The sequence below is a fragment of the Marmota monax genome, unplaced genomic scaffold (genome assembly GCF_021218885.2).
Source record: "Marmota monax isolate L192 unplaced genomic scaffold, Marmota_monax_Labrador192_F-V1.1 WCK01_AAM20220418_F8-fsc00064, whole genome shotgun sequence".
NCBI classification, from domain to species: Eukaryota; Metazoa; Chordata; class Mammalia; order Rodentia; family Sciuridae; genus Marmota; species Marmota monax.
Genome location: NW_026694542.1, coordinates 7,666,193 through 7,810,371, shown reverse-complemented (window position 1 = coordinate 7,810,371; position 144,179 = coordinate 7,666,193). Strand labels below are relative to the sequence as shown.

The 144,179-nt window shown below is 42.0% G+C and overlaps 2 protein-coding genes and 1 pseudogene across 4 annotated transcripts; 2 read left to right on the top strand and 1 right to left on the bottom strand.

Annotated features, from left to right (window-relative positions):
- The first annotated feature begins 19,792 nt into the window (after positions 1 to 19,792).
- Positions 19,793 to 23,954, top strand: Nxph3 (neurexophilin 3). Of its 2 annotated transcripts, XM_046420460.2 has the most exons (3): positions 20,197 to 20,333; positions 20,817 to 20,907; positions 22,396 to 23,954. In XM_046420460.2, exons 2-3 carry the CDS (start codon positions 20,902 to 20,904, stop codon positions 23,098 to 23,100), a joined length of 711 nt encoding a protein of 236 aa, XP_046276416.1. In that variant the 5' UTR covers positions 20,197 to 20,333; positions 20,817 to 20,901; the 3' UTR covers positions 23,101 to 23,954. The 2 variants fall into 2 exon arrangements, with proteins under 2 accessions (XP_046276415.1, XP_046276416.1); XM_046420459.2 differs by lacking the exons at positions 20,197 to 20,333; positions 20,817 to 20,907 and adding an exon at positions 19,793 to 19,998.
- A 16,731-nt stretch (positions 23,955 to 40,685) lies between these two features.
- Positions 40,686 to 129,580, bottom strand: Spop (speckle type BTB/POZ protein). Of its 2 annotated transcripts, XM_058571530.1 has the most exons (11): positions 129,365 to 129,580; positions 88,642 to 88,687; positions 61,192 to 61,335; positions 60,433 to 60,554; positions 58,112 to 58,263; positions 57,888 to 58,015; positions 51,278 to 51,455; positions 47,660 to 47,715; positions 47,076 to 47,198; positions 43,431 to 43,573; positions 40,686 to 41,964 (listed from the first exon to the last, which is right to left on the bottom strand). In XM_058571530.1, the coding sequence occupies exons 3-11, from the start codon at positions 61,267 to 61,269 to the stop codon at positions 41,820 to 41,822; spliced, it is 1,125 nt and encodes a 374-aa protein (XP_058427513.1). In that variant the 5' UTR covers positions 61,270 to 61,335; positions 88,642 to 88,687; positions 129,365 to 129,580; the 3' UTR covers positions 40,686 to 41,819. The 2 variants fall into 2 exon arrangements, with proteins under 2 accessions (XP_058427513.1, XP_046276414.1); XM_046420458.2 differs by lacking the exon at positions 88,642 to 88,687.
- On the top strand, positions 109,548 to 110,051 carry LOC124076503 (U2 small nuclear ribonucleoprotein B''-like; annotated as a pseudogene).
- Positions 129,581 to 144,179: the final 14,599 nt, after the last annotated feature.

Here is a 144,179-nt window from a genome sequence, read left to right as displayed (position 1 = left end):
CCCAGGCCCTCTCACCACAGGGAAGGTTATTTCTTTCCACCTAGTAGGTAACTCTGACCTCAGGGAGGGCCTCAGTCCTTCTTTTAAGAACTTTCACTCGATGAAGTCAGGCCCACCCAGAGCACCCTCCCTCTGACAACCCAAAGGCAGCTGGTTTGGGGCCTTCGTTGCACATTTGACTTATTCTGCTGACTGGAAGCTAGTCACATGTCCTGCCTCCACTGGAGGGGAGAGAATTATAGAAAGGAGTCACCTCACATGCCTCTGCCATACCATCCACTAAGAGGCTTTGTCACCTTACTACACCTCCTTCTATAGACTCCTGCCGTCATCAGTCACAGAGACCTGCCAACAGGCCAGGGCAGGGGCTGGGTGTGGACCCTTTCTTCACCTTTGACCCAACAAAGGGCTACTGAGCGTCCCCCAGGCACGCTGAGGGTATGGCAGGTTGACAAGGCTCTGGGACCCCCATCTGCAAGGGGAAGGGCCACTCCAAATGAAGAAGTCACCTTAGATCCTTCGGGGACTCTGGGAAAGCGTCTAAGAGTTGTGGTACTCTGAGCTCCGCCTGGTGGGATTTTGAAGGCAACCGTGGTGGGGGTGGGGAGGGGAAAGGACAGTTCCAGCAAAGCTAATCTGGTGAACAATGTCGCTGTTGATTGCAGGGCCTTAGATGGAGAGATCCGACCACGGCAAGCGAGTGGCTGGGGGCATGGGCAGCTGTGAGCATTTGTGGGGTGGGGAGGACATGACGATGTCTTGTCGTGGACACCTCCGAAAGTCCTGTTTCCTTCTCTGTGCTTGGCACTGGGAGTGCTTTACTGAATCAGCAGAGAGGGGACCTCAGGGATCTTAGTGGGGACAGAGCTACTAACCAGACCATCGATGACATATGGAATATAAGCTGGAAGGAAAGAATGGGGGCTTGTGAGATCAAAGCACCGGCTACCTGACCTAGTGTGGCGAGTCCTCGGTGGGCGGTGCGGGGTGGTGTCAGGACGCAGCCTGGCCCAGGTGGTGCCTCTGGACCACACCCCAGGAGAGAAGTGGTAAGAGGGGCACAGCGCTTCTCCAGCTGGCCACGACGCGCTCAGTCTGAAGGCGGCCTCCTTGTCTCCGATTCTCCCTCTCTCCCCAACAAGGCCACCAGCACAGACTCCTGGCTGCCTGCTTTGAGAATCCTCCCTCCAAGCTGCACCCTATGAAGGGAAGCACCCAGCCTGTGGCCAACCTGCAGGGCACAGAGACTCGCAGCCAGACAGACACCCAGGGTTCCTGGCCGCGGAAGTCCCCTGGGGTGGTTTGCCCTGCTGTGCGGATCTCAGCAGGCCCCAGGGTCCACGGCCCCACGCCCCACGACTTCCCTGTTCTGCTCACCCAGCCCCAGATGTTCTCACACCCCATTGCGCCAGACGCAGCCCCAGACAGCCCCACAGCTGGCCGGCTAGCCTGTGGGACCGCAGGCCTGCCAATAACCCGGGCAGGAGGACAAAGAGGGGACGTCTCAAACAGGTTCCACTCCCTGAGCCAAAGCACCCGTGGTCAGAGGCCTGAGCAAGCTGCCGGGAGGGGTGCTTAGCCCCTCCTCTCCCAGCATGTCCCCTCCCCACTCTGTCCCTATGAATTCATCACTGCCATCCCACTGCCCCAGCCCTCAACCACCTCTGCAGCCTCCTCTGTCTAGACAGAGTCCTCCCTTGCTTCTGGTTCACATATTCATTTGGTTTACAAAAACAAGATACAGGTTTTGCCCTCAAAGGTGCCAGGATCTGGAAGTTCTTTATATTGTCTGACCTTGCTCCTATCTATTCTGACTCTGGCACTGTAGTCCATCTCTATGGCAGATACTGACTGCCCCCCTCTGGCCAGTGGTCCTCACCTCAGATCTCCAATTGCCCTCAGCCTCCCAGCAGAGAAACAGGAAGTGGGTCCAGGAGGAGTAGGAGCAGGAGAAATGGCCTGGCAGGGCCTGGAGGCAGCAGGGTGCAGTGGCGAAGCCTGGGCTCCCAGCATAGCTCCCCGCCCACAAGTCACAGGAGTCACAGGAATCACATGAGTCACACGAGTCACAGACCCCTGGACGGGTAACTGAGTGACTGCCTCCTGTTTGAAAGGTGACAGTAGGCGCAGACGCTACAGCATGTGATACCGGGAGGGTGGAGGAAGGGAAGACCTGCTCTACCAGGGCTGCTGGTGCCATCATGCTCTGGGTAGTGACGTCAGAGCCATGGTGAACTCACGCTGCAGTTGGTGAGGCAGGAGTTAGACACACAAGCACATCAGCAGACAAAACCATCCTTGATGTGACAAGTGACAGAGGAAGTCAAGAGGAGGTGGGGGAGGAGGCAGCCCTGGTGGCTCCAGTGTCCAGAGAGCAGCCATTTACTGAGCTCTGCGCCTGAGTCCTGGGGCACGTTGGGAGGCAGACTTAAAGGTGAATGGACAGACACCAAGAGAGGCGAAGAAGCCAAAGCCACAGGAGCACAGCAGGAGTCCTGCAGCCCCCAGTGGGTGACGGAGAGGAGGGACAGGGCTGTTGAGAGAAGGTTCCAGGGTGGCTCTGTGCGGCCGGGTGAGAAAGGCCCAAGAATGCCAGGCGAGGGGCAGTGGGGAGCCATGGGAGGCTTGGGGCCACGCGAGGGGGCAGTTCCCATGTGGGTTGGGGAGCTTGGCTTTGGCTTCTGTAAGAAGGGAATGGAATGGCTGGGTCTCCAGGGGCAGGGAGCCCAGGGAAGGTCAAGTCCATGTTTAGGAGGAAAATCAGTAGCTCCTGGGGCCTGATGGGACCTGCAGTGGGGAAAAACACTGGCTTCTCCCTGGCAGCTGGCCTGTGGCTCCCTGTCCATTCAACACATTTCCGTGCCCAGCCAGCCCAGGCCAGGCCTTGTGCTGGGTTCAGACAGCGGGGACCAGAGGAGCGGTCTTGCAGAGATCCCAGCCGGCCGGGACAGGCAGACATTAAACTCATGGCAATGGGAGGGCTATGAATTATTAAAGGAGAGGGGGCCAGGGGCTGCCTGCTTTCAACCTGGAGCCCCGAGGGCACGGGCCCTGCCTCCTCCTTCGCATTGGGCTGCCTGAGGTCAGAGCACCAGGCTCTCCCAGGACAGAGGGCTCCCCAGAGAAGTCTGTTTCCTGCCAGTGCGGGGACTGTGGTCTGGCTGCCAGACTCTGCCCATTCCCCAACCTCCTGAGGGGCCAGGACCAAAGGGAGTGGGTCATGTCATCCTGAAACACTCACCAGACGCCCTCCATTTCCTGAACGGAGCTCACTGCTCTGGGGCAGCAGGGTCGCCACTTTATCCTGGAAGCATCTCTCGGGGGTGTGAGCAGGCCAGGTGGGAGGTCCAGAGGGTCCCCACCAGGGCTCAGCCCTCGCCCCACGGCCCTCCCCAGCCCCAGCTGTGGCTGCCTGTGGGGTACACAGTCCCAGCCCTAAGCTCACCCCGCTGCCAATGCCAGGGAGACTGCTGAGGGGCTCAAGAGGCACTGGACAGAGGCCTGAAGTTCACTCTCACCTTTAGGAGGGGTCCTGGGGGGGAGACTGGGGGGTGCTGCAGAACATGCCCAGGAACAAGCAAGGGCTGGGGGGCCTCTGCCCTCGATTCCTGTGGGCTTTTTCTGTCCATTCTGCTGGCTTGAATTTACCCATGAGGTGATGACCCTGGAATGGTCATGGAGACCTCTCCCGGCCCTCACATTGTTCGACAGGGACAATACACTTTGGATAAACTAAGGGTCGGGAGTTACCCCAGGTGAGAGTCTCATGAAACCACAGAGAAGAAATGCCACAACACAGGAGATTTAAGGATGACACTCAGAAGGACTTCCTGGGAGAAAGGGGTATGAACCCGAGTACAGGCCCTGTGTTGGGGAATTCCAGGGCTCATCTGGCTGGACATCAGGAAGGACTGTGGCCATGGCAGTAGAGCAGAGTTTTATCCTGGGCAGGCTGGCCCTCCAGAGATTCAGATGGGGTTTCCCTTCCTGGTCCTCATGAGGTTTGACCCGTGACCTTCGATTAAGCATGAAGCAAGGCCGTTTATCTGTCCTTTCACCCCAGATCATTGGCACTGTGCAGATCCCAGCCTTGATGGGGCCTCGGCAGACACACCTCCTGCAGGAGAGCCGGAGAGTGGGGACAGTTACCACCCTCGAGGAGCTCTTAGCTGGAGGGGTACACAGTTCCTGCCTTCAGGGCTCTTAGCTGAAGGGAGGAGTCACAGCCTCTGCCTCAGGGAAAGTGGATCAGGAGCTGTGGGGAGCAGATACGGCTCAAGCATAGTGTATTGGGGGAGCCCACGGAGGCGGGGAAGCCATGCACCCCTGGCCAGCCTGTGGGGAGACATGTGCCTGGGAGTAAAGGAAGAAAGGCCCCCTGAGGCCTGAGCTCCTGTGGAGGGAGGTGTTCCAGGAGCTGCGCTGGGCGCTCCAGGGTCGGGTCCTGGGTGCTGGTGCTCTGTGCGCAGGGCCTGCGGGGTGTGAGGCACAGGCGTGGTGTGCACTGCGCATGCGGCACATGTGCAGGAGGCACCCTGCCTGGCAGAGGGACAAGCCTGGAGTAGGGAGCCTAGGCACAGTCCTGGCCCTGTGACTCCACACTGGGCCATCTAGAGTCCCCTGCAGGCAGGGAGGAGGTCAAGGGCTACCAGCTTCTCCGCTTCTGTGACTTGGGCGCCAGTGAAACCCAGGAGGCCCTGCATGCCCATCCCCAGGCCTTCCGTCTGCCCTTGATCCCTCCTCACCCTGGCGCCCCAGCAACTGGGCTTGACTGGTGAATGAAGGCCAGGCCAGCTGTCACTGTGACATCCATTCTCCGTGGTGGGGTCTGGGAGCTCCCACCCAGCTCCTGCCCCTCCTCCTCCACCCCTACCACAGCTGGGAACTAGGTTCAGTTTCAGACTTTCATGGGAGCTGAAAGTCTCCCATGGGGCTCATGGTAGCCGTGGGGTCTTGTGAGGTTTTGAGCCTTAATCCACAAGCTGGAAGGAACCAAGGTGACAGGGAGCTCCAGTACCCACTTTCCACTCCCCCTTCCCCCAGGGCTCCAGGAGGATTCCTGGGCCCCAGCACAGGCCAGGAAAGAGAAATCTGCTCATTTGCATATTGCTTTTATCTGATTTGCATATGCTTCCCGGTTGGCCATTTCTAAGCAACCACGGAATTCCAGTTTCACAGGGTGCCCAAGCTTTTCTGACACCTTTTTCTGGGAGCTTGCTTCTCTCCATAGCCCCTTGACCAAGATGCCTAGTAAGAATCAGTACCCCCACCCTCCTTCTCTCTCTCTCTCTCTCTCTCTCTCTCTCTCTCTCACACACACACACACACACACACACACACACACATGCTTACAGTCCTGTTCCTACATAAACCTATATTCACTGAGTTCATGCACAAGAGTATACACAGCTCTGTGCATATGCAAAAAGGAACCCCAGACCCCGTGGTGACAGACACTGATGCACATATGTATACACATATATGTGGCTGCACAGATGCCCATAGTTATGTATTTTCACACACATGCTCAAAATTCACACTCCTTTGTCCACACTCCTATCCACACACTCCCAGAGCCTCTAGTGCATTTTACACGATGCACAAGCACCTACAACTCAGCCTCACACAGAGCCTTGGGTCTGTACGTGGCCCATGTGCTCGGCCTGCCTGCCAGTGAGGTGCTCCAAGTGGCAGATCCCTCCCAGACCCCAACCTGGGCAGGTCCAGCAGCAGCTGTCCTGTGTGAGTGTCTGATCAAGTAGCTACTTCAGAGATTTTACCACCAGTGGGTCCCTGGAATTCCAGTCAGAGTGGCAGTTCTCTGGTCAGAGCTTTGTCTCTAGCCTGCTGTTCCCGTCTCATCTCCACTGTTATTCCTCTTCCTCTAGTTTCCTTCTCTCACTCCCTAAATGCAGCTTCCTTGGGTGATATATGAGCTTTTTATTTTTTTTCCTTCCCCAGTACCGGGGATCCAACCAAAGGGTTCTCTACCACTAAGCTACACCCCCAGCCATTTTATTTTTTTATTTTGAGATAGGGCCTTGCTAAGTTGTTCAGATTGGTCTCAAACTTGCTGTCCTCCTGCCTCAGCCTCCCAAGTTGCTGGGATTACAGGTGTGTGCCATTGAGCCCGCTATTAGTTGTATTTTGTTGCTATAGCATAATGCCTGAGACAACCTAAATCAAAAAGAAAAGAGGTTTATTTGACTTAGTTTTGTAGGTTCAAGGGTATGACACACGCCTCAGCTCACTTCTGGTGAGGACCCTCTCAGCTATTACATCAAGTGGGGAAAGCAATGCTAGGAAGGTTTAGGGTCTTTCTTGCCAAGGGCTAGAGTAAGCAAGTATTAGAATCCAGATTTGAACCTGGCAAGATCTTAACCACTTTGCCCACCTGTCAGCCAAACATGGGGACAGCTCTGGGCATGGGCAAATGTCCAGTCAAATGTTTCTGATATGGCCTCTCTGTACATATCCACGCTATTCACTGTGTCTCTGTAGCAGAGAGGCCTGTGCTCTACCTGGATTCAGCAACTGATGGGATTGAGGGACATCCTGAGAAGCAGCTTCCATAGGCCCAGTTCCCATGACCAATAGAGGTTCACGGTATCCCCTGAGAACAGGACTGCACAAGGGGAGGGCCAGCCGGGACAAGGTCCTGGGGGGTGTGGAACCCTTGTCCACACTGGTCCAGGGGTGCTGGTCGCTCAGCCCCCTCCAGCACATCCATTCAGCATCTCAGTCCAGAGGGCCCTGCTATAGATACTTTCCACTCCACAAGCCACACTGAGTGCCAGGCATCCCTCCCAGGAGGCTGGCCTGGAGTGTACTTCTCAGCAGCCCAGTGGCCCAAGTTCACTACCACCACCTGCCACTCTGCTTTAGGCCAAAAACCTAATGTGGCCCCTCCATCCTACTGAGGAGAGCCATGGGGGAAGTGAGGGTCCAGAGCCCTTACTCCAATGACACGTGGATTTCCCCTTAGAATCTGGACAATGAAGCCAGTGTGTGGCTCCTCCAACTCACAGTCTGGGCCATGTCAGAGGGAGTTTCCTTTCCCTGACCCTCCAGAGGGCTTGGCCATCAGGTGGCTAGGGTCCCAGAATGTTCTATGAGGACCTGGTCCCATGCTGTGTGCCCAGTCCACTCCAAGGAGGGTAGCCCAGATGACCAGAATTCCAGGAGGGACAAACTGGGTGACTAAGAGGCTGTGGAGCTTCCTCTGTTCTTTGGACATCCCAGAGCCTGCCAGGCCTGGGATGGCAGAGTCAGCGAAGCATGAGACGGGGAAGGAGGAAGCAAGATACAAGACTGAGAGGCCTGCAAGTTGGAGCTGATCCTGCCCCAGGATGTCCCCACTGGGGCCCAGCCAGCCCTGGCCATGGAAGGAGTTGGAGTGGGTGACTTGGGACAGGGAGACTTGGGAAAGCCTTGCTGGGGGATGCTGTTGCACAAGGAAGGCTGTCCAGGGCTGGTCTAGCCTTGGGCAGAGGAGGTAAGTCCTGAGCATGCACTAGGAAGCTGGCCACCCTCTTAGGCTTAGGCAGGGGAAGCCTCGAGGATGCTGAGGATAGAGGCTGACTGCACCCCCACCCCCCCAACACACACCCCTCTGGGGACTTCAACATCAACTTCCCTATCTCTGAAAACAGCCCTTGAGGTTTTCAGCTGTCATGAGACAGAGTCGGGGCATCAGAAGTGCAGACATGCCATGTGAGAAAAGCAGCCCCACACTCGTCCGCAGCAGGGACTTCCCTGAGAAACCTCCTGGAGGCAGGGGCATGGAAGGAATGACTTCTGGCTCCCGATCCAGCCTTATGTCTTCGACCCAGGCTTGGAGAACCCGACACCCGAGTCCTGTGGACACTCGAGCGACCAGGGCGGTACCAAGAGGGAACCCATGAACCGGGAGGCAGTGGAAACTTGGGGCGCAGTTCGTGCTTTAGCAGCCTCAAACAACCAGCCTGAACCGCGCTGACCTCCCGGCGGCGGCGCCACAGCGCCCTCTGTTGGTCAGAGGCGGAAGCCTCCTGTTCAGGGCTTCTATAAGGGGCTGCGGGAAACCTGGCTTCTGCAGGATCCTGGCGTTCCCAGGGACCCCAGGAGCCAGCTTCCACTGAAGTGGATATCAGAGCTGGAGAATATTGGGGACTCCTGTGTTAACCCCTAAATTATTATGGGGAAAACTGATGCTAAGACGGGAAATGCTGGGGCCAGGGACTAGACTGGGCTGTCCAAATTTCAGCGAGGGTCAGCAGATCTTAGCCACCCCTACCAGCCATGCTCCCCACCACCACCCCAGAAAAAAACCACATGGAGCCGGCTGCACAAATACAGCTTCTAGGTCCCCCAGTCCCCACCTGTGCCTCCCGCCCTGCTGCTTCTACTACAGTCTCTTAACTATTCTGGGACCTTAGGTCTCCCCACTGATCCCTTCTCTCCACCATCTCTTCTCCACCTCCAATCCCCAGCCTCAGGAGACCACCTACCTCCCTGGCACACCAACCAAATTCTCTCTTGAAGTCTTCTGCGTCCTTCTTATTCTGTCCTGGGGAAATGAAAACTTTAATTTCTTTCTTTCTTTTTTTTTATTAACTTTATTGGATTTTCTTTTTAATTATAAACCGTAGTACTACATGTTCTTTGTAACCCATTAAACAAACCAGAGGTATCTAAAGACAAAATTGATAATCTCCTCTCTCCCTTTCCAGCCCCCTCCCCCTATCCCCCGGGGCCAGGAGCACTGAGAAGCACTTTTCTGCCTCTTTTTCCCTGGGCCACTGCTCAACAGCAAACAAGTCAACAGCAAGATGGCCACCGCCCTGCCCTCATGGGCTTAGAATCTGGGGCGGGGCGGGGGTACATTAAACAGAGATGAATTCTCTGGGGGAAACCGTGGGCTGATGGGTGGCAGTGATGTGGCCTGGGGGAGGGACCAGGCTGCTTCAGGTAAGGTTACCAGGGGAGGGCTCTCCGCACAGCGACACTGAGTGGAGCCTCGATAGAGGGCGCTGAGAGCCATCATAAGAATTCTCAAGGTTAGTCTAAGGGCACAGGAAAGCCACCCTTGGCAAGGAGGGGATATCTATGCATGTGTTGCCCAAGGACATTCAGGTGTCCACTGGGTAGAGAACGGATAGAGAATGGAGCAGTAGCAGCTGCCAGGAGACCAATTAGATAGTTGGGTGGATAGATAAATAGGTAGATTCCTTCTTTTTAAATAAAAATGGGCTTAGACAGCACAAATTGCTCTGCTTTTGTTCTTTGTTCTTCCAGAACTTTCAGGTCAGAACATGCAGTTCCAACCCCAAAGTGGCAGCTGTTTACCCTCTGGGCTGCAGCCCTGCTTTGGAATAGATCTTTTCCTTTTTCCAATTTGAAGGGTAAAAAACACCTCATAACGAGGTAAACACCAAAAATGAAGTAACTTTGGGTTATAGAACCCAAAGTGGAATATAAATATCCATGAGTTCATGCTGATATGCCTATATTATTGAATAAATTAATAGGTGAGGGAGAAGAGACGAATCTGTGCAGAATTCCAAATACATAGATACTTTACTGTAAAGAAGGGGAACATAACTCCTCACTCCTTAACTGTGGGCTGCTCAATAATGACTTCCTTCTAGAGAGTATCCTGTGGAAGAGGAGGGTACTGTGCTAAAGCAGAGGAATCTGACAAAGTACTTCAGCCAGGTGTTCAAGGTCAACATCAAGAATCATAAGTCACTCTAACAGCATGGACCCTTGATATAATGGATGACAGTGGCACTCTAACCTATCCCCAAAATCCATAGCCCCAGCCTATGAGAAAAATATCACACAAATTTCAATAGAGCAGCATCCTACAATACACTTGACCAATACTCTTCCAATTGTCAAGGTCATCAAAAACAACGAAGTCGGAGAAAGGGTCACACACAAGGGGGATACTCAGGAGGAATGATGACTATATGTCATGGGATATCCTGTAATGGATCTTAGAATGGAAAAGGACACTAGGTAAAAATTAAGAAAATTTGAATAAACTATGAACTTTAATTAATCATAATATATCAATATTGACTCGTTAATTGTGGCAAATGTTCCACACTGATATATGTTGTTAATAATAGGGGAAGCTGGGGGTGGGTGGTAGATGGGAACTCTCTGTACTATCTACTCAGATTTTTTTTCTGTAATTGTAGAACTGCTCTCGAAAATAACGTCCATTAATTTTTAAAAATACACAACTCATTGTTGTTTTAAATTGCATTTCCCTGACTCCCAGTGAGGCAGAATCTCTTTTCACATATATCTTCTGTAACCGAATGTTTATGCCACAACCTATTTGTTATTTTTTGTCTTATTGGTTCATAGTTTATTTTTTATAGAAGGGATAGTAATTCTTTGTTACATATTGCAAATATTTTTTCAGTCTATTGTTTATTTTTTATTTTATTTATGGAACCTGTTGTCACACAAATAATTTTTCATAACCAAATCCATCTCTCTTTTATGACTTCTCAGTTCCTTGTCTTAAGAAAAGTTTCCTCATCCCCATGTTAAAGAGTTAGTCTTCTAAATTATCTTCTAATATTTTTAGTTTTTGTTAATATAATTAAGTTTTTTTTAATCCATCTGGGATCTATTTTGTAGGTGGTGTCAGAAGCGAGGGGAGGATTTACCTTTATTTTCTTCCAGATGGATCACTGACAAAACAGCATCATTTACTGAGTAAATTGACACTTCCCCTTGGACAGATGATTCCCTCAAAGATCTCTGACTGTTTCCAGGTGACCATCATCCCTAGTTCTCTATGCTACCTCAACATCCAGTTCAAAAACCCACATCCACCTTCTCAAAAGCTGTAGCCATCTGTCTCCTGTCCACCCATCTGGAACCAACCTTTCCCTCACCTGGCTTCTCATTGAACTTATTAATTGCACATGTAAATATTGAGCCCCTTCTGGGTGTCAGGTGCTGAACCAAAGCAGACAATCCCGGGCTTCCCAGAGTTTACAGTCTGGGTGAACTCCTAGAAGTGGTGAGGGGAGAGAGGAGAACAAAGTATGATATAGTTTAGGGAGCCAGGTGGTGGTGCACACCTGTGATCCCAACAACTTGGGAGGCCAAGTTCAAGGCCAGCCTGATCAACTTAGCAAGACCTATCTCAAATAAATAAATAAATAAATAAATAAATAAATAAATAAAATTACAAGGGCTGGGAGTGTAGCTCAGTGGTAGAGCACCCTAGATTCAATCACTAGTACCCTCCTCCCAAAAAATTGTGTGTGTATGTGTGTGTGTATAAGCTTAAGGGCAGGTGACTCGAGGTACCATGGTGGGAGGGTTTTCCATTCCATTTTAGAAAAACCTCGGGAGGAAGTGATGCCTGAGCTGGGTTGAGCCTCCAATGGTGAGAAAACCAAGCAGCAGGAAGAGGAGGTCCGGCTGAGGAAACAGCATGTCCAAAGGCACAGAAGGCCGGAGGGGGTTGCAAATGACTCAGAGGCCAAATGGGGGGTGAGGAAAGAAAATGAGAGGGCCTTAGGGTGAGCAGGGCCAGAGTACCTATAAATGTGCTAGAGTTTAGTGTCTCGTGAGAAGCAGCACACTGCCATCAACAGGCTACCACCCTGTTCTCACATGCACACCCCACCGTGCCATCAGGTACTTAGTACTTTTCTTTCAATTACTATTGCCCCCAAATAAATTTACTTTAAAGGGACACTTTGTATCATAAATGGAAAATCAGCATCCCTTGCCATAAATAAAATAGAAGAAAAGTCTTAAAAAGAAACATGCTTCTATTAAAATTTAAAATTTCCATCTGTATTATTTAAAAAGGACTCTTCTAGCTAAGTCACACATACCTCACTTCAGGAAACACAGGCTTGGCAGAACCAGGGCTCTGGGGACCCAGCTGCCTGGGTTCCAGTCCCAGCTCTGGGGAGTTCTAGCTGTGAGTCCTTGGGAATGTTTCTCATCTTTCTAAGCCTCAGTTCTCTTCTGTAAAATGTGGCAATAATAGAACCAGCCTCCTTGGGCTGTGCAGTTAAATGACAGAATTTGAGCACTGTTTAGTGAATCTGCTCTGGCAACCTTGGGGCTACAGAAAGACTTAAAAGCAACTGAACCAGGGGAGAGATACCATCTCTCCTGCTGGCTCTCAGGGTGGATCTTAAAGGGCCGGGAGAGACTAGTCCAAATGCTGCTGTGGTCCTCATAAGCAATGACGGAGTCCTGCAGCCTGCCCTGGGGAGGAGAGGGTGCAGTTGATACGGGGGAGGAGGTGGGGTGAGAACAGAGACAAAGCTAGAAAGGAGATTCTCATGAGGGGCAGGTGGCGCCCTCCCTGCGGTGGAACACAGGGGTCTACAGATTGTAAGAATGAATATGACAAGTATAACTTGGCTTATCTTGAGTTAGGACTGAGTCTGGAGGCTGCTGACTTCAGACCTGGCTTTCAGGAATGAAAAGTTTGTACCCTGGCTGAAGTCAGGCCTCCCATGAGCCGGTAAGTCCCTGAAGCAGGCAAGGCTGAGTTTGCATGAGTAGGTGTGGGCAGCCACACTCCCACAGTGGCCCAGGGTGAGCCAGAGGCAGAAAAGCATTATCCAAGTGGCATCCTTCCTGCTGCCTCTCGCTCTTCTAGGCTCTTTGTGGCAGCTGACCGCACCAAGGAGCAGCCCAGGCTAGGGCTGATTTCAGGCTGCGGCCACACCCAGAATCCTTCCCCTCCCCGCCATTTAAGAACTCTGGGGATTGGGGCACCAAAAGGAATCAATCAGGACCTCAAATAATTCAGAGGGAGAAAACAGGAGAGCCTTTCCTCTAACCTCCCTGTTGTTCTTAACTATCACCGCCGCCCTGTCTCTTCCTCAAAGCTCTTAGATTCTATCCCGTCTCTGATGGCATTTTAAGTTTCTAGATTCCATTTCCCCACTAGAAGCCCAGGTCAGTGCTGCTATGGGGAGTCCTTCTACGCCCACCTTGCTTGATGGGGTTCCTGGTAAGCAGGAAGCCTGTGGAGCGCAGGTCGCTGTTCTCCTGTGAGCCGCCAGGCGTCACTACTAGCCTGGAAATAGGAAGCGCCGCTAGGCTCGTCCGGACGCCCCGGGGACAGTCTGCCCTGCGAGCAGCTGGAGAGCCTGGGTAGGTCTACTAGGTGGCCCCAGACGCCCTGGAGACAGCTGCCAGTTGGCGTTATGGGCTCAATGTCTATCGGGAAAAGAAGGACAAGTGCGACCTGAATTCGGGCTGGTGTGGCTGCCCCTCTTGAGGTAAAGCCGGTGGCCACCGGTCAGGAGAGCGTGCGAACACCAGGGGCGCCTTTCCTCTCCGCCCACCTTGCGCCCCCTTTGGGTGTCCTCAGTGCACCGGAAGCGGGAACTTCTGGCTGAAGATGGTTGTAGTGACCTTTTTCACAAATGAACAACCCGAGGCTCAGGGAGCCAAGTTGCATGAACCCCTGTCCCCCTCCGGCCAAACCTGTTTCCACTGACAGCTGCCTCCCCAGGTGCACCAGGGCAGGAAGGCGACACTAGGAAATCTGAATTAGTACATGAATGTGAGTATAACAATAGCCAACGCAGCGGTTACTATTATTACCAACATGGGGGCACACAGAAGTTAAGTGATTTTGCCTACGACACCCTGGCAAATCTACGACGGGGAGGAGGTAATCTGGCTCCAGAGATCAAGTGCACAACAAGGCCTCCAAGTCTCTGAGTAGGACGCTTTTTTTTTTTTTTTTTTTTTTTTAATTTTGAGATCGGGTCTTGCTAAGTTGTTTTGGGCCTCCCCAATTTGCTGAGACTGGCCTCGAACTTGTGATCCCCTTGCTTCAGCCCCCGGAGTCGCTGGGCTTACAGACGTGCGCCACCTCCTCCAGATACACCCTTCACTCTTGAAGAATACTTGTGAAGCCACACTGTGTGCCCGGCAAGGGCAAGCAGGAAGGGCTTGAGCCCCACGCTCCTACGCCGGATAAAGGAGCGCGCAGCGCCTTCTCTCTCAAGTGCCCGGCAGGTGGCGCACTGACCCCATTTCCCTCCGCCCACCACACCCGCACCGTCTCTCCGTCGCCCCCTGCACAGCTGCTGTTGACCGCAGCGACTTGGATCCAGCTGACAGGTGGCCAAGGGAGCAGCCACTGACCTGGTGCCAGGTGTTGGCTCCCTGCCAGGTGCCCTGTTGTCTAGCGACCTCGCTCAGGCCCTGTTTCCTCCCTCGTGTGCTTCTCATCTCCCAAGATGCTGAAATGTAACAGAAAAGAACGGGCATGACTCCTTTTGTTCCGTGCCTTGCTGTTTACAAATCGCTTTCCACCAGTTACATCCAGACAAAAGGCCAGGGAGTGGGATGTGCCCAGGAGAGTGCTGACTCTCTTACCTTTCCCACATCCTCACCCCATGAAATGAGCAGGATGATCCCCCTTTGCAGATGGAGAAGCTGAGGCCCAAGAAGAGGAGAGACTGTTCCAAATCACTGAAGTGGATCTCAGAGCCAGACGCCTAATGCAGGGCTGCAGGACTCCACTTCTCCTAGGAGAAGGTCCCCCCTGGCTGGTGAGATCCTATGCAGACAGGAGGATAGAAAAATGACCTCTCAGGACTGAGGTGTGCACAATTTGGGACGTTAACAGCTTCCCTTGGGGCCAGGAATTCCCTGCTGCCCCTCTGGTTCCCTTGTCCCCCACTGGGGTGTCTCCCCTCCCCTTCCCTCTGGTGGCTCTGGTGGCCTACTGCACACTCCCTGCTGGGCTGGCTTTTGCTTGCTCTTCCCACCTCACCCTGCATGGACTCTCCAGGCTTCCACACTGGCCAGTCTTGTCCCTCCAGGCTGAACTCCACTCTGCACCTGCTATTCACTGCACCTGAGCACCCTGAGCACCTTACAGGCCATCTATTCAGGATGGGGCTACACATTCTCCCCCACACCTGTGTTCCCTGGGCCAGAGAGCTGGGGGCCAGCTTTGACCCTTCAACTCTCATGTCCTGTGTTTCCACCCGGTAGACATCTTTCAGGGCCATCCTTTCCTGTCTCCTCTGCTTCCTGACACCCCTGCTGTCTCTGTCCTAATTCAGACTGCCATCACCTCCCAGCCTCCAGCTTCACCTCTCAGCTTCACCCTTTGCACTGTTACAGGAACCATCTTCCTGGTGATCCCTCTAAAGGAAACATCTGACCCTGTTTGCAACTCACAATCACAACCAAAACAGATGCCTTCAATCACAGAATGAAACCGCAAACCCATACCCCAACCCGTAAAGCCCTGGGCTCTCAAGCCCCTGCCCCCCCCCCCCGCCTCTGGTGGCCTTGTGTCCTCTCTCTGTCTTCACCATGCTCACCTTCTTTCAGCTCCTCCAAAGTACTAAGCACTCCCTGGGCTCAGGGTCTCCACCCGTGTTGTTCCCTCTGCTGGAAGGCGCCACTCTGCTCTCTGGCTGACTCAGGCTTCCTCATCCTTTAGGCCTGAGTCAGTGAGGACCCCTCTTCCTATCTCTCCTGGAACTTGCCTTTCTTCTTCCTTTGTACCACTTGCCCATCTCAGGGCTCATGTTTTCATGTGCTTTGCTATTTCATCTCTGTCTCCTTCACAGCCCAAAGTCTCCATGCAAATAAGGACTGCAGAACAGTAGAGACCTTTGGCAGCTGCACCCCACACCCAGCCCAGGACCGGACATAAAAGTAGACACTTGATAACTATTTGTGGAACAAATGAGTCTTTCATCCCATCCACCTCAGAGCCCCACTCCCAGGCTTGCTTTTATCTCTGGCCTTTGCATGAGCTGCTTCCTCTGCCTGGAAGGTTCTTTCCTTCCCCTCCCACCTGAGCTGATCCACACATCATTTCAGACTAATCTCTCTGGGATCCGAGCTTGGCCTTTCATTTGAATTAGGGTTTCCCTCTAGGCCTCCCTAATACCTATACACAGCGCTCTATCTTAACACTTTAAAATTGCAAATTGCCAGCTAAACATGAGAGATTATCAACAATAATGATCTCCTTTCACCCGCCCTCCCAGACCTCTCCTCTCCGGCTGGCTCAATGGCATCTACTCTCTGCCTTTCAAACCATTGGGAACCCCATTTCCCATTCATTGGCTAAGCACTGAACAGGTGCCCACTGTGTTGTGTTCATTCCAGGAGCACTGGGGAGGCGGGGAGGAGGGAAGCCATATAGGCAGGATACTTCCAGCCATGAGAGAAGCAGGGGAAGGCATCAGAGATGCTAAGCAAATGCTCCAGCCAACCCTAGTGGATACAGGGTGAGACTAGTGCATTCATACCTTCCTCTTTAGATGAGCTCCTACTGTGTGAACTGCATGGTGGGGGAGAGGCTTGAGGGACAGAGGATCCTGAGCCTGAAAGGCAGGCAGAGCTGTGTGATTCTGCTTGGTACACAGCGCACTATGCCTACAGTCTTTCTTCCTGCCCTGGGAGCAGCTGGAGGGACCAAGGTTGGGTGAAGTGGCTGAAGAATCTCAACTACACTGGGTGGGTGGTCACTTTTCTGTCTCTCCCTTGCTGGGTCTCTCTGCTCCTTTGTGTTGTGGCTGACACTCCCTACACTGGGGTTTTACCACAATGAGGTAGGGTCCAGGGGCCACTTCCATCCATATCCCACATCCCCTGGGTGGGGTAGGGGCTATAAAAACACAAAGTCCTAGGTCCCCACCTCCATGGAGGTGGCACCTTAGATTTTGCATGGCATTCACCCTGCACTGTGCCTGCTCTGGTGGGCACACTCATGCCAAGCATGAGACCCTCTGGAGTTCCTGGATCGGCCCCACCTGCCTTCCTCGCCCCTGGACACCCACTCCTCCTGGGATCCTTTGGTGGTTCTCTTCCTCTGCCCATCTCTTAAATGCCAGCACACCCAGGGCACCTCCATCCAGGCCTGCTGCTCCTCTAGCATCTTCCACACTCTAGGCTCAGCTTTCTCCTGCTCTTGAATGGCCCAAAGCTCCCAGAATTGGCATGATCAAAGCTGACTCCTTCACCCGCCTCCCCAGGTCCCACCCTCCTCCCTCGCCTGTGGTGCCCCCTCACTGATCATCCAGCTTGTCACCCAAGCCACAGAAGTGGGCAGCAGGCTTCACTCCCTCTCTCCCCTCCCCCACCTCAGCATCAACCCAGTCTGATCCCTTTGCCTCCAAAAGATGTCTTCCACCTCCCCACCTGCCCCAGACCAGTGCATGCATCTCCTGATTGAGTCTCTCCCCTTCTCTCTCCCTCTAGCCTCTCCTCTTTCTAATGAATTCTCAAAAAAAAAAAAAAACTTTCTAAAATGCGAATCTGGTATCATCACCAGCCTACTTAAACATTTTCAAAGGTGCCCCATGGACAAGGGTCCCAACCCCGTTAACTGACACGTAAGCTCCTCATCATCTGACCTGCCTCCCCTCCTCCCTCGGGGCTGTAGGAACAGCAAGCAGGCTGCTTCCAGGTCTAGCCTCCAGACCTGTGATCACTCAATGCCCCTTGCCAGGAATAGCCCTTGTCTGGCCAAGACACCTCCCCACAATCTCATGACACCTTCTCCAGAAAGTTGCCCCTGACCTTCCTGCCCCATCCCTCCCTTCCTTAGTGATCCGTATAATGCCCTGTGCGAGGATCTGGTATTCTATTCACCACAGTGGGTTATACCTATTAATTTTCATGTCTCTATTCCACACTAGTCAATGAGATCCTTGAGGGCAGGGATGATGTCCCATTCATCTCTGATTCCCAGCCCCTGGCCTGGTGCCTGGCACTGAGGACAGGCTGAGCCGGTGGTTGATGGATGAATGCAGAGCAGAAACTTGAAGGAAGTGAGAGCCAGAAATGACCAAGAGGGGAGCGAGGGCAAGCCTAGCAGGAGAAGCAGCCCAAGCACATGTGTGGGAAGTAGAAAAGCGAGAACTTCCATTTATTGCACTCCTACGACTACCCGCCAGCCAACGCGCCTGCACTTTGTTTGCACATTTCATCTCATTTTGTTCTTGCAACAACAGATCAGGAAACTGGCATCAGAGAACCAAAGTAACCTACCCAAGGTCACACAGCAGGTCCAGGTCTGGAGTGGAATTTAGAACTGTCTGGCCTGAAAATGGAGCTTTCTGCTCAGCCACACTGCTCTCCTGGGGGGACAGGACCTTCTGAACTGGACAAGGAGTGGGCTCAGCTATGCCTCTGCCTAGCTGAGCACCGGAACTAGCTGCCCACGCTCAGGCTGACAGCTTCTTCCTTTCAGCCAGACTAGAGGCTGAGAGGCCAGACATGGATTTACCTGTTCCCTCCTCCCCTGGCTTTGGGGGTCTTTGACTAGATGTAGACAGGCCCCCACCACCGCCAGGAAGAGCTGCTGCCTAGGAACCTAGGGTGCCTGGAAACACAGGGGGCTCTGTGATGCTGTCTTGGTTCTGCAGAGTCTGTCTCCCTCTTCAAACTTGGCCCAGGCTGGTATTAAGATTCATCTGCATTCCCCGTGCACCTGCCTGGCAGATGGTGGGGGAGGAGGCTGGGTGTGTGCTGGGGGCTGCAGCCAGGGACCAAGCTGGACCTCAGAGGGCCATAGGGAAGAGTGCATGCCCCCCAAACCCAGCCCAGGCTGGAACCACTCCAAATGCTGGGTACCTCCTCACCCTCACAGCCTCCAAGAGGTACCAGGGCTTGACCTTTTATTTTGCTAAAGACTAAAAAACCCCTAAATGTCAGGCAGTGGGGATGATGGAGGATAGGCCCCTGCCTTTGGGAATCTAATATGAGGGTCTTAGTTCTTCCTTCTTGTCCTTCTGCAAACCTTTGCAGAGACCAAAGATCCAACTAGAGCCTCGGGAATCCCTCTCAACTTGGTGACCCCTCTGTGTCACAGAGAGGGTAAGTAGTGAACAACAGAGGGACAGCCTCCCGGGAGGCCTTGCCCACCTCATTCCCCTACTTCTCAGGAGGTTTAGCCTTGCCCCCTGTCCCAGAATCCAGCCTAGTGCCTAGTGATTAGGACCCCAGACAAACGCTCCTCAGTTATTACTAAGGTCTAGTGATACTCCCAGGTCCTCTAAGAAGAAACGGAATGCACCGTGATAACAAAAGGAGTGAAGGCTAGACACTTAGAAGACTACAATAGGAAGATGTCCTCTTAGAATGGGTTTGGAAAAAATTATCTTTCCAAATTCCAGGACTCAGGGTTGGGGGTAGGGCAGCAGATTTCTGATGCCTGCTTTGGGAAAACAGGTTCCTGACAGAGGGGTTGAAAAGGTATAGCCCTTACGCCTTGCTATCACCCTCTCTGTTCCTTTCCCAATTACTCCGCCCCACATCCTGCCCCCTTCGCTGGAGAGCCAGCGTCCTCGGTCCCCGAGCTGTGGGCCGGCAGGGGAGGAGTTAACTCCGGAGGTACCGACTGGGCTCACCGTACCTGCCGCCGCCGCCGCCGCCAGTGGGAGGGACGAGGAAGCCGGAGCCGCCTGGGCGCCAGGAGCGCTCCAGTCCGGCGGGGCGCAGCGCGGGGAGCGGGCGGCAGAGGCTCAGCGCAGCCCGGGGCGTCCGCCAGGGGGCGCGCTGCGACGGGGCGGGAGGGGCCGTCTGGTCTGGGGAATTAGCACCGGGGACGGGCGCGCGCGCTGTGGTCCCCAGCACATCTGGGCGAGAGACGAGCTGCTGGAACCCAGAGGGGCGCGGAGCGCATATTTAGAGCCGCGGAGCCGCTGGAGCCCTTCGAGGCGCTCGGGGCACACATCTGGGACCTCGAGCGGGGAGGCGCCGGGCACAGCTGGACTCGGTGTGGGGGGCGGCGGCTGTACAGCTGGACCGAAGGGGGCGGGGTCGGTCCTGAGAGACTGGCTGAGGGGAGGGCCGCGAGCCGCCAAGGACTGGAGCATGGGACGGCGCGCCTAAAGGAGCAGGAAGGGGAGAAAGGGGCCTGGGACCCCGAAAGGAAAAAGAGAGGAAGGCGGACAAGAGCAGAAGAGGACGATGCAACTGACTCGCTGCTGCTTCGTGTTCCTAGTGCAGGGCAGCCTCTATCTGGTGAGTGGTCCGCGGGGAGCTCCGCGGAGGGGCGGGGGCCGGAGGATCGGGGGAGAGCGCGGGAAGCTTCTGAGCCCTGAGAAAGTTTCTCCCTTCCCCCGGTATCCCAGGGATGGAGGGGAAGACTGGAGGCTGGGGGAGAGGGCGGGTCCGAGGCCGGAGACTGGACAGATAGGGTTAATAGGGGCGGGGAGAGGGTGCTTGACTGGCCCACCCACTCCGCGGCTGGTGGCCGGAGGTGCGACTAGCACTAGGGAAAAGGCCTGGAGCCGGGTCGCCAAGGGTTATCCGACCCCTTCCCGGCACCCTGAGACGCGCGGAACGAGGATGGAGGGGTAGGTGTGGAGCCCGTGACCTGCCAGGTCAGGGGACACGGGTTTCTCCCCTGACCTCTAGGACCCAGAGAGCCCTGGGTTCTGGGTGCTCCAGCGCGCGGAGACGGTCCAGGCAGGGGGCGGCCCCTGCGTCCCTCCCTGCCGCCTTCCCTCCCGCTCCCTCCCTCCTCGCCTGTTGTTTTCCTCTCCTCTCCTGGCTGCGCGCAGCCGGAGCCCCACAGGACCTGGGCAGGCGGCTCCCGCCCCGGGCGCTCGCGGTAGATGAGTGGAGCGCCCTGAACCCGCTCCCCGGGCGCTGTCTCGCGGCTTCCCGGCGGCCCAGGACGCAGAGAACCCCACCCCCGACCCCAACCCAGGCTTAACTCCCCTGCTACTCTTAGCCCGACGCCCCCCGCCCCACCCCGCCCCAAATCCATCCTGGAGAAGCCTCAGCTGCACATCTGGATCTGCCTCTTCTCTCAAAATAATAATCCCCTCTGCCAGCACCCTCGTTCCACTGTTGGAAGAGCCCTTCCCTGCTTAGTCCTTACCTGCGGCCCTTTCAGCTGTGACCCCCAGGGTCGAGTACATGCAGGTGAGCAGCCCTGAACCGAGCCCCTGGAGTCTCCCTTCCCGGATGTTCCTGAACCCCACCAGGGACCCTGCCAGGCAGGCCAGCCTTGGCCTTGGGGCAGAGATGGGCTTGGCCACAGCACAGTGGCAGGCCCTTCCAAGGCCATAACAAGGGGTAGGAAACCCCCAAACTGCTTTGGATATCCACATCCAGCAGCCCCATCCCATTATCACCATCAGACCCACACATTGCCGGCTGAATTTGTGTCCCTGGGGCTGGTGGCAGGCAAATGGGTGAGAACTCTCAAAAACTAAACAAATACACAAGCAGGCCACTGCCCTCAGGAAATCTTCTAACCTCCCTGAGTGAGGCCCTGCAGAGCTGCCAAGGACCTGGGTCAGGCCCGCTCTGCTGGCTCTCATCACTCCTCCAGGAAGCCTCCCTGGGTGCTGCCTGTCACCTAACTGAGCCCGCAGAGGCAGGTCCAGGCCTGGCAGAGTTTTACAGGACATTTGGACTGGGAATGGGGCTTGGATAAAATTCTTTTTTAAAAGACATCTGGTCTGTGAGGCTGGGAATACATGGCGTAATAGGAAGGCTGACCCTATGTGACCTTAGCCTTGTTTGCTCTGATGTAACCTCTGAGCCCTGATGTCCTCTGTGAAATGGGAATAATCAGAACTCCTACTCATAATGCAAGTAACATCTTGGCATGTCATCATCAATGTTCCCCAGAGAAGTGTTTGGCTTTCCATACCCTAGGCCATCCTGGGTGTGGCACTCCCTTCCCGTCTCCCCCTAGTCCTCCTGCCAAAACCTACGCTGCATTTATTTGTACTTGACAGAGAATTTCACTGGATTCTGTGTTCTTATTTCACTGACTGTTGGCTCTTTTTGCATTGAAGAGTAGTAGTTATCCTAGGTTAGGGACGGTGTTTTACCCAACAGGCTAGGAAAGTCCCCAAAGGCAGGAACTGTTCCCCTGTCTACTAGAAGACCCTAGGTTAGTAAGGGGCTCCCCTAGCTGACTCGGGGCTCTTTGAGGGCAGAGAATGTGCCTCTAGGACCAGCCTGGGTGTTTCACAGAGGCAGGCAGGCATTGTACCTCTTCCATCAGACTAGGGGATTTTGCCATCAGATGGGACTTTTCCAAGATCAGCAGCTGAGTCTACCCCATCAAAGTGGGACTGCCTAGGGCAGGGCCTTGGGTCTCTGGTGCCATAGTCCACTAGAAAGAATTTCTGACAATCCTTCCAGATTTGAAGGCAGGACAGTAGGGAGAGGTTGTGGGAATGACTTAAGTGTCCAAGCAAGAGATGGGACCATCATTCAAGCCACAGTCATGCTGACCCCAGCATAAATGGGCACCTTGCAGGAGCCCCTCAGCCTGAGTCAGAGTCGAAGGAAAAGACAGGGACAGAGATAACACTGTGGTAGGGAGTGGCAGACCAGAACTCCTGGGTTCTTTGGGTACAGAGCTCTCACTGTCTTTCCAACTCCCTTCCATAGGTCATCTGTGGCCAGGATGATGGTCCCCCTGGCTCAGAGGACTCTGAGCATGATGACCATGAGGGCCAGCCCCGGCCCCGGGTGCCTCGGAAGCGGGGCCACATCTCACCTAAGTCCCGCCCCATGGCCAACTCCACTCTCCTAGGGTTGCTGGTTCCACCTGGGGAGGCTTGGGGGGTCCTTGGGCAGCACCCCAACCGCCCAAACCACACCCCACCACCCTCGGCCAAGGTGAAGAAAATATTTGGCTGGGGTGACTTCTATTCCAACATCAAGACAGTGGCCCTGAACCTGCTCGTCACGGGGAAGATAGTGGACCACGGCAACGGGACCTTCAGCGTCCACTTCCGCCACAATGCCACGGGTCAGGGCAACATCTCCATCAGCCTTGTGCCCCCCAGCAAAGCTGTGGAGTTCCACCAGGAACAGCAAATCTTCATTGAAGCCAAGGCATCCAAAATCTTCAACTGCCGGATGGAGTGGGAGAAGGTAGAGCGGGGCCGCCGGACCTCCCTCTGCACCCACGACCCAGCCAAAACCTGTTCCCGAGACCATGCGCAGAGTTCAGCCACCTGGAGCTGCTCCCAGCCATTCAAAGTCGTCTGCGTCTACATTGCCTTCTACAGCACAGACTACCGACTGGTCCAGAAGGTGTGCCCTGATTACAACTACCACAGCGACACCCCCTACTACCCCTCTGGGTGACCCTGGGCAGGCCACAGAGGCCAGGCCAGGGCTGGAAGGACAGGCCTGCCGGTGCAGGAGGCCATCTGTCTGGATGCTGGGCAGGGAAAGGGATGGGCCTCAAGGCAGGGAGGGGGGTGGAGAGAAGGAGATGCCAGGTGGGGCCAGGACCAAGTCTCTAGTGGAGGGGAAGGGTCCCCAGTGCTGGCCCCAACCCGAGGTTGTGGAGCTACTGGAACCCAGGAGCACTGGAGGAGGAGTGGGCTCTGGGCACCCTACAGGGCTTCCCATTGAGCCGAGGCAGAGGCCAGCCCTGAGCAGGCAGATCAGGATGGTCCCAGATCAAGTCATGGAGAAGTCCCTGGCTCCCTCCTGGCCATCCTGAGAGAAGATAGCATCAGGCGGTGTGGGGGGGGGGGTCATCAGTGGATGCACCAAGTAATAGCTCGGGATGGCTGGCTGAGGCAAGGCTTCCTTGGAGCCCATGGAAGGCAGCTCTAGCCCCTTTCCTGCACAGAGAACAGCAGGAGACTCAAGTGGTCACCAGGAGGGCTTTGAGGTTTGGACAAATAGACCATCGGCCTGCAGCCAGCCACCCCTTTCCACAGTGCCCTCTCCTGCCAGCACTCTGCTCTCTCACCCACCCTCTTGCTGATAGCACACCATTCTCAAACTGAGGACGGTGGTGGTCCTCCTAGCACTAAGGCCATGGGTGGAAGACCACCTGTGTGCTGTGTCCCTCCTGCACTGCACCCCCTTCTGAGAGTGGTCCCTCAATAGTCAGCCCCACCTGTCAGACTGCACCTCTCCTGATAGGGACGAGCCTGGGGTAGGACGGAGGGCATGCTGGGTCTGTTCCCTAGTGTCTGTCTGTGGGCGGGGGGGAGGGGCGGGAAGTCTCGTGAAATCACCTGATTGTCAACTTCCTTGTGCAGAGTCTTGTTCTTGGAACAGGGAATAAAGCTTTCCCCCAGGACACTGCATTCTGAGTTGTCCAGGGAGGGGTCCCCAAGAGTCCCTGGTCTGGTCAGCATTTCTCAGGGGCAGCAGAGCCTCGAGGCTCCATCAGCTGCTGGAGCTGGTGTTCGCTGAGGCTCCAGGGCTGCCCTCTCCAGGCCCCTTTCCAGGCCATCAGATCCAGCACCGGAACCAGAGTGACTACCCCATGCTTGGTGCTCATGGGGCTGGGGGTGGCCTCTGCAAGAGCAGCTCAAGGAGGAAGAGCTGGCGGGTGGGATGGGCCAAATCAGGAACACCGTGTCCTCCCTGAATTGCCACCCAGGCCAGCCCTAGTGTCAGAGGACCAGTAGGTCCTAGCCCTGCCATTAGTTTTCTGTGTGGCCTTGTTCATTGTCTTCTCTGGTCTCTTTCAGTTTTAACAGGAGAGGTCTGCCCAGACCAGGGGTTCTTAAATGTGAGTGGGCATCCGAATTACCTAGAAGGTCGTGACCACACAGATTCCTCGGTCCTAAGGATGGGGTGGAGTGAAGGACAAAGGGGACTGAAGGCAGCCATTCCCTTCTCCCAGCCGGCAAGCCTCAGAATGGATGGTTGCCCATGACTCCCTACCAGGAAACAGGTTGGCCCTTTAGGGGATCAGTGAGGGGAAGGCTAGAGCCTCACCCCACTCCACCCTGTCCCCTGTCCCTCTGGAGGTCATTCTGGGTCTGCTGTCTTGGGAGGTCAGTGCTCAGGTTCCCTGGATCCCTTTCGGCAGTGTCACCACAGTGGGGAAAGACCTGTACAAGGACGCATGGACCCACCACCCCTGGCCTTTGCTCCTGCCCAGCAGCACGGAGCTGCCGCACACTGCAGCACAGAGCCATGGGGGCTTAAGAGCCACCTTGGTGCAAACCCACCTTGTGTGAAGTGACCCAGAAAGAAGTGGCTTGAGCTCATGTTCCCATTCTAGCATTCCCTTACCCCCTGCTTCCTGGGGCCGCCTCTCCTGAGCCAACTTGAGACACACAAGCCTCTCCAAGCCTCTTTCTCCCTCTCTACCCTGTGGCCAGGTGCTGAGAGTTCAGAGAGGCTCAGGGACAGGAGGCTTGGCACTGCTGGAATCTGGAGGTACTTCCACCTACAGATGCCCTCCAGACACCAAGGAGGACCTCGCATCATGCTGTGGGGTCTGGAGGAAGACAGGAAGGAGCCGTGGGGCTGTCCCCAGCTCCCAGTCCTGTGTGGCGGCTGAACTCTCAGCAGGACCTGGGGGCGCTCTGACCCACCCCCTCCTGCTCCTCTGCTCCTGCAGAGAGCCAGATGCTGCCGACAGCTGGAGGGCTCGGCCTTCCTGGCACACAGTTCTGCCTGCACAGGGGGTGGGTTCATTTTAATAACTTCATTTCACCCTCATGCACACTGCTGCCTCGTTCCTCCTTTCCTGCCTTCCCGGGCAACCACGCTGTTCTTCTAGCTTGAATTTTGCTAACAGACTTCATTCCCAATCTTAGTTCTTTGGAACAGGCCTCTGGTCACTACTATTCTTGCCAGATATATCCTGAATCCTCATATATTCACAAGAGTAACAGGTCCACTCAACTTACCAGGTCTAAGAAGGCAGCTACCTCTGTCCTTGAGGGCAAAGTCTATGACTTCCCCCACCGAGATGGACCCCAGCTGGAGTTCAGAAAGGCTCAGGGATGTTCACCAGGCCATAGGAGGGGCCCTCCAAGTGGTGTGACCTCCCACCCCAGCCATTCCCACACTTATGGGAATGTTGGTTCCTCTTGAAGGAGCTCATCTTCTCCGCATTGAGAGAGTCCAGGGCCCACCTTCACCCCAACCCTGTGGCTTCTCCATACCCCCCACCCCACCTGAAGCCCTTCAGGGCCATCTGAACTCTCCTTGGACTCTTCCATTCTGCTGGTCCTGTCTTGCTCCCACATCCATTCAGTCTCCCCCATCAGAATGGAGCCCCTGAAGCAAGCCTACCAGACGAGGGGCTCTTTGAAGACATGACTGCATCCCCCACTCTATCAAATTGGGGAGCACCTGGAGTCAGGGGCTGGGCTGCCTTCATTAGATTAGGAAATTCCTGAGGCCAGCATCTGTGCCTCCCTCGTCAGACTGAGTGCTCCCTGAGGGCAGGGACCCTTCCTACTGAGGGTCCCCGGGTGGAGGCCAAGCCTCCCTCATCAGGCTGGAGTCCCCCCTTCGATGCCCAGAACCTCACTATGGAGGAAGGGAGAACGGCTCGCTCTTTTCTAAGCAACAGGACACATGGAGGCTGCCTCTGCCCTTCAGCTCTGCACAGAGGCACTGCCTGGGCCTCGCTGTTCCCATCTCCAGGGTGCACCTTCTCAGCTGTCTGCAGAGCCAGCAAGAGGGAACGAACACGTGTCAGGTCAACTGGCAGTGATGCTGAGTCCTCCTCTTGACGGAGCTTAAGGCAAAAGTGAATGGGTGTCTGGTCCCTCCATTCTCTTCCCTGAGATGAGCAAGCAGGAACTGAGTCACCCCCTCCCCATCCTTGGCAGGAAAGCTGATGACCTTGCATGTGGCAGACTCCTGCAGAGAGGCCCATTGCTCAGAGGCACAGAGGTGGGTGGGTGGTTGGGGAAGCTGGGGAAGGGACTATGGGGGTGGAGTTAACTGAAGGTCATAGGATGACCAAGGATGGGATCACCCAGTGTAGGGGGATGAGGGAGACACAATGAACCAGTCGCTCTGCTCTGTGGGAAGTGATCCAATGTCATGGTTGGGAGTGGGAGAGAGAAATGTTACTTCCAAAGACTCTGAGTCCTGCGGTGCTGCCAGGAGAATCGGAGGCTGGGGTGACAGGCGACAAGAGGCACCATCAGCCCCACCAGGCAGAGGCAAGATGGGGTGGGGGTGGTACCTGCTGATTATGCCAAAGTCCTGGAGTGGCAACTGACACCATCCCCAAGGCACAAATACCAGAGGAGACCTGGGGGCTGGTCCTTGTTCCACAGGGGATCTTGTTTCCTGTTGGCCTGCTGAGCCCAAAGGTTGGTCCAATAATAAGTCCCACCAAGGATGCCTAGTTTAAGGGCTCTTCCTGCATCATTGCAGGGACACCTGGCTAGGTGGTTCCAAGGGACAAGACAGCGCCTCCTGAATCAATGAAAAAGTAACATGGGTGTACAAGGAGGTCCAGGAAGGTCCTTGTCCTGGGCCTGTAATTTATTAGCTGGGCAGTCTTGGACAAAAGACACAATCTCCTGCAGCCCCCTTTCTATGAAAACTAAGGTTCTACTCCTTGGAGACCTGTTGGGAAAATAAAATAAAGTGCTCCTTGAATGCTATTTCCTCTTTTTGCTGTTGGAGATAAAGTTGTGTTGATTTCAGTTCTTGGAAAAATAGGTGAAAGGAGCCAGGTGCAGTGGCGTATGCCTGTAATCCCAGTGGCTCAGGAGGCTAAGGCGAGGGTCGCCAGTCCAAAGCCAGCCTCAGCAAAAGTGAGGCGCTAAGCAACTCAGTGAGACCCTATCTCTAAATAAAATACAAAATAGGGCTGGGGATGTGGCTCAGTGCCCCTCAACCTCTCCCCAATAAAAATAGGTGAAAGGGCCCCAGACTGGAGGTAGGAGACCCGGGTTCCTGTCCTGGTGCTGCCCTGTGATATACATAGCAGAGAGAGCCCATAGTCCCCCAGTATCTATTTCTCCTTTCTCCATAGTAATGAGATCCTCAGTTGTTAGCTGGACACCGTGACTGAAATACCTCCCTATACCTAGCTGTGGTCATGTGACTAAGATGTGGCTAATGACATTTAGGCCAAGTGGTTATATGTCAAGTTCCAGAAATCTTAAGGCAGTCGGTGTATACTCTTGGCTCCTTCTTTATTCCATCTTCCACCCTGTTGCCTGGAATTCTGTGACTGCTAATTCTAGCTGCCATGTTAGACTATGGGGACACAAGCTGCACCTTAGACATGGCACAGTGGTGAGCTGGGAGAAGTCTTGGTCCCCGAAAATTTGTTTAATAGAAATGCCAAAGCAGCCCCACATGGCCTACCTTCAGCCTTTGGGGTAAGAGAAAAATCAAAGTTCTTCTTTATTTGGCAGAACTGAAGATCAAACCCAGTGGTTCTTTATCAGTAAGCTACATCCTCAACCCTTTTATTTCTTGAGGCAGGGTCTTACTAAGTTGTCCAGACTGATCTCAAACTTGAGGTCCTCTTCCTCAGCTCCCTGAATAGCTGGGATTACCAGCCACCATGTCTAACTGAGAAAAATCAAAACTTCTACATTATTTAAGCCACTGTGTTTTGGGTCTCTACCTCCACGTGATTCACTGGTGTTAGTGCACCTGTTCCTATGGACCTCAGTTTCATCCTCTGTAGAACTGAGATGATGCCCACATCTTACGACACGCCAGACAGGTCTATAGACTCACAGGCAAACATGAACTTGGGAGACTTCTGGTCCTCCTTGGCCCCTGTGCCAGCTAGGGCACATGGCCTCCATTTCTGGAGGTAGAATAAGCTGCTGCAGTGCTGGGAGCCTGGGAGGGGCTCAGAGGATCCTCTACCCCTGTCTGAAGGGCCTCTAGTCCCCCAATTCAGCCCCCACATGTCTAAGTCCCCATCCACATTCTGATGTTGGTGACACACAATCCTCGTTAAGGGCCTGACGGATCCCAGCCAGATGGGATCCTAATTTAATTAAAACCCTTTAATTACCTGCAACAACACAGCTCTGGAAGTCCAAGGCAGGAGGGGGCCTGTGATAGAAGGGGAACTGTCGAAGGGGCAGAGTGGCAGTTGCCCTTTCAGCACTCAGGGATCCCAAGCTTGCGAGGAGTTTCTCCCACCCTGGTGGCCTCAAACCATATGGAGCAGCCAGTGTGTCCAGCCTACAGGGTACAGCTAAGCACTGGGAGGAGTAAACCAGGCCCCTGGGAACAGAGCACCAGGCTGTTGGATCTAAAGCTGTCAGTCTTGGTTTTGAGCTGGGGCGAGACCAACCAGCCTGTTTAAGGTCAGGTCTGAGGGCTCCTGAGACCCTGGCACTCCCTGAGCAGGGCACTCTGGCTAAGAGCAGCTGTGACTCTGATTTCTCTTCAGTGACCTGGCTCAAGGAACAGGGGCACCTCTGTACCCACTAAAGAAAAGCCATGCCTCTTTCCTCAAGGGGTCAGGATTCTAGGGAGAGAGGGGAAGGGGATGACAGATGGGTCATGTGGGTTTGGGGGGACTAGTAAGGCCCCCTATGGTGCAGGGTCTCAACTACCTCCTCCCTGTGCAGGCAGAAGGAGCCCCGCCTGGCCAGAGCCTGCCAAGCCCTGGCAAGGACAGACTCAGAAATCCAGACTCGTGAGCTGGGCTATTTTTAGGCCTTGTGGACATCATCCGTTAATACCCCTTCTGTTCTCCCTTAGTACTTATTCACTCAACAAATATTGTTTAATGAAACCTCTGAAAGTTCCAGCTGGTCTCCACTGGGCTGGTAGTCCAGGGAGAAAGGTATTGGTTCACACCAGAGCCGTCCGTCACCTTACAGAGAATGTACTACTGGGGGGTCCATGTGACGTCATGGGCTGGAACTGAAGCAAGAGACCCAAGAGAAGGGAGAAGTTTGAGGCGGGTAGGAACCACTAGGCCCAGCCCTTCACCACCTCCAGTTTCCCTTCACAAGCTACTGCTCCGGAGCTTCTGAATGTTATGGAATGAGCCCTCCGTAACATAGGCCTTTGTGTACCTGCCTTCCTGCCCCTTCCTCTCTGCTGTCACCCTCATCGTCCCCAGCCTCTAAAGAGCTGCTCCTACTCCAGAATCTGGTTGCATCTACAGTGCTGTGCACCAGCCCCCTGAGGGACTCTCAGAGCAGGAAATGGGGTTGTCCCCTCTAAACTAACCAGAGACTGGAACAGGAGCTGTCCTCCCCATCAGCCTGGAGGCTCCTGACGGGAGCCGTGTGGCCTGTCTGGTGGGGCTAGATGGCACTTCCTCTGGGGTGTAGTCAACAAGCTCCCTGAAAGCAGGTGCCCTGGCACATCCAAGTCTGCACAGGAGGCCTCCCCTGCTGTGCCTCATTGGATGTCACTCTGCCACATGATCACTGCCTTCACGCCACCAGTGGGAGAGGAAGTGGCAACAGGAAGATGAGCTGCCGCACCCTTAACACTCCCGCATTCCCAGGCCCTCCAGGAAGGGTGCAGGCAGAAGAGGAGGGGCAGCATGTCAGTGCTGGCACACGCTCCTCCGCCAGTGGATGTCGTCTTCTCTGGAAAGATCTTCAGAGACCTTGGTGAGCTCCTGGGGCACAGTGCAGGGCAAGGTCTAGCCCAGGACCACTGAGTGGAAGAAAAACCCACAGCCTCTTGGCCCCTAATCTAGTAACTTCTCTTCTCATTAAGCCAGGAATCTTTACCCCAGATCCCTTTATGGTTTGGGGAAGAATGACCTATGGAGCCTGGACTCCCCTCACAAAAGGGCCAGAACAAGGCCAGGATGTTTGAAGAGATCTGGATTTGAATCTTCCTTACTTAATTCAGTCCTCTTGCCTCTCTGGACCCTGGGTGACAATTCTTGCCCCACCTGCCCACATGGTTCCTGAGAGAGACAGACTGGTGCTGTCCATGGTATCATGTCAGTGCCGGGTTATTGCCACCTGGCTCCCCCAGCTCCTGGGATCCTATTGGCAGGCCAGGGAGGGTCAGACAGTGCTGGTTTCTCTTTCCTCTTAGAGCAGCAATTGAGAGAATGGAGGCCTCAATTCAAATCCTTGCCAGGCCACTTCCTAATCATAGACCTTGGGCAAGTGACCAAACAACTTTGTGCCCCAACTTTTTCATCTGTAAAATGGAAATGCTCTCTACCTCTCAGAGGCTTGCCATGAGTTGGTATAAGTAAGGCAGCTGGCACTGTGTTGGGCATAAAGGAAGTGCTCCAAGACCAGCTGCTTGGATCACAGCCCCATACCACACCCCCGACCCTGGCCACACCTGCAAGGGAGGGAGGGAGACCAGTGGCCGTGTGCTCCATCATTCTTTGCTACAGGGAGAATGTGTGAGGGGTGGGAAGGGGGAACCTAGGGAAGGCCAGAAGTCTGTCATGTTTACAAAATATGACAAATAAAAAGGAATCTATGCTAGGCACAGTGGTGCACACCTGTAATCCCAACGGCTCGGGAGGCTGAGGCAGGAGGATCGCAAGTTCAAAGCCAGCCTCAGCAACGGCAAGGTACTAAGCAGCTCAGTGAGACCCTGTCTCTAAATGCAAAATAGAGCTGGGGGTGTGGCTCAATGGTCAAGTTCAATCTCCAGTAAAAAGGGGGAAAAAAGGGACTCTACTGTGGCCTTTCTCATTCTGGATAAGGAATCAGGCACCTGTTAAATTCCTAATGCTCTTGGGCCCAGAATCCCCTTCTGTAGGCCTTCCAGAAGCCCTCCAGTGCACCCAGAGGTTTCCTCTGTCTACTGCCCACGGACCTTTATCCATAAACACACACGAGCTTCAGAAGCACTGAGCTCAACCCCCATAGAGTAGTCAGCCAAGCCAGTGTCCAGGCCTGGGGCATCCTCCTGCCCCAGCAGCCATCCTCCATTCACATCCAGCTCCGTCCTTTCCTCGCCCATCATCACCACCTCCATCCACCCACTGATGAGTTTCTCATCGGCCTGGATGGCTCCAGAGCCCCTTGCTGGTCTCCCTGTGAGTGGGTGTGTGAAATGTGCCCCTGTCTTGGGCTGCACCCTTGATGGTGAGGGTCATGTCCATTTGCCACTCAGTGAGTTCCCTGAGGACAGGCTTTGTGTGCCGTGTTTCTTGCATACCCTGAGAAGGGCTGTGTGCATGAGGGACATACTCAGGGGCCTGTCAGTGAGCCTTGACCCAGAAGCTCAGTCGCTATGCACAGGAGAGACAGGGAGACCCAGCTCTGGAGGCAGCCACATTCCCACGCTGCTTCTGCAGTACCCGAAAGCGATTTGGCTTGGGGGATCCCCAGGTCGGGGGTAGGAGGGGGTCCACAAGTGTGGAAAGGCATGTCACTGTCCCATTCACCAGTCCTGGCAGCTCCCTGGCTGGGATGGGGGCTGCTGCCGCTCAGCCAGGCTCTGCCATCTGCCACATCTCCGCGGAGATGAGAACGGGAGGGCTTTTTTTTTTTTTTAATGCGGCAGGATCAGGCTCAAGATGTCACTCTAGTGAGTGAGACTGGAGATGGAGAGAGAAATATCTAGGAAAACAGGGAAGAAATAAATGAAAGCTTCTATGCTCCAGAGGAGGGGGGAACAGCTGGCAGAAAAGAAAGGAGAAAAGAAGAAAGCCCTGTGGGGGAGAAAGGCTTGATCCAGCAGACGGTCCCCCCTTCCCCAGCCGAGCACCACAGCCCAAGAACCAGGCTCCGCGCCATCGCGTCCTCTCCCAACCTATTCTACACCTAGAAGGTAAAGCGCTTCTGGCCTGCCTCCTCTCAACCTCTGGAGAGGATCACAGTGTTGACAGTGAGGATCAAAAATGAAGAATGGAAGAGGGACTTCCAGATGCCTGAAAGACTGGGCGTGGGCTTTTTCTAGGACCTCAGTGGGCCCAGCCTCCTCCATGCAGTGGGAGCAGGAGCCTGGCAGGACATCAGACCAGCCGGTCTCCTCAGGATGCTTTTCCTGAGCACATTCTGCTGCAGAAGATCCCCATGGGCCCCCTGGTGCCCATTTCAGTGCCTCATCAAAGACTTACCTTTCAATCCAAGAAATCCCAAAAGGAAATGGACTCCAAATGCCATGTAAGGCTTAGGTTAGAAACAGAAATAATGACATAGCAATTCTAGTTTTCCTTTATGGAGCCTACATCCAGTGACCACATTAAGGACATGGCATATACTTTCTCATTAACTCCCCACAAGGACCCCTGTGCAATATGCCCATTTTACAGATAAGAAAGCAAAGGCTCACTCAGGCCAGTACTAGCCAGGGTTGTAAGTGGCCACAGGAGGTGAGAGCCAAGTTACCAGACTCCAGATGCTGTACATCCTGAACACTAACTGGCTGGCCTCTCAGCACCGTCTCCCCGGCAGCAAGTTTGCTGCAGACCCTACCCTTTCCCAGAGTCCTCTCCATTGACCTCATTTTTACTCAACACTGAGAAACATCCAAGCCACCAGGTGCAAACTCACTCACCTTCCCATTGTGAGACAAGCCTGCTTGTTTCTGCAGGACTCTCCTCTTGCAGAGAGAAGTTGGGCTGCCTCCTTGCCTGAGTCTCTCCCCCTTCTCCCAGCAGTACTGGGAGAAGGGGGAGAGGCTCACAGGACTGACTGTCCTCTCTACTGGACCTTGGGGCTTCAACCGCTTCCTCTCTGTTGGGCACTTCCCATCAGCTTTAAACATGCTCACGCCTCTTTTATCCTGTAGACAAACAACACCATCCCCCTTGATTCATTTGCCTCCTCCAGTGGCTGTCCTTTGTCCTTCCCTGAACAGCCAGACTTGGAAGACTTGCCTCTACTATCTCCGGTTCCTCACCTTCTACCCACTCCTCACCTCATCCCAATTGGGGCCCTGTTATGGTTTGGATCTGAAATGTCCCTCAAAGTCTCATGTGCTGACATTTTATTTTTCCCCCTTTGGTTCTCTTGACTTTATTTTTTAAAATATTTTTTTAGTTGTAGATGGACACACAATATCTTTATTTATTTTTTATGTGGTGCTGAGGCTTGAACCCAGTGCCTCACACCTGCAAGCACTCTACCACCAAGCCACATCCCAGCCCTCTCTTGACTTTATATTTCCTTCCCATAGCTTTCTGGCCACCACTTCTTTACTAACCAGTGTGTGTGTGTGTGTGTGTGTGTGTGTGTGTGTGTGTGTTGCTGGGAATCAAACTCAAAGCCTTTATATGTTAAGCACATAAAGCTACATCCCAGCTCCTAGGAGCCTTATAAGAATTCCTTAAGTTTTAGTCCTGGGCCGCCTTCTCTCCTCACTCTCCTCCTTGGTTATCTAACACACCCCAGGGCTTTGATGGCACCTGTTAGCCAGCATTGTTCAGATCATCTCTCCAGTCCCAACCTCTCCTCTGAGCTCTAGTCTCATAAATTCAACAATCCATGGTGGTACCTCCATTTGTTCTCAAGGAATCTCATAATCAAGTAAAATAAAATTAATGATCTGACTTCCCTCAAGCCTGTCTTCCTTCCCATTGCTCTCTCTTCTGGTGACTCCATCTAATCACACATGCCAGACCTTTTTGTTCTTACTCTATCCAAACCATCAAGTTGTGCTGAATTTGCCCCTAAACATTCTTAATTCCATCTACTCTTCTCCAGCTCTGCCACCTCCCTTTCTTTCAGTTCCAGTATCTCCTGTCTTGTCTTCTTCCTCCCCAAGTCCAACATTAGCTTTCCTTAGACACCAGCCAGAAAACTTATTAAAATGCCAATCTTGTCATCCCCTCCTACCTAAAACTCCTCAGTGGGTTTCCCACTGCTCTTACTTAGTACCAGAATCCTAAACGTGACCTAGGAAGGACCTGTACACCTTGCTTCTAACTTGCTCTCCATACTCCAGCCTCCCAGCCTCCTCTTGTCTCCTAGAACACAGATTTTGTGTGTGCAATTTCCTCTGTGTGGAATCGGCCTCCCCCAGCTTTACCAAGCTGGCAGCTTCTCATCTGTCAGCACCTGATTCCAAAGCTGTTTTCCTAGGAAAACCTTTCCGGATGCCCCAGACCCAGGCTCACAGGGCCCCCTCTTGTTTCCTTCAGGGAACTTGCCACCGTTTTACAGCATGTATCTGTGGGATTATCAAGGACCCCCTCCTTTGGATTGTAACCTCCCATGAGGGCCGGGACAGTCACTGTTTCTAACTGCATTTACCTAGAATCCAGCACAGTTTTTGGCACACTGTGTACTAAATGTTTAAATTAAAAATTAGTGAAGAAAACATAAATGCTGTAAAAATTCCTTCTCAAGGGGCTGACTCAAGGCAGAATTCTTCACCTTTGGTGGAGTAGAGCAGACTGGGGATGATTACCCATTGGCATGCTGGCCACACCCAATGTCCCTTTCTTTCTTTTCTAAAAATCTTGCTTAGAGACAATGGGGCTATGAAGGATGCACTAGAGACCACAGCCCTGGACTCATATTATGTTGGCTAACTTGTCAGTGGTGAGGCCTGTTTTTCATTAGTGGTCCAATAAAACACACACACTATTCAAGAGGGAGAAATAAAAATGTGTTAATTTACAGAGATTAAAATGTGTAATATGACAATTGGTTCATGTGTTAATGTAAATGCAGATGAATACAAAGGCAGTATTTCATTTTGCCATTATAACTACATAACTGCATTTTAAAGTGTTGTGGGGGGCTGTGGCTGTGGCTGTGGCTCAGCGGTAGAGTGCTTGCCTAGCATGAACGAGAGGCTGGGTTCGATCCTCAGCACCACATAAAAAAAATAAATTAAATAAAGGTATTGTGTCCAACCAACTACAACTAAAAATAGATATATATTTTAAAAAGTGTTGTGGGATAATAGGAAATAAGGAGGCACAGAAACATCAGAGGACAATTTGAAACCATGGCTGTGGTGTGTTGGAGCTGGTTCACTGATTCTCTACAGCCAACTACTAAATTTTCAGGAATTCTGTGAGCTGCTTGTAAAGCAGCCATTATTAAGAATTAAGTTATAAGGGCTGAGGCTGTAGCTCAGTGGTGAAGTGCTTGCCTCGTATGTGTGAGCCACTGGGTTCAATCCTCAGCACCACATAAAAATAAAGATACTCTGTGTTCACCTATAACTAAATAAACATTTAAAAATTATATTATCATGTGACTAATAAAGGTAATAGATATTCAAAATTAATCTCTTCCTAATTTTACATTTTACTATTATCTCTGCTCATGAGGTCATTTGCATCCACTGCATCTGTATGCTTGATATACTAGATAATGGCGCACTGTGCAGATCTCCCAATGTCTGTTTGATAAGGTCACCTTGATGATTTGAAATCATCCATAATGGGAGTATTTACACCACGGGAACTAGCAAAGCTACCAATCAGGGATTCCATGTTGGGGAACCAAATGGTACACTTCCAGTAGCATATCACTGAACCAGACCCCTGGTCCATGAAAACATCTTAGTGTGAAGTAAACTTTTACAAGATGGATAGATTAGGCCAGGTGCAGTGGCACACGCCTGTAATCCCAGCAGTTTGGGAGGCAGAGGCAGGAGGATAGAGTTTTCAAAGCCAGCCTCAGCAACCGCGAGTTGCTAAGCAACTCAACGAGACCCTGTCTCTAAATAAAATACAAAATAGGGCTGGGGATGTAGCTCAGTGGTTGAGTGTCCCAGAGTTCAACCCCCGTTACCCACCCACTCCAAAAAAACAAAAAGTAGATAGGTTAAAGAAGGACAGAAATGTGTCTTTACAAAAACCATTCTCAAAATAGTAGTGTAAGGGCTGTGGGGCTGGGGTGGGGCTGGGATGGTGGCTTAGTGGTAGAGTGCTTGCCTAGAATGTTTGAGGCACTGGGTTCGATTCTCAGCACCGCACATAAATAAAAATCCATTGACAACTACAAGAAAAACATTAAAAAATAGTGTAAGGGTTGAAGTTATTTTTTCTTAATATTTATTTTTTTAGTTATAGGTGGACACAATATATTTTATTTTCATGTGGTGCTGAGGATTGAACCCAATGCCTCACACATGCTAGGTGAGCACTTTACCTCTGAGCCACAATCCCAGCCCCTGATTGTTTTCTTTCTCATGATTATAGTCATGCTTATGTAATTATTCCATAAACTGAGTTTGTAGTCTCACTACAAGTATCAGTTATTAAAAGTGTCCATAATTTATGGAACAATCTGTACACCATTATTGCTAGACAATAACAAATGTATTGACTGACTAGATATATAAATCCTTAAAAGTTGGAGAGGTTCCCTTCCTCTCTCCCCGCCAAATTTCTAAGCTTTTACTCAATTTGTTTGCTTTCCTCCACATTCTTGTATTCTCCCCCTATCATTTGATCAATACTACTCTAAAGTAACCAATGACTGAGTACTGCTAAGTTCAACAGCTTCTTCCCAGCTGTCAATTCTGTGGCTTTTCTGGTTTATTTCTGCCATCTCCATTAGTTAGTTGAACAGAAATCCTATCCTCTGTCCTAGGCTCAATCTTGGACAATGTCTGGGGTCTTCTAAGTGCTCCGCAATTGCTCAATCAGTGGCCTGAGTTTTAATCTGTGACCTTGAGTATGTCACCCCAGTTCCCTGTATGTCTGTTTACATGAACAGGAAGTGAACAAGATGAGGCTCCTCCTTCTCCTTGTTTGTGAAGAGCTCACCTTTAAAGGTTTTGAGAGGTTAAAACTCTCCCCATTTCAACTGAGCATTACTAGTGGACCAGTCCAGGTCAATGCCAGGAAAGCTCTTGGATTTTCACCTTCTTTTTGCTCCCTGGGCCTACAATTCCTTTGCCTTCTGTTATTTCTTGGCTCTGAGCCAGGCTGAGTGACCTTGAGGAATTCACAGTACCACCTCCCCAAGCCACACAAATGGAATGAAGGGGAGCTGTATGAGACAAGCCCTCAAGTGTTCAGAATGCCTGTGACATCTGTCAACTGCAGGTACTGGTGCTACATCCCATACTGAAGTCACATGAAGATACTTTATCTTCATACTATTTTCCCCCTAGAGTTGATCCACTTCAACTCCTTAATCATTTCTCTTGCTTGTATTGAATTCCCTCAAGTCTAAATTTTTTTATTTTTTTTCTCAGAGCTGCAGAAATCAGCACCAAACAGCATTCCAGATGTCACTTTCTACTCTAGCATTACGGGATTTACAGAGGGGGCGCGATCATCTTGCTAATGGCTTGGTGGCGTAGAGATCCCATCAGTCAATAACATTCAAGTTTCTGTTCTCGTTTGGAGGTCAGAGCTTCTGGTTCTCCCAGCTCATTATCCCAGAGACTGATCATCCTACATCTGCTTTCTTGCTTACTGTCTCCACAAGGTGTCCACCTATTGGGTCAAAGGATCTACAGCGGCACAGTCACCTCCGAAATTAAAAGGGAAAAGCACATCTACCTTGCATGCACACATACATAAAGAGCAGCCCAATGCTACTCACCTGAATGTTAGATTAGTCAGCAAGTCATGAGAAATGAATCCAAATGATGGAGGGCAGAGTTCAGCGAAAAGTCATGAGACAAAGGAAACACACAGGGTCCAGGCTGATTAAAAAGATAATTAGTTGTGGAAAATAAGGTTGGGCTCTAGCCAAGAATTTGTCTTTGACAAAGATAAACCAAAGGATCCAATGCAGCCATGTTGGGGGAATTCAGTTGTTCCTTTTATAGGAGTTGAAGGGCCAGAACAAAGCAACAGTCAGTTTCAAAGTGCAGTTCCACTCCCCCTCTATTTGTTGTTCTGCTCATAAACATACAAGCTGTTTCCTTTCGTTTGCACAGACTCATACAATATGGAGATCTCACAACAGGTTTAAGCTATATTTTAAAGTGAAAGCACAGAGTGGACAAGCCAGAGATCTAGTCTAAGAAGAGCTTCATGTCCTTGGCTGGAATTAAAAAAAACAAAATGCAGCAGCAACAGCAGTTCTTTAAAAGCTAAAAGACCAGCAGCCTTACAGTGAAAAGGAAAAGGGGGGCATCTCTTACCCAAACTGTCAAAACCTATACAGGCATCTGAGCCGCCTAATCACAACACAGAAAGGTTTAATATCTACACAAGGAATGGGAAAAGTTTTGCCATGGATGGCCACATATATAGGGGGACTGATAATAGGGGAGGAGGGGAGACGGCGATGATGCCAGATACTCTATTTGGACCCAAAAATGCAACTCCAAAGGTTCTGTGAAACTACTTGCCTGAAATACTGTTTTGATAAATAAGCCATATCCTTGTGGAATTGAAATCTCCAACTGTTCCACTGGCACGGACATCTCTGCAGTGACAGCACATGCCCCAGATTGTGGAGTTAACTTGAATTAAATTTCAGATGTGGGGGAGCTAAGGGAAGGGGTGGTGGCAGTGGGAGGTTTATGAACAGTATGCTGGGACTCTGATGTTGTCATAACCAGATGGCTTCAACTGTATCATTTAAAACAAAAACAAACATGTCCAGAAATAATATCACGGGAGAAGCACTACACAGTTTCACCTGGCCTGAAATACTCATAGCTTTACACTCATAGTAGAGTCCACATTGGAAATTCCATAAATATTCAAGATCCCAGAAGAGAATTTCATCCTACCAGAAACTAGGTGCTAGGACTGTTACCCCCCGGAGGATACCTTCCCAAACCCACCAGTCCCCCACCAAGAGCTTTCTGTGAATGAAGAGAAAGAAATCTGATTTGACCTCCTGGAACCTCTGAAGAACAGGCCAGTAGAGGCACCTTTCCAAAGCTTTGTTCTTGCTATTCCCAGAGGAAGCAAGCCTTACTTCCAATTTTGTACCTAACATTCCAGAAATGGAACTTCCTGCAGTTCATTACGTAATCTTCAGGATGTGACATTAGAAGATCTGGCACTCAATAGTTGCGTGACCTTAGGCATGTTCCTTCCCTGGGTTTCACCTTCTTCCAGCTATAGAATGGAAGAGGCGATCTATCACCTGCCCAACCAAACTCATCAAGTGGTTGGGAAGTTCAAATGAGATACTGTAGATAAAGGTTTACTGAGAACTGAGAAATGCAGAGAGCAAGTGCAGTTATCTGAGACAACATAGGTAGAGGAGACTGCAACTGCCCTGATCTCAGGGTCTGAGTGCTGATCTGGAAAGCAGGGCTGAGCCGGCACAGGACAACAGTTAGCACACAGAGAACTTGGCATTTCCTTACACAGGCTGTTACCTAGGGAGGAACCTGGGAAGTGCAATGCATGTTTTGTCTTTTTAATAGTTTTTTTTTAGTTGTAGATGGACACAATACCTTTATTGTATTTATTTATTTTTCATGTGGTGCTGAGGATCGAACCTGTGCCAGGCAAGAACTCTACCATTGAGCCATAACCCTAAGTAGAAAATTAAATTTGTAAAGGCTAAAGTTCACCAAAAGGAAATGTTAAATTAAATAGGTTGAAGCTCCATTGAAACTAAAAAAAAAAATAAAAAACCTTGGCAGAATAGCCAATTCATTTTCCCGTGTATCCTGCTTGTCCTAACAGTGCTATGAAGCAGGCTAACAGGGAACCCTAGAATATTCTTGTGAGCTCACTGGAGTTAAGGCAATTTTTCTGGAAACACATCAAGTCAATGACAGGACCAGTAAGAGACAATAATTTCCCTTTATTTGATCTCCACATTTGTGTCCCCTGGATCTTTTAATATTTAGTTAGGAGAAAAGAGATTGGGGATTAAGTCTTAAAACATACAGGATGCAGAAAAGCCCAGTACAATCACTTGCCTTGGCAGAGGTAGGGGCCTGGTCCTTCATTAGGATATGGACTCTCAATACTCAAGAACAAAAGATTGGCAAATGCTGATAGCTCACAATGGAAACCTGAGATTATGAAAAATAAATAAATCCCTTCTGCTTATTAGACATTTCAAACATAATCCCTGCAAGATGAACGATCAAACTAGGCCTTCAAAATCCCTTAAGCAAGGAACTCAGACTCAAGAGACAAGCCAGGTGAGTGAAAACAAAAGACCAGAGATACCACACAGTACAAAATAGTAATTATTTATATTTTCAAAAAGAAAAAATTAACATTTGGAAGTTCTCCCCTGTAGGAAGAGGGCTAAGAAGGAGGAACAGGACTGGCTCCTATGCAGGTGGCAAGTCAGGTACAAACAGCTGAGCAATCTGTGCTGGGACTTTTTTCACACAGCATTAATAATAAAATTTCCTTTTTTCTTCTCTTCTTTTTGTTGTTTTTGTTTTGTGTGTTTTCAGATTTCTTGTGTTTTTTTTTTTGTTTTTGTTTTTTAGAAAAAAGGGAAGGGGGAGGGAAGAGAAATAAAATCAGAGAAAAATGCCAAAAAACATTTTCCACAATATCTAAAAACAGAGAACCATAGTTCTTGTCAAGACAGCATGAATTCTGGATGAATTTTTTTTTCCAGTTTTCAACACCAATAAAGATTTTTGCAAAAGCCACTATCATCAGAACACTTATCTTCCAGATCAAATAACCTCTTCCCCTTTTGCCTTTGCTTGTCACTTTCATAAGAGGATAAAAGGATGTATTCTGTTCTTGCAAAAAATAAGTGCTAACGAGAGAGCTCTTCTGATACTTGTGTGGTGGTGAGGAGTTTTCACAAACATCCAAGCTTCAGCACAGTTGGAAGGACTAAAATTTGCTTCTCTCAACATAAATACTATTAGAATTCACAAACTGATTTTGAAAAATTCTGCAAAAACTCTTCTTTCCTTTTCCCTTCTCTTAAAACTAAATGTCCTTTTTTTTTTTCCTTTCTTCTTTTTCCTTTTTGCTCCAGGCACCTGACAATTTGTTCTGCTCAGTCAGATGCAGGCAGGTTTCTCCGAAGTACCATGACTGGGATGTTCTCAGGGCCAGCACCTAAACTGAATCCCAGAGTCAGACTTGGTCAAGCCAAAGGGAACATGGTGACGCAGCAACAGGGTTTTCATTAGGTTGAGTAGCCCCGAGTCCTGGGCCTTTCCCTCCCCCCGGCTTCCCCAAGTTATTTAGTGCTGTTTCAAAAGTCTGGGGCCACGATGCAGTCTCTTCCCCACAACAGAGTAAAACTCCAGATTGCGCTGTCTACCTGGTGGTCAGTGGCAGCAACAGGGGCTGCTGCTTCTGGAAAATCTGGAGTCTTGCAAAAGGCAGGATCTTAGGATTGCTTCAGACGTTTGCGGGGAGGTCCCAGGAAAGGGCACTGTGCTGAAGCCAGAGAGCGATATGCTTCAGCCACCAAGTGGGGATGTGACACTACCATTGACTTCCATCCAGAGGTCTCCAAGACATCTGAAGCATGACTAAGAGAAATGCAGAGAGAGAGGGATTATCAAAGGAAGTGAGCACAAGACAGATGAACAGCCACCTAAACAGCCTAATTTTCCAAGGTTTGGTATAAAGGGTATTAATGAAAGACTTTGCTTGGTAGACAGTGGCAGACTGGTGACCAGACTGTGGCTATTGTGATTCTGAATACCAAGACTTTGAGCCACTATACTATCAAAAAAAAAAAAAAAAAAAAAAAAAGTGGAATTTAGCTCTTCTTAACTTTGTCAATGTTCTTTACATTCACTAATGACGTTAATAAGGAGAGAAGCAAGGGTTGCCTCAGACAGACAGCTCTGAGCGTCCACCTGGCTGGTCTGTAACCTCAGGGCAGATCATAGTTTGGAGCCTACCTATTTGTCAAAAAAGAGAGAATAATAAACCACTTTTCATTCAATGGTTGAATTAATTTATAAAAAAACACCTAGTACATAGTGAATCTAGTACATAGTGAACACTCAATAGTACTAACATTTATTGGTTTCCTCCCTCCCACTTAGAAATAATCTTATGCTGGGTATGGTGGCACATGCCTGTAATTCCAGCAGCTTGAGAGGCTGAGGCAGGAGGATCACGAGTTTAAAACTAGCCTCAGCCACTGTGAAACCCTAAGCAACTCAGTAAGACTCTGTCTTTAAATAAAATACAAAAAAGGGCTGGGGATGTGGTTCAGTGGTTAAGTGCTCCTGGGTTGAATCCCCAGCACACACACAAAAACTACACCTAGAGGACCTTACTTCCTTTATTTGGGCATTTTTTAATTTTAAATATTGTTTGTTCATCTACCTGGAATGTCTCTGACCTGTCCCACCCCAGAGCTACTGTTACGAGGGCCTCCCCACCCTAACTTTGCTTCCCATCAGGCAAGGGAATAGAATTTTCCCCTCTGAGAAGACGGGCTGCAGTCACTACTTCTTGTGGCCCCTTTGAAGTTTTTCAAAAGCACTATGGCCAGGTCACCTGTCACTTAGAATAAAAAAAAAACACATCTAGTTGAATGTTTCTCCAAACAGAATATTTACGTCTCAGCTACCGATCATCCCTTCTCTTTTTCCCATTCCACAATAGATACATTTTACTAATTCATTAAAAAATATGCTTCTATTCTCCCAGAAATCTATGTCTTTTATTAAGTCAGTGAAGGTGAAGTAAAGATGCTATCATCTGTGGGCACACAGCTTTTCAGGAAGCAAATGATCATTTTCATCAATTCCATTCAGTATTTGGAAGTAAAACACTTAACTTACCAATAGGATTCAATCCATGAAAGCAAACTATTTTTCCACATTATAAAGCTGAAGGAAAAGATGAGAACTCTATACTTACTACCAAAAAGGTTAACGAAGCTACTTGCCTGTTTTACTCACTAATTCAAAGTCTTTCTCATTTCTTTAGCTATCCCAATTATTCTGAAAGAGGAACTTTGAAGATGCCAACTCACTAGTTGATGAAATCCACTGCCTGAGATTTCAACTGATCTGCGCTGTGGAGGTCAGCCAGGATGAGAATTTCTGCGGCATTTTCCACTGAGAGGTTACTGCAGAGGGCATCCTCACACATGACCTTCAAACGCTCCAGGGCATACTGTAAAACACAAGCACTACTGTCGTCAGAGCAATAATAGCTCTGGGCTGACTGCTACTGAAGTTGTTTTCTTTAGCAGTACTGCTGTATAACCAGAGACCTGAACAGAATTACACAGAGCATGAAAAGCTACAATAGCAATTATAAAACATAACCATACTCTAAAGGTTAGTTGTTTAAACTTGAAATGAAGACAGCTAAAGTAACTTGAGCAGCTGCCATTCAAATTCTAAAGTCTACCTGTTAGGAAAAAATAGGCAATGACAGAATCCTAAAGTTATACTGTATCTGCTGACTATGTTTAAAGTCTTTCTTCAACCATTGCCACCTAGCTTACAAAGGGCATTAATGCTGCAAGCCAACAGGAACATTAAGCTTCCTGCAATCCTTTTGTTTAGAGCTGACTAGGGTGAAGCACAGTCCCTTCTACTTAAGCATTGTCACTACCTCGCTCGGCAGGATCTCCCAACTGGCCCATCAGGCAGTGAAAAGGAGCCCCATGGTGACTTTCACCAGCATCTCAGCCACTAGTTGATCTTGAATGAGGGTCATCCAAGGGCCTCCTTCTTTTCAATAGGAAAGGATGAATGAAGTCCCATTTTATTGGGGTTGAGGTTAAGATTCTCGGGGTAAAAGAACAAAGCAGCAGAGACCCTGGATCCACTTTCAGTTCAAAAACTTCTATCTTCTAAGCAAAGGACATAAATGTTCTGGAAATGGAAGGTCTACGTTAATGCTGGGGCACATTTGATCTAGCTGATTGGGTTTGATGGAACTCTACTACTTACTCTCTAATATGAGATTATGAACTTACTAAGGAACTTCAGGGAAATGAAAGAGGAAAGAAATAAAAGGCGTCACAAAATAAAATGTCATTAATCGGTTCACAGGAGAATGGTTTTGCTTTGAGGCTATCCAGTCTCCTTACAGGTCCCATCTTGAGGGCCTTAGAACTCAATGACATGATGCCCCTCCAGGCTGAATCCTGGCAATCAAATCAGGACAATTTTTATTGTTATGAATTCTGGGTGAGGAGGCATATCTGCTGGCATTCTGATCTCCTGCAGCAAGAAGAGTTTTATTGGTTTTGGTGCAACTTTAATTTTTTACATTTGAGTAACTGAAAAACAGTTTCCATGGAAAATGGGAATGATAGTAGACAAGCAAGAAATGAGGCTGCTGTTTTTGTTTTAAAAGGCTGGAAAAGGTTGAGTAAACATTCAGTCTTTATACAGTGCTGCAGGGACTACTCCTCTTATCCTTTCTAATACATTCTTTTAACAGGACTTTCACTGTGAATAGCTCTGATCCCTACTGCATAATTAGACAAAAGTAGCCATTCTTGTCCCTTGGGGGACAAAGTTTTTTTCTTAATTATGCTTCTGAAAAACCTGCCTAATGGTAGTACTTACCCGGGAGATTGAAATTGTGTCTCCCAGGCCTGGCCAACGTGTTTTGTTTTGTTTTTGGTCTAATTACACATGTCCCCAGGAGACTGAAAAAGCTCAGAAGAAGCTGTTTCAGCCTCTTGGGTAAATTCTAGATGTTTAGATCCTTCCATGAAAGATTTCTTACCTCTGCTTTCCTAAAACTCATAGGGATGTGTAAAGGTAAAAATACTTTCAAGTAGGATCAGAGTGAAGGCCATCTTAATGGGAAATTCTGAATGGAATTTAAAAATACACCCTTCAGTTATTTCTCATTCACACATTTGTGATTCAACTGCTTTTTCTTTTAAAAATATGTTTTCTTGGAAATATCATCCTTTGCTGGGAAGTTCAGACTGATCTCCCTGCTCTGGGTGTTTAGAGTAAGCGGACAGTAGGGCTTATGGCTGAGGAGTAAGAACCAAAACTTGAGGGACACAGAAGTTTAACCTTGGCTCTAAAGGATGTACAACTGTGAGCCTCTGTATTTCTGTCTAAAAAGTGGGGCCTTGTGGGCTAGGGTTGTGGCTCAGCGGTAGAGTGCTTGCCTCGCATGCATGAGGCACTGGGCTTGATCCCCAGTACATGAAAAAAAAAAAAAAAAAACAAAACCTAAAAAGCGGGCCTTGCAATACTACTCATCCTTAACAGGATATTGAAGATGAGGTGAAAAAATACTTGATGTATATAAGCACAAGTGACTACTTTACTGAAAACCACAGAACAGCTAAGGTAGATCCATACAAACTTTATGAAAAGCAGATATTGGGCTGTGTCTTCTACTTTTCCAGAACTGGCAATGAATATAATTTTGCTGTCTCCATTGAAAGCAAGTTTTCCCTGGTCAGAACTGAGGTATACTTGAAGAGTTTGTAATTTTTACATTGCTAATTGTACTAATAAAATCTTCAGAGGTGATAAGAAGGATACAGTTATTATTCCAATCTCTTATCAGGAGCATTGACTGGATCCACATGCCTCACCCTCTATAAACATTTCAAAAAAGCTGATCAATAAAGAGAAAACCTCCACTGAAAACCCAGGCACCTTCCTTTGTCCTCAGGTGTAAAGGAACATTATCTCCCTGAATGAATCTTGGGAAAGCTCTTGGACCCTTCAGCTGAAGCCCACTTCCCCCTCAGACGGGTGTTCTAGACTCACAGCAGGAAGAGGGGCAATTCAGACAGAACACCCTCTTTCTCTGTTGGGGTCAGAAGCCCTTTTAGCTCAGTCACATCAACCACTTCTACCCTCTACACAAGAGAAGCTTCCACAGGGCAAATATTGATCCTTCTGCTTTGCCCTATAGGTGGCATTTCCACAGTATCCAGGGCCTGGGTGGGCCGGCCAGCCACTGAGCTTCATCTGATGTACACACCCAGTGAAAATCAGCTTCTCGGTATGTTTTAGGGACCACTAATCCTCGGAGGTGACCCTTGAGACAGGGCTAACTAAACTGGAGAAATGCTGTCTATCATACTCTTTTTCAGAAAATTTGTAGTATACACTAACACGTCACAGGTTCTGAGAAATCCTACAGCAAAATGGAAACTATCTGATTTAGATAAGTTCAGTATCTCTTTTGTCCCCAAAAGCTATTAACTGTCTTATAATTTTGAAGGTATACTTCAATATACCTTCAATTTAATACCTACTTAACTAAGCTGAAAATGCTCAACAGTGAAAGACTATTTTCTCATTGACAAAGTTTAAATAACAATGAATTGTAAAACATCTTGTAAATTATAAAGCACAGTTCAAATGTTAGTATGAAACATAACTCTCAATGCGGTTGAAATTTGAGGTAGGGAAAAGAAGAGAGGTAAATCTTGAACTTATCCTTCTTTTCTGTAGGCTGAGGTGACCCTACAGTTCACCATTCAAGGCAGTATGCTTTTGAGAACAAAAAGGATACTATTAATTGCCTTGAAGAAACATATATAAACCAGATTGTCCTGGCCAAGCTAGGATAGATGTCTATTTTACCCACAGTGCAACACAGAAGCCTATTTACAGAACTCAACAGGTCACAATAATTCCTAAGTCCTATAGTCATTTTTCTATTCTTATCTCACCTTGTCAGCAGCTGCCAGAAGATCATCAGCCATTTTGTCGAGATTTGGAGCCTTCCCCGTGTAAATGAAGCACATCATCTCCTTAAAAACTTCAGGCTCCACGTCATTGATTTCAACCCGATTCTATGTCAGAAAAATAGAAAATGAGAAACACTCCAACAGAAAAAATTTCCTAGACTATTTTCATGATTTTAAACTTTACTGAAGAGAGACTCTTGTATCATTTTAAACCTAGCATGAACAGAAAATGTCTCCCTGTCCTACAACTGTAATAGTTTTTCTCCCATCCTGTGTACCACCTTTGTTTTCTCAAATACAGTAGTAAAACAACTGTATCTTTGACTTTCCACCTTGATTTTCCTGAGTACTATGAGTAGAAACACACCTCACCCAAAACTGTTTACATGATCTGCCTGGGGATTAAATGAGTCCACTTTACCTGGAATACTAACAGACCACCTCACTCTGCTCTCAGAAGGTGTCTGTTCAGGGAGTTGTGTTCCATTTTAATAAAATAGCAAGAAAAAATGTATATAGGAAAATAAATCACCTGGATAACATACTTTTCCGTCCTGTTAACATACCTTTTTGCTCTCCTCCATTTCATGTTCAAACATGGCACTAAAAACTGGAGAACGTGCTACAAAGTGAAAGGGGAACAAATATAAGTTATCCCATGAAAATTTCTTGGTTCTCTCCAGTTATGACAAGAGATCATTTTCCTTCTGGTTCCATTACTATAGAAAAGGGACTCAGCCTCAAATTATACCAGAATTATAAAATACCTTTCTTCATAATTATAAACTTTCTTTCTTAATATTCCAAACATCCATATTTTAAGGAAATTATTCCACAGTTACTTTTGTTGGATGACAATGCTATGTCCTTTGTACAGATCTGGAGGGTACAAATGGAAGGTCCCTCATGGTCCAACAGGCAGTCCCACACCTAGGTTTTGGACTAAAACAATGACTCTGTACTTTTCTCTACTTCTAGGGACCACACAGCAAGAAAGTCAAGAGCTGGGCTCAGTAGCATGCACCAACCAGATGAAGTACATGTTCATTTATGTCTTCTTCCAAGCTATGCATTCTTAACAGAGATATCCCCCATTCAAAAGAAGTTAAAAAAAAAAAGCTTCATATAGCACAGTGGTTCATGGCCCTTCAAAAGCATACTCTACCTGATAAAATGACCTTTTTTTTCATATTTAATTTCTCTCATTAGGGAGAATTTAAATTTAGTTTTTCTCCTTAGGAGTAGGGTTAATGAAAGAGGTTGAAAAACAATTCTCTACCCCATGCACATTCTAGTTTAATGAACAGCATGAAAAATAAATTTAATTTCAATGATAAAATGGCTAAGAACCCAAAATTTTCATGTTTCCAAATCAACTGGGGGTATGGGTCAAAGTTGAGACTACCAATCACTACTTAAGAGTGAAAGAACAGATGGCTCATGTAGGAGGCCTTTGAGCTAGCAGGGAACGGGAACTTTTGGTCTATAGTTTTTGTCAGGAAGAACTAATTTTAGCTTTCACCATTTTCTTTCTTTCTTTTTTTTACTTTTGGCTTCAAAACATTTCTGATCATTTTTTTATTTATTTATTTTTGTATTACAATTCTTAATACATCATTAGACCATAATTTATCATATCTCTGATTATATGTAAGGTATATTGACACCAAATTCACATCTTCATACATGTATCTTGTATAATGATGAAGGTCTCCTTTCACCATCCATGCTATTCCCCTTCTCCCTTCCTTTCCCTCCCACCTCTATTCCCTATCTAGAGGTAATCTTCCTCCTTGCTCTCCCTCCCAACCCCATTTTGAGTCACCCCCCTTATATCAGAGAAGACATTCGGCATTTGATTTTGGGATTGGCTAACTTCACTTAGCATAATCTTCTCTAATGCCATCCATTTCCCTGCAAATGCCATAATCTTATTCTTTTTTATTGCTAAGTAATATTCCATTGTGTATAAATGCCACATTTTTTAATCCATTCATCCACTGAAGGACATCTAGGTTGGTCCCACAGTTTAGCTATTGTGAATCGTGCTGCTATAAACATTGATGTGGCTGTGTACCTGTAATACGCTATTTTTAGGTCCTTTGGGTATAGTCCAAGAAGAAGAATAGCTGGGTCAAATGGTGGTTCCATTCCCAGTTTTCCAAGGAATCTCCATACTGCTTTCCAAATTGGCTGTACCAATTTGCAGTCCTATCAGCAGTGTACTCGCCAGCACTTGTTGTTGTTGTTTGTCTTCATAATGGCTGCCACTCTTACTGGAGTGAGATGATATCTTGGAGTAGTTTTAATTTGCATTTCTCTGATTGCTAGAGATGATGAGGATTTTTTCGTATATTTGTTGATTGACTGTATATCCTCTTCTGAGAAGTGTCTGTTCAGATCTTTGGCCCATTTATTGATTGGATTATCATTTTTGGGGGGATGCTTATCTTGTTGAGCTCTTTATATACCTTAGAGATTAGAGCTCTATCTGATGTGTGAGGGGTAAAAATTTGTTCCCAGGATGTATAGCCTTCACCATTTTCTAGGGAAATCACTTAACGCTCTGAACCTCAATATTTTAATCTATACCAAAAACACAGCAATTCTCACTGTTCTTATCAGAAGACTTATAGACTACAGGTACTAATAAACATTACAGTTGAAGATTAAAGAACTAATGATTTTAAAAAACAGAGAGGGGTCCATAGCAGTAGCTATGTCTTAGCGTAGGCAGACAGCAGCTCAAGCGATGGGAATACATAAAATCATCCAAGGAGAGTCAAGTAAAAACTAACTGAAGCACACCTTTAAACCTCACCAATATTTGATGGAATGGTTGAAAAAGAGGGAGGTCACACATTAGAAGCAGCTAGAAAACCAGAAGAAGAAAACCAAAGAAAGGAATCATGTAATATATGAACTGAAGAGTCTCTCAAATTTAGGAACAAGCAGGTCATACATATAACTTTGGAAAACTGCTTTCATAGCCTGGAGGTGAACTGAGGATAAGCGGGAAGAATGAAGTAGAGAATGGATGTGCTAACTCAAGAAATTCAGCTTTGGGGTGGGGGGAGAGAATGAGAATATATATATATGCATAACTGCTAGAGTAAGGTTTCTGGGAAGGCAAAATAGGATCTGAACAGAGAAGAAGTAGAAAGAAACAGTCTGCTCTCCACCTGAAGCGGAACTCCTCTGCCCCTGAGAATGTAGGCGAGAGGCAAGAGTCAAGGGTGTTCCTGTAAAAGGGTTTCAATATTCTCTTGGAAGAAGTAGGCAAGGACATCTTACAGGAGCTGGAGGCTAAAGGAGAGTGGCTAAAATATCTATTGTTGAAAGAAATAAAGGGAACAAATTCTGCATCTATAGAAAGACATTTTGGCAGTGTTGAGGGCCTTGCTAGGCATGCAGATATGTTACTAACCTAAGAGTTAACAACATTTTTTAATGTTAGTAGATGTCGAGTAGAAACAGGGAATGGGAAGATGTTAGACTAGGTAGATTATGCTTTGCCAGGTTTGTACTTTAGAACGAGGAAGCTGAGTATCCTAAGAAGCATTTTGCCTTAAAATTCATGTTATCTCCTCACAGATCTTATGATCTGAAGAGAAATGTGTGTGGCTGTCTGCTACTCTTTCTTGTGTGGTGAAATCAGTCCTCTCTGGTCAGTTCCTCTTTTGGGTCAGTGTTTCTTGTCTTACAGGCAAAAGACCTATTAGATGGAGACTTGACCCTCCGTGTCAGGGACAATCACGTCACTCTCATATGTTTATATCAAAGTGAGGGCTAGGCCCTCTAGGATTGGGACTCAGCCAGATGGTATTTATCCTGAGTACAAAATCCTCTCTTTTATATCTGAACCCTATCTAGGAGCTGATACCAGCTCCTAACAAGTATCCTGACACTACTCTTGGTGCGAATGCATTCAAAACCTTTGCACATCATTTTTTACTCCTTGAAAATGGTGGCCTAAGTCCACTACAGAGAGGAAAAACAGAAATGCCATTTTTTTATGGATATCAGTCTTTTGGTTATGAGAGCTAATGTCATAATATAAAAGTGTATTTATCTGCAGGTCTTTTTGTAGCTCAGTTTAAAAAGTTGAAGTTGTTCAAAAGGAGATTACGCAGTCACTGTTTATTTCACCAAAACTATAAAACAACCCATAAATAAATACCTACCTGCTAAGATAGCTTTGTGAGCCTGGAACTCTTGGCCAGCAACACACAGGCAGCAGTCTGTGAACCGGGAATTCTCCCACAGCCCTCCTAACTCATCTGCCAACCGGCATTCAGGAACCTTCACCATATTCATGGTATTCTGGCCAGAAATGTTTATGGAATCTTGTACCACACTCACCTGTGAAATACAAGAAAACACAATCCAAGGTTTTTGTTACCAGGTATTTTCTTTCCAGCAGTAGAGACAGGTTTTGACCTCATTGCCATAGAACATTCAGTCATAGTCTCTTGAAACCACCTGCACAAAGCAAGGCTTTATCCTCTGATCAAGTAATTTTCTATTTATCACAATCATACTTATTTTAAACCATCTCAGGGCAATGGCAAGAGAGCCCCACAAATCTCCTTCTCCAATTTCTAATATGCTCCACCTCCCCTGCACTCAAACCTGGGCAAAGCTTCCAGGGGGAAAAACTGACAGAAATAAATGTTAAACTTCAAGTATTTATTTAATCCTGTCATAGACAAAACATTAAATACAAGGAATTCATATAGAAACTAACACTTAAAACACTATAGAGAAAAAAACCTAGTAACTTTTTAAAAAAAATATTTTTTTAGTTGTTGATGGACCTTTATTTTATTTATTTATAAATCAAACCCAGTGCCTCACACATGCTAGGCAAGAGCTCAATCACTAAGCTACAACCCCAGCCCAAGAATCTAGTAACTTAAATCTAAAGGTACTTCATTTTTTTTAGTTAAGTCTGGAACATGAAAATAAAGTGCAGCTTCTTTTCTGGGGCTGTTGGGAATTGAACCCAGGGGTGCTTTTACCGTTGAGCTACAATCCCAGTCCTTTTTATTGTTTTATTTTGTTTTATTTTATTTTATTGAGACAAGGTCTAAGTTATTGAGGGTCTTGCTAAGTGCTGGCCTTGAACTTGTGATCCTCCTACCTCAGCCTCCTTAGTTTCTGGAATTATAGGCATGTACCATTACACCCAGCTGAAGTGCAGTTTCTAAGGGGCCTAGTGATTAACTGGTACTTCCTCAAAAATGATAGTTTAATCAACATTGCTGACCCACTACCACTAAGGACAGGTCTTAGAAGATCTTTCTGGTAGGAATAAATGGGTGCATATCCCACATTTTAACATCTCTATATTCAGTCATTTGAGACAATGACATACACGATGGCTGGCCATAGCTATACATGCACTTATAGCTTTGGAATAGAATGACAACTCAACTCCACTTTCACAGAGGGATCCAACTTCCCACCATGACTTCAGTGGTAGCAGTTTTATCCAGCTGAATTAACTGTTCAGGCCTAGGTAGAAACCAAGCCAACTTCTAGTTCAATCAGTGAAATTCAGAAAAATCTGTGGGGGTACCAAGTTAAGGAGTTAATAAATCACATAACATTATAAAATAAATGTCAGTTACCAAAGAAAAGAAAAGATGCTGCACAGCAGTCATCCACCTAACAATGATTGTCATGCTCTGTCTCCTACATCACATTAGGGTTAAAAAGTTAAATCTAAACAGAACTTGCAAACCTTGAGAATTAGCTCCCAACTACTGCTATTTCTAATGGTCAGATGAGAAAGACAGCTGAGGAACATCCTTAATGACCCAGATTTTTTTTAACCTTCAAGATGCAAGTCATCCCTTAGTCACAGTCATAAACCTGGAGGCAAAGTTAATGCCCCATCCAAATGACCTTAGTCCCTTCTATATCAAGTGAGATATTAAAGTGCATTGATGATATACTGATGAGCACAGATGCCTTCCCAGAGTGAGATATTTACTATCAAGTCGAGAAAGTTATTATTCATTTGTTTAAAACTAGATGTTATGGTCTTGAGCAATGAAATGGTCAAATTAATCAGTTATGAATGTGTTTAGCATTAGTATCACATTTATCAGAGGTAGATTATAACATTATTTTAACAGTCTGGGATCCAGCACAAATCACCCCACAGAGATTCTCTCTTGTCCTATGTAAGATTTCTTAGTTCAGCTATTTTCTCATATTATTAACACCAAAAGTAGAAGTTGCCTATTCCCAGTCATGGATCTAAAATACTGATTTATAACAAAACAAAACCAAAAAAAAAAAAGGAAAAGGAAAAGGAAAGACAAATTAAATACAACTTCCTCAGAGGGAAAGGCAGGAATCTCTGGGGATGGCCAATGAAGGGAATGGAGAATGCTTTTGGCACTGTGTTCCTAGCTTGAATTAAACCAGGCTGACAGGAGCCCAAAGTCATTAACACTTGATGGCAATTTAGTAGACTGGGTAAAATGAATTGGCAAAAGCTAAGCTGAATTTCTCATCAACTATGGTTGGATGTTCTTGGTTAGATATATGTTTGGTAATGAGTGGGGCCCAAAGACTGTGACACCTCTCACTGGAACAATTCCTTTCTCTGGACACAGAAAGAAAAAAAAACAAAACAGCAGGAAGGAGAATGTACCTGTACTGTCTGGGCTAGGCTTGTTCTGTAGATATATAGATGCTTGGAGTCTCCAGAGCTCTGAATGTCTGGCACCTCTTACCGACATTAAATACGCTTAATTAAAAATAAATTTTAAATGGCACTCACAAATGAGTCGTCAGAGCCCAAACTTTTAACTTAGAAAGGAATTGTTTTTCTCTGCAAACATGATGATGCTAAAATGAGACCATTTTGAGAAAAACTAAAGATTTTTTTTAATGCCTATAAAGTTGACTATAGAGACTCATTCAGAATTGCAGCTGTGAAGATGACGTGACTGTGACATTTATGTCATCTTATAAATGAATGCATGAAAATGTCTCAGGAAGACTGTATGATCCCCTAAATTTCAAGTTGTAAAAGGGTCTCACTTTTAAAGTCAGTTCCTTTTCTTAAAAAAGAAAATTTCATAAAAGACTAAAGATGTGCCAATTCTTATACACTTCATCTATACATAAAGTCAAAGTAAAACCCATGGAAATAGGTTTTTTAAATTCTATACAATTAAAAGAATTGGAAAAATAAACAGATACTGCATACAAAATGTTTATATAGTAGCAATATTTCTCACAGCAAAAGACTAGCAACAACATAAATGCGATCAATAAGAGGATGAATAAATATAGTATGACATCATTTTTATAAAGATCAAAAATAAGCCAAACCTAAACAATATATTATTCATGAATACAAATAATAAACAAGGGAATGATTATCATAAAATTCAAAATAGCTGTTTCTCATTCTGAGTAGGGAGATCAATCTCAGGGAGAGGTTGGGTGGTAGGGTTTACTACATCATCATGTATTATAAATTATAATGATTTTACATATTAAATCAACATTTCTGTAGGTCAAGAACAATCATGGAATGGATGGGATTTTTAAAAATTAAGAAAAAATATATTGTGATAGGCTTTTGCTATGTTGCCCAATCTGGCTTAGAATTTGAGATCCTCCTGCCTCAGACTGGAGTAGCTGGGATTGTAGGTGTGTGCCACCAAGCTCAGCTGCTATATGGGATGTTTTGAAAGAGTTAACCAGTATCTGGATACTTGGTACTTCATATTTCAAATGGTGTTTCCTTTTCATTTTTAATTGCAACATCACAAAGAGGCACTAGAATCTTCTGTTTGTCAAAGGCATGTACAATTAAGGGGGAATATGTTGCATCTTTATTGCAAACAGCCATTTGTTTTCAACATAAATAGCTAGACAGAGAACTGAAAAATTTCATGAAGATTTTCTGTGGTCCAAATTATTAAAGAGAAAATTAAAAGTGTAATTTAAGCATGCTTTCATGTCTTTCTTTCATTACCAAAAGTAAATACTCTCTGTCAAGAAAACTTGGGACCGCCCATGCTTCCAGAGGTAAATGAAGTTCAGCTCCACTTAGCGTAGTGCAGCCGACTAGAGATGGGAACTGCAGAGCTGACATGGCCCTGACATTAATTTGTTGCACAATGTTAGGAAAAATTACCTGACCTCTTGAGACACTGCTTCTCCCCCTATAAATGAAATGAAGAAAACAGAATTTGACTCAGCTCAAAGGACTGCAATAAGGGGACAATTCAAATAATGCTTTTAAATAAGTTAATTAAGAAAAATCAACTTGGAAGAATTGCCACATTTCCTAATAGACAAAGCATCACTGAAAACTGGAAGTGAACCTAATGTGGCACATTACAAACAAGACCACTCATTTGGCATTTTCTAATTATAATCTAATTTAATTTAAACATTCAGTAACAATAAATACTAAAATAATGGCCAAGTACACAAAAGTGTGATCCTCAGTCTTTCACCTTAGGATTCCTTCTTTGGGCCTTTGGGAGCAGCAAAAAGTCCTTGAAACAACTGCACTTCCTTCATCAGGACAGCACAGGAGGGCCAGGGGCCAAGGGAGGAATGGCTCATAGTGGGCACTTATAATCTAAATTTCCATGCAGCTATCACCTTCATAAAGGTCTCTAGATAGTAAGAAAATACTAATTAGGCCTAAAGTAAATGACAGGTCAAAGGGATAAAACTTGCACCAAAAATGATTGAGCTATGAAAAATGCTAAGAACTTAGATGAGTTGCAGACATTTTTAAAACCCACACATCCAATATACACGCCTACTCAACCGTCTTGCAATGCTGAATGCTACTAAGTCCACAGAGAGCCTTGGAACAGAAACGAGTCTCACTAGGCACAAGCCCAAGTATGAGAAGCAACACTCAGCACCTGTGGCCAACAGAGAAGTGTGAGAGGAACAGATGGCACACCTGGTTCGATGGTAAGAAACCGATGGCATCAGCAGAACCCAGCAGACGCTTCCCTGTTCAACATCTCCTCGTTTCCAAAGTGTCATCTCACTTCCCTTCTAAGTCAGTAAGGCAAATCTAAACTTAACCACAGGATTTCTCCTAAGAGAATTTCATATGGAGATGTGAAGAGAGTGAGTGCTGGAACACAGCCTCAGACTTAACCATAGGATGAGAGATTGCCAAGTGAGGGCAGGCCAACGGGTTTTCAAATCAAGAATGTCAATACAGGGGTTGGAGCAGCTGGAATGGACTGGGGAAAGCGGAGGAAGCAATGTGAGAAAAGGCTGGATCTGGATGCACTGTGGACTTGGAAATGCTGCAATAAAGGTGATGGCTCTGCCTTAAATGACAGATGCAATATGTAGAGATTTTCTTCAGAGAATGGTTTGAAGATTGGCTTTTGGTTCCAACAAAATTAGACTTCTTCACTATTTTAAAGTTTTCTTGAAATACAAGACTCTAAGATAGGTAAAGATTAAAACTGATGCTCTGTATATATAACATCTAACCTCACACCTAATTGTTCTCATTTCTTCACTCAGACAACTGAGTAGGATCTGTGACCAATAGGACCTTATATGGAATTCAAATTTCAAGTTCAGTCATAAAACAACTGCCACATTTTACATATTTATATAGATGCTATCACTCTAATATTTCTTTTACTTAGCAATTAAAATGGAGACGAAGCAGCTATTATACAAACTCTATTTTACGTATTCAGTGTAGTATTTTAATAAACCATGCCTGCAAAGTTTTTTAATCATTAGCAACCATTCTGTTGAAATACAGAAGCCTGCTATTGCTGGCCAGGCTTCTCTGGCAAAAGGGCAAGATTCCTAAGGGATAACTTTTCCTGACACATGGTGGTGATATGCCTTTGGAACTGTCATTAACCCACGGTATGAGCCCCTTATTTGACAGATGGATTTGGCAGTTGGGAGTTTGCCTGCACCCTCCCCCATGAAGATACAGTGGTTGTTCTTATCAAGTGGTGCTGCTCAGGAAGTGGTTCCCAGACCATATGATACACAGGAATGTTAATGTCCTAGTTGAACTGGAGTTCAATATGAGTTTGTGAGCATTTCTGAATATATGGAAAACAACTTGAAATGACTAATTAGAATAAACAATACTCATTAAAGAAACCAGCTTCTCTTGGTTTGGGAATTTTACTTCACAGGTTCCTCTATAAATCTGAAAAGGTTCTTCGGTTCTTGGTGAGAAAAAGTTACCTGACTACAGGTAGCTCTCTCTGAGTAAGCAAGCTTTACCCTGGGAAAAGTGGCTTCCACTATTCTATTTCACAGTGACTCCAGCAAGACAAACCATAGGCATACAACCCAATGGGAGTCACCTAATTCAAACAGCAGAAAGGGAAAGTAATGCACTGTCAAATATACAGGGACTTCTCACTCAGGGAGGAGCCAGGAAGTTAAAGGAACAGACACATACTTTTATTGCTGGTCACCCCCCTCAGCTTGAAATGATAGCCCTTCCAAATGCTATCTTAAAAATCCACAGTGAAAAAGCCAGAATCTTCACCCAAGCAACTTAATGTTGATGTATACTAAGACAGCACACCATGTTTGTTCTTATGAACAGTAACAAGGGTAAAGCTGAGATGCCAACAGCCTTGAAATCATGAGGCAGTTCAGTCCAGTCACATAAATAACATTTGTACAGTACTACTCCACTTGGGAATTTTTCTCATTCCACATTCTTGATACAATTCAAGTCACAAATGCCCAAGAAGTCTGGGAACGGACAGTCTCAAGCAGGGTAAAAGGACTCACCTCACAAAAGAGGGTAAGCTTGTCATCAGGGAGAAGCCCGTTAGCCTCATCCAAAAGAAAATCTCTACGGATGAATTTTTTGAATCCCCAGTCCTTGCCTTGCACAAACCTATAAGCTCGTTGACTCTCTAGGATGGGAAAAAAAAAGTCATATTTAGGGTTATCAAAAACCAGTCAGTGTATGAATATACTGGATGTGAGAATTGAACAAAAAGAACATTTACCCATAGCTTTGGTTTCTTCTCCCTTAGCATTCAGGATGGAGAATTTGAATTTTGCCCGAACTTCACTCTTTGGACAGCTGACCAGTAACAGGTAAAGTGACAGGTAATCTTTGCTTTCTTCGTCTAGCCCTTTTGGGTTTACTCGCAAACACCTTGCCAAAACAGGAAAAGAAAAAAAAAAAGGTGTCAAAAGTATCCTTAAATGCTTGTGAAGTAACAGAATAGAACATCAGAATCAAGAGGGAGATATTTAAAGAAAAGTCTAGGCCTCATATCAGATTATGATTCAGTAGAATTACTACTTGGGAACCACCTTTCTAGAGCAATTTGGGTCACCTTTTAAAAGTAAACAATAAAAATAAAGGGGCTTTCTTGAACCCCTTTCTTGAAGGGGGGTGAACCTGTTTAAAAGTAAACAACAAAAATAAAGGGGCTTTCATCTTTTTCACCCTAAAACATTTTAAAATTCAGCCTAGTCTTGTTATTTTCCAATCCTCAATCTCAGGAACAGCAGCCCTTAATTTTGTTAAGACAACAGAGAAACAAAAAACAAAACAAAACCCAATGAACCCTTTAATATCACTGTGGAAGAGAAAAAGTATTCTAGAGAATATGCAAATGGTACCTAATCTTTTACAGATTATTTTATCAATCTGGCAATAATATTCTGAAAATAAAGAAGGAAGTATGGAAGAAGCACAGACAAAAGTAAATCCCCATTATACACGGTAGGGTTGCAAACTAGGCTTCTAAATAGTTAGAGACACCAATCTGTTATGGATGGATCAAAATAAAATTTAAGCAGAACTGAATAGGTTCAAGTGAGTTAAGTTGTAAATGTCATTAGCTGAACTGCATGTGGTTCAGACACTGCTTCTATCACATAGAATACATAGGCCATATGTATCCTTAGGCCTTGCCAGTATTATGACACCTCTCTTAAACAGGTGGCCCAATCCAGTGCTTCTCTAGGGAGTAGAGATGCCACATATATCACTATATAATATGCTACAGATATGAATTTAAATATAATGCCTAAGAATAAACAGCTCTCTCAATACCTAGTGGCCCACTGCTTAATGTACACAGCTAAATAAATGAATAAACAACTCTTCAGTTGGTTGTCAAAGAGTTCCAAACTGGTTCAGAGATATATTTGGTCTTTGTAATGGGCATATGGGTATATCCTTAAGTGCCTGCTCCTCTTTAAGATGACACATGATTTTGATTTTTGAAATGCTATTTGAAAAATCCATAGTGAAAAAGCCAGAATTTTGACCCAAGCAATGTTGATGTATACTAAGACAGCACACCATCTTTGTTCTTATGAACAGTAACAAGGGTAAAGCTGAGATGCCAACAACCTTGAAAAATCAGTTCAGTCCAGTTACATAAATAACATTGTACAGTTGATGATGACTGATCCCCACTCCCAGATCACGTTGCCCTTGCCATAGGGATTAGTTTAGAGAACTCAGACCTCATCCATTCAATGCTACTGTGACATATTCTTGGCATATAGTGGGTTATGTCCATTGCTACTACTAGTCAGCCTTTAAGCACAAGGAAAGCTAGCATGGAGAGCAGGCTGAGAAGAGAGAGATGGGTCCTTACTCTAACCACTAGCCTGCTGGCTAAATTCCATCCTACAACCTGGTCAGTCCAGTCCACAGGCAAATAACCTCCCCCCTTTACTGCTTAAAAATAAGCAATTAAAAAGTCAAAATTTTTTGTTTAAGCTAGATTTCTAGCTTTTCTTAGAAAACCAGAAAATCTGGTGATAGTCAGCCCTTATTCAGATAGCTATGGTTGGCTGAGTTGAGTAGCCTCTGCTCCTTTTATAAGGATACCTACTTGATTGCCAAGTAGTTACTACTCATACCATGTATGGATATCATTTTTAACATTGGTCCTCTTTATTCATTTGTATTACCCTACAGCTTGAGTTTACTGATCTCTGATAAATTCAATGAATTAATCAAATTTTTGTGATCACCTATTGTTTGCTAGGCACTGTTCTAAGCACTGGGGACATAGTAAAAACAAAACAAAGTCCCTGCTTTCAAGAACTTAACATTCTAGGGCTGGGATTGTAAAAGCTCAGCGAAAGAGCACTCACCTAGCATGTGTGAGGCCCTGTGTTTGAGCCTCAGAACCACATAAAAATGAATAAGTAAACTAAAGATATTGTGTCCAACTACAACTAACAAATATTAAAAAAAAAAAAAAAAGAACTTACATTCTAATCAGTGTCCCATAAAACCAAGCAAAATAGGCAACTTAGGGGAAAAAATTTTACAGGTAGAGGTATTCTTCCTCACCATTTCAGTTTATCATTGGCTCCTGATGAAAAGGTTGAACTTTTAATGACTTCACCCATTTCTTCCCGGCAAAAGCTAAAGTTATTAATGGTCCACATGTAGGAGAATTTCACTACCTTGATCTGTTGATAGAAAATCAGGAAAGCAATTAAATAGGAAGTGGAAAAAAAAAAAAGGCTGAAGATCAGATAAACATTTTCCCTCCTCCCTCTCTCTACGTGATGCCCGCCCGCTAGCATGGCTGAGCTAGCATGGAGGTTCAGCGTTTTCTTGCTTCAGTTCCCTCATTTTTAAAAAATCTCACACTGACCAATTGCTTTTCATAACTTTTTGAGTTTCTGAGAAACACTGTATGGAAAGTGAAAAAACATGGAGCAGAGGGACCAGTATCAAACCAGGGCTGGGAAAGCAGATGATAATACCAGACCTAAAATGAGTCTCCAATTGAGATGTTGAGAACACTACCTGGGGTTGCAAATCTCAGACATGGATCCTCCAGCAGGGGAGCCTTAGTGCATATTTCCATCAAGGGGATATAAACAAATCTAGTTTCTAAGATTCCCACTTTCAACCACCATCGAAAAACACTAGTCTTGGAGATTCAGATTCCATGTGAAAAACCAAGAAAAGAATGCAAGGTTGACAAGCACTTTAAATGTTCCAGAGAAAGCAGGAAACACAACATAGAAAAGCAAAAAGAATATTTGTTCATCAAATCCTCCCAAGATGCAAGATTTACAGGGTGAATCAAGAAATTACCTGAGTGTAGCACCAGCTCTCAGCTACAGGGCCACTCGACATTTCTGCCGGAGGTGGAGGACTTGGAACCCTTGACATCGCCAGTTTGAAGGTTAAACAAGGTTTCCAAAGTCAGGGGACAAAGATTTCTGTTCTTTCTTCACTCTGGTTGAATCCAACAAACAATATTTATTAGATTGGTTTACTATTCTTTGTTTGATCTTCTAGAGACTGGAAATTTTGTGGTTTGTCTGGAAAGCTTTATCCTGACCATTCACATGGTTCCTTACCACTTAGGTCTCAAATTTAATATTTACTTCAGAGAAGACCACCTAAAGTAGTCTCCTACTCAGTTATAGCAGCCTATCTTAACCCTTGCACAGTGCTCAATATTATCTTACCAAATGATCTTATTCAAAGCGTAGATAAAGAACATCTATGAAAAGGCTGCCTGCAAAGGAGCCAGCAAGATTACCAGATGCAACTTCATACTTCCCAACTTGCCACTGGCTCCTTCCCTAAGGGCACAAATGTTCCTCTCCTAACACAAAATGACCTTGTTACCCCTCTACCCCACCCCACAAGGCCTAGTACATGCCAGGCAAGCACTTTACCAACTAAGCTACATCCCCAGCAATATTGCTCTAACTTTGCGTCATCTCTTATACTTGCTGCTAAAGTAGTAGAAATCTTTTACTCCTCAAAGCTTTGCTAGCTGCATTCTTTTTATTTTATTTTTAGTTGTAGTTGGACACAATACCTTTTATTTTATTTTATTTTATGTATTTTTATGTGGTGCTGAGGATTAAACTCAGGGCCTCTTGCATGCTAGGGGAGTGCTCTGCCACTGAGCCACAATCCCAGCCTGCTAGCTGCATTCTTAAAGGCAACATTTTTACACCTTTCTTAAATGTGCTCCTTTCTCTAAGGGGCATTAGAGAATATCTCCTCACAATTTGTTACCATCTGATTTTCTAGATCCTTCTGTTGTTGATCATTCCTCAAATCTCTTGGATTCTCTTCCTGTATTGTTGCTTCCCCTTTAATCCTTGACCATTTTCTCAATCTACATTGTCTTTATGGCAATTTTATCCATCTTAACAGTGTCAATTTATTGGCCTTACACAAATGTTTCCCAAATCTCTCTAAGTCTTACCTCTCTCATAAATCCCAGTCTATTTTTTTTTTAAGTTGTAGATGGACACAATACCTCCATTGTATTTATTTACTTTTATGTGGTGCTGAGGATCCAATGCAGTCCCTTACACATGCTAGCAAGCACTCTGCCACTGAGCCCCAGCCCCAGCCCCAGCCTATTTTCAAATAACTGCTATATGTCTCAGTGGGATAGTATTCCAGCAGCAAAGCAAATCCAACTTAAACTTCTCTATAAGGCCTTTCTAAATACAAAGGACATTAAAAAAAATTGGTGAATTTTGGGCAGGAGGGAATAAGGAAATATAGGTCAAAGGGTACAAAGTTGCACATAGGTAGGCTGAGTAAGTCTAAAGATCTAACAACATAAAGACTACAGTTAATTGTAATATATTCTGTATTGTATTCTATACTGGAAATTTGCTAAGAGGGTAGACTTCGTGTGCTTTTTTCACATGTACACATGTGGGCAATAAGTTAATTGGCTTGACTGAAGTAATCATTTCACTATGCATATACATATCAAAATACTAGGTTGCATACCTTAAATACATATGATTTTAAAACTGGTGAATTTTTGGGGGAGGCGTACCAGGGACTGAACTCAGGAGGCACTTGACTACTGAGCCACATCCCCAGCCCTATTTTGTATTTTATTTAGAGACAGGGTCTCACTGAATTGCTTAGCACCTTGCTTTTGCTGAGGCTGGCTTTGAACTCATGATCCTCCTGCTTCATCCTCTCGAGCTGCTGGGATTACATGCGTGTACCACTGTGCCCAGCTTGGCAACAATTTTTAAGTAACATAAACAAAGTCAAAACAGAAGGAAAGGAAAAAAATCTTGTAATGCATATATTAATAATTTTATTAATATATAAAAATTAATTATAAATTGTTCATACAAAAGTCAATAAGAAAAAGGGCAACTATCCTGTACAAGTTATCACTAACAATAAAAGAAAGAAAAAAGAAAATATCTCTTAAACATTTTATATCTCCTAGACCAGTAAGAAAAAAATATTTAACCATAGTATGAATGAGAAAATAGGAACTTTCATAAACTATTGGTAAGGCTGCAAAGCAGTAACTATACTACATATGGGAATCTGGCCATATCCAGCAAAATTTAAAGAATATGTACCCTAAGCCTTAGTAATCTCATTCTTAGCTGTGTATGCATTAGAGCACTAGTTCTCAAATTTGGAGCTCTTCAGAATCACCTCTGAAACAGATTGCTGGCCCCATCCCCAAAGTTTCTGATTCAGAGGTTTGGGCTGGACACAAGATCCCAGGTGATCCTGATGTGCTTCTTCTGGAGCCACATTTGAGAACCACTGCCCTAGAAAACTCTATGCTTAGGCACAAGAAAACATAGACAGGAGTGTTCAAAATGACACTCTAATAGTGAAAAACTAGACAAACTAAAAATCCATTAGTAGGGAAATAGATAATTAAATTAGATTACTTCCACATAATGGGAAACTATTATTTCGTGATTTGTAATTAATAAACTAGATCTATAGCACCATGGATATCACAGAACTAATGAAAAAAGAAAGTTCTGGAATGACATGTGCCGTGCAGTATACTATTTATGCAAATTTAAGATTTAAGTACTATTACAGATATATGCATGAAGTAGAAGAAAAAAAAGAAAGAAAGAAAAAACAACACTGACAAGTTATAAGTTTTATGATCACAGGAGAGAAAGAATAAGATTGGGAAGAGAATATAAGATACTTCAACTGTGTTATGTTTGTTTTAAAATAAGGATGACATGAGGCAAATATGAGAATACAAATATTTGTTAGGGATGACAGGTACTTGGGTATTGTACAACAGTTTAAGGATATTGTCTGATTTATAATAACCAAGGGATAATTTTCTTTCCTGAACACCTGGTTAGTTTTCAACTATGGACAAACAACTTAAATATTATAACTGATCATGTTGCCCTCTTTACTGGGCCAGTAGGAAGCCCAAAGACAAATCTGTGACTTATATCTTAGAACTACAGATTCATATGCCTGTTTAATTATTTTACATCTTATATATGATCATATACTCACTCTGTAACAACTCTAATAGCTTAATTATTCCCTTTTCTCTCAACTGTTGTCTTTTATATGTTGTTGGGGATGTGGCTCAGCAGTTAAGCACCCCTTAGTTCAATCCCCCATAAAAAACAAAACAAAACACTAAATACTATTGTGATCACCTTCAAAGTAAGCCTGCATTTGAAAGAAAACATTCTCACAGAACTACTTATTTGTTCAGTAACAAGCAAATATACCTTATGCAGTTTTACAAATCCCAGTTACCATTACTGGTCAGAATGAAATTTCAAAAGTCCCACTTTTGGGTAAGGTGGCAATGAGATGTGAATTTTACATAGTAGTTAGCATAAAATTTGGCTCTGGAGGTGTGTGCTTCACACTCTCTCTACACTAAGCCATCATAAAAATTCTAATTTGAAGTTTTTTGTTAAAAAAGTAAACTTCAAATTTATCTGATAATTAATCATCTAGAAATTCTCAAGCACAAGAAAAGGACAAAATTTAAAAACCAGATTAATTATTGCTACAAAATCTTGGTCTATTACTACAACCAAGAAAAAAAATATTAGTTTGGTCTTAGTTATTTTTCTCCATCTTCTCTGCTGCAGCCAAGTCATGTGTGTGTGTATCACCACCCATCTTCCAATTTTTAAAAATGTACAACCCGGCAGTTAGTAGAACTGAAGACTCAGTCTTAAGACTCTCAGGAGCTCTAACCATACAACCTGCTGGGAGGGAAATTGACTAGGATAGCACAAGTCTAATTAATTTCACTTATAGCAGGCACCACGGGCAAAGTTTTCATCAGCAAAGTAGCCTGGTGCTACATGAACTCTCTAGCACTTCATGCCAATTGCTGCAGATGCCCAGCAGAAAAACAATTTTAGAAAAGAGAGATCTATTTGAGGGTCATAGGTTGAGAATCTTTGCAGGAGACAACTAGAGCCAAAATGTTTGTTCATAGCTTCAAACAAGTTAAGACAAGACCGTCCGAGTTCTCTTAATGCCAAGCTTCTAGTATGCTGACAACTCTGAGGCTGAACATATCTGTTATATACCATCACTTATTTTCCTGCTTACCAATCTTGACTTGTGAAGAAAGACCTCTTCTGATTACATCAAGAAATATACTTCAAATTATCTTTGTCAATCTTTGTAATATCACTTAAATTAGTACCAGTTAACAACTAATAGCTCTCTCAGACAGAATGCTTCCTAGCAGGCATTATGAGACCATGAGGTCATTAACTATTTTTTTTTCTTTTTAAATATATTAACTTTATTTACTTTTATGTGGTGCTGAGGATTGAATCCAGTGCCTCACACGTGCAAGGCAAGCACTCTACTACTGAGCTATAACCCCAGCCCCTCATTAATCATTTTTGACAAGAGATTTAAGTCAATCAACATAATATGATTTCAACCTAGAAGGTTAAATTCCGGAGGACAGACAAATATAAAAAATAAAATGTACTGATGCTGTTATAACACACAAATAATGCTTTGAACAGAAATTACACTGTTTCTGAACAGACACTTCACAGAAGAAATACAATTGATCAACAAATATATGAAAAAGTGTTCAACATCTCTAGCAATTAGAGAAACGCAAATCAAAACTATTCTAAGATCTCATCTCCTGTCAGAATGGCAATCATTAAGAATACAGGCAACAATAAATGTTGGCGAGAATGTGGTGAAAAAGGTACACTCATACGTTGCTGGTGGGACTGCAAATTGGTGCAACCACTATGGAAACAGTATGGAGATTCCTCAGAATATTGGGAATGGAACCACCTTTTGACCCAGCTATCCCACTCCTTGGTTTATACCCAAAGAACTTAAAATTAGCATACTACAGTGATGCAGCCACATCAATTTTTTTTTAACACAATATCTTTATTTTACATTTATGTGGTGCTGAGGATCGAACCCATTGCCTCGTGCATGCTAGGGGAGCACTCTACCACTAAGCCACAACCCCAGCCCCACACATCAATGTTTATAGCAGTTCAATTCACAATAGCTAGACTATGGAACCAACCTAGGTGTCCCTCAATAGATGAATGGATAAAGAAAATATGGTATATATACTCAATGGAATATTACTCAACTTTAAAGCAAAGTAAAACTATGACATTTGCCAGAAAATGGTTGGAGTTGGAGAATATGATGCTAAGCTAAATAAGCCAATCCCACAAAACCAAAGGCCAAATGTTTTCTCTAATATGCAGTTACTAATTTACAATAAGGTGTGTGTGGGGGGCACTAGGAAAGAATAGCATTACCTTAGATTAGGTAAAGGGAAGTGATGGGAGGGGAGAGGAGGGAATGTGGAGATAGAAAAGACAGTAGAATGAAACAGACTTTACTACCATATGTATATATGTAACTGCATGACCGATATGATTCTGCAATATGTACACAGAAAAATGAGAAATTATATCGACTTATGTATAATATATCAAAGTGCATAAATGCCTTCTACTGTCATGTATAACTAATTAAAACAAATTAAAAAATTAAAAAAAGAAATTACACTGTTCGATTTCCAACCAAACCTATATTTTCCTGCCTTCTTTTATACTTTCAAAAGTTCTGCTGCCTCCAGCAGACTTTAAGCTACTAAGAATATAAAGCTGTGTTCCTTGTATCCATCACCTTACTACCTGGCATAGCTTGCCTTTAACCAAAGATATTCACTCAGTATTTATCCAGTTGCATTTTAAGTTCTTTATATTTTCTAATTTGTTGCTTCTTCACAGCCCTTTCAACAATGTTTAGTGTATCAGATTTGCAGTGTAATAAGGATCACTGATTTATTTATTTATTGAATTTAGTACCACACAAATTCTAAAAGTGGAATTATTATTTTTATTTTTAGTTGTAGATGGACACATACCTTTATTTTATTTAGTTATTTTGTGCTGTGTTTTTTATATTATGTTATGTTTTTTATATTATGTTATGTGGTGCTGAGGATTGAACCCAGTACCTCTCACATGCTAGGCAAGCGCTCTACCACTGAGCCACAACCCCAGATCACATTAATTTATTCTTTTGGATAAATTGCAAAGTCCCAAACTCTCAACCTGGCACATCAATCTCAATTCTCATAAAAGTAGGCCCCCCCAGTATTATCTTCATTCAACAAGAAGAGAAAGACTGGTTATAATTGTCTTTATTCTTGAACTAATTTGGGCTAAACTCCTATATTATCAGAATTCTTTCAAGATATATAAATTCCTTGTACAAAAAGGGAAATGTCCCAATAGTTTATCCCATAGAGAATACAGACTAGGCTAGAATATTCTCTGGAAAGTGTTACATACTGTGCAGTCATTTGTTTGTCTTTGATTCCTCCATGACCATATTCCTCTCATCAATCTATTCTACTTATCTAAATTAAAAAAAAAGAAATCAAATCAACCAATTAACACATGTAGACACGTATCTCATATATGAGTTCTAGGAATTAGCTTTATGTCCATTTATTTTAAAATGATAGGAATAAGATTGTGAAATTATTAGACTGAACCACGAAACTATTGTTTTGTGTGCCAAAAAAATAGTTGAATATAGGCAATTTCATGTGGTACAACATAATACACAATATGCACAAGCTGGGAATGTAGTTTCTTGCCAGAGAATGGTTTGTTAGTGACTTTAAAAAACCTATCCCTCTCTCTCTTTTTCAATCTTTTGGTTTAAAGCCTTGTACAGTTTCCAAGTAAAGAAAAATCCAATGTCGTATCTATTTTAAACCTGAGAGACATTTGCATTTTCCAAATCAGAGATGCCAAAAAAGATCACTGATTAAAAAAAAAAAAAAACAAAAAACAAAAAACACCAAAACCAACAACTATAAAAGACTTGGGTATACTCATTTTTGAGAAACTAATGTAACCTAAGAGGAGCTTTTCCTTTTTGTTTCTGTTACAGTGTACTCAATCATATACAGCCCAGGAGGTAATAATTTCTTTCTCATTACCTCAAGGACAGTTATTACAGGTCATACTGACTTTCCTTTGTTGTAAGGTTTGAATGACTTTTGAATATCTATTATGAGTAAATCTTCTGGAGTTCAATTTAACAAAATACTAAACGTGTGTATGTATGTTTGTTTTTCTAATTAGAGACACTTCTTAAAATGAACCTAGGGGCAATGAAGAGTGACCTCAATCACCAAAGGAAGAACTAAGGTTTCCTTATTTATTTTTTAATCAGTTTCATGCTTTGTAAAATTATATGAATTAAAGATGACTGGTCTTTCATTTCATTTTTAAAAATTCTTAAACACTGAACCTATAGAAGGATTTAACAATATTAAATGAATCTAGAGATTAAGAAGAAAAAAGCCAATAGCCTAACAGAAAAATGGGGGAAAAATGGTTTACAGAAATGGCAGTATCAATGTTTCTAAATATATGGAAAGATATTCAACTTTCATTCTTACTAAGATAATTGCAACTTGAATTACACATTGATTCAACCACTGAATTGGCAAAGATCAAAATGTTTGATAACGTTTGCCCAGGGTAAGGAGAACAAATCTGGTTGTAGTACAAATAATTACAATCTCTGTGAAAGGCAATATCTATTAAGAAATGCACATGCCCTTTAATCCAGCAATTCCACTTCTAAAAATTATCCTTATTAATTTATTTAAAGTGACAAATACAAAAGGTTTTTCAATATGGCACTAATTGTAAACTCACAAAAAAAATGGAAGTAATCTGAAAGTCTATCAATAGTGAATAGATTAAATAATTATGACAGATATGATATAATAAACATCTGTAAAAATCAATTTTTAATAAAAACGTTTTTGTTTAAAAATATATAGAATATCACTGAAAAGCTACACAACAATCTAGGGACACTGCTTACTTCCTCAGATGGAAACTGGGTACCCCGATGGGAAAACCAATTTCCACTGTATTACTTTTGGTCTTTTCCAGTTTTGAGCCATGTAAATATATTTATTACCTATTAAAATAGTAAATTTAAAAAAATTTTAAGGGCATTGTAGCAGCCTTTACAATGAATCTTTCCAAGTTATAAAAAAGCTTTTAAATCAGACCCATGAGAGACAAAACAGGAATTTTTCAGTGGTTTCCACTGCTATCTAAATAAAATCAAACTTCTTGTCCTGATTTGGCACACCTCCGTTCTCAATCACTATGCTGCAGTCCTCAGGACTTGAATTCTATTCTATGAATACACATCTTTTCCCTCAATCTTGAAAGTTCTTTTTTCCCTTAGGTCTTTTCATAGCCAGATCTTCATATCATTTAGGTCTCCCATAAAATGTAATATCCTCAGAGAGATCTTTCCCTGACCACTGATCTGAAGTAGCTTCCATTTCTATCCTGCTCCTTTCTCCATATTACCTTATTTTATTGTCATCTTTATTACCATTATCTCAAATTATCTTTTTATTTTCTCTCTTGTCTACTGTCTTCCCCAGTAGAAGTTACACTCAACAGAGAACAGAATTTCCCTGTGCCTAGAATGGTAGATGACAGGTATCAAGGTACTCAATTAATATTTGTTACAAGAAATTTATGTTGAATAACTACACTTTTCCACATTAGGATATATTTTTCCTTAGTGAATTTTAGTTAATAAGTTAAAAGTTTAGGAGTTGCTGAATAAATGCAGCTATAGAAACCCAGGCATACTTTTGTAACAATAAAACATTTTAAAAAGAAAATCATCAGTTCATCTCATTCCCATTATAAAGAACTTAAGAGTTGATTCCAAAATTATTTATACTCTTATTTAATTTAAAAAAAAATAATTCCAGAAAACTTGAAGAGAAAAGGGAAACTTGAAGGGACATGGGGAAGGGGCTTCCTGAATCCACAAGACAATACTGAGAGAAGCACATTTCTCAGAATAATTCCGAGTACAGAAGGTACTATTTACAGCAGCTGTCAGGAACCCAGCCTAAACCTCAGGTTATTTCAAGTTAAATTCTACATAATAAAATTCCAAAGTATTGATCAAATTAAGGCAGATCATTGGCATTTCCTTAGATCTGAGCTATAATTTTAATATCTGATGCTGGGTTTGATTCCCTTAAAATTGACATGTGGAGAAAGATAACTAACATTAAATACACATATGTGTAAACATGTATCTATGAAGACATGTTTTAAAAATATGTTTAGGCACTTAACTCAAGTTTTTTTAGGCCAGGCTAAGAAGTAGGACCATATTTCCGGCACAGATTCTCTAATTAAGGGTTAAAGCCAGCATGATAATGGTGTGTGCACCTGGGAGGTTGAGGCAGGAAAACCACTTGAGTTCAGGAGTTTGAGGCTGGCCTGGGCAACAAAGCAAAAAACCTGATCTCAAAAAAAAAGAACTGAATTGTTCTTGCTACTGTTATAAAAGTATAATATTAAGTGTGCAAGTCAATACATTTAAGATGTTCCCAGTTTGCAGATATTTCTTAGGCAAGTATAGATTGTGAAATAGTTTTGAGGTTTAGATATGCTTTTGTACATTTTAAAATAGCCTTTTTTCCTTCTTCTCAACCCAAGCATTATACGATAGTGTTTTATAGAAATAGCCTCACTAGTAAGGTTCATCCAAAGTAAGCTGAAGATGACAAGGAGGTACATGATTCTCAAGTCACTGAATGCAGTAGGACAGCAGTGGAATGCTTCCACTGAATCCCCAATTCTTAGTGGCTGTTTACAGCACTGCTGCCCTTCTTACAGATTCTAAATAACTACAAACTGTCCTTGTCCCCAAGGAGATCTTAGCTGCCAGCTCAAAGGTTAGAACATGGAATAATTCTCACTTTTCCAGTAGCAATGCAACTTCTTCAGTTAGCAAAATAATCAGAGCAGAAAAATTTATTGCTGATTTAAGTTAATGACCAGGGAATCATTCCTTCCCCTTAAAAACTATCCATTATGTAAGAGTTATTGATATAGACATATCAGCACAATTCTCTAACCCAAAATATGTCAAGGGGGAATACAATGCACCTTTGTTCCAAATGCAGAGAGGCTTGTCCTGGAAAGGGACAGATGCCACTCATACATCTTGTGAGACTGAGATGTTAACAAGACTTCTGGAGTTTATGTTTTGCTTTTTAATTTAGGCACAAATGACTAGTAAGAGAAATACAACCATGTAACAACATAAGAGGAAAAAAATTACTGTCTGCTTGGATGGAAGATCCAGCAAATAACCATGGCTGCAACAAGCACAAATTTCACAAAGTCTGAGTTAATACCATCAGGTGATGTGTTGCTGCTGTTAATTACAGAACCCCTATAGGGAAGAAAAACTCAACCAGCTGATAAAAGAAAGAAAAAAAGAGAAAGAAAGGAAAGAAGAAAGGAGGGAGGGAGGAAAAGAAAAGGCAAAAAAAGATAGAACTCACGAGATTAAGCTTCTCCACATATCACTTTGAAAAACCATCACTTAGGAGATGTTTAAAATGAAATGACATGAATTCAAACCAAGAAACAAACCTGATTATGCAGGGGCTATTTCACTTCAAAGTGGGTCTCAGTTCCAAAAGAATACATCTTTAGAAATAAGGTTAGGTAAAACCAACCTACCAGCTTTGGCTCCATTTTCACAAACCAGAATCGTGTCAATTTCAATGAATGACTTGGGCAAAATTCTCTAGGGTCACAAAAGGTGAACTTGGGAAAGATGAAGATTTTTAACACATCCCACATGTGGTCAAAGATTTTTTAGGTTGAAAAAACCACTTAAACAACAGCTAGAAAAGAATAAAAATAAATAAATAAAAATGAGGAGTAGGAGGAAAGGCGGGGTAAGGGCAACCCCTATGGTTAAGAAGATTCTATTTATTAAATACTTAATATTCCCAAAGCTGTTTTGAGATTTGAGAGGTTATGGTCTCTTCTTCAACTATGACTAGAAAGAACCTTATAAAATCTAAACAGTGTTGGCTCTAATACTATTTAAGTATGTCCAGTCTGCAAAGAATTAAAAAAAGAGTCATTTCATAAAATAAGCAGAGGTTGCACAACCCCGCAGGGTCCTCTGGTCTTACAAAAACCAAATTCAACAGGTGTTTTTCTCTTTGGCCATTTATTAATCTATTTTTTAAAAATATTTTTTTCATTGTAGTTGGACACAATATCTTTATTTATTCTTATGTGGTGCTGAGGATCGAATCCAGTGCCTAACATGTGCAAGGCGGGCGCTCTATCACTGAGCTATAGCCCCAGTCCTCTCTTTGGCCATTTAAACTTTAATCATACCATTTAAAAATATTTCTTGTTAACATTATTTGGCTACAGAAGGGGCCCAAGAAATCTGTTTCAAGGATGAAAGTCTAAATGAGTCTTAGGATATACAATCCGGAATAAGTACATTAACTTGGAAACTAAAAAGGCTCACATGCTCCAGAGAATTTATTATATTACAAGAGAAACCAATTATGTTGGGCATTAACTACTACTACCTAACAGTACAGAATTCACTATTCTGTGGAGACACATTTTTAGCGAAATATACCTAGACCTTCATCCAACTATAAGGGTGGGAGTGTTTCATCTTCTCCTTTGTGTTCTTAACAGAAGATACCTGACTACTGTTTACGTGGACCATTGTGCCTTACCTGGAAATTATCTGAAGAAAATAAATTCCCTTCTAAAGTTATTAAAAATAAGCCGAATTGTATGCTAAAGTTCTAAGTAGACTAAACTAAATGGAACAAAGGATGGGCAGGAAGTTCTCAGTTTGAAGTGTTCATTCCAAGATTCATTACTCCAGGAAAAAGTAAAACCACACAGGCAGACAAAACAGGGGAAAGTTAGACAGGATGTCTATCCTAACAGAATTTCCTGGCTCCTGATGAACAGTGTCAGAATTTAAGATTAAAATGCATTAACACCTATTTCATCCAAGACTATAAAAACATACATAAGTATTTGAGGCAAAATTCTCATACCATGCTGGACACTATGCTATACACATGTAATTCTGAGTACTCAGAAGGCAGAGGCAGAAGGATCTAAAGTTTGTGGCCAGACTCAGCAACTCAAAGAGACCCTCAGCAACTTACCAAGACCCTGTCTCAAAATAAAAATAAAAAAGGGATGGAGGTGTAGCTCAATGTAGACTGTTCCTGGATTGAAGCCCCAGTACTGTCACCCTCCACACCAATCTCATACCACAAGTAAAAGTCTCACATTGCAAAGTAAAAATTTTAAGGTGGTAGTCATCTTCATGGGAAGATTTTTTTTTTTTTTAAAGATTAAGGTACAATACCCAAAGGCAGTCTATTAAAAAAAATCAAACTCATTTTATACAGTAAAATGAAGCCTATAACATTGCTTCAAGGTATCTTTTTTAAAAAAAAATTATCATTATAATTTTTTTAAAATAAATTATCATTCTAACTTCCCTAAAGATCTCTTCTAAAGAGAAAAATAATCTTATTCTAAGGCCTCTGTATCATGTATTACCAATCATTGATTAAAATTTTAAATCCAAACATCTTTGTTTCCTTCTACCATCAATGTACAGCCTCATCCCAGTATATAGTAGCCACCAGAAAAGATCTGAATAAGTAATTCTGGTTTATTCCAGGTAGGAATATTTATAATAAAACGTTTTTGAAGTCAGTGATAAAAAATGTTTAATGCTGTAAAGCTTCATTATTATTAAAAAAAATCATACATGCCTACCTTATGACTTCAACTATACCTACCATTTGCACTGAAATGAAACAGCAGATTACACTCAAGATATGCATTTTTTAGCTATGATAAATATTTCTATGTATCTCATTCTGCTTTTCCCCCACAACTATGTTTGAAATTAAACTACATTTTTAAAATTCACTCAGTCAAAAGTCAGTAGAAAAACTCTAATTTGTCTAACAAGAAATCTTGTTGGAAACAAAGATAATGAATCAGAGTTAACTGGATTCTGAATCATAAGTCTTTACTTGGGCTATCCTTTAAAGGGAAAAGCTCACAAAAATCAAGTGATTTATCTACAAAGAAATGACTGGTAAAAAGGATTTACTAAACAAAATTATCATTCTTATATCTCATCACTAGTTCTGAATGCTCTATTTTTTAGTCATCTATCAAAAAGATTATGGGGTTGGGGTTGTGGCTCAGCGGTAGAGCACTTGTCTAGAACGTGTAAGACCCTGGATTCGATCCTCAGAACCACATAAAAATAAATAAATAAAATAAAGGTATTGTTTCCAACTACAACTAAAAAATAAAATATTTTAAAAAAGATTATGTATAGAAATGAAAGAAACATCTGAGTTAGTTCTTCCAATGAACTGGCCTATGAGAGCAGCAAAAATAAAACAAATGACTTACCCTATGTCAATATTCACAAGAGAGGAGTGGTCATTTTTGCCAGTTCCCTAACAAAATGCTGAAAGAATTACTATTGAGTTTTTATGTAAAATTCCCTTTAAAAAAAAGTGCTATATGGGGCTGAGGCTGCAGCTTAGCCATAGCGCACTTGCCTGGCACATGTGAGGCACTGGGTTTGATTCTCAGCATTGCATATAAATAAATAAATTAATAAAGTTCTACCAACAACTAAAAAATATATTTTTAAAATTGCTATATGGTTAAATTACTCCAAAACAAGACATATTTAAACAAAGCCATGTACCCTATGGTTTTAACAAGTAGCTGCCACACTAAGATGGGGAGTGGGCAGGATTTCACTGAAGATTGGGCTATGTTAAGACCTTGTGCTGGGTACAGTGGTGCACGCCATTAATCCCAGCAGCTTGGGAGGCTGAGGCAGGAGGATCCTAGGTTCAAAGCCAGCATCAGCAACAGCAAGGTGCTAAGCAACCAGTGAGCAGAGAGACCCTATCTCTAAATAAAATACACAATAGGGCGGGGGATTCGGCTCGGTGGTTGAGTGCCCCTGAGTTCAATCTCCAGTAACCCCCCACCCCAAAAAAGACCTTGTATACTGATTATACAAGGGAAAGAAAAGTTCCTTCTGAAGACTAGTGGTTAAACAACACCACTACTCTAATAATCTGCCATATCCTAGTAGGTGACTCAAAACAGAAACAAATAAAAGTGGTTGCAAGGCTTCTACGAGCTTAACCTAGGCAGAAAATTCTGACACTGTCTTCCCTTTTGTGGGGAAAAGTAAAGTACTGCATTAATCATTTGTAAGTTGTTCTTAAAAAAAATAATATCTCCTGAAACACCAACTTTAACCAGTATGTTGGTACAATTAAGTTTCTTATAGAATATAATAGATTTTGGTAAACCAGTAATGGAATAAGCCATCACCCAAAACTATACTGGTGCCAAAACAGGGCAGTCTTGATCAGATACCATAAAACAAAGCCTACAAATGTGTCAAGTAGTTCAGTTAAAAGTAGCAAGAATCGCCAGGTGTAGTGGTGAGCACTCCTGTATTCACAGCAGATTAGCCTCCAAAGCCAGGAAGATTATGAGTTCAAAGCCAGCTTCAGCAACTTAGACCCTGAGAAATTTAGGAAGACCCTGTCTCTAGATAAAAAGACAAAAAGGTCGAGCAGGGATGTGGCTCAGTGGGAAAGCACCCCTGAGTTCAATCCCTGGTACCAAAAACAAACAAAAAAATGTAGCAGGAATCAGGTGGAACTCATTCAACAAATATTTGCTGAGCACCAACAATGCAAGTTATTTTGGGGGACAGTGGTGAAAGAGACAGGCAAGATGCCTGACCTTCTGCCTTTAAGATCTTATAAGACATTGCTCCTACAGAGAAAATAACCAACTCTGTAAAGTAAAAATGCTCTGAATATCTAGATTCTTAAAGCAGAAATCAATAACTTTAGTTCTTTCCTCTCTTTTATTTAAATTTAAAGTTTTGGTTTCTAGTTAACTTGCCAGAGTTAACATTTTCAGGTTCAACGAACTGGCCAATGTTAAAAGAGTCTGAGACTGTAGGTGAGTGGTTTCGGCATTTGTCAGGCATTTGTGAGGCTTTGGGTTTGATCTCCAGCCCCGCCACACACATACACAGACACAAGGACTAGGAGAAATAAGGCCACTCTGATTGTGCTGACAGGACAAACTGGTGCTTCTCCTTTGGAAAACAGTTTATTATTTTTTTCAATTTTTAATTAACACACAATAATTACACGTATTTGTGGAACACTGATATTTCAATACACATTTAGTGTGTAATGATTATTATATCACAGTAATTGACACATCCATCACCTCAAATATTTATCATTTTTCCTGCTGAGTACAAAACAATTTAATATTATATTATGTTATAATATAATATAATAACACTAAAGATCCAACAATTCCATTCCCAAATGGCCTAGAGAAACTTCTGTACAATAATACGAAACTACTAGCACATGTTAGCAAGAATGTTCATAACAGCCTCTTTCATAACAGCTAATTAGAAATAATTCACATGTCCATTAACAGAATGGATAAGTTACAGTATATTCACATTGTAGAATGTTATATAGCAATAAGACATTGCTCCTAGAGAGAAAATAACCAACTCTATAAAGTAAAAATGCATTATAGTTCTACATAACCATATATTGTTAGGTTCTGAAAGAAGACACCAAAAAAAAAAAAAAAAAAGGAAAAAAATCACATTTAAAAGAAATTAAAAGCCAGGTACAGTGACGCATGCCTGTAATCCCAGCAACTTGGGCAGGAGGGTGGGTGGAGGGAGGTGGGTGCTGAGGCAGGAGGATCACAAATTCAAACACAGCCTCAGCAACTTAGTGAGGCCCTAAGCAACTCAGCAAGACCCTGTCTCGAATAAAATATAAAAAGGGGCTGAGGATGTGGCTCAGTAGTTAAGTGCCCCTGGGTTAAATCCCTGATACCAGAAAAAAAGAAGAAGGAATGCTTTATTTAAAAAGCCAAAGAGCAATTATGACAAATTCTATGAACTCAAGTCCTCTTTATTCACTGTTTCCCACCCTTACTCCACAGAGAAATCTTATTGCAATGAATTTTATGTATCCTTCCAGAGCAGTGTATGTGAATCTGTGTATAAAAATGTATTGCTTCATGTGTTTAATTTTTACATAATGAATTATGTGAGTATATATACATGTGTATATGTATATATATGTAGACATTTTATAGCAGTCATTTTGTTTTCATTTATTCTTGTTTTCTAAAATCTATGTGGGTATGCTAGGTTTCCCCATTTAACTTCACAGAATCAATATTTCAGCACTTCTACAACTTCTTAGATGAATATTTGAACGTTTTCACTTCTTTATTTTTTAATGTAGTTGCCAATTTATTTATTTAATTATTTGTTTATTTATTTATTGGGTGCTGAGGATCGAACCTAGGGCCTCGCATGTGCAAGGCGAGCACTCTACTGTTGAGCCACAACCCCAGCCCCCCCCCAATAGCTGTTTTTTATAAACTTCAGTTTTCTTTCCCCTTTTCCTAAGTTTTAATTTACTAATTTTTTTGGGGGGGAGGGGGGTTTGGGGTTGAACCCAGGGCTTTGTATATATGAGGCAAGCACTCTACCAAATGAGCTATATCTCCAGCCCCTCTATTTACTACTTTTTAACTCCTATAATATTTTAACCCACTAACTGTGAAACTATTTAGTGATCTGTAGAATCCAGTTCATGTGATTTTTGTGTCTCCTTAACATGATTCAGACACAGCTATTTAGCAGTTTCTTAGAGCATTCTAAGCCAAAGGAAGCATTTTAAAAGATAGGCCTTACATTGTTATTGTGTTAGAATTATTACATATAAATTTTGTTCAAATTTTATGACAGTTTCCATAATAGAAAACAAAACTCCATGGTGTTAATGTTCCAAGAAGAACATATTCTTCTAAATAAAAATTTAAGATAGGAACATATCCTTCAAAGGATTATATGTTTCAGTGACCAGTGATTTAACAATTTTTTTCATAGGTGTCTTTAATCCATGTATTTTATTCATTATTGTGAGGTTGAGTATATTTTTTACTTTTATACTGCATGTCTTTACTCCTTTAAACCTGGATCCCATTCAGAGTTTCCAGTACTTGGAATCCTGAAGTGTTACAAATGAAAACTGTTACTCTTCTCTAATAACACACTCTGCCTGCGCAAGTGTTTGAGGAGGACTTCCTTTCTTAACAACTAGTTTGGGCAGCCACCTGTCTCATGAATATATGAACTATCTTTAAGAATTTGAAGGGAATTTATATGCTGAGTATTTTTTTTAAACAACCAGTAGGAGCTTAAAATGGAAATCAGAGTAATAAATATAACTAGAATTTTAGATGCCTGTGTATTTCTTCTCAGATCTGTTCTTAAAATATGGCTCAGGTCATAAGTATTTTGGTTAGAAAGTTCCTTTGGATCTAGGCTTACTCTGATTTTAACATGGACGAAATATTCCATCAAGGGTATGAGTGCTATCTGTATACTCAGACATACCCGTCATGTTACCCAGTAGGCAGTTTTGCTTACTGAATGATCCTTCTTTATGCCACTGTAATCACTGAATGGAGTTTGTTGCCTGCTCTTTGTCATATCATCCCCACATTTTACGCAGCGGAAAAAAATGTTCCTATCTTAAATCTTTATTTAGAACAATATCATATTCTTATTAAAACACTAACACCATGGAGTTTTGTTTTCCCTTCTACTCTGAACTCTGCTATAAATTTTTTTAGTTCTTAAGTCAAAAATATTTTTTTTCAAACCATAGTTGCCCTCTTGGGATATTTCATCTGCATACATAATAAGTTTTTATTGTTTCTGTAGGAGTCAGAATAAAATATAAAGAACTTTCTTCTTGAAGTTATATTTTGTTTGCATGATTCTTCAAACAAATATTTTTTCTGACTATAAAAATAAAATGTGCTAATTTTTTACAAGCTTAAAAAAATAGCAAGAAGTATAAAGGAAGCATGCACTCAGTCTTAATGTTATATATTGTCAAGTGGTTCTCGTAACAGTTATGCCAGTTTACACCACACCAGGAATATATGAGTGTTCTTGTCTCTTTTTGCCCTCAACAATATTGTTGTTATTAAAATAGGTGTTACACATTTGTTAGGGGAAATATATAATTATGTTTGTATTATCTTTTTAGAAGTCTTCTTTTTTTTCTTCTGGTACCAGGGATTAAGCCCAGGGATGCCTAACTACTAAGCCACATCCCCAGCCCTTTTTATTTTTTATTTTGAGACAGGGTCTCTTTAAGTTACCCATGGCCTTGCTAAATTCTGAGGCTGGCTCTGAACTTGTAATCCTCCTGCCTCAGCCTTCCAAGCCACTGGGATTATAGGCATGTACCACCACACTGGACTTAATAAAACATTTCAAATCAATGAATTCAGGGAATGGTAAAGTAGAAAAGCTTTAAAAACAACAACAAAAGCAGGGAATGGTGATGCATGCCTGAATCCCAAGCTGAGGCAGGAGGATCCCAGTTCATGGCCAGCCCAGAGAATTTACTAAGACCATCTCAAAATAAAAAATAAAAGGGCTAGGGATGTGACTGAATAAAAGAGCATCCTTGAGCTCAATTCCTAATACCAGGAAAAAAAAAATGTACGTCAAAAACAAACAAAACTCAGAACATCAGAACTGGTTTTTTTTTTTTTTTTTTTTTTGAGATGGGTTTTGCTATTGTGCAGGTTGGCCTCAAGAACTCAAGAGATCCTCCTGGGTAAGCACAATGGAGCAGGAGGATCTTAAGTTCAAGGTGTGTCTCTGCATCTTAGAGGGGCCCTAAGTAATTTAGCGAGGCCCTGTCCAAAATAAAATATATAGCGAAACACTGAACAACTTAGTGAGTCTTTATAAATAAAATACAAAATAGGGCTGAAGATGTGGCTCAGTGGTCAAGTGTCCTGAGTTCAACCCCCAGTATCAAAATAAACAAACAAATATCTACATATTTATATTTGAACTATATATCTCAGTGGTAAAGTGCCCCTAGGGTTAAATCCTCAGTACCTCCCACTGCCCCCCCAAAAAAGAGATCTTCCTTCCTCAGACTCTCCAGCAACTGGGACTATAGGTGTGTGCCACAATGCCCAGCCGGAGTAATATTTTATTTTATTGAATACTTTTTTTTTGGTACTGGGGATCGAAGCCAGTACTATTGTACCACTGAGCTACACCCCAGCGCCCCCCCCCCCGACTTTTTTGAGACAGGGTCTTACTAAATAACTTAGGACCTCAATAAATTGCTGAGGCTGCCCTCAAACTTGCCATCCTCCTGCCTCAGTCTTCCAAGTCACTGGAATTACAGGCATGTGCCACTGTGCCCAGTGAGAACAGTCAATACTGTAGTCTAAATCAAAAATTTAAAAAGGCAATGAATTGTCCAAATTATCTTATTAGTGAAAATCCTATGTTGGTAAAATATTTTTCCTATAGTTGATGGGAATTACATAGCACTGAGGTTACTTAGGCAAAGGGAATAAACATACACTTTAGTAAGAAAGCACTTCTTAAATAAAAATAATGCTCAGAAGCAATCCAACAGATCTTTGGAGAGACTGTAAATCCTTATAAGGAAACTGTTACCACAGAGCACCTTCTCTTTCCTCTCCACCATTCTAACTTCCTAAAGTAATTTGTCCTCCCTTTCCTCAATTTTATTTAATTATCTGTAAGGACCAATTCCTCCTCCTCTAATCATCTCAAATTTTAGTATCTGTAAACTCAAAGACAGATTTAAGAAAGAACACTTGAGACTTTTTTGTCCTTTGCTTTCTTGAAATAATTTAAGTCTTTTCTTTCAAATGTTTTGTCCTCTCTCTTCCTTTTACATGTCCTGTTCCAAACTATTTTTTTTTCCTCTTCCCTTCTCTCAATGACCAACTGCTTTAAACTGCCAGCATGCCTCTGGCATATTTATACTTTTCACTTAAAGGAAAAGATATTCCCAAATAAACCAAATAACATCCCACTCCACAGCCCGAAGGTAAAATAAAGCGGCAAAAAAGTTAAAAAGTAAAAAACACTACCCCCCCTTTTTTGCTGCTTTTCATTTTAGCATTATGTTTAGAAATAAATTTCTGACTATCAAATAAGGAAGTAAAATCAAACTTGTACACTTTATTTTTATAGCATTTAAATTTATTCAGGGTCATCTGTTTCACAAATCCCTTTGACTAAGAATTACAAAGCCATTTAGAATACGTCTATACAGTTGAGTACTACAGTCTAATGGAAATCACAACCTCAAAATTCACAGGAGACTTACAACCTGTGCACTCCCACCCCCAACCTTCTGGTCTCCTCTAAGGCCTTCCAAAGACCTTTTGCATTAAATGCTGCAGCTGTGTAACACACCCCTCAAAAGTAGTACTGTTTTCAAAGCTTCATGGTCTTCATTCATGATCTTATTTGGGATTTTCAACAGTTCTGTGAGCCATGCAGGGCAAGTATTTTACAAATAAGGAAACAAAGATTTCTATTTGTCATGGTCACATGCGTATTAAGGGACTTGGGTTAGAATGCAAATCTTTTAACTACTAATCCAGTACTTTTTAATTCTATGATTTGCTGATTCTTAGATCAAGTATAGTCTTTTATTCAACATGCAGAAATTGGAAAAATATGAGAAGACACATTAATATAATATAGCTTTCAATTCTGGTTTTAATTTTCAAGTGACAACTCTACAAATGCTTTTTAGTTCTAATGAATACTAAACACCCTTATTAATGGAGACCTCAGAAAATCATTGATGGGTTTTTGCCTACTTCCAAGACTGAACTTAGAAACAAACCCTATATCCTCTCCCCCAACCCCATCCTGCAGTACTGGGAAATTGAACTCAGGGACACTCTTCCACTGACTTGCACCCCCAGCCCTTTCTTTTATTTTTGAGATAGGGTTTTGCTCAGTTGCTGAGGCTGGCTTCAAACTTGGGATTCTCCTCCTCAGCCTCCTGAGTTGCTGGGATTACAGGTGAGCACCACCATGCCCAGCTACGCCCTAATTCTTTTACAATGGCTTTTAATGCATTAGCATCTCATCATCTTTAATTTAAAAAATAAAACATCTAAACACGCACAGTGAAGCACACCTATAATCCCAGCAACTCAGAAGGCTAAGACAGAAGGATCCCAAGTTCTAGACCAGCCCTGCAACTTAGCATGACCCTGTCTAAAAAAAAAAAAAAAAAAAAATTAAGAAGGCCTGGGGAGGTAGCTCAGTGGTAGAGTGCCCCTGGGTTCAATCTCTACTACAAAAGATTAATTAATTAAAAAGTACTCTAACATGCTGGAGTAATTTTCTAGTCTGAGTTTCTAAGAAGCCAATGTCTTTCCTCCCTAGAGATTTCTATCACTTTTTTGCCATAAGCCTATAGAATTAAAAAGAACAATTTTCACAATTCCTTAATTATATTCATTTGAGGTGTCTAAAATGACTAAAATTCTAACTGGCACTATCTTCAACCAAGACGCTCAAGCCAAGAACCCTATCTTTTCATATTCTATCAATCAGCAAGACTTGTAAGCTGTGCTGCTTCTCAATTACCCATTTCTGTTCAAGCCACCATTTTCTCTCACCTGACCAGATTTTACTGGTTCCTAACTGATCTCCCAGCTTCTTTTGCACCAATCTGTTCTCCACATAGCAGGCATAGGAAGCTTTTAAAATGTTAATCAAACTATGTACCTCCCTCCATTTAACCACATTTAGAATAAAATTCGATGTCTTTAACTCTATAGGGTCCTCATAAAAGAGCTGTCCCATGATACCAAATTCATCACCTACCCCTGCCTCTTACTACTCACCTGACCAAACACACTACTGGCCTTCTTTCTAAACAAGCAAAGCTTGTTTCCATCTCAGGGACTTTACACACTCTTTCCTTCAGCCTGGAAGACTCTTCTAGATCTTCTCATTGCTGCCGCTTGTTATTCAGGCTTCAGTTCAAAAGTCACATCTTTGACCATAATCAAAATTAGTAGAACTACCCTGCTCCTCTATGAATTTATTTCATATCAATTTACTCACTACACCATCTACAGTCTAGCCTGATAATCTTCTGGGTGCACTTAAAATAATGACTTCTATTCCTGCTGACTTAAGAACTAGAGCCTGTACAGTGGGGCTCTGTTAAGATAATGCCCATATATCAAGTCAGAAGCAGCTCCCTGGTCTTGACTTTTTAGCACTCAACAGAATCTCTATCAAAATTTCTTTTTCCTTTGAGTATAAAGTTTTTAAACAAAGTCATACTCTAATATCTGAAAATTCTCTGATAATATTATTCAGGCCTTTCTTTTTGAAAACTGTAAAACCACATCTCTAGACTCTGCCTTTACTTTTTATTTGCCTTAAAAAAATCACTAGTTTAGGGCTGGGAGTATAGCCCAGTGATAGAGAACCTGCCTAGCATGTACAAGACCCTGGGTTCAAACCCTGAACTTTAAAAAAGAAAAAAAAAAAATCACTAGTTTTTCTGACTACTAAATCTTATTCTATTCAGTTCTCAGCACTGCAAAAAAAAAAAAAAAAGAAAAATCACTATTTTTTGCTCACTAAGTCTTATTCTGTAGGATACAGATAGTTTGTTTTCTTTTAATTAAACAAAAAACCTGATCATAATGGAACCAGAGAGCTGGGGTTATTTTCCAGAATGGAAACTGGCTTACAAATAAAAAAGGGTAGAGACATGAGGGTTTTTTTTTGTTGTTGTTGTTGTTGTTGTTGTTGCACTGGGAATTGAACCCAGGAGCATTAAACCACTGAACTACATCCCCAGCCCTTTTTTATATTTCATTTAGAGACAGGGTGTTGCTGAATTGCTTAGTGCCTCATGAAGAAGTTGAGGCTGCTTTGAACTCACAATCCTCCTGCCTCAGTTTCTTAACCCCCGGGATTATAGGCATTCTCCATTGTGCCCAGCAAGACATGAGTATTTTTAGAGATGAAAATATAAACAATACCATTTTAAATAAATATTTTATAGGGTTATAGTAAAAAATCAAGAAAACTGTTAATACCCCATGATTATCCAGAAGTAAAAGACAAAGCTGATTTGAATAAAGTAAAAAAAAAAAAAATGAACTGAGGATGTGGTTTAATAGTAGAGAGCAGGCAAGTACAAGGCCTTAGGCTTGATCCCCACGCACCACCACCAAAAAATGTGTATTTTGAATAAAATGAAAGAAGTTCTTTCAATTGGATTACTCTTCAAGGACAAGGACTGTACCCAGAGCATCTTGTATTATGTCTGGCACACAGAAGGTGCTTCATAAATGTTTGATGAATAAAGGAATTAATAAAACAAATCTAGAACTATATTTTGTTTTAGAGATCAGGAAACTGAACCCCAAACCAGAATAGTGGCTTGCCCAATGATGTATTTATTACATGCAGAAGAGCAAAGACCAGAAGTCAGACTATCATTCCCCACAGTTTTGCTATAAAAAGGAGATGTTGGGCTCAAGAATTTCTTTCTTTAAAAAAAAAAAAATCTTTATTTTGTTTGTTTTTATGTGGTGCTGAGGACTGAACTCAGTGCCTCACATGCGCAAGGCGAGTGCTCTGCCACTGAGCACAACCCCAGCCCCAAGGAATCAAGTATTTCAAAGTGAGTAAAATGAAAAATAATACATTAGTGAGATACAATCAGGCTATAATTAAGGATGTCAGGCTCAATGACAGATAAACTGTAATAACTCAAGAAAGATATTGGTGAGGCACTATGTAGAATCAAGGAACCAACCAAATTTTCTGCATTACCAGAAAAGATACTAGGAACCAAAAAATACGTGCAACATTAATACTCCCAACCTAGCTTTCCAGTTTTATCTAATGTGACCAAATTAAGTTATCTGTTCATATTAAGCCACCCAGTTCCACTGCTCAGTCTACATCCATGACAAAATTAATTAAAGTGGGGCTGGGATTGTGGCTCAGAAGTAGAGTGCTTGTCTAGCATGCATGAAGCACCACATAAAAATAAAGATATTGTGTCCACCTACAACTAAAAGATAAATGTTTAAAAAAATTAATTAAAGTGGCTATACAAACTGGATTCCTTCTTAAGAATACAGAGTTACAAAGATAAATTTGCAAATCTATTTGTTCTTGGCTCCTACAACCTTTTCTCCTTCTCAACTCAACCAAACCTTTACTAATTAAAACGGCACAGAAAAATTAATTTGACTCTGATGTTCAATATGTGAAAGGTTTCTTTACTTCCTGAAAATTCTTTGCTTCAAAGCAGATTTTTTTATGTCAGCCTAGTCAAATTATTATCAAATATTTAGAGTATTTTGAGATATGACTATGTATCAATTAAATTTTGGAAAAGTATGTTTTCTCCACCTATGCTAGTAGAAGAGTCACAAGTAGATTTTTAATTTCAAATCTAACAATTGATCTTAACATTAATAAATGGGTTTCTACTGCTTGAGCCCTAAACTCGATTAATCAAAAAATACTCATTGAATGTAGTCTGAATGCCCAGTTCCATACTTATTTTATTTATTTATTTTTATGTGGTGCTGAGGATCGAACCCAGAGCCTCGCACTTGCTAGGCGAGTGCTCTACCACTGAGCCACAACCCCAGCCCAAAACATGAGGTTTACTTTTTTTTTTTTTTTTTTTAATGGTGCTGGGGATTGAACCCAAGACCTTGTGCATGTTAGGTCCTGAGCTATATCCCCAATAGTTCCATACTTAACTGTCAATCTTACCATAACCAATTTATTTATTTATCTTTGGGGGTACCAGGGATTGAACTCAGGGGCACTCACCCACTGAGCCACATCCACAGCCGTTTTTTGTATTTTCTTTAGGGACAGGGTCTCACTGAGTTGCTTAGCAACTTGGTTTTGCTAAGGCGGCTTTGAACTTGGGATCCTTTTGTCTTAGCCTCCCAAGCCTGGCCTCATGACCAACTTCTTTGGATGGTTTGAATGCAAAAATGTTTCTGGTCTTGAAGAGTTAAAAGAACTTTCATATATTCAATAACTGAGAGCTTCTCCTCAATACATAAAATTTCCTTCTTTAAGCAATTTCCCACCATCTCTTTTATTTTTTTAGCTATAGTTGGACATAATACCTTTATTTTATTTATTTTTGTGTTGTGCTAAGGATTGAATCCAGTGCCTCACATGTGCTAGGTGAGTGCTCTAACAATGAGCCACAACTCCAGCCCCTTTCCACCATCTCTTACAGATAATTTTGCCTTTAAATAGCAAGCCATTTAGATACCACAAGACTATCTTAGCCATCTATTCACCCCTAGACACTGGTGGAAAAAAAAATAAATAAATAAAAATCAATTTTAAAAATACAGAATAGTCAGCTAGATATTTAAATCAAACAGGGAATCTCCAGACGCTAGATACAAATTCATTCAAATAAATACTTCAAAGTTTCATACATAAATTCACTTTTAAGGTATTGAGTACTTCAATGTTCTAAAATGTGGGAAGAGTTAACATTTTATCATTACTGCTAGAGGTTGTTACTCTAAGAATTGTCTTACAAAGGTCAACATTTTATTGGGTCTTCCAAAATCAATTCTTCACCATGAGAAATGGCCATCAGTTAAATAAACTTAGAATAAGAACAAAACAAGTCAATACATTCATAAGCTACTGCTATCCTTGGGACCTGAATTCTAGTGCAATCTTCGAAGATACTTAGCTAAATCTAATCTATCTTTTTAAAAAAAATATTTTTCCCTTAGTTGTTGATAGATCTTTATTTATTTATACGTGGTGCTGAGAATACAACCCAGGGCCTCACACATGCAAGGCAAGTATTCTACTGCTGAGCCACAGTCCCATCCCTAAATCTAAATTTTCTCATCTGTAAATTAAAGGCACAACTGTGTAAGAATGTCTAAAGTCATAACCAGTGCTAAAGCTCTAATGCTTTGGAAAGACTGTTAAAATTTTATCTGTCTTCGTATGTTCTTTTAAAAAACTAAAACCAGCACACACACAACATAATTCAAAAATTACAGGAAGCTTTAATTGAAAAATAAGTTTCCTCCTAGACTCCTGAGTCCCTCCAAAGCCTAAAACAACCACTGTTTGTTTTGTATTCTCAAAAAAATAAAAAATTAAAATTAAAATAAATAAACAAACAAAAAACGCATGTACCAGCAAATTCCCTGTAGGCCATACATATACTTATTCTTTCTAAAGGTTGTAAAGAATTCTACTGCACCATGCTGTGTGGTTTCCAGATTTTTTTTGGGGGGGGGGGGTCTGGGGGGGTAGGGTGGAGGGGTAGTTATTGGGGATTGAACTCTGCTCTGGGGCACTCAACAACTGGGTCATATCCCTAGCTATATTTTGTATTTTATTTAGAGACAGAGTCTCACTGAGTTACTTAGCTCCTGGCTTTTTTGCTGAGACTGGCTTCCTGATCCTCCTGCCCTAGCCTCCAGAGCTGCCAGGATTTCAGGCCTGTGCCACCACACCTGGTGGTTTCAGATTTTTCTCACAAACTATGTGGCAAACAAGTGTACCTGTGCATGAAATACAAGTGGTTGTTGAAGCATTAGACAGGAAAGCCTGGTATCAGGAACTCCCAGCAGTAAACCTGCTGGTTTGAGAAGGCCTGTTTCACATGGTGTCCTGCCTAGTTTTATCTTAAGCACTAGCACAGCACTTGAGATGGGCATGACCTACTAAGAGCCAAACAGCCTGTTTACCCCCCCACACACACACCTATATCCTATTTTCCGAGAAAAAGCAAGCACCTAGAGAAGACTCCTCCCACACTGAAACTTTATATCTACCCTTGATACATACCGATATAAATAAGGCAAGTGCACCAATACCCACACCCCCCTCTGATTGGCTTAACCTGGCACTGCCCCTGTTCTGTAAAACATATTTCTGGTCTTCTGTGGCTGTATCTTGGTTCTACTTTCATAGCTTTTATTTCAGAGTCAGCCCAGTCCTCCAATGGGAACCTGTTCCCTTACCCATGCAAGACATGAGCGAGATACCTGAACAAAAAAGTACAAGGAGGCCCAAGAGCCTGCACACTTTATTTTGATAGATACTTCTAATTGCCCTCCAAAGTTATCAATATATGCTTCTAATGTGATTCCCCACTGAGCATCTACCTCTTAGTTCACTATCCATTCAGGATAGACAGAGAGAATTAAAAAAAAAAAAAAAAAAGAATGGGTACAAACATGCAAAGTACAAGAAACAGTGAGATTTAGACTTAAATAAACAAAAAACAGCCAAATCTTTTATTGACAAACTCCAACCAAAAATATAGCAAACATAATATATGGTACTTGCCTGCTGGTTGCTTACAAGATTTAAGTGTTGATATTTCCTTGTGATGCTTGTAAAAAAAGATATTGACAGAAAATAAATTTCTATTCACAGAATAGGCAAACAATTTATATTGTAAATTCTATGAAACTCCACAAAAAGTCCAGTTCTGTCTTAGATCAGAATGTGGATTTAATAAGGTGTATTGCAGGCTGGGGCTGTAGCTCAGCCAGTGGTAGAAGGCTTGAGACACTGGGTTTAATCCACAACATTGCAAACAAGCAGTGGCTAAATTCCTCCACATATAATCTGTCCGCTTTCAGAGAATGTTATCAGCACACATAAAAGTAAATTTAGTTCCTTGTCTTTGTCATTGACAAGGTTCCCATTAAGTCAACTGTTTACCCCCAAATTAAAAAGGATAGTGCATGATACCAGACCTGATAACTGTGTTAATAAAACACACAGGAAGCAGCTCTTAGAATGATTTTACATTTTTAAATTAAACAAGTGGTACAACGTCTATAATGTAGTAGATACCCAGTAAACAACTTTTAAATTAATTCATAGTATCCACTTTGGAAATTATCACCTTAATTTTACAGAAAGTATTTGCAAAGGACCATATAAACAACAGGCAACTCTAAGAGTGTGGGTGTGGGTGGGTTCCCATGATCTCCTAAAATCAAAATAAATATACACAAAGTTCCCATTTTACTTTCCTGTAACTATTATATTTATTACACCTTCAACTGTATCATGCAAAATTTAAAAATATTTTGTCCTTACACTGAAATGTGAAAAAATGCATATTACAGAATCAGAGCCAGGCAGTGGCACAAGCTGGAATCCCAGCAGCTCAGGAAGCTAAAGCAGGAGGATCACAGGTTCAAAGCCAGCCTCCGCAACTTAGTGAGGCGCTATGCATCTCAGCGAAATCCTGTCTCTAAATAAAAATATAAAAAAGGACTGGGGATGTGACTCAGTAGTTACGCTCCCACTGGTTCAATCCCAGTACCTGCTTCCCCACTCCAAAAATAAACAAACAAATAAAAAACATAGAGCTGTGTGCAATGGTGCACGCCTATAATTCCACGGGCTCAGGAGGTTGAGGCAGGAGGATGGTGAGTTCAGCAATGGTGAGGCGCTAAGTAACTCAGTGAGACCCTGTCTCTAAATAAATACAAAACAGGGCTGGGATGTGGCTCAGTGGTTGATTGCCCTGAGTTCAAGCTACAGTTACTCGCACCTCAAAAAAAAAAAAAAAAAAAAAACAGAATCAGGAAACATACATCCAATTTGTATATTTTCAGCAGATGTTCCTTTAAATTTATAAGTGAAAAAATAAAATTTATGAACTCATAAGACTTCCCACCATATTCTTTCCTCACTCACATAAACCAGATGCATCCAATATTAAATCTCTTGAGAAAACTAAGCTCCCAGTGATCACTAAAGCACAAGCCCTATGATTTTAGGCATTAACAGGAAGCACTCAGAATCAAGGCCAACCTTAAAAACCTACACATAAAACTAGCCAATCAGGATCGTAGACCAGAAATATCTTTTAAAAAGAAGGTTTGTCTTCTAGCCCTTACTATAACTATGCCACAAATTATTGTAAGGGCTCAGCTGAAGATATTGGGCTCACAGCAAACAGTTCTAGGCATCCAATAGGATATCAATAGAAAAGGAGAGGAAGTGACATTAATAGGATGAAAAGTCAAATAAGGGTTATTTGGTAAGGGTCCTACCCATGATATAAATAAGTCCTTACCTGCAGGTATATGGGTAGGCCCTTTAAGACTGACTGTAACTGAAAAATTATGAAAGTCTTCTAGATGCTAACAAATTCTACTTACCAGAGTTCAATGTCCAGTTTATCAGACTGAACTACACAGTTTTAAGTAAAAAATTTTCAAGTGAAAATTTTACACCAAAGAAAAAATCTCAATCACACAAAAGAGGTAAGCCTCAAACAACACTATCCACTCTTTCCAAGATACATAAGAATGTGTTTCTTGGATTAGAGATTAGTATAACGTGGCAATGGACCAATGACTACTTGAAACTAGTCCAAAAGTCAAATCCAAAGACACTCAATTTAACACACAGCTTGCCAATTACACTGTCAAGAACAAACTGAAGCAATGTTTGGTTGGGTTACTATGTTAAATGCAAACTATTATGACATAAAAGAGAACCATTAATAGGTCATTATTGGTTGCAGACATGTAACCAAAGTGCACACTTATTGGTTATTGACATTGCAACCAGAATATTTTATCCAATCAGATCATGTGATGCAAATAACTTTCAAATTCAGCTTCAAAACTGATGTCCAACATTCTTGAGACTTTCATATTACTTGTAATTAACCCAATCACTTCTATAGATAATTAACGTCTATAAACTTTGACTTTTAAAATTAATGTTCATTTAGCTAATTCACAATGTCTTTATACTGTAGTTACACCCCTCAAAAGTAGTACTGTTTTCAAAGCTTCATGGTCTTCATTCATGATCTTATTTGGGATTTTCAACAGTTCTGTGAGCCATGCAGGGCAAGTATTTTACAAATAAGGAAACAAAGATTTCTATTTGTCATGGTCACATGCGTATTAAGGGACTTGGGTTAGAATGCAAATCTTTTAACTACTAATCCAGTACTTTTTAATTCTATGATTTGCTGATTCTTAGATCAAGTATAGTCTTTTATTCAACATGCAGAAATTGGAAAAATATGAGAAGACACATTAATATAATATAGCTTTCAATTCTGGTTTTAATTTTCAAGTGACAACTCTACAAATGCTTTTTAGTTCTAATGAATACTAAACACCCTTATTAATGGAGACCTCAGAAAATCATTGATGGGTTTTTGCCTACTTCCAAGACTGAACTTAGAAACAAACCCTATATCCTCTCCCCCAACCCCATCCTGCAGTACTGGGAAATTGAACTCAGGGACACTCTTCCACTGACTTGCACCCCCAGCCCTTTCTTTTATTTTTGAGATAGGGTTTTGCTCAGTTGCTGAGGCTGGCTTCAAACTTGGGATTCTCCTCCTCAGCCTCCTGAGTTGCTGGGATTACAGGTGAGCACCACCATGCCCAGCTACGCCCTAATTCTTTTACAATGGCTTTTAATGCATTAGCATCTCATCATCTTTAATTTAAAAAATAAAACATCTAAACACGCACAGTGAAGCACACCTATAATCCCAGCAACTCAGAAGGCTAAGACAGAAGGATCCCAAGTTCTAGACCAGCCCTGCAACTTAGCATGACCCTGTCTAAAAAAAAAAAAAAAAAAAAATTAAGAAGGCCTGGGGAGGTAGCTCAGTGGTAGAGTGCCCCTGGGTTCAATCTCTACTACAAAAGATTAATTAATTAAAAAGTACTCTAACATGCTGGAGTAATTTTCTAGTCTGAGTTTCTAAGAAGCCAATGTCTTTCCTCCCTAGAGATTTCTATCACTTTTTTGCCATAAGCCTATAGAATTAAAAAGAACAATTTTCACAATTCCTTAATTATATTCATTTGAGGTGTCTAAAATGACTAAAATTCTAACTGGCACTATCTTCAACCAAGACGCTCAAGCCAAGAACCCTATCTTTTCATATTCTATCAATCAGCAAGACTTGTAAGCTGTGCTGCTTCTCAATTACCCATTTCTGTTCAAGCCACCATTTTCTCTCACCTGACCAGATTTTACTGGTTCCTAACTGATCTCCCAGCTTCTTTTGCACCAATCTGTTCTCCACATAGCAGGCATAGGAAGCTTTTAAAATGTTAATCAAACTATGTACCTCCCTCCATTTAACCACATTTAGAATAAAATTCGATGTCTTTAACTCTATAGGGTCCTCATAAAAGAGCTGTCCCATGATACCAAATTCATCACCTACCCCTGCCTCTTACTACTCACCTGACCAAACACACTACTGGCCTTCTTTCTAAACAAGCAAAGCTTGTTTCCATCTCAGGGACTTTACACACTCTTTCCTTCAGCCTGGAAGACTCTTCTAGATCTTCTCATTGCTGCCGCTTGTTATTCAGGCTTCAGTTCAAAAGTCACATCTTTGACCATAATCAAAATTAGTAGAACTACCCTGCTCCTCTATGAATTTATTTCATATCAATTTACTCACTACACCATCTACAGTCTAGCCTGATAATCTTCTGGGTGCACTTAAAATAATGACTTCTATTCCTGCTGACTTAAGAACTAGAGCCTGTACAGTGGGGCTCTGTTAAGATAATGCCCATATATCAAGTCAGAAGCAGCTCCCTGGTCTTGACTTTTTAGCACTCAACAGAATCTCTATCAAAATTTCTTTTTCCTTTGAGTATAAAGTTTTTAAACAAAGTCATACTCTAATATCTGAAAATTCTCTGATAATATTATTCAGGCCTTTCTTTTTGAAAACTGTAAAACCACATCTCTAGACTCTGCCTTTACTTTTTATTTGCCTTAAAAAAATCACTAGTTTAGGGCTGGGAGTATAGCCCAGTGATAGAGAACCTGCCTAGCATGTACAAGACCCTGGGTTCAAACCCTGAACTTTAAAAAAGAAAAAAAAAAAATCACTAGTTTTTCTGACTACTAAATCTTATTCTATTCAGTTCTCAGCACTGCAAAAAAAAAAAAAAAGAAAAATCACTATTTTTTGCTCACTAAGTCTTATTCTGTAGGATACAGATAGTTTGTTTTCTTTTAATTAAACAAAAAACCTGATCATAATGGAACCAGAGAGCTGGGGTTATTTTCCAGAATGGAAACTGGCTTACAAATAAAAAAGGGTAGAGACATGAGGGTTTTTTTTTGTTGTTGTTGTTGTTGTTGTTGTTGCACTGGGAATTGAACCCAGGAGCATTAAACCACTGAACTACATCCCCAGCCCTTTTTTATATTTCATTTAGAGACAGGGTGTTGCTGAATTGCTTAGTGCCTCATGAAGAAGTTGAGGCTGCTTTGAACTCACAATCCTCCTGCCTCAGTTTCTTAACCCCCGGGGATTATAGGCATTCTCCATTGTGCCCAGCAAGACATGAGTATTTTTAGAGATGAAAATATAAACAATACCATTTTAAATAAATATTTTATAGGGTTATAGTAAAAAATCAAGAAAACTGTTAATACCCCATGATTATCCAGAAGTAAAAGACAAAGCTGATTTGAATAAAGTAAAAAAAAAAAAAATGAACTGAGGATGTGGTTTAATAGTAGAGAGCAGGCAAGTACAAGGCCTTAGGCTTGATCCCCACGCACCACCACCAAAAAATGTGTATTTTGAATAAAATGAAAGAAGTTCTTTCAATTGGATTACTCTTCAAGGACAAGGACTGTACCCAGAGCATCTTGTATTATGTCTGGCACACAGAAGGTGCTTCATAAATGTTTGATGAATAAAGGAATTAATAAAACAAATCTAGAACTATATTTTGTTTTAGAGATCAGGAAACTGAACCCCAAACCAGAATAGTGGCTTGCCCAATGATGTATTTATTACATGCAGAAGAGCAAAGACCAGAAGTCAGACTATCATTCCCCACAGTTTTGCTATAAAAAGGAGATGTTGGGCTCAAGAATTTCTTTCTTTAAAAAAAAAAAAATCTTTATTTTGTTTGTTTTTATGTGGTGCTGAGGACTGAACTCAGTGCCTCACATGCGCAAGGCGAGTGCTCTGCCACTGAGCACAACCCCAGCCCCAAGGAATCAAGTATTTCAAAGTGAGTAAAATGAAAAATAATACATTAGTGAGATACAATCAGGCTATAATTAAGGATGTCAGGCTCAATGACAGATAAACTGTAATAACTCAAGAAAGATATTGGTGAGGCACTATGTAGAATCAAGGAACCAACCAAATTTTCTGCATTACCAGAAAAGATACTAGGAACCAAAAAATACGTGCAACATTAATACTCCCAACCTAGCTTTCCAGTTTTATCTAATGTGACCAAATTAAGTTATCTGTTCATATTAAGCCACCCAGTTCCACTGCTCAGTCTACATCCATGACAAAATTAATTAAAGTGGGGCTGGGATTGTGGCTCAGAAGTAGAGTGCTTGTCTAGCATGCATGAAGCACCACATAAAAATAAAGATATTGTGTCCACCTACAACTAAAAGATAAATGTTTAAAAAAATTAATTAAAGTGGCTATACAAACTGGATTCCTTCTTAAGAATACAGAGTTACAAAGATAAATTTGCAAATCTATTTGTTCTTGGCTCCTACAACCTTTTCTCCTTCTCAACTCAACCAAACCTTTACTAATTAAAACGGCACAGAAAAATTAATTTGACTCTGATGTTCAATATGTGAAAGGTTTCTTTACTTCCTGAAAATTCTTTGCTTCAAAGCAGATTTTTTTATGTCAGCCTAGTCAAATTATTATCAAATATTTAGAGTATTTTGAGATATGACTATGTATCAATTAAATTTTGGAAAAGTATGTTTTCTCCACCTATGCTAGTAGAAGAGTCACAAGTAGATTTTTAATTTCAAATCTAACAATTGATCTTAACATTAATAAATGGGTTTCTACTGCTTGAGCCCTAAACTCGATTAATCAAAAAATACTCATTGAATGTAGTCTGAATGCCCAGTTCCATACTTATTTTATTTATTTATTTTTATGTGGTGCTGAGGATCGAACCCAGAGCCTCGCACTTGCTAGGCGAGTGCTCTACCACTGAGCCACAACCCCAGCCCAAAACATGAGGTTTACTTTTTTTTTTTTTTTTTTTAATGGTGCTGGGGATTGAACCCAAGACCTTGTGCATGTTAGGTCCTGAGCTATATCCCCAATAGTTCCATACTTAACTGTCAATCTTACCATAACCAATTTATTTATTTATCTTTGGGGGTACCAGGGATTGAACTCAGGGGCACTCACCCACTGAGCCACATCCACAGCCGTTTTTTGTATTTTCTTTAGGGACAGGGTCTCACTGAGTTGCTTAGCAACTTGGTTTTGCTAAGGCGGCTTTGAACTTGGGATCCTTTTGTCTTAGCCTCCCAAGCCTGGCCTCATGACCAACTTCTTTGGATGGTTTGAATGCAAAAATGTTTCTGGTCTTGAAGAGTTAAAAGAACTTTCATATATTCAATAACTGAGAGCTTCTCCTCAATACATAAAATTTCCTTCTTTAAGCAATTTCCCACCATCTCTTTTATTTTTTTAGCTATAGTTGGACATAATACCTTTATTTTATTTATTTTTGTGTTGTGCTAAGGATTGAATCCAGTGCCTCACATGTGCTAGGTGAGTGCTCTAACAATGAGCCACAACTCCAGCCCCTTTCCACCATCTCTTACAGATAATTTTGCCTTTAAATAGCAAGCCATTTAGATACCACAAGACTATCTTAGCCATCTATTCACCCCTAGACACTGGTGGAAAAAAAAATAAATAAATAAAAATCAATTTTAAAAATACAGAATAGTCAGCTAGATATTTAAATCAAACAGGGAATCTCCAGACGCTAGATACAAATTCATTCAAATAAATACTTCAAAGTTTCATACATAAATTCACTTTTAAGGTATTGAGTACTTCAATGTTCTAAAATGTGGGAAGAGTTAACATTTTATCATTACTGCTAGAGGTTGTTACTCTAAGAATTGTCTTACAAAGGTCAACATTTTATTGGGTCTTCCAAAATCAATTCTTCACCATGAGAAATGGCCATCAGTTAAATAAACTTAGAATAAGAACAAAACAAGTCAATACATTCATAAGCTACTGCTATCCTTGGGACCTGAATTCTAGTGCAATCTTCGAAGATACTTAGCTAAATCTAATCTATCTTTTTAAAAAAAATATTTTTCCCTTAGTTGTTGATAGATCTTTATTTATTTATACGTGGTGCTGAGAATACAACCCAGGGCCTCACACATGCAAGGCAAGTATTCTACTGCTGAGCCACAGTCCCATCCCTAAATCTAAATTTTCTCATCTGTAAATTAAAGGCACAACTGTGTAAGAATGTCTAAAGTCATAACCAGTGCTAAAGCTCTAATGCTTTGGAAAGACTGTTAAAATTTTATCTGTCTTCGTATGTTCTTTTAAAAAACTAAAACCAGCACACACACAACATAATTCAAAAATTACAGGAAGCTTTAATTGAAAAATAAGTTTCCTCCTAGACTCCTGAGTCCCTCCAAAGCCTAAAACAACCACTGTTTGTTTTGTATTCTCAAAAAAATAAAAAATTAAAATTAAAATAAATAAACAAACAAAAAACGCATGTACCAGCAAATTCCCTGTAGGCCATACATATACTTATTCTTTCTAAAGGTTGTAAAGAATTCTACTGCACCATGCTGTGTGGTTTCCAGATTTTTTTTGGGGGGGGGGGGGCTGGGGGGGTAGGGTGGAGGGGTAGTTATTGGGGATTGAACTCTGCTCTGGGGCACTCAACAACTGGGTCATATCCCTAGCTATATTTTGTATTTTATTTAGAGACAGAGTCTCACTGAGTTACTTAGCTCCTGGCTTTTTTGCTGAGACTGGCTTCCTGATCCTCCTGCCCTAGCCTCCAGAGCTGCCAGGATTTCAGGCCTGTGCCACCACACCTGGTGGTTTCAGATTTTTCTCACAAACTATGTGGCAAACAAGTGTACCTGTGCATGAAATACAAGTGGTTGTTGAAGCATTAGACAGGAAAGCCTGGTATCAGGAACTCCCAGCAGTAAACCTGCTGGTTTGAGAAGGCCTGTTTCACATGGTGTCCTGCCTAGTTTTATCTTAAGCACTAGCACAGCACTTGAGATGGGCATGACCTACTAAGAGCCAAACAGCCTGTTTACCCCCCCCCACACACACCTATATCCTATTTTCCGAGAAAAAGCAAGCACCTAGAGAAGACTCCTCCCACACTGAAACTTTATATCTACCCTTGATACATACCGATATAAATAAGGCAAGTGCACCAATACCCACACCCCCCTCTGATTGGCTTAACCTGGCACTGCCCCTGTTCTGTAAAACATATTTCTGGTCTTCTGTGGCTGTATCTTGGTTCTACTTTCATAGCTTTTATTTCAGAGTCAGCCCAGTCCTCCAATGGGAACCTGTTCCCTTACCCATGCAAGACATGAGCGAGATACCTGAACAAAAAAGTACAAGGAGGCCCAAGAGCCTGCACACTTTATTTTGATAGATACTTCTAATTGCCCTCCAAAGTTATCAATATATGCTTCTAATGTGATTCCCCACTGAGCATCTACCTCTTAGTTCACTATCCATTCAGGATAGACAGAGAGAATTAAAAAAAAAAAAAAAAAAAGAATGGGTACAAACATGCAAAGTACAAGAAACAGTGAGATTTAGACTTAAATAAACAAAAAACAGCCAAATCTTTTATTGACAAACTCCAACCAAAAATATAGCAAACATAATATATGGTACTTGCCTGCTGGTTGCTTACAAGATTTAAGTGTTGATATTTCCTTGTGATGCTTGTAAAAAAAGATATTGACAGAAAATAAATTTCTATTCACAGAATAGGCAAACAATTTATATTGTAAATTCTATGAAACTCCACAAAAAGTCCAGTTCTGTCTTAGATCAGAATGTGGATTTAATAAGGTGTATTGCAGGCTGGGGCTGTAGCTCAGCCAGTGGTAGAAGGCTTGAGACACTGGGTTTAATCCACAACATTGCAAACAAGCAGTGGCTAAATTCCTCCACATATAATCTGTCCGCTTTCAGAGAATGTTATCAGCACACATAAAAGTAAATTTAGTTCCTTGTCTTTGTCATTGACAAGGTTCCCATTAAGTCAACTGTTTACCCCCAAATTAAAAAGGATAGTGCATGATACCAGACCTGATAAATGTGTTAATAAAACACACAGGAAGCAGCTCTTAGAATGATTTTACATTTTTAAATTAAACAAGTGGTACAACGTCTATAATGTAGTAGATACCCAGTAAACAACTTTTAAATTAATTCATAGTATCCACTTTGGAAATTATCACCTTAATTTTACAGAAAGTATTTGCAAAGGACCATATAAACAACAGGCAACTCTAAGAGTGTGGGTGTGGGTGGGTTCCCATGATCTCCTAAAATCAAAATAAATATACACAAAGTTCCCATTTTACTTTCCTGTAACTATTATATTTATTACACCTTCAACTGTATCATGCAAAATTTAAAAATATTTTGTCCTTACACTGAAATGTGAAAAAATGCATATTACAGAATCAGAGCCAGGCAGTGGCACAAGCTGGAATCCCAGCAGCTCAGGAAGCTAAAGCAGGAGGATCACAGGTTCAAAGCCAGCCTCCGCAACTTAGTGAGGCGCTATGCATCTCAGCGAAATCCTGTCTCTAAATAAAAATATAAAAAAGGACTGGGGATGTGACTCAGTAGTTACGCTCCCACTGGTTCAATCCCAGTACCTGCTTCCCCACTCCAAAAATAAACAAACAAATAAAAAACATAGAGCTGTGTGCAATGGTGCACGCCTATAATTCCACGGGCTCAGGAGGTTGAGGCAGGAGGATGGTGAGTTCAGCAATGGTGAGGCGCTAAGTAACTCAGTGAGACCCTGTCTCTAAATAAATACAAAACAGGGCTGGGATGTGGCTCAGTGGTTGATTGCCCTGAGTTCAAGCTACAGTTACTCGCACCTCAAAAAAAAAAAAAAACAGAATCAGGAAACATACATCCAATTTGTATATTTTCAGCAGATGTTCCTTTAAATTTATAAGTGAAAAAATAAAATTTATGAACTCATAAGACTTCCCACCATATTCTTTCCTCACTCACATAAACCAGATGCATCCAATATTAAATCTCTTGAGAAAACTAAGCTCCCAGTGATCACTAAAGCACAAGCCCTATGATTTTAGGCATTAACAGGAAGCACTCAGAATCAAGGCCAACCTTAAAAACCTACACATAAAACTAGCCAATCAGGATCGTAGACCAGAAATATCTTTTAAAAAGAAGGTTTGTCTTCTAGCCCTTACTATAACTATGCCACAAATTATTGTAAGGGCTCAGCTGAAGATATTGGGCTCACAGCAAACAGTTCTAGGCATCCAATAGGATATCAATAGAAAAGGAGAGGAAGTGACATTAATAGGATGAAAAGTCAAATAAGGGTTATTTGGTAAGGGTCCTACCCATGATATAAATAAGTCCTTACCTGCAGGTATATGGGTAGGCCCTTTAAGACTGACTGTAACTGAAAAATTATGAAAGTCTTCTAGATGCTAACAAATTCTACTTACCAGAGTTCAATGTCCAGTTTATCAGACTGAACTACACAGTTTTAAGTAAAAAATTTTCAAGTGAAAATTTTACACCAAAGAAAAAATCTCAATCACACAAAAGAGGTAAGCCTCAAACAACACTATCCACTCTTTCCAAGATACATAAGAATGTGTTTCTTGGATTAGAGATTAGTATAACGTGGCAATGGACCAATGACTACTTGAAACTAGTCCAAAAGTCAAATCCAAAGACACTCAATTTAACACACAGCTTGCCAATTACACTGTCAAGAACAAACTGAAGCAATGTTTGGTTGGGTTACTATGTTAAATGCAAACTATTATGACATAAAAGAGAACCATTAATAGGTCATTATTGGTTGCAGACATGTAACCAAAGTGCACACTTATTGGTTATTGACATTGCAACCAGAATATTTTATCCAATCAGATCATGTGATGCAAATAACTTTCAAATTCAGCTTCAAAACTGATGTCCAACATTCTTGAGACTTTCATATTACTTGTAATTAACCCAATCACTTCTATAGATAATTAACGTCTATAAACTTTGACTTTTAAAATTAATGTTCATTTAGCTAATTCACAATGTCTTTATACTGTAGTTGGCAAAAGATAATACTTTTATTCTTTACTCTGGAATGAAACTATGATCTTTATTTCAGTTCCTGCCATAGCTAATTGCTGAGAGCCATTGCCAAGTAGGAATGACGCATTGCAATTTCTTTGTCAGCCTACTCCATGTTCTTAGAGGAAGAACTCTCCATGGTGGACCCAGGTCATTTGCAGTGACTTTGCATGAAAGGTGACCTTGCTCAAGGTGTACCCTGCTGGGAATAGGGCGTATCCTGCTGCCTCTGCCCGCTCCTTGAGTTCCCGTTGAGTATTCAGAGAGTATTTTGGGATTCAGAGCCCGGTGGAGAGTGTGGATTTTGCCCAGAACGTGTTTGTAGGGTGCCGGTGTGAGTTCGGGAATAAAAAATTGCTGTTTTAATCTACAAGGCTGTGAGTGGCTCGTGATTTTGTGCCCAGCCAGACTGCAGCATTTGGTGGCCCGTACGGGGAACGCCTGAAACTTGGAGGTAAGTGAAATTTCTCGCTCTTGAGGAAGAGAGAAAGAATGGGTGAGCATTTCAAAAAACAATGTGTTCTTGTTTTGATTTATTTTGTTTTTATTTCAAGTTGCCTGTTCCTAGAACTTTCTCAGGCAAATTGGGGAAAATGGTTGACTCAAGGTTTGAAGTTGTTCGCCTCCGAGGAAGAGAAATTGTTAGAGAAAGGAGGCACCCCAGTAAGACCAAGAACAGTTAGGACATATGTTGATACAATACAAAAATGTAGCCCATGGCTTTTTAAAGACGAGTTATTAAGTTTATCAATGGGACCATCATGGTATCCTGTAGAAGGATTTTTCTTCAACAAGAAAGAGATGGCTAGTTCTGTTTACTACATTTGTCCAAGATCTTGGTTTTTACAGACATCTGATTAATTTACAAAGCTAAAGTGTTAAAATATCAACCACTAAATATAAAATCAAGTACTCTTTACTTATTAAGTTCCATAAGGTAATATATTTAAACATTATGTGTGTTTTCATAAATTGGTAAATGGAAAAAAGTTTAATATTGCTTTGTGTCTGTGTCTTTCCTAAAACAAGGTTACTAAGTTAAGATTCTATCATGTGTAATTTATATACAAAGAGTATAAGAAGTTTCAGTTGGGTTTCAATTATAATATTATAGTATCATAAAAAACATGAAAGTATTTCATCTTATTAAAGTGGAGTAATTTGTCTAAATCAGAAATTTTATAAGAGTTGTTTCAGAATGTGAATTTATAAAAAGGGTTAACAGCTAGAAAAGAGATATTAAAAGATTGAAGATGTGAAAATATATTTTAATATGGAAGGTTAAAAGAAAAAGATATGTTTCTAGATGAGATAATCTCTGTGTGGTAAAGTAAAAAGTTGTAAAATGCCATTTAAAAAGATTTTGAGGAAACTAGACTTACTTTAAAAGCTTGAGAAAGAAAGAAAGAAAAAAAAAGATATTTGTACATGGCAGATTGAGACAAAGCTTCTTAATGGAGTAAAAAAAAAAAAGCCTTTAGTTGAAGGGCAGCCATGTAAACTAACATTAAGCGATTTAAACAGAATCTAAGCCTCGTTTAAAAGAGTGAAGCTGCAGGTGGTGAAAAAGTACATTTAAAAGTACAGTATAGATGATAATTGGAAGGCTTTAAAAGGTTATATTGAAGGTGGTTAAGATGCCTTCATGATGGAGGAAAGAAAACCCATGAAAATGGGAAGATAACAGGATAAAAGATACTTAGATAAAGAAGATTAAAAATTTGAAGTGAAAAACTTTAAAGACAGAAGTATAGAAAGTTAAAAAGAAAAAAAGATAGAAAAGATGTAGGAAGATAAAAAAGATGTAGGAAGACAATAATTTTAAACCCACAAAATAGGAAACAAAAGAAAACTAAGAGGAAAAAAAAGCAACTAAGGGTGAATGTACAAACCTTGGGGGGGGGGGAAACTAGAAGATAGAAATAAGATAAAAAATGGTTGAAAATGTCAAGTAAGGTATTTCAGATAGAAAATGCAAAAAGCTAAGACAACTTTTAGATACAGACATATACTTATTAAAGCAAAAAAGAGGGAATTGGAAAGGGGTATATATCCCCCAAAGATAAACTTAAAATAACCGTTTTTACTCTAAACTTTTTAAATTTGGATTCATCAGGACTTAGTGCTGCGGAAAGGCATATGTATCCAAAAAATGTACATAAGCCTAAGGTACTTTGGAAGGATATTCTAACAGGACAATGGAAAGGTCCTGACCCAGTGATTGTCTGGAGTTGAGGTTCTGTTTGTGTGTTTCCACAGGGAGAATAGCAGCCGATTTGGATTCCAGAGAGACTAACCAAAACAATTTCTACAGACCAAAAAGATGATGATTTGACTCAAATCCATAACAGCTGATATCCAGAGCTCCAGCTTGGCTATTCTTACATCTGTGACAGTGATTAACCAGAATGCTTTTTTCAATATCTATTTTATTATTGCCTTTTCCCACATCATAAAGTTCTATTTTATTTTTTGAGCTCATACAAACCTAGTTTAATGTTTTTCTGATCAGTTTTATTTTTTGACTGTGGAGTTTTTAAACATTGCAATGGAGATTTCACCTAGGTAAAGCTACAAGGCCTTTATTATTGTCTTATGTGTTGTACGTTTGTGTGCACTCTTGTGTTTTGTGTTGTATGTCTGTGTGTGCGTATGTCCATATTTCTTATATGAGGAGCGCTCATGAAAAAATGGATCCGAATTATTATTTTTTTTTTATTCACGTGATTTAAATGGTTTAAATTAGGTAAACAGCTGTTAAGGATTGTTTTTAAAGGAGGTTAACAGATCTGTTTGTTTACTTTCACCTTTCCTTTTCATTATTTTTAATAATTCTGTTTAGGATAATGTCTCTTTAGCATCATTGCCAGAATTCTTATCTCCATCCCAGTGCCGGTGAAGACTAAGATAAAACCATATGATAGCTGTATAAACTGTATAAACTGTAAACTGTATAAACTGATGCATCAATGAATATAACTCAACAAGTAATGCTCAATCAAGGAGTCGATTTACTTTGGGAGGAAATGGACATATTGATAGACTCCTCCGCTTTGAACTGCTTGCAGAACTTGCCTGGACTATGTATCACTTGTATGCATTGTGAACTATCGTTTGGTGCAGCGAATTGTGGTAGTGCTGGCATATCTTTGCTGATGGTGTCACCAGTGATGCAATTTTTCCAAAGGAGCTGTTAATTGGCTTGGTGTCGTGGCATTTTTGTATCCTCTTCCCTTCTGCTAGTGATGGTCTAAAATTTGGGGGCCAACAGAGGTGAGGCAAAGAACCTTACCCCCCCACTGGCACCAAGGCCAAATTTGGGGGCCAACAGAGGTGAGGGAAGAACCTCACCCCCCCCCAAACTGGTGCATAGGCCATTCCACAAGTATGGCTGTATGCTGGACCAGTAGTCAGTGACAGGTATGATCCAATTGCAGTGGTATCAACCTAAGACAGGAGGCTGACGCCTAGAGGTCAGTTTTTCCCATGACGGGTAAGAACCATATGGTGAACTGGACAACCTACCAGGCACCGTCCTTAAGCCACATTGCTTGTTGTTTAATTAATCAGAAGTGGGGAGATGCTGAGAGCCATTGCCAAGTAGGAATGACGCATTGCAATTTCTTTGTCAGCCTACTCCATGTTGCTTAGAGGAAGGACTCTCCATGGTGGACCCAGGTCATTTGCAGTGAGTTTGCATGAAAGGTGACCTTGCTCAAGGACCAGGGCAGATCCGGGTTTAGGGTGGATCAGGGTTTAGGGCGGATCGGGATTTAGGGCCTTTCCAGGTTTAAGGTGTACCCTGCTGGGAATAGGGCGTATCCTACTGCCTCAGGCGTGCCTGCTCCTTGAGTTCCCTCGGGATTCAGAGAGTGTTTTGGGATTCAGAGCCCGGTGGAGAGTGTGGATTTTGCCCAGAACGTGTTTGTAGGGTGCCGGTGTGAGTTCAGGAATAAAGAATTGCTGTTTTAATCTACAAGGCTGTGAGTGGCTCGTGATTTTGTGCCCAGCCAGACTGCGGCAGCTAATGTTAAAATATCTTATTCAAGAGGAAATTTCCAAAAAAAAAAAATTAAAACAAAACTCAGATTTGCATGGTAAAGTCATTCACAATTTGTTTGGAAAAAGAGTAGAATTAGTACTGTGCCTTTCAGTCTGAGGACTCTTCAGGTCCTTTCTTGCTTGCTTAAGTACTGATGACTAAGTAAAAGAAAAACTGACAAAATAAAACTCAACACTTACTTATTTGCAAACATGGTCACAGTACTGTTGGAAAAGCCTAGATAATTTTGTTAAAATGAGGTTTTTGCCAGGCATTGTGATGTGCACTTATAATCCAAGAGACTGGGGAGGCTGAAGCAGGAGGATCACAAGTTGGAAGGCCAGCCCCAGGAAATTAGTAAGGTCCTAATAAGCAACTTAGTGACATTCTGTCTCAAAATAAAAAATGAAAAGAACTGGGAATGTGGTTCAGTGGTTAAGCAACCCTGGATTCAATCCCCAGTACCAAAAAGATAAAATTAAATAAATAAAATGAGGTTTTTGCATTACAAAAAGACCTACCCATATATTGTTAAAGAGTGCAAAGAGTAGATCATCCACAAAATTCTGGGATAAAAACTCTAGATGCACTTTTTATTTTTTTTTTTTGGGGGGGGGGGTGGTGCTGGGAATTGAACCTAGGGCCTTGTGCATGTGGGGCAAGCACTCTACCAACTGAGCTATATCCTTGTTTATTTAAAATTTTACATACAGTAAAATTATACTTTCTGGTGTACAGTTCTGTGAATTAAAAAGAAAAGATTTCTACCAAGTCAAAAGCAGGCAAAACAAAATCTAAAAGGTTAAGCAAGGATTTACTGAAAAGAAATAATGGTCCTTTTCTTTTGATCCTGCCTTCTAGCCACTCTTCAATTATCATTTTATTGATTTCTATGCCTGCTTATCTCTTCTGTACCTCTTCTGTACCATAAACCAACTTTCTACTACTAAACATCTCAACACGGCTATCCCATAAACATATGAAACTCAACAAGTCCAAAATGATAGCCCTACTTCCTCCCACAACCTGATTATTTTTCCAATGATTCTATCATTCATTCAAGTATTCAAACTAGAAACCTAGGAGTCAGCCTCAATTCCCCACCCCGCTCCCTATACACTCTTCTACTTCCCATCCCACAATGCAGTCATCACATCTTACCAATTTTACCTCAGAAATACATCCCAAACCCATATTTCTCTTCATCCCACAACCACAAGCAGTCAAGTCCCTGACATTAGCACACTGCAGTATTACTTTAATTGCTATATTTTCTTTTTCTATTCCTACAAACAGAATGAACTATTTTTTGCTGACATCTTTTGAGTATGTTTTCTCTACCCAGAATGCCTCTCCCTCATCTTTGTAAACTCTGATCTCTCCAAATAGAATTAAATACTTCCTTCTCAATCTCCGTGTGTAGATTTCTTGCTGCTGTAATTATTTTTCTTTCCCACTAGACTGAGAGTCCCTGGAGTGCACTTGCTATGTTATATTAACCAAGGTAAGCCAGGTGTCTAGGAAGTGTCTTGCAAATAGTAAATGCTTGAAAAAAAAATGAGTGATTCTAACACGATCCAGATGAAATGGCATCAAGGTTTTTATTTCTCTTAGATAAGATTCCATGCTTACCAATAAACTCTCCCCCACCCAAGCCCCACTCTGCCCCACCATGCTGGGGACTAAACCCAGGATCTCTGTGCATGGTAGGCACGCACTCAACCACTGAACTACATCCCCAGTCCCACCAAGTGATCTGTTCATTTGTATGGTACAGTATGTTTCCTAGCTGTAAAATCTCAGGAACATTACTTAAGAACCTTTCTGTGTCACAGACTCCTCATCTATAAAATACAGATGAGATTATCTTCCTCTTTAAGGTTATTCTAAAGATTAAATGAGTTCAATACAGGTAAAATGCTTAGAATAATGCCTGACACATGGTAACTTGCTCAGTAAATATTAGATATTCTTCCTTTTAAAGTAGTACCTTGACTCTAGAAAGGGAATGGACAGTAATGACATATTTTCTATGCCAAGGAAAAGACTACCTCTCAAAACATATTAATAAGGGCTGGGGTTGTGGCTCAGCAGTACAGCGCTCGCCTAGCACGTGCGAGGCACTGGGTTCGATCCTCAGCACCACATAAAAATAAATAAATAAAATAAAGGTATTGTGTCAACTACAACTAAAAAAAATTTTTTTAAATACATTAATAAAATGGCATTCTGTCAGCTCCTGTGAATTAGCTATTTTACCTGACACTAATCAATTCTAGTGACACTGAAGCAACTGAAGTTACCAATAAAACTGAAGAATGAAGCCTGAATTTTAAAGATCTCACCAAGTTAATGGCATCCTGAGACAGCCTGTCAGAAGAGCTAGTTGGTTACCTTGTGACACCTTACCTCAGTTCTCTTTAAAATGTACTATTTTGGTCAAAAGTAGTAAAATTTATTGAAAAGAATGTTACATTAGGAGAGAAATACACAAAGCATGCCATTAACTAGCTTTGATTATGTACTTTACAGAGAAAGTCCTTGAATTTAAGAAAGTACTAGTCAGTTCTCAATTATTCATATTAAGGGAGGTAAAAAGTGATATGAATAATTCAAAACAGATAGTAAAAAGAAATCCTTAACACATTTTACTTTTGAATACACTGTCATTTCTTCTAAAGATTTACATCCAAATTATCTTTTGTCTGAACTTATAATAATTATTTACATAGTCTGGACATACATTAAAGATATCATGGGACTGAACTGAACATAAAACAGGAAGCCAACCTGAGAAAATTTTGAGGGATAATTTACATGAGGATAATGTTAAAACTGACTATGATGTAATAATCCCTCTTGACCTCACAGCATCCTCTTGTGGCTCTTAGCCATAACATTCTTTCAACTGAATAACTGTCATTCAGAAATAAAAGATGAGAACTGAATTTCCAAAGGTGAATCAATCTAAATCTGCAAGGCCATTACAGAATCATTCAGTTGAGGATTTTGTTTCCACAGATATGGGGTTATATTTTACCTACAGAGCTAGAAGTGGGTACCAATCTGATCACAGGCCAACTTATTTCATAAAATCAAGATATTATTCTTCAACAGTTATGTAATAATCTCAGTGTCAGAAAAGGACTTCAGAGACTACCTTGCCTAAACTCTTTGATTTTATAGAAGACACTAAGATCCACAAAGTTGCAACATGTCTACTGAATTACATGGTAAAATAAATACGTATTATTGGAAAGTTTGTTATTTGAATAATTTACACATAAATAAATGACCCTTCAGGGGCTGGGGTTGTGGCTCAGCAGTAGAGCACTCACCTAGCATGTGTGAGGCACTGGGTTTGATCCTCAGCACCACGTAAAAATAAATAAATAAATAAATAACTGTATGAAAATAAATAAATACATAAATAAATGACCCTTTTCCTACATTTCTTGTAAAAAGTTACTTTAATATACCTAGTTTGCTTAAAATGAGGCCACATCTACACATCTGCTTTATCTTATAGTTCCATACTGCACAACTTAAGATGTTGTAAAAATAAAAGCAGTCAGGCACACCTGTAATCACAGAAGCTCAGGAGGCTGAAGCAGGACAATCAAAAGATTGAGGCCAGCCTCAGCAACTTAACAAGGCCCTAAGCAACTTAGTGAGACACTGTCTCAAAGTTAAAAAAAAAAAAAAATCAAAAGGGCTGGGGATGTGACTCAGCGGTAAAGCCCCTCCTGGGTTCAATCCTCAGTACAACAAAAAAGAAAATATTAAAAAAATAAAATAAAAATAAAAGCAATCATCTGGGATCTAACTTCACTCCCATACATGCCTTTCCACTACATCATACATAAACTCTCCTCTTCACAATTAGCTGACTCTAACTTGTTGGTCAGCTCATTCATATTTCTATATCTCTTTCTCATTTATTCATACCCTCTGAAAGCCAAGAAGATCCTCCTACCTCTTATCTGAATACTATATTTCCAGATTCAGATCAAGCTCTACCCTGTACACTCTGAATTCCAATCATACTTACTGTCACCTTCTTAGCAGTTAATAATTATTACTTAGAACCCATGAGCTGACAACGAACATAGGATGCTCAGACTTATAATCCTTCGGTATATGTCTTTCTTTATCCCAAAATTCTTTTTTTTTTTGCAGAGGGGAGAGGATGCAGGGGAGTACTGGGATTGAACCCAGGGACACTCTACCACTTACCCATATCCCCAACCCTTTTTATTTTCTATTTTGAGACATGGTCTCACTAAATTGTGGAGTCACTAAATTGGCTTGAGTCACTGAGATTACAGGCATATGCCATAAGCTGGCCTTAAATTCTCTTGATGGATCTAATGAGACATAGGAATAAGTACTTTGAAAAAACACAATTTGTCAGATGCTAAGAACAGTTACTATAAGAATGTAACTTTTCCTTTATTAAAAAGTTCTTTCTGGGGCTTCTATAGCTAGTTGATAGAGTGCTTGCCCTGCATGCACAAGGCCCTAGGTTCAAGCACCACACACACACAAAAGTCCTTTCCTTAAAAAAAAAAAAAAAAAAAAATTAAAAATCCTTTACTGATGATAAATCTTTTCAACTATAAAAATATCTAAGGAGTGGGCTGGGACTGTGGCTCAGCGGTAGAGTGCTTGCCTCATACGTGTGAGACCCTGGGTTCAATCCTCAGCACCACATAAAAATAAACAAAATAAAGATACTGTGTCAATGTATAACTTAAATAAATAAATAAATAAATAAATAATATCTAAGGAGTGAAGGCCTTATGTGGACTGGAGTGACTTGTACTTCACAGTTGCTGGGGCTACTGGGCTGGCCCACCTCTTCACTGTTTGAACAGGAGCAGATGAGGCACTAAAGCTACTTGAAGAATCTAACCCAAACTTCGATATTAAGCCAAATCATAAATTTATATCAACAATATGAATGACAAAATTAAGAAGAACTGAAGAGATCTCTATATGAGAGGGCAGGGCTCTGTTTAAGGAAATGAGCTCATCTACAAATGCTTTGAGACAGTTACAAGGATTTCCATTTTATGGTAAACCAATGTGAATCCAGTATGCAAAAACAGATTCTGATACGATATTTAAAATATGAGGCACTTTTTGCTGACAAAGAAAAGAAAAAAGCCAAAACTGGAACAGACTGCAACAACTGCAAACAAAAAGCCTGGTCGGGAAATTCCAAATTCAGCTAACACCCAAGGAAATTCAACACCAAATCCTCAGATTCCTGATTACCCTCAAAACTATATTTTATTCCTTAATAATTTACCAGAAGAGAAGAAGATGATGTTATCCATGCTGTTTAATCTGTTCCCTGGTTTTAAGGAAATACAGTCTGATACTTGGAAGGTATGACACTGCTTGTGTCAATTTTGAAAATGACAAGCAGGCTGGAGATGCCAGGGGTGGTTTAAGATCACCCTATCCCATGCTATGATCAACTATGCCAAGAAATAACACTTGGGATAGTCATTTTTAATGGACTTGATGTTATCCACAGTGTTTGCTTTGATAACATTTAGTCAAGTCATTTTAATGGTTCAAGGTGGGGGATAAGTGAAAGTGAAATTTTTGCGAAGGACTTAAAAAAAATTCATCCACTCTTTCTTTAACCTTAGTGATCTAGGAAATACAAAGGCCTTAATTTTGTACAATAAACTTTTCTTTATATCCTATACAAAAAAAAAAAAATAAGGAATGATTAAGAAAAAAATGTAACATTGCACACTCTTTAACACAGTAGTGCCACTTCAGCAGTTAAGTCTAAGGAATCAATTTGACCAGCGTATATAGATTTATGTACAAGGCTATTCGTGACAGCATAATTTATCTAAACAAAAACTAGAGAAGTTCCACAATATGCACTTGGACAAATAAAATATGATGTCTCCATACAACAGATTCTATGTAGTCACTTTAAGAGATTTTTCTTTTTTTACTGGCATGAAAAAATACACTGATAAACAACACATGCAAATACACATTTAGAGAAATACCCAATAATATTCAGAAAAATGTTAACTATAATAAATTGTCTGGGGTTGGGGTTGTAGCTCAGTGGTAGAGTACTTGCCTATGTGAGGCACTGGGTTTGATCCTCAGCACCACATAAAAATAAAGATATTGTGTCCATCTATAACTAAAAAAATATTTATAAAAAGAAACTGCCTGGTTGTATTTGGGGCAATTTTTTAAACTTTTTTTCATTATATGTTTCTATTTTTTCTTTTTTTTTTTAAAATATTTATTTATTTATTTTTTAGTTTTTGGCGGACACAACATCTTTGTATGTGGTGCTGAGGATCGAACCCGGGCCGCACGCATGCCAGGCTAGCGTGCTACCGCTTGAGCCACATCCCCAGCCCCTGTTTCTATTTTTTCCATGAATTATTTTATAATCAGAAAATGAAAACTTTTATTATGAAAAAATACAGTGTAAGTTTTTAAATTACATGCAGTTCTTTTTAAAGATCTGTACACAGTGTATTACTCCCATTTACTACAATCACCACCACTCAGAGTGCCACATTCGCTTATTGAGTTTTAACCCCACTGGGCATGGTGGCACAGGCCTGTAATCCCAGTAGTTCAGGAGCCTGAGGCAGGAGGATCATGAGTTCAAAGTCAGCCTCAGCAAAAGCGAGGTGCTAAGCAACTCAGTAAGACCCTGTCTCCAATACAAAATAGGGCTAGGGATGTGGCTCAGTGATTTGAGTGCCCAAGTTTAATCCCCAGTACCAAAATAAAAAAAGTTATAACTACTAAAAAATATGTCAAAACTGATATGTAACTAAATTCCCTGTTGTCTTTATATTGTTTCTTCAAGCCAGAAATTTCTGAAATAATTTATGATAACTTTCACTGAAGGAAGTTTCTACTTTATGGAGAAGATATTTCCCTAAGTGGTAAACATGATAGATGGCAATGAGTCAAGTTATCACCAAGTCAAATTATATTCCAAATGTCAACCATCACCACCACCACATCATCGCATATGACCAAGGTTCAGGGAACCACCACTGCTTTGGTACCTCTAGTCAACAGATTTAGAGTACTGGGGTGCCCAATACTTGGTAGTCTTTGGGTTTGGATTTCAATTTCATAAGTTTCCAGAGCCATTCCATTTCAGATGCTCATCCATACTCCAATTCCTCAGCAAGGATCTCTTGGACTTCCTCCACTTCCCAGATACTAACTTCTGGATTATGTCTGCATTTCTATCCCCCTACCAAGAGGAAGGGAAGAGTCAATATGAGAAAACAAAAAGTGTAAAAGTCCCAAGAGAAGACTTGAACGGATATACTAGAATAAAAAGGCAGTAAGCTTATATATGGCAACCAAAGGGAAACACTATTATGCAAGAAAAAGGCAAGGACCATACAATAGAAGGCCTAAGAAGTCATAATGAAGAGGGGATGTTGTCATTTTCATGAATCTTGCTGTTCCCATGGTGCATCAATTGTACATAAAAGTTTCATTTTCAACGTACGAAAATGAATTTCTAGAGCTGTTTCAAACTTCACCTCCCTTTCCCAAAATTCAGTATGAAAGATCCAACTGCTTGCCTGCTGGAGGCGGTCTCTGTCCTAAAGGGCAACACATCCAAAACCAAGTGCACTTTTTTCTCCACAGCAGCTCATTCTGACTGGTTTATATCTGCTAATAGACCCATCAATTCATCCAAGCTTGACATCTTGATGTTATCTTTATTTCCTTGCCTAATGCCCACCCCCACTGAATACAGGTTCCACAGATCCTTAAAATCCCCAACCTAGTCCTTCATTTCCAGTTCCACTGACATTATCCTAGTTTATGCTAGCACCAATTATTTTTCTGATTACTGGAATAGGCTAGCTAGTTTACACACCTCCACTTCTTTCTCCATCAAATTTAGCCCATATGATGTCATTAAGACAATTTAAAGACCATCAATAAGCATATGATATACAAATTTATTACCTCAAGCTCTGCTTTCACTTGAAGCTCCACTCACAGATCTGCCTACTCAACATATTTATACTTAGCTTTATTCGTATCTAAAATTGAACTCCTGATTTCTGATCTTCCCTCCAAATCCCACACCTACTTCTCCCATTCCTCTTTATCTCCCACCCCCATCTCAGTAAGTGACACCTCTACCCATCCAGTTGTTTTGAGCCAGAAACCTGGGAGTCATTCTTGACACTTTTCTTTTCCTCAATCCCCACATTCAATCTATAATTAATTCTTTAACATACTTCTCAAATATATCTACTTTTCTCCATCTCTTACCTCCTGAGTCCCACCAGCAGTTTCTAGTTTAAGTGGTATGAGTGCAGCCCAGGTATGAGTTTTTAAAGCTCCACAGGTGATTCTAACAGGATTTGGACTTCACTGTTATATAGGAGCCGGACGTTCATGAATTTCTTTGACTTAATATCTACTACTTTCCCCTTGTTCACTTAACTCTAGCTATACTGGACTTGCTGGTTCCTTGAACAGGCCAGGCTTATACATGCCTCATGGCTTTTGCCCTCGATAAGGCCTCTACCTAGAGTGCTAGTTCACTCCTCCTCTTTCTACAGACCTTTACCCAAACATTACCTTTGTAGTGATTTTGAAAGGCCTTCCTTCACTATTCTACCTAACAATGCAACTCCTACTCCCACCCAGTATTTCCTATCAATTTCTCTTCTTGGGACTTGTGATCACATACCGCATACTTTATTGAATCCTATTTGCTGCCTGAATATGAGCTCCATGAGAGAGGGATTTTGTCTGCTTTGTGCTTTAACTATATTCCCAGGACCCAGAACAGCATCTGGTACCTAGTAGGAACTCAATATTTAATGTCTCAGCAAGCTTTCTCTGGCTCCCCAAATTAAATTTAATCTCCCCCCATTATCCTACTAGTAATTTATCCCATTCCTTCATACCATTTATAATTTATAGTTGTGTTTATTTGCTGAAACTCCTCTCCTAAATTGCAAATTCTGAGTAGAAATTTTCTGTTTGGGTGGCCATTATATATACCTTGGCTCATGCATACATGGTACAGAATAACTATTCAAAAACTAGTCAATAATCAATAAATAAATGAAGTAAAATAATTTTCTGAAAGTACACTGCTATCATGAACCCAGGGGAGCTTTACCACTAAGCTATACCTCCAGACCTTTTAATTTTGAGACAGGGTCTTGCTAAATTTCAAGGCTGGCCTCCAACTTGAGATCCTCCTGTTTCAGCCTCCCAAGTCCCTGGGATTACACGCATATACCACCATGCCCAACTCAAAAATTTCCAATGTCCCCCATGGTTTACCACATTAAACCCAAGTGCCTGGCAATAGTAGAAAACCTTCCATGTTCTCAGCCAATTTACTCTTCAGTCTTATCTCTCATAATCCCATATATCTTTTGCCTCAGCCACACTACACTCATGATTTCCAGTACAAACCCTCTACTAACAAACATAGAAATTCCCTACCTCCACATTTTTGCTTATGACATACCTTCTTCCTGAATTCCCTTCTCCATCTCTGCCAATCAAAATTCTAACATTCAAAATACCTATTGTTCAAAACCCAGGGTAAATTAACCTTCACAGAGACTTTCCTCTCACCCCAGCTTTCTAAATTCAGTGATTTCTTCTTCTAAACACCAAATAAATAATGCTGGTTTAATGCTCCACTGTTTCAGAACATACCTTCTTTAACGCCTTTCGCCTAGTCACTAATAGATATTCACTGAAATGAAGTCAGTTAACAACACTACTCCCTTATCTGTGACAAAACATAACTTAAATAGTTGGAAGGAAGTGGGGGCTGTTTCTCTTTAGCAAGACCCTTTAATGACCAAAAGGTATAATAAAGCTGGTATGGTGGACTCCCAGCCTTTCCTTTCAGGACTTTTCTTCTTTTATGTGTTTTCTGAAAAGGTATTACTTTCCTAAACACAATTTTTAGAGAAATTTTTCTCAAATGCAATTTAAAAAAATATACTTAAGGGGTTGGGGTTGTGGCTCAGCGGTAGAGTGCTTGACTAGCAAGTAGAGGGCTCTGGGTTCAATCCTCAGCACCACATAAAAATAAAATAAATAAAGGTATTGTGTTCAACTACAACTAAAAAATAAATATTAAAATATATATATTATATATAATTGTCAGGTGTGGTGGCATGTTCCTCTATGTCCCAGCTACTTGGAAGGCTGAGATAGGAGGATCGTGTGAGCTCGGAGTTCAAGACCAACCTGGGCAACATAATAAGACCCTGTCAGAGAGAAAGGGGTGGGAGGGGGAAGGAAGGAAGAAAGAGGCAGACAGGAAAATGTTAAACTCTATGCACTACTACATACCACAAATTTTATGTTTATTAAGACAGTTTATTCTAATATTATTATAGACTTGAAAGACTACCTGGTTGAAAATCTTACAACTCTGGTGTTTGAAGACATTAATTCCTAGGGATGCATTTCTATTCAATTTGACATTTCAAGATTTTTATGCTCTTTTAAAATATTCCATTCATTTTGACATATTAAGTGTGCTAAGTGATTTCACTAGCAAGTCAGTAAAATTACATTATGAGGGACTGGGGTTGTGGCTCAATGGTAGACCACTCGCCTAGCACATGCAAGGACCTGGGTTCGATCCTCAGCACCACATAAAAATAATAAATAAAATAAAGGTATTGTGTCCAACTACAACTAAAAAATAAATATATTTTTTAATTACGTTATGAAATGCTTGTTATATCTAAGTACAGACCTTTTCTCCCCACCACATCCTCTCCTAAGGCTATAAGTTCTCAGAATATGCCCCAAAGATCCCTGAAATTCCCTTTTAAAAGGTCTGTTAAGTCAAAAATATTTTATAGTAATACTAAAAAAACTTGCCTTTTTTTGATTGTTCAAACTGCACTAGAATCACCACCATGCATAGGTGATGGGGGGGGGGGGGAGCCAATTGTGCTAACACTTTCTTTTTGTTTTGTTTTGTTTTTCCTACCACAGATTGAAATCAGAGGCACTTAACCACTGAGCCACATCCCCAGGCATTTTTATTTTCCATTTTGAGATGGGATCTCATGGAGTTGCTAAAACTGGCTTCGAATTTGCAATCCTCCTGCCTCAGCCTTCCAAGCCACTGGGATTACAGGCATGCACCACAGCACCCAGCTAGGACTTTCTTGATGGAAGTAATAAAAATTATTTTATCAAATCTGAACCTTTGAATATAGGTCTTTTAAATATTCTGTGTAATGAAAGAAAGCACTTCACAGGATACTCAAGCACAATAATTTCAAAAAAGCACTTAAGACTGGGTTATCAGCTCAACTGGTCACTTTTTTTATGGAACGCTACTTTTTCTTGGAACAAAGAACAAACTGGTTATTCAGACAAGAATATTTAGCAGACATTTTCTGGAAAATGGAGTCTGCCACATAAAGAAAAACAACTGACAGTTTTTGTTGCCAATGATAAAACCCGAGCTTTAATGAAAAAATTTACAATTTTAGAAAACTTACAGTTGCCTGACATCTTCCCAAAACCAGCAAACTTTTCTCATGAAATGGAATGGTAATATTAACTAATGTGAGCTTTTAAAATACTGCATTGTGGGGCTGGGGCTGTAGCTCAGTGGCAGAACACTTGCCTACCATGTGTGAGGCACTGGGTTCGATCCTTAGCACCATATAAAAGTAAATAAAACTAAATAACATAAATAAATAAATAATATTGCATTGTGAAATGTTTAAACATATGGAAGACCTGCTTAACTCCTAAATTTCCTAAATGATCAATGCCTACTATTATAAAATCATGTATGGGTAAAAGATCCATTTAGCCATGCACTTGTAGTCCCAGCTACTCAAGAGGCTGAGGCAGGAGGTTTACTTGAGCTCAGCAGTTTGGGGCTGGCCTGGGCAACATAGTGAGATCCCACTTCTGAAAAAATTAAATAAATAATGCATTCAAACACAACACAAGACTAATGAATTTGAATTTAACAATAACATGATACAATTTCAGATTCCACAATGTAACTTAACTTATAAGAAACACTTGTCAACTTTTGGTATGGTATCAGAGAATGTACACAACTGTCTGAAAATGCTAACAAACAAAAAAAAAACTTCTCCCTTTTTCAACTATACTTTGAGGCCATATTTTCTTCATATACTTTTTACATATCCTCTGAAGTCATATTTCTTATACTTCAATCAAAACCACCTATCACATCAGACTGAATCTAAAAGCAGATATGAGAATCGAGTGGTATTCCATTAAGCTGGATATTTAAGAGATTTGCAAAAATGAAAAAGTGCCACCACCCTTTTCACTCATTTTTTGAAGTTATTTTTCATAAGAATATTACATTAATGAGATGGGTTTATTGTTATTTTTAAATAATAATTATTCTGTAAATGTTTTCCATCTCAATTTCTACTTTGATAAAAATCAACAGATATAATCCAAACAAAAGCTCTTTTTTTTTTGATACCGGGGATTGAACTAAAGGGCATGTTACCACTGAGCTACAACCCCAGTCCTTTTTATTTTTAGACAGGGGCTGGTCTTGTGGTCTTGAACTTGTAATCCTCCTGCCTTCGCACCCAAAGTTACTAGGATTACAGGCATATGCCGCCACACCCAGCTTAGTGTACTCAATTTTTAAGAGTGTAAACAGTCCTATGACCAACAATGTTTGAGATCCCTGCTTCAAGAAAATCAGTCTCTGAGTCTAGCCAACCCCCAAATTGCCGTATGTACCAAATCTACCTCTCCCCTTCCACAACTGGGGTGAACCTGGAGGAAATCATGTCTTAGTTTGACCAAATTAGATCTCCCTCAAGAATCTGAATACAGTCTCATAGAAACTAAAGTTTATTTATAGCAGAGAACAAGACTCCATCAGCTCTTATTGCTGAAGTCTATGGAACTGTTTTTGTTCCAGCTCTTTTGAAAATCTGGTTGGTCAACTTTGCCTTGCATTCTACAATTATTATTTCCTTTTGATAAATCTTTTTATATGAGCTAGTTTAAATAGGTTCCATTTTCTTAAGATCAAGAAAGCTTTAACATCATAAACCTCAATACCAAACTGTTTTATTTGGTGTCTTCCATTTGAAGAATCATATTCCTAAATAAAAATGAAAATCACTCCAACAAAATTAAAAATTGAGTGGAAACTGTAGGCTCATTCAGAACAAATAATCAGTTGCTAATTAGATAAGGCAAGCCTATTTTATTATGTGAATATATTTAGATAGCAAATGGCTTCATTAAAATGTACCAATCTGACAAAGTTTTTTAGGGAGCTTGATAAACAGAAAAACAAAAGGTACTGAGTTTTGCTCTACCAAGTAAGAACAATTATTATAAAATTCTGATAATTAAGGCAGCACCCAGCACAATAAAGCAAACAGACTAATGGTACAGAATAGAGGCAAAACACATGCAAGTGCTTTTATGTATGGAAACATATAAGTGGCATTACAAAGTAGAACGAAGCAGATGGACTACCGAATACATGATGCTGGGTCACTGGATTATCCTTATGAAAAATAAAAAGAAAAGAAATTTAGAACCATACTTCAGGGTTAACCTTACAGGGGGAAAAAAAAAAAGTTTTGATTCCTACTTCACACTGAACATCAAAATTAATTTCAGGGGGCTGGGGTTGTGGCTCAGTGATACAGTGCTTGCCTAGCATGTGGGAGGCACTGGGTTCAATTCTCAGCACTGCACATAAATAAATAAAATAAAGGTTCATTGACAACTAAAAAGTCTTTTTAAAAATTAATTAATTAATTAATTCCAGGTAGATTAGGGGTTAAAATGTGAAAAGCAAAACTCTAATTTTTTTGGTAGTGCTGGGGATTGAACCCAGGGCCTTGTGCATGCAAGGCAAGCACTCTACCAACTGAGCTATATCCCCAGACCATCTAAAACTTTTTAGAAGAAAATGTTACCTCAGTAGAATGGAGTATTCCTTCATCAAGACACAAAAAACACAAGCCATAAAAAGAAAACATTAAAAAAAGCCATAAAAAGAAATTAATCATGCTAAAACTTAAAACTCAACTTTAATAATAAAGACAAACTTAAAACAAATTAAAACACACCCATTAGGATGGCTACTAAAAAACAACAACAAAAAAATGTTAGTGAGGATGTATGGAACTTGAAACTTGTGCACTGTTGGAGGGAGGGAAAGTAAAATGGGGCAACCACTGTGGAAGATAGAGTGGAGTTTCCTTTAAAAATTACAAATAAGGGCTGGGGATGTGGCTCAAGTGGTAGTGCGCTCACCTAGCATGTGTGAGGCACTGGGTTCGATTCTCAGCACCATATAAAAATAAAATATTGTGTCCACCTAAAACTAATATTAAAAAAAAAAAATTACAAATAAGCCAGTGCCAGATGCCTGTGATCCCAGCAATTTGGGAGTCTGAGACAAGAGGATTGAAAGTTTGAGGTCAGCCTCTGCTGAGAGCCACGGCCGAGTCTGTATGGCCCCTGGCATTTTGCCAACAGTATTGATTGACAGGCGAGGCATTACTATCCGCCTCTGCCGAACCTTTTGAGTTCTCGCACTATTTTGGAGTTCTCGTGGGGATTTCCGGGGATTCCCCAAGAGTTCCCATTGGTTGGGGAAGTGCAGGAGGAGGGATTTCCGGGAGAGATATTTCCGGCTGGGGGTTCCTGGACCAGCCACGTGGCGTTCGGAGGATTCCCCTGGAGCTGTGTGAAGTGTTTTCCTGCAGTTCAAAAATAAAGTTTGTTCCTGCTTCAGTGGCTCGTGATTTGTGCCCAGCCAGACTGCGGCAATTGGTGGCCCGTACGGGGAGCCCCGGGACACTCGGGGGTAAGTGACGAAAAAAAAGCTGCCCGTCCATAGATAGGACGGGAGCAAATCTGCTCGTCCCTAGACAGATAGGGCGAGAGGAAAAATGGCCATTTTAAGAAGATGGAGAAGATTGATATAGTATGTTTGTGTCTTGTTTTGTCTCAGTGTATTATATTGTCTTTGTGATGAAAATATGGAAGGGGTGAGAAGTAAATTACTAAGGAAAGAAGGCACCCCAGTGGAACTAAGAATAGTTAGGGCATGTGTTGATAAGAGCCCAGGAACTCTAGTCAGAAAGAAAAAGAAAGTTCAGAAGAAGAAGGATTATTAGGAAAAAAGTTGCAGCAAAAGGCTATTACTAAATACTTTTCGTTACCGGAGGGTGCATGAAGCGGAGAGGCGGCTGCCGAGTGTGCAAGCCGGTCACAGCGCAGCAAGGATTTTCCAAGAGGCGGCGGCGACTGGCCCTTCCCCGCCTCCTGGCCAGGGAGCTGGCTCTTCCACTGCCCCGCCCAAATCTAGACCTGACCTGGAGGCACAGTCTCGCAGGCTCTTGCTCCCTGTGCCCAGTAGCAGTTTGAGTCCGGGACACTCCCCAGGGCCATCTGGGGCTGCCCAGGCACTACAGCCAGCAGAAGACGCTACTGGCGTCCCTGATGTTTGGTCATTTCCAAGGCCAGTAACTACAATGGTTCTCCCACACCTGGAAGCTAATGAGTAATGAGCACCATTAAGGCTTACTTAAATGTAAAAAACCTTGAGATAATGTACTAATTGTTCAGAAGGTTGTTTTCTTAGTGGAATGCTACAGGATTTTCTTTAGCATCTTTGCAAGAGTTCCTGCCTTCGTCCCAGTGCCGGTGAGGACGAGGATGGAAAAATTTCCAGTGTTGCTGAAAACCGGATGAAACTTCGGCTGAAAAACGGACAAGACTTCGGAGCTGTTGCTGTTTCTGCTGCTACAGCTTAGGCTAGCTGCCTGAAGAACTTACCTGGACTGTGATTTAAGCTAGCTGCCTGCAGAACTTACCTGGACTGTGATTTACCGGGACTGTGAGTTAATCTATTGAAACACTGCTTTACCTGGACTGAGACAACAAACTGTAATCTACAACAAATTGTAACTTTGCTAACGGTGTCATTGCTGGTATAATTTTTCCAAGGGCTTCTTGCATGGAGCCATCAAGTGGCTTGGTATGGTGGAATTCTGTATCCTCCCCTTTTGCTTATAGCAGATTATTTATGGTGTTTGTGTAAAAACCACTATGGTCATTATTTAAATTAAACAAAAGGGGGAAATGTTAGAGTTCGTAAACAAGTCTGGATGGTGCCTGGCAAAATGCCAGAGGGAGTGGTTTGAGAAGTAACAAAAGCGAGCCATTAAGTGTGGAGATTCCTTATTGGTTGACTGATGTATCTAGTTTATGCTAATTAGATAAGCTTTGTGGAATGTATAAATACTGCTCCTGTCCTGAAATAAACGGCTCCTACTCCTGCTGTATCAACGTATACAAGTTATTCGTCACCCCCCAGCTATTTTGCCCAGCCAGCCGGCCTGCGGCAAGCCTCAACAATGTTAGGCCCTAAGCAACTTAGTGAGACCCTGTCTCAAAATTAAAAAATAAATAAAAGGGCTGGGGATGTAGCTCAGTGATAAAACACCTCTGGTACCAAAAAGTTAAAATTAAAAATAGAACCTAGTACCAAAAAGTTAAAATTAAAAATAGAACCTAGTACCAAAAAGTTAAAATTAAAAATAGAATCATCATATATTCTAGAAATTTTAAGACTGGGTATATACTCAAAAGAATTAAAAGGAGGGTCTTGAGGAGATATTGTAAATCCATGTTCACAGTAGCATTACTCACAACAAAAGCTGTAAACAACCAAATGTTTACCAACTGATGAATGAATAAACAATATATGGTGTACAAATACAATGGGATATCGATTAGTCTTTAAAAGAAAGGTAATTTTGATACATACTACAATACAGATGAATTTTTAAAAAAAATTTATTTTTAGTTGTAGTTGGACACAATACCTTTACTTTGTTTTATTTTTATGTGGTGCGGGGGATTGAACCCAGTGCCTCACAAATGCTAGGCAAGCGCTCTACCACTGAGCCACAACCCTGTCCCAACACAGATGAATTTTGAGGATAGTATGTTAAGTGAAAAAAGTCACCAAAAAGACAAATTCTGTATGATCCCACTTATTGTGGCACCTAGAGTGGTCAAATTCCTAAAGATAGAAAGTAGAGGGGTGGATATTGTTTAGCATTTCAGTATTACAAGATGAAAAAGTTCTAGACACTGTTGAACAACATTGTGAATGTTCTTCAACTACAGAATTGTACACTTTAAAGTGGTTATGTTGGAAATATAATAAAAATGTTTATTATTATGCATAATAACAAAAAATTAGAAATATCTTAAAACGTTTACTAGCAGGAAATGGATAAATGGTTAACACAATACATTCATACAGTAAAATACCATACAGCAATTAAAATGAACTCCAGTTATACATAAACCAAGTAAATCTCAAAAACCATATTAAACACAAATATTAAAGAATGATAATCAGAATTATAGGGTGCACACTGAATTGTAGCAAAGCTAGAATTTGATAAAAACCAAATTCAGAAAAGTGTTAAGTCTTTTTTAATATTTAATACATATTTTTTCTATTCCTTCACAGCACTTTAATTAATTATTTTTAAAAATATCTTTTATTTTTTTATATGGTGCTGAGGATCTAACCTAGGGCCTCACACGTGCTAGGCGAGAGCTCTACTGCTGAGCCACAACCCTAGCCCTAATTAATTTATTTTAGAGACAGGGTCTCACTGAGTTGCTTAGCGCCTCACTTTTACTGAGGCTGGCTTTGAACTCAAGATCCTCCTGCCTCAGCCTCTGGAGTCATTGGGATTACAGGCATGTGCCACTGTTTAACACATTTTATATTTTAAAAATTAAGACAGCACAAATGATGTTCTACATTAAAAAGATCATTTCTATTTACAGCAAACTTTATGTGGCTTACCTATTTCTAAATATCAAGTAAAGGATTATATAAATCTCAATTTAAGGAGAAAATGATTACACACATATTTTTCCCCTTACAAATAAATAAACAGGCAGACAGGAGAAACCAGAGGCTTTAGAAAACTACTCCAGGCCCTTCTCTGATGTAAATGGCGCCACAGCATGAAGATTTATGCCAACAGCTTCATAGCAAGAAACATCCAAGAGCAAAGGTCATCCTAGCCAAACAAGAGTTATTGTTTGAATATTTAATTCCCACTCTATTTTTTTTTATTGGTTGCTCAAAACATTACAACGATCTTGACATATCATATTTCATACATTTGATTCAAGTGGGGTATGAATTCTTATTTTTACCACGTGTACAGATTGCAGGATCACATTGGTTATACCCACTCTAAGGTCTGTACCCAGGTATCCCAAAGCTGCCTTGACCAGCTCTGCCATACAGAGCACTTGGGCAACTCCTTGCCAATCCTGACAGTAATTTTATGAATGACAGCCTCTACATTCCCTAAAGAATCTGTAAGGATTTTTTTTTTTCCTGATATGGAGGGATTAAAAAAACAAAAGTAAAAAAAGGGCTGAAAATGTGGCTTAGTGATACAGTATTTGCCTTTCATGCATGAGGTCCTGGGTTCAATTCCTGGCACTGAGTGAGGGTGAGGGGGGAAAGAAGCTACTAGATCTTACTATTAAATGTGTCAGCATAGCCATGCCTTATAAATACAAGAAACAGGTGTGCTTCTCTGAATACACAACCAGAATTAATATGGAGCCAGTAATGTTATGAAACCAGGTTGAAGATAAATAACCTTGTAAATATGACAAGAGAGTAAAAAAGAAATTGAGAAATGAATTTCAGATAAGTATCAGAATACTGTTATTATCTGACTTTGAGTAACTTGAAATCAGTTAAGACAAAACTCAAAATACCACTCTACATGGGAAAAATTTAATAAGACTCTTTTTTTTTTTTTACTAAGGCAGGAATTAGTCTAGCCCCTGAAACCAGCTTTAGAATGCAGTTCTGTTCTTTCATTTGTATCAACCTTCATTAGCATGGTGAATTTCAGAAAACACTGCAGATGCACTGACATTTCTCCTGAGTCTATACAGTACACAAAAGAAATTCACAGGATTCAGCATTGTTCCAGACCCAGAGTTAGGACAATTGGATATCAGGGTTCACGACCTAGCTGAAGTTATTCCCTAATTAAGAACAATTTGTCTTACTCCTTTTTTATGATGAAAATCTAATGATAATGGGAAAAAAAATGTGTTATTACAGCATAATCTTACATAATACTCCAACCATGTAAGAAATGTATGTAAATGAAGAAAACAGAAGAAAAATATATGCATGCATATACATACGAAGATGTTTTTATACAACAATGAAAATTCCACACCCCCAACAAAACTTATAAATACAAATTTCAGTCTTTCATTCTGTGTACTTTTCATCTCAGAAAAAAGCAGGGTTGCTCATGAGGAAAAAAAAAAAAATCCCCATGTCCTTTCTAGCTAAACTTTTAGGTGGGGCGGAAAGCACCACTATCTTCGAGAGAGACACTACCTGTCTTTTACAAAGAATATTTAAGAGAGCAGAGCCTGGTGGCACATGTTTCTAATCCCTGCTACTTGAAAGGCTAAGGCAAGAAAATCACAAGTTCCAGACTAGCCTCAGAAACTCAGACCTGTCTCAAAATAAAAAAGTAAAAATAAAAAGGCTGGAGATGTAGCTCAATGGTAGAATGGCCCTGGGTTCAATCTCCAGTACAGGGGGTGGAAAAGAATATTCAATATTTAAGACAAAGAAGCTGTGAGTTCTAAAATCTAGAATCCAGCAATGCCAGTGGCACAGAAGTAAAACACTAAGTCCACAGGGTTAAATAAAGGCACCTTCAGTTTTGAGAATTTGGTTCCAGAAGCTCCATAAGGGAGACGAAAAACCTAATTTATTGAAAGGGAAGATGTATAAAGGTAGAGTGAGGGTTTCACATCTGGGACAGGAAAAATACAAAGTGAGCCAGGAACAACTTATGCCAGAAAGCAAGGAAGCACTCACACACTGAGCTGAAAGGGCTCCCACAGGCCAAATATGGAACATCTTGTGCATCACAAAGATTGTAATTGTTGGTAGAACACAATAAATTAAAAACCATGAGTTCATGATGATACTAAAAGAGAGAAAAGGAAAATTCATTTACCACCATTAAAGCTGACCATCTCCCTTCTTAGAAAAGTGTTGAAAGAATTAAGAAATTCTCTTTTTAGTAGAAATTATCATTTATTCCAAAGTGATGAGAAAAATCTTCATTGAAGACTGAAAACCAATCTAAAACCAATGTAAAAAGGTCTAGTACAATTAGATATCACCATTTTGTAACAACCAGTGAATTAACTGATTCAGGCAAGGACCATCCTTTTAAAGGATGCAGGAGAAGTATTAACAGTATGGTGCCAGAGGGGCACCTCTCTACAGATTACTTGCTAATTACAAAGTGAAAAACATCTTTACCATGAAGAGATCTGTTATTTATCACCTGAAACACAAATGATCAAACTTAACATTATTCATTACAGGGCTATGACATTAATGTATTTCCTAATATGATGCCATGAGGAACAGAACAACATCTGAGAAGTATTTTTTACCAAAAATGTTTAATGATAATGTAATCAAGCCTTTAGTCTTAATACCAGTTCATAGGTAACACAGGGATAAAGAAATTAAATAGTTAAGAAACAACTGGAAAATTCCAGAAGTGGTATATGCTACAACATAAATGATCTTGTTTCTTAAAGACAACAACAAAAAAACCCATGTTGTGTGGTTTCTAAACTTTTCTGTATTTTTAAGACTAGAGAGACATGTTTGAAAGAAAATAAATAAACAGCTAAAAAAAAAAAAAAAGTGTCATGTTCAAGGCAACTGGGAAAAATCTGAAAGAAACTGAATATCAGCATTACTATTAACTGCCTGAACTGTAACAAGTACTGTAAGGACAATTAAATAGAACAATGTATTTCAAGGAGATACATCTAAAGTATTTAAGTTTAAAGTTATGATATCTGCAGTACAAAAATGTACATATTATGTATCTAAACACATATATACATATATAGACAGGTAAAGCAAGTATAGCAGAAATGTGAACAACAGCTAAATCAAAGTGATGGGCATAAAGATGTTATCTATACTATTCTTTCCATTTTTCTGTATATTTAATTTTTACTTAAACAGTTGTAGAAAAAAGGGTAAAAAGGTTCAAAATGCACTTCTTCCAATAAGTCCTCCTGAGAAAATTCTCCTATACCTTTGATCACTTCCTTGCAAGATTGTTTCAGCACAAAGTCCAATATAATCCTATTCACATCCTATTTTCTAACTGTCCTCTTATATCTCATATATTCAGTAGATCTGGTTTCCTAGTAAGACTATAAGTTCCAAACACAGACATCTTTTCATTCTTTTCTATTTCTTCATGGCTTATACTGAAGTAATCTGTAATCAGCAGACTTTTAAAAGTGCAAATACCAACATTCTACCTGGGACAGTAGGCACTCAGTAAAGCACCTTAACTAACTGGTTCTTCAAGAGAACAGCAATTCATTTGGATAATCAATCTCACATCACAGCTATCAAAAGGATATCACAAAACATCACTTACAGGTTTAAGAGTTTCACATAAAGAAACTAGCATCTGTATACAACTAGACATATGATAAATTGTGCTCTATATGTGTAATATGAATTGTAATGCATTGTGCTATCATATATAACAAATTAGAATAAAAAATAATTAAAAAAAAAAGAAACTAGCATCTAAGAGTTAAGAGAAGAAATTAGATTACAGGTCTTATATGCCTCCCTAGCACTGTCAAGGATGTGGCAGTTATCCAGATACATGGCCTCATTCTCATGGCATTATTTTTCAGTTGCACAATTTCTTCTACCATCCTTGATCTTTACAACAGTGACTGTGGGCTGGTGTTGTAGCTCAGTGGTACAGCACTTGCCTTGCACACATGAGGCCCTGGGTTTGATCCTCAGCACCACATAAAATAAATAAATAAATAAACAAACAAATAAATAAAAATATTGTGTCCATCTACAACTAAAAAAAAAATTTAAAAAAGAAAAAAACAGTGATTGTATTTGTTCACAACTCCTTTGTGTAATCAAGCATAACAAGCTACATAATTAACTTTAAAATCATAAAGAATGCACAAAAGATTAAAAATTTTGATAACACAGTACTGGTGAGGAAACAGGCAGACTTGCACTGTTGCACATACAACCTCTATAGAAAGCAATTTAGCAATATCTAAGGTTAAAAATGCACACACACATTGATCTATCACTTCTCTAGGAATTTAATCAAATATCCAAGTACATATAAAAAATTAATTGTAGCTCTAGAAACAAATGTCCAATAGTAAGAATTGGCTGAAATACCTCTATAAAAATGCAATACCTGCCATCTTTCAAAAACAAGGAGATACTGCATATACTGTATGAAACGATCACCAAGACGAAACTAAGTGAAAAGGAAAATTTCAGAATAACAGGTACAGTATCTATCATTGTGTAAAACAAAAACCAACCAACCAACCAACCAACCAAAGTACAGGCATATGTACTTATAAACTGCATAGACTCTCTCTGGAAGGATAAACAAGATACTGACTATGGGGAGGGTCACTAGATGGACAGGAGGATGGCGCTAAAAAGCTTTTCACTCTCTTTGTGTACTTTCTGAATTTTATTTCATATATATGTACATGTATTACCCATATTGATTTTTTTAAACAAGGCTCTACACCAATACAAATTACTTAACAATACTTATCTTAATCCTAAAAGCATTTCATGCCTTTGTACCATCAAAGTTTTAAACAAAGCTTCAATGAATTCAACTAGATGAAACGTTTCCAGATAAGAACAAAGCATCCCAGATGACAGAAGCCTACTGAGAAGACAGAATTTATTACCTCACTTCTAGATTTTGCCAGAACCTTGACCCAAGTCTGGATCATGGGTGACATTAAGTATTTCCAACTACAAAACTAGTCACTATACAGATTGCTCCAAAAGGAGAAATCATCAAAGTACCAAATGGATACCAACTACTCGGATCCTAAGTGTGGGGCTGTCACAATAACATATACTTCTCAGCATGAGGGGAAAAAAGGTGAGTCTCTAGCTCTTTCCCAGCACATAGAATGATATATGTACCCCAAATCCCTTGTAGTTTCTCTTATTTCATCTCTTGGCTCCAACAGTAATATGGCAACAGGAAATGACACAAAAGACAGCTGAACCACATAAGACCAGGGTTAAATGGGGAAGTGGAAAAAAAACACACACACACATACATTACATATTTATACACACATACATACTTTAAGGCCTCAAAACACGAGATCCTAGATTTAAGAATGGGGAGACTCTGAGAAAAGAATATTAAAGGAAAAGACTAGAAAGGCTTACTTTCCATTTCCATTTATCCACTTAGGAGACAAGTTTGGCAGGATAACTGAAAAACAGAAAATGTCCCTTCCTTCCCCTTTGTGCTCCCCCCACAATTTAGCTATTCATTTCAACACTCTTCGGCAAAGTCTTCTGCTAAGAAAGAGTTTATCTTTTCCTTCTGATGGCAGAAGTAAGATGCAGCCAACTATCCAAGAAAGTCATAACACAGGAGCAAATTAAAGGACCAAATATAACAAGCCAACTGAAACCCAGGTCCTAGTTCACTGGAACATTATTGTACCTTAAAATTCTTTATTTTAAATTGTTTTTGTGATTTTCCAATGAGAAAGAAAACATCTTACTCATTATTTAAAATTAAAACTTTCACTGGACAAATTATTGTTCATCAAGTGTTTCAGACTGTCTTTGTTTTCATGTGATGGTCACAGGGCATTAATAACGTACAGCTAAAACAAAAGCTGTAAGGAAGATCTTTGACCCAAAAAAAAAAAAAAAAGAGGCAAACAGGTCACACAAAGTAGGAGGCCTGGTAACTGAGAATCCTTAAGTCTTGATTTACATTAACCTAAGCTTTTGTGCGTGCTCTTCAGCCCTTCCTTACCTAGTTCTGTGAGGGTAATTAAGAATTTTACTAAAAGGAATTTCCCCTCCATTTCTTTTAGCAAAGCTATCAAAATCCCCCGCCAGAATAAATGGGTTGGGACACCTACTCCTAAATTTAGGGAAAGTTTACACTAAAGATACAACATGAGTAGAGGAAAAGTAATCTTAGAACCAGAAGTTGCAGTGGTAGTTTCAAAGGAAGGGTCAGCATGGGTCATATTGGCTGTGGGCGGCGTGGTAGTCTGGGAGTCTCTAGGGCAACACCAGATGCGAATAGTGCTTTGTCCTTAAGCCACTCACATAATTTAAATTTTCCCTCTCAGATACTAGCAACAGGCTCACTATTGGGCAGCAAGTCTAGCCCATTGCCTGGGAAGAAGGCGGGCGCGTGGTGATGGGGCTCTTTATCCCGCAGGTCCCTGCAACACAGTCATGCGCATGCGCCCCAAGGGCAGCGAACAGGCAACCCAGCTCGTTCACACTCGCGCATGCGCAATCACCCATCTCGCCGCAGGCGACAGCTCACTATTTGGCAAGGGGGATGGGGCTGGGAAATGATGGGGGGGCTGAAGGCAGGGGGCGCGTTTGTGTCTTCTGAATGCTTGGGATAGGGAGAAGAGACGGTTGACTAGGTGCTGGTATTCATAGGCCAAGTAACCAAGGAGTAGGAAATGGGGCAGAGAATATGTGTGTGGGGGAGTAATGGGGTTAGTCACGTCTTAAGGGAGGCGCCCCCCCACCCGGCAGGATAACCCCCTCCCTCGACACTCCTCCCCCCACTCACCTGAGAGCGGCGGCGACAGCTGCTGGTCCCCGTCCCCCTGCGCTCGCCTCATACTGTCCGCAACATCCGGGACCTGCGGGACCGCCGATACACAAATACACACACTCCGAGCGCGCGCACTCACACACACACACACACCACACACACACACACACCACACACACCACACACACACACACACACACACACACACACACACACACCCCGACACACACCGGCCGGAGCGTCCTGGCGTCAGCACGTCGACGCAGCGAGCGCGTACCCGCCGGGCCCCACCCCACGCGGCCTCCTCCCCTCTTTTCCCCTCCCCTCCTCTTCCTCCTCTCCCTCTCCTCCCTCCCCTCCCTGGGCTCTCCTGCCCCTCCTCTCTCTTCCTCAAGACTCCGCCTACCTTTCCTGGTGCGCATGCGTCCCGGGGCCTCGCCAGGGCACGGGAATTTAAGGAGAAGGTGGGGCCTGAGTAGAAAGAGGCGGGAACTTGGAGGGGGTCGCGTGTAAGGTGCAGGAGGCCGCGCGGAGGTGCGAGGACCCGATGGAAGAGCACCAAGTCGAGGGACGGAGTGGGCGATATAATATTAAAGGCATTTCACAATGAAAACCTATGTTTGAAAGCAGTTTATGGACTACCAATGACTTTTACATGTATTCACTCATTTTTTTTAAACCAACTCAGTAAAATATTTTTTGGACTTTATCTCAATGATAGAGACTTTTAAAAATATCTTTTAAAATTTAGCATTTCGAAACAAAACCAAGAAGGACCGTTCTTTCTGGGGAAGGCAGGGTATGTAGGTGGCCTAACTAACTGAAAGGAAGTTGATTCAGTTGACATTTGTGGTCTTGGACACCTGGATCCCCAGTTTGCCTCACATTTTAGCTCCCAAGGACCATCACTAATTCCTGGGTTGAGTAAAAGAAAGTCTCGAAGCATCTTGGCCCTGCAAGGGGGAAAAATAATCTCTGTATGGGAGTAATAATGTCAGTAATGGGATATATTTTATTGCTATGATTCTTTTCCTTAGCTTAAATCTTAAAAAATTATTCTTACTGAATCAAACCAAATAATCCTGCATTGCCTCTTCTGTACTGAGATAGTATCATAACACACACACACACACACACTCTCTCTCTCTCTCTCTCTCTCTCTCTCTCTCTCTCTCTCTCTCTCCCAGAGCATAGGATGAAAGAGATCAACCTGTGGTCGTTGGGTAACAGTGTGGGCCCTGTCTGGGGAACAACTTCTGGGAGTCCTGCTGCCTTTCAGGCCTATGGGAGAGTCTCCAGGAGACAGTGCTTGCTGTCTCCTGCCACATGCGTGCTGGCATCAGTTGGCTGGTGAGCCTGTTCAGCAGGGAAGGCTGGCAGCCCAGGAGCAAAGCCACAGGAGTTTGGAGAGAAACCTCTAATAGTGCCAGGCTGTCTTTTACTTTTAGCTACAAAAGTAGACCCAGTAATCCCACATCTTAAAACTTCCTAGGAATCATGGACAAAATACTCCAAACTCCTAGAGCTTACACAAACCTCATTTCAGCCAAAATGATCCAAAAGATGGAGATCTCAAATTCTACAATGATGTGGTTAGTGTTCTGCTCCACTTAAAAACAAAGAGAGCTTTTGTCATGTGTATTAGGCTGACACTTGAAACTTTTCAATTAGATTACACTAATCTTATTAATTTTTTTAAGATTTCATTTATCATTATCAACAAACATTCATTCATTCCTCTAGCTAAAGCCAGCAAAGTTTTTGGTCCCTGTGAAAATTCAGAAAGGCCCAGAGGTAACTCAGTAATAACCAGTTACAATTGGCTTCTCATGTCACTGAGACTGTTCAGTTACCTATACTCTTAACCAGAGATCACAGGGAGGCAGGGAAGAAAGAAAAGGGTAGTCCTTGGAGAAAGGAGCATGGTGGTGGGTATCAATGCAGAAAGAGGTAAAATGAAAACACTGACAACCTGCTTTAGCTTTCTCACAATTGAAACGAATCCCTGAAGCCTAGTCAGGCTCTGCCCAGGATCTGGGAGGGGCTCCTCAGGACAAGTGAGTTCATGCCAGCAGCTTATCCAGGCTGGGCCTGAATCCCCAGTGATATGGAAGAACACTATTCACATCTATAGCTCCTATCCCCATCTGGAAGAGGTCCTTATCCCCATCTGTAGCTCCATGCCATGAGGCTCCCATTCTACTGAAGGGACCATACCGCCCACCTGAGATATGATCCTACCAGCCTCTGTACAAAGGACTTTGATTTGGTGTGGAGCTGATTAAACGATTGTAGATGTCCTTGGAAGCACTATGTGGAAGAATTTTAAACAGCTTCTCCTTTTTAATATGCACTTCCTCTTCAGTTTTAATTATTTTGTTCCTACATTTTCCCTTTCAATTTACTAAAATCTAGAAATGTAATTAGAGCAGAGGCCGGGCTCAGAGAAAGCTGCCAGGATTTCTACAGCATGATTAAATATACCAGGCATCCCTTTAGTGTGGGCTGAAAAAATAGGATTCTCATTATTATCTTTTCCTTATCCAGGAAAGAATCGGCACCACGTACAGATACAGATTTATTGAAAATGCAGCACTAATTAAAAACTCACCCAGTCTCTTGACGAGGGTAAAAAAAGTGCAGTTATTTAATTATTTCCTCCATTTAATGTTTTGTTGTTGTAACCACAATAAGCAAGAAGCCCTCCTTGCTCCTCTTTCCTCAAAATAAAATTCTTTTCTCCTCATGAGGGACTTAATGAGGCTTTTATCTATGCAACAACAATCAAGCTTACAATGGCACCAATTCAATTCGCTGCTTCTTGTGATGGTAGGAAACATGCAGAACTCATTTTCTTAATCCAAAACACAAACAACGAAGTGTTCATTGGCCTGTCGTGAGCCAGGTCTGGGCAAGGGATCTGTCCCCAAAGACCCTGAAATGTCTGGTATTTATTTATTCTGCCAACAAGGATCTTTTGCTCCATTTTACGGTCTAGTAAGTTAAGGCATGGTTCTTCTGGGAGCTACAGGGGAGGAAGAGGCAAACAGAATGGCACAGAAGATAAGTACAAACTCCGATTTTGGTTGTAAGCTCTTTAGGAAGATAAGTCTTTCTGTCTGTACTGTTCTTCCTTGACCAGTCAATGGCCAACTTTCAATTGGTGCCTGCTCCAGTAACTGCTATGGTGGACTTTGGAGTTGGATATACGGGAAGGAAGACCTCAGTAGGGATATAGTCCAGACACCCGGCCTAAAGGAAAAAAGTCAAATGACATACCCAGGGACAGATATAAGACCACACAAAAAGAAAGAACAAGAATACACCTACCGATGAAGCTGTATGAGGGCCACAGTGGGGTTAATAGAAAATTGGCAGATTGATTAAATTTCATAGTGGAGCTGTGGATTAATTAATGAACAGTTTTCTTCTCTGGAGAGTCAAGTTCATCCCAGCACTACCACTGTAATGTAAACTTGGACAAACTTCTTCGGGACTTAGTTTTTCCACTGAAACAATGGAAACAATTCCCACCTTATCACCTTGGCGTGAGGATGTACTAAAATAATATTTGAAAACAGCATGGTCCCTGGCATAGAGGAGACCCACTTATTTATGGATGTGTCATTGTATGTGGATTTTAGGGGTAAATGTTCATAAACTTACTGGTATTCAATTCCTACTGTACACCATGCTAATTCCTTGTCTCTGTGCTATTTTTTAAGAATTTTTTCACAATACCTTTTTCTTTTTTCTATTTATTTATTTTTATATGGTGGTAAGGATCCAACCCAGGGCCTTGCACGTGCTACTGCTGAGCTGCAGCCCCAGCCCTCTCTGTGCTTTCTTTAGAATTCTCCAGGGAAGCTGGAGTCAAGGAAAACAGAAGACTTCTCAGTCAGAACACTTTCTCTTGCTATGATTCCTGAATGAGCAAGCTCTTCAACCTTGGAGCCAATTTCCTCATGCATCAGTCAGGGATCCTGGTTGCAAGAACTGCACCAACTCTGGTTATATCAACCAGAATTGGAATTTACCAAAGAAATACTGTACTGCTGACTCCCAAGATTGACAGGAGTTAAAGGGACAGGCTTGGAAATTCAGCTGTGAGCAAAGGGTTTGTAGAGGAAGAAAAACAACCTTTTCTTAGATGGACAGGAGAGGTCCAACTGTTGGGCACTGCCACAAAGTGCCACCATCAGACATATCACCACTGCTTCAAAGGATGTCTACTCTTTTCTCCATCTTTGTGCCTCATATGCAGCAGCACCCTGTTGGCTAATCCTGGACCCTGTCCATTTCAGGGAAAGGTCTCACTTCTATGGTATCCTTGGTGGTGTCCACAGTGTGATATTCAGCCTTCCTTCTCATTGATGCTATCTACAGCAGGGGATTCGTCCCAAACAGAAAGTGGGTCAGATGCTGGACCACCAATCCCCTTATGTAATCAGTAAAATGGGCCATTTATCATCAGGCAGTAAATAGCATTTAATGACACATTTATTCAAAAGAACCTGGCATATAAAAAGCATTCTGTCATTTTATTTTTCTCTTTAATAAAACAAAAGGTTTGAAATGTACTTACCCAAAGATTTGATCAATGTGCTTACAGACATTGATGTTCTGATTTTTTGACCTGGGGAAATGCTGGGAAACACGATCGCTGAAGGATGGAGCTGCAGGCAAAGCAGCAGAGCAGGAGAGCACAAGAAATGGCAAGTTTAAATCCTAGCTTTTGATTGTTGTCTTGGACTGGCAATGCAACTCCATCTCCATCTCATTCACCTTTAAAACTGGTCTAAAAATTATCTGAAGTCATACTTCAAAATAAGTTTTAGAAGGTTAATATTTGTTTTCAACAAAGAATATCTTATCAAGAAGAGATTGTATTCACTGTTGTGAATTATTTTCAGTAGTTGTTTTTTGGTCCTTTTTGGAAAGGGATTGATTCCCCACCTATTGGCATTTGCCCCCAAATAACATTTACCTAATTGTAGATAATTAGTTTAGCAAAAAACAAAATTTTTTTCTGCCTCCACTCAAATAGGAATTACCTTGGATTTTACAATTTTAGATTTCTTTGCCGTGATTCTACTCTATCAGGTTGAATTGTTTTCAATTGAAAGTTTACTCTATGTTAGAATCCTATTTTTAAAAAGGAATTTAATCTAAAATTCAATTATGGAAGATGTCTGCCAAAGTGAAAAGTCAACTAGCACTTACTGAATGCTCCCTGGGTACAGAGCTCCATCAGGATACTACAGGATGAGTCAAAAGAAATAGAACTATTGTCCCTATTCACAGACTTCTCAGTTCAGAATAAAAGAATTTTATGACTAGAAGTGACCTTAGAGATTCTCCAACCCACTGACTTTCAAATGAGGCTGGTGTCTCAAACTCTGTGCTTCTGAAGAGTTGCTCAGAGGTTCCAAGGAAGAGGGGGTCTAATAGGGATGGGGTAGGCCAAGTGGAGCAAACCTGATTCTCTTTCCATTCATTAAAAAATCTTACGTTCATTAAGTTCAATCCCAATACCAAAAAAAAAAAAAAGTATCTTTTGAATCTAGCCACTTCTTTCCATCTTTCTTGTCCCATTCAAATTCTAGCTGCCCATAGAAAAAGGGTCCTAACTAGTCTCCCTAATCCTTTTTGTATACTTTAATCCATCCTTCACTTAGTAACCAGGACAATCTGACTAAAACTGAAGTCAGATCATGCTGCTGCCCATCTAAAATCTTTTGAATGTCCATTGTACCAAGAATAAAATCCAAACTTTGTATCACTAACTACAGGAGCTTGGCCTCATGTTTCAATCATATCATGTTGCTTTGTTTCTTGTCCTTGCACCAGCCATGCTGGCTATCTGTTGGTTCCTAGAACCCACCAAGCTCTTTGCCTCCACAGGCCTTTGCTATTAGTGTTCCTTCTGCCCTTCTTCTCCTCGCTCTTCATGTGGCTGCTTCTGTCTCTTCTTTCGGGTGTCAGTTTAATTGTTACATCCTCAGAGAGCCTCTCTAACCACCCCCCCCACTCTAAAATAAAGACCTGTTATTTTCTATCATGGAACTCTGTTTACTTCCTTTACAACATAAACAACAATCTGTAATTGTTTTGTGTATTCCTTGTTTATAACTAGTTTCCCCTACAAGATTGTCAGCTCCATGGGGGCAGGGACATGTCTGTTTTGCTCTGCATTATGTCCTGGCACCCAGCACAAAGCAGCTGACACATAGGCAGAAGGTTCTCCGAACATTCTTACTGAATGAATATGTAACAGAACTTTGCTTGGAATGTCAGAGAAGACTTGGGCAAAGGTTAGAGGCATGGATGGAAGGTTAGTAGACAAAAGGGATGGAGAAGGCGAATGGGAAAGAAAAACAGTTCAGAAAATGATCCTAAGGCTAGAGAGGGCATGGCATTTTTGAGAAATTACATGAAAATTAGTTGAGACTGGAGTGTGGAGAGCAAGTGGGAGGGCCATCTGAGATGGGTTAGCAGCACTGGGCAAAGCCACACAGCATTTCTCTCCTGGGAGCCAAACCACAGTACTGAGAACAGAGAGGACAGAATTTCCCAAAGGGAAGTCAAGGTGTTCCCAGTGAAAGAAGGATAGTCCCTGTCTTCAGAACAGTCTTCTTTACATCTTTCCCTGCCCTCATCCCACCTCCCCCTGTAATAATTTGCTGATCTTTTAGGTTTCAACTCCTCCTGCTATTCCTTTAGGAAGCTGTCAAATGTCCCAAAACCCTGAGCTAGTTCTTGCCTTGCTTCTCCTCCCTGCATCTCACCTGTACTGCAGTTGCTCTAGTCCCACCCTCTGTTCCTCAAATAGCAGTAAGCTCCTTGGGAGCAGGGATCTCCTTTTTCTCTCTTGATTCCAGCACCAAATAGCATTCCTAGCACATAAAGGTATTCAGATAAATGCATGTGGAATTAATAAATGAATCAGTGAAATAAACATTCCTTTCAAGAACTTTGTTCCTGGAATTTCAGCCACAAAAGCCTCCATTTAGCTTCCTCTTCCTGCATCCATCCATTGTTTGGCCAGCCACAGGCTGGTCAGCAGCTTGTGAGAGCCCCAAACACTCCTCCAAAAGGCTTCTTGACTCAGACCCTCTGCTGGGAGCCAGTCTTCCCTTAAAAGGCCACCTTATCAGAAGTGCCTCTGATGGCATTTATGAGCTCTATTTTTATCTACATTGGAAAGCCTCAAAGTTAATTCCCAAGCCAACAACATTAAACTCAGGAACATGGATGAGCAAGGAAACATCTTGATGATGGCTTTGAGTCACAGCTTTGTTTTCTGTGGTAAGGGCCTCGGATCCTCCCCATCATTGACCCTTGTTTTTAAGGACTGGCTAACTCTAAAATGTCTTTGATCCTCCATTCATTAAAACTAGATCCTGTAGCTCTTAATAGTCTATGCAATGGTGTCATCTTCCCTAGGATTCACCTAACTCTGGTAAGGCCCTCGGAGCAGAGCAGAGCAGACTGCCAAACAGCTTCCAGTTTATTCAAACTGGTTTCCCACTCCCACCCCCTAATGGAAATTAGTTCTGGATCATCACAGGAGGCTGCTGTGGCCAGAGGGGAAGGCTCCCAAAAAGGCCAGAGAGATAATTGGAAGAATCTACAGAAATAAGGAGAGATATCCAGTGGGGCTGGTGAGCAGTTGAGGGCCTGTGCCAAGGAAAGGATTCACTGTCAGAACCACAGAAATGGAGAGCAAGAAAAAGAAAGTGTGGAGAGAGGGGAAAGACAGAGAAGGACCAGAGGAAAGGAGGGCTGTGAAAGGGAAGGAAACAGCAGGTATGGAAGGGGATCATAGGTAGCTTGTGCAGAGGGAAAGGAGAGACAGGGAGTGTGCCTTTTCCCTTTAATCCAAGTGGGGCAAATTGGGAAGAAAGGGGCTTAGAATCAGGTGGCAACCCCAGGGAGACGCTTTACTAGAAATCCTAATATGTGGATTAGAAAAGAGCCAGGAAGGTATCAGGGAATCTTCTCACTTCCAGATTCAAGACACTGGGTCAGCATTCCTGCCTCTGGAAATTTAGGAAAAATAGGTATTGTCCCAATGACTCAATTCACTTTTGATTCTGTCCTTTCCCTGAGCAAAAGCCTAAACAATTCAGAATCCTTTCCCCACCGTCTCTGCCCTTCCTTCCCTTATTCCCTTTTCCCCAAGACCACGCACAGCTCGGGACCACAGTCCCCTGGGTGCTCCTGTCTCAGTTGGTCACTCTGGGACAGAAACCTGATCTAGAGCTTGAAGTCTGGGCCAAGTTAGCACTGCCTGCAGGAGGGATTGCTTCCTGGGAAGTCCTACTTCAAACTTCTGGCTGGCCTAGTGCTGGGTAGGGAGCATAGGAAATGTGGATATCAGGGTGGTTTTGGCTTTCAAGGTACCTCTCTTCAGAGAGAGAAGCATGGGACAGAAATTTCCATAGACCAATCTAGAAAGTGACTCCAACCCACTGAGATGGCCCCAATACCCTCTGTTCTGTCCCATTCAGAAAATTGCCACTTCCAAGCCTCCCAGGAGATTTCAGGGCCAAGATGGAGGCTCTGATTCTTGAATGATCTAGTTACTTCTCAGAGAAAATATACCTTCTGAAGCTCACATGTCTACTTTTCAAAGATATGTCCTTATTCACTGGGAGGGGGAGAACGCATATGGGTTGCTCCGTGTGGGCGTAAGGCAGCATCCTTGCTGGATAAAAAGGACAGCATACCTTTCGCGGAAAGTAGCAGACTACTCAGGGGTCAAGTGCCTGCTTTGCTTCTGGGGGCTACAACAAGGAGTGTAAGCCACCCCCATCCTTCTCTTTTACTTGGGAGTTTTGATTGCTCATAAGTGTCCTCCCCCAACACAGGGTAAAGGATCATTTTGATGATTTCATTTTGGACAAGTGAGAAGAGAAAGCCTTTTAACTCTGACCTGCATGACTGCTTGCTATGCAGTGGGCACTTGGGTGGGTAGGCAGTGGGTGGCAGCAGCTGCCAGACACCTTCCCTTGAGGATGCATCAGTTGGTGCCAAAAGCCTATCTAAGCTCTTTCTGATCTCTGTGCCAGGGGCAGCCAGTCCTGGAAGGAAGCCAATAGGTCCACCATGAGCCCTGCATTCTTCTCCTCCCCCTCATCCTCCAAGAACAAGGAGGAGTAGCTTGAGAGCCCACAGGAAAAGGAGCTGATGGGTCTTGGACACATTTTCCAGCTGTCACACCTGCTAACATGGGAACTCACACTTGTATGCACACACTCACACTCAGCAATAAATTCAGAGTCAGGCTTTCTTGTTCCATCTGTCCTCTGCCCAGAGCAATGGCAATAAGAACTTCCATCAATAAACTGTTGTTCCCAGTTTGTCTCCTCCCTCTCTCCTTCTTTTCTCCCTTCCACCAACACTTATCAAACTCTTAGATGAGCCAGTCACACTGCATTAGGGGTTAAAGATACAAATAGTCTTGGGATTAAAAACATTTATGAGCACTAATATGATAAAAGGCAGGCTGGGATTGTAGCTCAGTGGTAGAGCACTTGCCTAGCACATGTGAGGTCCTGGGTTCGATCCTCAGCACCACATAAAAATAAATAAATAAAATAAAGGTATTGCGTTCAACTACAACTAAAAATTTCTTTAAAAAAAAAAAAGCAATGATGCAAGTGGTGCAGTATGGAAGGTGGCAAACTGGTGGCCCTGGGCCAAATCTGACCTGCTTATATGTTTAATCTGGCAAAGAATTCCAAAAAATGGGAGAGTTCATGAAAACTCAGGATTTCCAGCTTTTCTTTTCTTTTTTTTATGTTTATTTATTTATTTTTTTAGTTTTTTAGGTGAACACAATACCTTTATTTTATCTTTATGTGGTGCTGAGGATCAAACCCAGTGCCTCACGCATGCCAGGCAAGCACACTACCACTTGAGCCACATCCCAAGCCCCAACTTTTCTTAAAATAACAAATTTGGCCTCAATCAGGAAGTGAAAAGTCACTGCACATTGTAGGTGGGACAAGCACTCTCAATTTATCACAGGTCATACTCTCCTTCACCCGCTGCCCACTCCCTTTCCTACTGACTTAAACCTAACTGCTTCACTCCTGCATATTCTCAGCAATGATTTTGTGGGTGTTGGGACTTAGAACCTTCAACATGAAAGCCATCAGAGGCCCTAGGTATGAACAGTCAACTCTATTTGAGTAAAACATGTTAGTTAACCCTTGAACTCACTGCCTTGTTTATTTGTTTGTTTATTGTCCCTCTTCCCATAACCCTCAATGTGAATTGTAATCAAGGCTCCAGTCAGTGGCCTGCTTCATTGTACCTGCAATTCAGAGTGTGGTGCCTGTTATATGATTCATCTGAATGCATAATGGTGAAATGTGTTGAATGAACAGTCACTAGGACCAATTGGAAAAGGAATTCTAAGAGGAAATTTCAGGCACAAAGGCATGACAGTAAATAGCATACAGGGAAACTACAAATAGTTGCTGGTGAATGGGGGTGCCGGGAGTGTGAGGTGGGTGGGATAAGCAAGCTGGAAGTAGCAGGAGTTGATGATGCAGGCAAAAGAGACTCCAGTGGGATCCTGAAGGGCTTTTTATGGTGCATTGAGAAGGTAACAGTGGAACCCTGGAAGTGAGGAGTGGAGTGACAGGATCAGATTCTTGATTCACAAAAATAGCTTTGGCAGGATGGCAGGGTGAGAAGTGAGCTCCAGGGGGAAGACAGGAGCAGCAAATAGAACCTTCAACTCTCACGTGTCCCCCCTTCCCCTTCCTGAAGCCCCTGGAACTCTCTTGGGAATCTATTTTTAGAGAATGGTGCCCCCTGCTGACGGAGTCTGAACCTGCACCTCCCCTGGTCCATGAGAGGAATTATAAAATTTTGGGCCCAGAACAAAAGCACCTGAAAGCCTTGCACACAGAACTGCAAGTTGTGATGTATGTGAAAGTGCCTTCCTAGGAAGAGAGGAGACCATGAGGACATTCGTGATAATGACTAATGCTACTGATAATGTTGCCAGATAAAATACAGAATGCCAGTTAAATTTGAATCTGGGGATATACTTAAACCAAAAAAGTATGTGTTGTTTATCTGAAATTCAAATTTAGCCAAGCATCCTGTATTTTTATTTGTTAAATCTGTTAGCCCTAGATAGTGTGTGGATGATGCCAGGTGAAAACTAGAAATGAAGCTGGATGGGTTGCTCTCCTCAGGTATTTCTGTATCCTCAACCCTAGTCCTCCATGCAAGCAGAGATGCAGGTGATGGCTTTTCATATTTTACAATTCTATCTGGGAAATCACCTTTAATTAATGGAGTCCAATGAGTATGGTGGAGCCTATGTACTAACCCCCTTGTTAATCTGAAGAGAACTGTAGATTCCTTTAAAAAAAAAAAAAAAAAAAAAAACGAATCTACCAGCTTGACATATCTCCTCTTTTCTCATGCGTGCTTGCGTGTGTGCGTGCACATCCACACACACAATTTACATAAAATTTCAGGGAGTTCCCAGCCTTTACATAGGAGTAACACATTCCCTCTAGGGCAGTTTGGGGTCCTGAATAGGAGCAAACAGCATCTGGTCCGAACTTAAGCTAAAACAAGGTGCTCCTCTATTCGCTCTGGACCCCAGAACACTGTGACAAAACCAGAAATAGCACTGTCCCTCCCCCTTGGTAAATGCCTTGAACCAATTCTTTTTTTTACTGCTCCCAGAAATTACAGGGAGTCAGGCGTATTGGGACAGAAAACCCAACAGCCCTTGTGGGCTCGTGCCTCAGCTAAGCGGAAGGTACTATATGAATCACTCTTCAATTCAAGTCCTTCCCAGTTCCCTTTCCCATCCTTCATGCCAATGGCAGGCCCAGCCCACTGGCTCCCAGTCTGAGGACTGCCTGTCAGAAACTGGCTTTCACCAGTAGATGGCTACCCTTTAGAATACAGTCTGGACCCTCGGCTGAGTGATCAAAGCCACAGTCTGATCACTGTGAGCATGCTGGGGATATATATCTGGTAGGGCTGCCCAGGTCTCCTTGCAACCCTTCCTGGAAAGCCCTTGGAGCCTCTACAGCCTGCTCTCCTCCTGGCCCCACAGAGGGAAAGCAGCAGGAGCCAATGCCAGGGGATGTTTTTGGGTTCTCAGAATGTTCTAAGTCATGAAAAATCTCATCTGCTTCTATCGTTCTCCACATTTATGATATTGTAGTTCCTTTGCATTGTGCCATGGAACATAGCTGCCAAACCCCAAGTTGTATCAGGCAAATAATCATAACAATATACCCTACAATATATTATCAGAGTAATATTTTATGAATATTTTCTGCATTTAACTTGCAATTTACAATAGCAATATGGTTTTCAATTATAATTACCTTGGAAGGCAGAAAGCCTTTCCTAATTTTTTTTTTAGTTAAAATGTCCTTTTCTAATCTACAATGGTAATTTTTTAAAAAAAATTTTTTAATATTTATTTTTCAAGTATCGGCGGACACAACATCTTTGTTTATATGTGGTGCATGAGGATCGAACCCGGGCCGCAAGCATGCCAGGCGAGCGCGCGCTACCACTTGAGCCACATCCCCAGCCCTCTACAATGGTAATTAACTTTTTAAAAAGGTCCTTGAAAAAATAAAAAGCCAGCATACCTGTATCAGACCACCAAATTATTTGAAATTTCTACTGGGAATTTCCAGAGAACCCAAACAGCTGGGATCCACTGGCTTAGATGAGGGTTAAAGAGCTTCCTGACCCCCAGTGGTGGGAAGTCAGACAGGAGGCTCACTTCTGATTCCCACCCTCCCATGGAGTCCTGCCACCTTCAGGTGATACACTTGGGTGGATTTCAGGATTCCTACTCCAAATATGGAGAGACCTGCTTCTGGCCTAACCCTCCCCAGGAGTGTTCTAAGGATAAAATGTCACGTACTAAAGAGCTTTGGGGAAACAGGAGCTCTATAAATATATGAGATTACTGTTCCTAAAGACAGCTGGTAGGTTTTTGATGGGAAGGGCTGAATGATCCCACAGAGACCTGGGACAATTTCTCTGCCAGGGCATCTGGGGAAAATGACCAGCTCCACTCATAAATGTGCAAACTGTTCCCTGACAAGTGGAGCCAGACAGTGGAGGCTATAGGGCTTCTGAGGAGCTTTATTTTCCTTCCTTGGAGGACACAACTCAGGGACATACCCAGGAACCTACTGCAAGTCACCTTATATTCCCTCCTTTAGGTTCTTCCATCTCTAAAAAATGCAGAAGTTTGCTCAGTCCTCTTCACAAGGGTATTACAGGGCAGTGGAAAAACACATCATTTATTCCTAAATACCCATTTCATTGATTATCCAGTTAATGTTTAATTCCTGCCAATTGAAGTCCTTTATAAAACAATGTGATTTTTATTTCTTTTAATGTTTACTTCCAGAATAGCTTATCCTAGGATGGTATCCCAAATCACATTTGTGGGTCCCTCCCCTTGCTGTAGACTGAGGTAAACAGGAAATGAAAAATCACTATACCATGAGCCTGTGCAAGAACAGCAAAGGAGGTGGACCTGATGCTTCGACCAAAATAGAAATAAGTACAACATGCCCCAAACTAAAAACACAGGGCTTGGAGAAATTTGCATGCTGGTTCCCTCCCTTCTGCACATAGCTGAGAATTAACTGCAGATGAAAGTCCTTTGATCTTTAGAAACCTGAGGCATCAGGCCGCCCAGGGTTAGTGATCAACAACGCTTCTGTTTGAACTTGTCTGGTATTTCACATTTATCAGCCCTAATGTTACAAGCTTACAGTGGTACCGATTTTAGTCAAATCTGGCACTCTCGGTCCCTGTGATGCTACAGGTAAGTATGTCACCCGGGATAAGCTGGCAGCTTACAAAACATTTTCAGATTATCTTCACGTTGAGTAATGAAAACTATTGTCCTGCCATGTGTTCTCACTGGAACTGACCAGAGGGGTAAAAGGGGGAGCAGTCAGGCAGTTGAAAACCCTTTTCCTGCTTGGCAATGCTGCCAAGCTCCATCTGCTACTTTCACCTTCCTACACTTTCCAGTCAAACCTCACCTTGCCTGGACACCTTCCTTCGTTGTTATCCCTGCATTTCTGAGAAGCAGTGATCCGGTTTTCCTATCTCCCAATTAGACTGTGAGCCCCCTAGAGGGTAAGTACTAGTTCTACTTAACTGAACTCCCAGCATGCTCACAGTGGGTGGCATCCAGAAGGAAATAAATGTTGGATGAATGGACAAGAGATTGAGTGAACACATTAGAACAGGACCAGCCACCACTGGTAGAACAGGCTTACCCTGTGAGCCATCTCTCCAGGGTGCTGAGCTGCTGTCACCCGGTCTTTGCTCTTGGTGATTAGTATTAGGCATTTTTGAGACAGCTAGTTGGGAATGGCAGAGGGAAGAGGTGGAAGGGCCAAGTCTGATAGCTAGGAAGATGTCTCTTGTTTAAACAGCAGGCTTGGATGATGCTTGCTTGTCAGCCCTGACCCTGTAACTCGATCTAACCATCTAACTAATCTCCAGAAGACACTGGAAGAACTATCAGTCTAGCAGGCAAGAAGCCAAATGATGAAACCTTCAGGATGAAAAAACAGAGGGGAAAGGGTGGAGAAAGGAAGTTAGTTCAGCCAGATGTACTTAAAACTTCTCAAGGAAGAGTTAAAAATGGGGGAAGGAGCCATTGGGGAGGCAGGGCTGCAGTGAAACCCTGGCCCCTAGGGAGCAAGATCAGTGCAAGTGAGGCAGGGCTTGAAAGTCAGGGGGAGGAGGGGTGCCAAGGCAGTGCTCAGGAAGGAGGCCGCGCTCCCATCTG

Excerpts from the sequence above, each read along its gene's own strand:
- Spop (XM_058571530.1), bottom strand. The coding sequence starts at position 61,269 with ATGTCAAGGGTTCCAAGTCCTCCACCTCCGGCAGAAATGTCGAGTGGC. Across the intron at positions 47,716-51,277 it reads TCACAAAGCTATCTTAGCAG|CACGTTCTCCAGTTTTTAGT; the intron begins GTAGGTATTTAT and ends TTCACTTTGTAG. Across the intron at positions 47,199-47,659 it reads AAATGGAGGAGAGCAAAAAG|AATCGGGTTGAAATCAATGA; the intron begins GTATGTTAACAG and ends TTTCTGACATAG.
- Nxph3 (XM_046420459.2), top strand. The coding sequence starts at position 19,945 with ATGCAACTGACTCGCTGCTGCTTCGTGTTCCTAGTGCAGGGCAGCCTC. Across the intron at positions 19,999-22,395 it reads TGCAGGGCAGCCTCTATCTG|GTCATCTGTGGCCAGGATGA; the intron begins GTGAGTGGTCCG and ends TCCCTTCCATAG.